This window comes from Parasteatoda tepidariorum, chromosome 8 (assembly GCF_982258835.1).
Source record: "Parasteatoda tepidariorum strain Cologne lab strain chromosome 8, Ptep-v5.0, whole genome shotgun sequence".
Classification (NCBI taxonomy): domain Eukaryota; kingdom Metazoa; phylum Arthropoda; class Arachnida; order Araneae; family Theridiidae; genus Parasteatoda; species Parasteatoda tepidariorum.
In genome coordinates this window covers 69,604,382-69,748,560 of record NC_141762.1, presented here as the reverse complement: position 1 = coordinate 69,748,560, position 144,179 = coordinate 69,604,382, and the positions used below count along the sequence as shown (strand labels likewise).

Below are 144,179 nucleotides of genomic sequence, written 5' to 3'. Positions count from 1 at the left end.
CATTGTTTAGTTGCAGGTAATATATGGCTTTCAAAAAGTCATAGATATACTGCTTTTTTTAAAATTGATTTTTTTACGAAAAAGTCAAACTGCTTCATTTTTTCATACTAGTGGGGTAAAACCTGATGCAAATGTTAACTCCATGAAAAATTTAAAAATATTAGAATTTCAGCAAAAATCATAATTTTTTGTTCAATGAATCATAATTTTTTATTTTAATTTTACATGGCAATTTAAGAAAGTTAAGAACGTAAGTTACATTTGATATAGTCGAAGCCGTTCTTCTGGGAGGGTAAAGAGGGGATAATTATCCCTTGCTCTGGAATGGCTGACGGCTCGACCGAAATTCTTTACAGAAAATATGGTGTTTAGCACGAATATAACGGAAAATTTCTTTATATCCTTACAAAAACTACAATTTTGAATAGAGAATCTTCAAAAATTCTACAAAATATAAAAATAAGGTTTTTTGTTCTTTAAAGATAATTCCCGCAATAAATTTTATCCTAGGTACAGTAAAATATTTGCTCGAAATTGGATATAGTTATAATCTTCTTCACAACACAGCAGTTTTTGTAGGCCCAGTATAGCCATAAATATAGTAGATGGGTGCCAGACAGGGTAGTACCCTATTTTACCCAGCAAACAGATGTTATCGAAACAAAACAGGACAGTGATACTTATTGGTATGAATCCTTATTGTTTTTCAGGTTATGAATATTTAGTAAACGTATCACAAGCTTCACTCTAATGAGAATCAAATTACGGTATTAATACAGCCGCTTTGAGTGCATTATCAGGAAAATTTATTTTGCCGTCAAATCTATTTTTTACAGTAAAATATCATACCGTGATACCAGGTGGTATTATACTGTAAAAAGGTGGTGACTATTACCGTAAAAATTGCGATATATCAGCTACTTTGTTCCGTAACATGCTTCAGTAAAAATGGATTCTACGGTAAAAAGTGACTTTACTTTTTATCGCAATTTGATCCGAAACTTTTTTCAGTGTGGTCTAAAGGTATTCTTTATATCCGAAATAACCAATGGATAAGAATGACTTAAAAACAAGAGAACATTAGTGATTGGAGACTAAAAAATCAAATTCATCTACATTGATGCCATGAATTAATCAAAAATATCTCGTCAATATGGTAGGCCCTTCATCTTGACTAGTAAAGTGTAATTCAAGTTCCCCACTATGAAAAAAATATTAATTTTGCCAAAATTAAGTTTCTTGGGTGCCAGTACCTTTTTTCTACTGCCCTTTTTCCCCATTCTCCCTTTTGTATGCTTGTGCAAATCATAATAATAAGTTAAATTCAAATTCTTCTGGAAAGAAATATGCCATTTTAAAATTTTTATAAAAATTGTTGTATGCTTTACATGAAAAAAGTATCGTAAATTGTTGCATTCCAACATTTCTGAGGTAAATATTGCTACTAGAGCAAACTTTTTGTAACTGGATATTTCAATTGAAGATTTTGCATAGTAGTATTTTTTGCAGTTAAGTAAAGATTACATTATTTTGTCTTTACGGTGTTGCTGAGAATTTTGTAAATTTTAGAGAATTTATCCCTAACAAATTTTTTCAGATTATATGAGGGAAAAACTAAAATATCAAGGCAAAGGAATTAAGCTACTGACTTTAACTAAATAAAAACAATAAAACAAGCATAAATATTATTAGTAGCAGTAGAAATGTGTAAAAACGCTTATCGCATGATATAATTTAATCTGAATAACTTTTAAGAAAAATCCATGCTGTGTTAATAGAAAGAACAGTCATGCTCTGCAATATTTGAACATGATTAAAGCTCTACATTTCTGTTAGAAATTTTTATTTACTTGAAAGAATAGCTCACTCTAATTTTTAAACTATATTCGAAATTCGCTTAAAATTCAAAAAATGTTTTATAATTGATTCCCAACTGAATCTAAATTTTATTTTTTATCTCTAGCCATATCAGTATGCACACATGTTTGAACTAATAATAATAAAAAAAAATAATTTTAAAATCTATGAAAAATTCAGCAAAATTCTCGTACGAATTGTATCCTGAACAAATCTCATTTAAGAATAATTTACTATGAATAAAAATACAAACTTATATTTTATTATGCATCAAGAACTTACACCACGCAGAAAATTTTAATTACATTTACCACGATATATAACAATATCTGATGAAAAACAAATTTTTGAATTCTGAGAAACCCATACACGTATTTCAACTCTTACAAAGCGCTTTATTGTTTTGCAGATAAAAATGCAAGATTTGTTTTGTAACATTCAGTAATGCAATACATTTTGTGCATAACATTATGCAAAATATTCGCAATCATAAATATTTCATGAAACCTAAGTAAATCTTATAATTGAGTTTTGAAAGTTTTAGTTGAAGTAAAATTTAAAAAAAAGGAAAAATACTTTTATTTTTAAAAAGATTATGCATCGAAAAGGTTTATATATTAAATTTTTAGAGATATCTATTCTTTTATGCATAGTCATTCGTCATTAAAACAAAGTTGCAACATCGTTCTCGACAAAATTTATGATGAATATTTTTCAAATATATTCCTTTTTAAGCTGACTTTTAACATTTTGTAATATCCATGAAGAAGATAGAGCTTTTACATTTACATTTTTTGAAACAATTAGGAGTTTAAAGGGACAAAATCTTACAGATAAATTCTTAATTTTAGGTTTTCCAGAATTAATGATAAATGATTATATATTAAATGTGAAATCATTTTTAGAAACTTGTGAATATTTTATATTTCGACATAATCTCAAGAACATTAATCATGTTACATTGTAAAAAAATGTTGGTTTGTAGTTACCACCATTTTTGGAGTTGAGGTAAATTAAATAAAATTTTATATGGAGAACTGAAGTAATCGCTCAGAAAATTTATACAAAAATGGCAAAATTGTGTTGACGCTTTTTAATCAACAAAAGTTAGTTTTCGAAATCGAAAATAAGTCTTTAAGATTTTGCTGTTTTTACTGATTTATTGTGATTTGATTAAGTAATTAGTTTTTCGTCGTTAAAATAAGTTTGTTTATTTTTAATTTGTGTAAGAACTATAGATATCATGCGAAAAATTACATGAAGTTGAAGTCGGCGAAATGAAAATTGTTTGAAAAAATTATTGCGAATATACACTGCTCAAAAGAATTAGGGGAGCTTCGTGCTCCCCCAATTTTTTTAGCACTGTATATATATATATATATATATATATATATATATATATATATATATATATATGCTCAAAAAAATTAAGGGAGCACATGGCTCCCCTAATTTTTTTGAGCAGTGCATTACTAAAATTTTGCTTGTTTTTTAAATGAAATAATTTTTCACTGAAGCCATTAAACTGATTCTAGTTCACACGAAAATATGCGTATTCAGTAAACAAACGAACAAAAATAAATAAAGAAAAAAATTATATAATTCAAAAAGTAAATAAAAATTTGACTACATGCACTGTAAAGATTTTACTTCACCTTAACAAAAAAAAATGGTAAACAGCAAAACTTTTACAGTGTATTTAGATGAAATAAATAATGTTTTCAATATAGTTTTCTATATTAAAAAAAGGAAAATGTTGCGTGCGTGTATGTGTGCGTCTGTTACATAACTCATATCCTAAATTTTTGAAAGCAGGTGAAAGGAACTATTATAGCCTTGTTCCCAAAATCTTTCTAAAATTTCAATTCAATCATTTTTCAAGGATATTTGAATAATAATTTTTTTTTTCATTACTTGAACATTAACCATTGTTCTAATTTAAACTATATACGTTTCTGTTTTTCTAAATATTTTACAGATAACATCAGTAATGTTTGCTAGATTGTAGCTCTACTTATTCCATTGCACTTTCTTTAAAATTTAAATATCTTTATTCGTTACTACCGCCTATGGCTAACAAAAATCGAGACAAGATGTAAGTATGAACTCATATCGTTCGTTTTGTTCACCTTTTCAAGATGCTTCTTTTTTTCATTTTCAATATTTTTCTTTGTTTTTATAGATTCCATTGTTCTACAATTAAGGGTTTAAATAATAAACTCTGAAATAAAGGGTCTCCAAACACTGAGTTCAGAATTGTGTGTCAAGGTGAATTCTATGATTTCTCTGTTTCAAAAGTAACATTAAGGTAGCATTCAAATGTATATTACAAAATATTTATATATCAAAGGCTTCCTATGATGCATGTGTAGCATTCGAACTTTTAAAAAGTATACCAGCATACATAAAAACTAGAGTAAAAACGAATGTATCCAAAAAGCTATACTGTTAGAATTTTCTTTCGAAAATAACTGCAAAATATGCAAATTTGAGGTTTAAAAAAAAGCATTTTTACCTTTAGGGCTTTTTAACCATTTACAACTGGCATAGTTTCAAATCCGTAAAAAAGGAATTCAACTTTTTTGTTATTAGCAGCTTTATCTATGAGGGAGCGAGAGTGTAGTATTTTAATAGTCCAGGGTCAAAAATTGGGGAATGCCGGACACTACAAGCTTTTCATCTGTTGAGAGGAAAGGGGGAAATATTTTGGTGTCAACTCTGGAGATCGAACCACCGTTCTGTCAGTCATGAGATTGACAGATTAGCGCTATAACATGTAACCAGTTGCAGGGAACTAAGTGACTTCAATAGGTGGGCTTAGTTGGGGCGATAAAACTCAGTTTGTTTAACCGTATTAGGTGAAAGCAATTAATAAACGTTTTTTTCACACAGTTTTCAACAGGAATGCCATCCTATTTACGGTTATTTGACTTCTTTGTATGAACAGTGTAAAATAACATTTAATTAAATTTTATTTAACACTATTTTCCAAAAAATTTTTAACTGTGCAAAGTTGTGTTTACAGTGTAAATTTTTAACAGTGTAAAGTTGTGTTTACAGTGAAAACTTTTAACTGTGTAAAGTTGTGTTTACAGTGTAAATTTTTAACAGTGTAAAGTTGTGTTTACAGTGTAAATTTTCAACAGTGTAAAGTTGCTTCTACAGTGTAAATTTTTAACAGTGTAAAGTTGTGTTTACAGTGTAAATTTTTAACAGTGTAAAGTAAAGTTTGAGTAACAGTGTTACTTGATTTACAAAATGTTAGGATCAGGACCCCCTAAGCTTAGCCTAAAACAGTCTTCCCTTATTTCTATAATTTAAAGCAGTAATTTTAAATAATATATTCGATGTAAAATTAGTAGAAAATAAAGGACAAGTTATATTTGAGAAAAGCATTGCTATATCGTAGAGGAATGTTGTATTTAGTTCCAGTTTTAAAAAAAATACAAGATGTATACGAGAAAAATACATTAGACATTTAGTACCTGGAAAAGTTTAGTTGAGCATAAACATTGATGGGAAGGATTTACTGACACAAGTGCCAATAAACTGAACAGAGGCCATAAATACTACTTGTAACATCTAAAGATATATGCTATGGTTTTACAGTTTGAAGAAATGAGTTTAGCTCGTAAACTTCGCCATCACGGCGAAAAATTCAAAATAATCTTTTCGGACCGTTGCTGCAGCAAAAAATTTAAGGTTTAGGTCGAAAACCATGGCATTAAAGCAAAATATAGCCCTATCAATGCAGTATAAAACTTACTAACTTACCATTTACATTAGTTGATCTATAAAGTAGATGTTTCACATAAAATATAAAAAAAAGAGTTTAAGTTAATTAATTTAAACGATTTAATATAGTTTGTATAGTAAAGCACTTTTTTTTGAAAAAAAGAAAGCAGTAATTGTAATTTGAAAATTAATATTATTTATTAAAATTTGTTTTTTTTTTTTTAATTATTTAATAACTTCCGCTTTAGTAACTAATTCTGCAATATTTTTTTTAAGAAATAATCTTTGTCTTAACTAGTAAAGTTAAGACATGTCCTGGAAATATCTATTTTTTTTTTATTTGCTTATTTATTTGATGTTGTATATTGAGCTTCAGCTTTAGTAACTTATTCTGCAATATTTCTTTTTAAAGAATAATTGTTGTCTTAACTAGTAAAGTTAAAACATGTCCTGGAAATATCCGCATTTTTTTTATTTGCTTATTTATTTGATGTTGTATGTTGAACATCAGCTTTAGTAACTTATTCCGCAATATATTCTTTTTAAAAATAATCTTTGTCTTAACTAGTAAAGTTGAAACATGTCCTGGAAATATCTACATTTTTTTTATTTATTTGATGTTGTATGTTGAGCTCAATGGAGCGATAGAAGCTTAACTAGTCGGCATGGAGTTTGAGAAATTGAAACCCATCCTTATTTATACCTAAATAGGAGTCAAGATACAGCCGGATTTCAACCGGAAAAGTCAAAGCGAAACCTAGAATTATCTTTATCATTTTTCTGTTGAATGTAGAGAGTACTAAAATTTTAAATTACAATTGATACATGTATTCAGTTCATGTTAAAAAAATGAAAAAAAGTCAAATCAATTTGTCTTGCAGGAATTATGGCGTAAGTTTACTAATGTTGACTCTATGTAAAATTTTAAAAAAATATAGACAATGGAGAAAAAAAAATTAGAGAAACTGGTTAACTCTGCGGATATTGTTTGAATTGAGAAAATCGATCGTAAATCGTAAACTAATCATGTGTCCCAAACAGGGCAATTGATTTCAGAACGCTTTTAATAAATCACTTTTGTAACATTTGAACTGCACCAGAACGTTTCGAAAATTTCGATTCGTCTATTTTTATAACATAACAAACATAGAACATAACAAATCCCATTTTTCTGCATATGTTTTGCTAATGAAAGGTTTTGAAAATTAGCATTGCAAAAATATTTCAAATTCATGTTCAAAGAAGTTGAACATAAACATATTCATTCCCTTTTATCCATTATATATCTTAAATAAATGCCATAGTATCAATTGAATGATCTGCAATCAATGATTCCCTTGAAGCCTAAAGATACAACCCTGAAAATGCCAATGTTTACACAATGGAACACTTGGTTGTAAACTAACATTTGGACTATAAAATTTTAAAATAAAATTTTGATTTGATCGACGCCTAACAGAGGATTATATTATTTAAAAAAATAGATTTTTGGAAAATTATATTACTACTAGGATAAAAATTTACCAATTTTAAATGTCTAAAAATTTAAAATAAAGAAAATGGAAACGGAACCAAACTAAACGTAAAGTAATATTTAATAGTGTAAATTTTAAATTTAAGAAAAATAATATTATTCAGACTTTAATTGCTCGCTAAATTTGAACTCATTGTTCATGTTTCCTTTTTCTGTCATGTTACCTATCATGTAAATGGTTTATGAAACATGTTATTCTGATACTGTATAAGAAATTTTAGATTACGAAAATAAATGAAAAGCATTAGCGTGTGTAACTGTTAACGATTTACTTACTTTTTTTAAAATTTAAAATAAAGGATACGTTATAAAATAAACGATTACGTCTTGTTTGCAGTTATACATGTTTCCAAATATATTAACTTGTAGTAAATGCACTTTTAAGTAAATAAATTATTTTTACGTTGGACAAATTTTAAATTAAGAAATAATTTGGAATTACAAAATAAAATAAAAAATAGTAGTTGGTAGATTGTTATTGATTTATTTGTTATTGATTTATTTACATTTAATTGATTTTCATTAATTTAAACACTTTTCCTTTTTTTCTAATGCGTACTGTAAAATAAACTGTAAATCGCATTTAAATTTACTCATGATACTTTCCGAAACAATTACTTAAAGTAACTAAATTTATGAAAAAAAAATATTATTCCGATTTTTTGAAGCAAATTTCAAAAAACTAAAAGGAAAAATAATAAAATATCACGCAACTTGTCACATAATGTTCCTTTCTTTTAATAGACTGATTTAAGGTTTGTTCGAAGTAAATTTAGAAAGATAGAAAAAAAAATCCAATATCAATTTAATGGTCGAATAACTTTTGTTTCAAAAAGAATGTAACAGATGGCAGCAGTAAAAACTTCATATTAAAAACTCGTATATATTCCTTTTTACTGTGCTGGGAAAATATGGGCCTTTGATGAGGAAAAGTTGAGGAGAAAATCGTGTTTTCATTCCTCTGTTCAAATGGAAAGTTTCGTTTCTTTTCATCAATCGAGATACGGATAGCGATTTGATAGAGACTAAAAAAAGTTTTTTTCGGACCATTTGATTCAAAGGAATTTAATTCTTTCTTTGCTTTTATTCCTTGGCTTTTTTTTCACGAAAAAATGCTTTTTTTATTCATCGTTTGAAAATGTTTTATTTACGGTGAATTCTTTAAATATTTATTATTTAAATTGTTCCATCATAAAACTGTTTTCTTTGAGTCATTCTTCTTGACTAAATTGTTTTTCACGATAATCGACAACGGAAAAAAGAGAATTTTATAAACGGAAAACATAAAAAATATTAAAATTATGAAGTGTATCAAAAGAAATGTAGCGTTTTTCTGAGTTTAAATGACAAAGTTGTAATTTAATTTCATTCATCATTACATATATGTGTTAAACTTTTTCCAATCAGGGGAAATAGTTTTTTTTCTCTTAACTAATTGGAACGAATCATACACAAGGCTATTGAGGTAACGTAAACTGTGATGCTAAATGTTTTAAAATTTTTGTAAAAATACAGAGTTAATTCTACTGATTTTGTAATTGCTGGTTTTAAAAATAGAGATTACATAAAGCTAAAAGCAATGATATTATTGTTTTAAGTATTAGAAGAGATTTAAAAATGAATCACAAAAGTTAACTTACATAGTAAGAAAAGTTATATTGGGAAACGAATTTTTTGTTGCATTTATACAAATACTTGATCTTGTCTAATTCAGGTGTGGGGATTTCAAATCTAAAATTTGTTTTACTCTGAAGGTGACAGCCTTTTTTTAAATGACTTTTTTAGTTACTTTAGAACAAATTCATTTTTCAAAAAACGTCATTTTTTATTACAAAAAAAGTCATTTTAAAACATTTTTGCTCAAGTTTATAAAGGTTAAATATAACAAGGGTCACATAAATGTTGCACAAACTTCTAAGTGAATTAAGGCATATCATCTGGTTTAATATTGTGAGTATATCAGGTTTAAAGTCATCGTACGTGGTAAAGGGTGCTTCCCTATTATAATCTGTTCAAAAGCACACGAAGAAGTCGTTTATTAAAAGGAAGTGTCTATTACTGCGTATACCACCATTTCGAGGGATGGGTTCCTATGCTATTTTATTCCTGATGATGCGCCCTAACTGTTCTAGAAGTCTTTCGCAAAATTTACTGATACCATGAAAGTATATATAACAATTTTAAAATTAAACATTTCACAAAAAATTCACTAAAAATGAAATTTAAAAAATTTTGTTGCTTTGCGAGAGAAACCAGTTGCAGATAGGAAATCAGCTGTATCAAAAATACGTTCAAAAAATCACATGCAACAGGAAAAAAAGTGTTTCCCGGTGTTATTATAATTAAAAATAAATAAATAATATTTCAAAAATTTATTTAGAACTATGATAGTATCAGTTACTGCTATTTACTGTTCTGAACTATACATATACGTTTCTCATTCACTCTTTTATCATTCATTTACCTTTAACGCTAAATTATACGTTAATATTAAAAATGTACATAAATATTTGTTTCAAACCAAAATGGTATATGTTTAAGTAAAAATAAGAGTAAATATTAGCACCAACCAATGGAGAAATTCTGCTCTCAGTGTACATAGTTGACATCCGTATTGACAAGTAGTATCTGGTTAGTGCTAAGTATTTTCTTTTCTTTTTAATTTCATTGTATCTGAGAAATGTTTCCCTTAATTTGATTGGAAATGAAAATCTAATAGTCCTTATTTTTGAAAATAGAATAAGGTAGATGATTCCATTCTCCAAACGATAAAGTCCCTTGTCTTTAACCCCTTCCTTCTCGCTCCCGTGAAAATAACGGGGTTGAGGCTTCGCCCTGTATTTCTCGTTCCCATGATATTGACGGGCTGGAGTGTTCAGTAGTAACGCGCCAATGAGAATAAGACTAATTAATTTCTTTTGCCCGGAAAACATTTTATTTCTCATTTTACACACCAGATGGCAGTACCAGGATATTTTTAAGGTAATTGTAAATAGCTAGTTTATTTTAAACTAGTTGCCAGCACTAATCAAATACGTAATATAAATACAAAAGCCGAAAAAATTGGCACTTTTATGACAATTTCCTTGAAAATTAACCGATCATTAAGGGGTTAAGAAAAAATAATATTTTTAGGCCTATGAAAGCAAATAAAGTTTATGCCTGTGGTACTTTTCATCAGTATTAGCATTGTAATTTGAACCGATCCAAATTATGTGCAATGAGGGCCTAAGAACGTCTATTATTTCCTTAAGAAGTTGCTGAATACAATATGTAAAAATTACTATGTTCATGCACTAAAAAATGAAAGTACGGTTTTAACTACCGAAATATGGTACTGGAAACTGGAAATATTTTTTACCTTAGTAGGATCCTGAATTTTTTACATTGTAAAAGACTAGCTCTCAAAAAAAAAATTTGACTGTTATAAAAGGTGTAATATTTAGTGGTCTAAGAGAGCAATATGATAGTCGAAGTTATCGAATCATTCAATTTCTTTCTATTCATATTCATTCATTCAATTTTCAGCAATAACTAATTTTTAGTAAGAAGAATTAGATGATGCTGGTGATGATGAAATTCGACAAAATATGCATCCAAACCTATTAAAGAAAAGAGGAAGAATGCTTGGATACATATGTGATTTATATATTGATTGAAGTTCATTTCATATTATTAATCGTTTTTATTTCATGATCATGTGCCGCCATTTGCATATTTGAATAATACATTTTATTTTTATTTAACGAAAACAAATATTTTTTAATCATCACTTTTAAAAGTAATTATTAATTTTACGCATGCAAATTTATGTTTTCTACCCTCACAACAAATAAGATCTACTTGTATACTAAGTATACTTATTGTATACTTATATACTACTTGTATATAAGATCTACTAAGTATACATCTGACAGAAAGAAAAAAAAACTTATTTTTCCAAACATAAAAACTTTCCAATGGTCGTTGCTACTAAGAAGGGGGGATATATTTTCTAATTAGAGAATCTTATTTATTACTTAATTAAAAATATTCAAAGGTTAACATTTTTAATCTAATTATTCGCATTATATACAATTTTTAAAATATATGAATATCAAAATTAATCAAATATATATCGTATACAGTGTAATATCAATAGAAAATAGTTGAAGAGACGAACTACTTTTTAACTAGCTAATAAATTCATTTTATTAAAAATTGAGAATAATATAAAACTAAAACACAACAAAAGCTATGAATGTTATAGTTAAAAAAAACTTATTTAATTTTTTTTTTTACTTTTGCTGCAATTCTGATTCATTAAAAGACCGCAGGAAAATAACGGTTTTTGTCCATAAAAGTCAATTTTGGTAGTGGTAACAAAGGTTTTTCTACAGTTCGGGTCGTTTTCACTGAGTAATGACTCTCGGAGAGAGGCAATTTTTCATGCTATTCATCTTTCAAAATTTAGCAATCCTCAAAATGCAACATATTGGAATCCAATCACTATTTTTGTATAAAAAGGGACATAAACCATTCTTCCAAGTTGGACTTCATCCGTCTGAAATATATTATTTTCATTACAAAACTAGTTGAATTCACGAATTTTAAAAAATCAGGAGTATAATTGAATAGTTGAAGTACAATCAGGAGTTTCTTTCATATATTTCATATAGATTTATTTTAAATTCTCTTTATCAAAAGAAAATCATAATTGGATCACTTTGACTTAAATGATATACTCATATTAGAATGTCAATAAAATGTCCGTATTTTAACCAATTTGTTAACCAATTGGTGTTATCTTTTGGTCAATACTTCAATTGGCATGCCATTTCTAAAGTAATATATTTTGTTAACATTTTTTTTTCGATAACATTGACAGTTACTAATAATAGTTGCGACACAGAGACCTTCATTAACCGTCAAACGCAAAACTGATGCTCAATTAAGGTATCCATCATAATTAATTTTGTTATTGACATTTTTAGGCACGAGATTTATTCATTAAATATATTTATTGGAATCTGGTGAAAAGATTAGTTAAAGACATTAAAAGCTTTAGATTTCATCAAATAGAATCATTTACTTATATTTATAATGATCCCAGAAAATGAATTATGAATTAATTACAAAGTAATAAATTTGGTAATGCATTTTATTCTATAAATGATAATAATTTGTCCAAAAAAATCAAGGTTTGAAAGTATTCACGTCAGTTCTTCGGGAATTTATGAAAGTTGATTTGGAATTAATAGAAAGAGGAGAATTCCAAAGTGGTATTTATTTATATACTTATTTATTATTTATTTAACTATTTATTATTTTACATTTTATGCATAAAGCATTTAAATTTGAATAAAGTTATTTCTATGATTTTTCAAACACAATTTTTCGAGATTTTTTTCTATGTATACTCTAGCTGAGATTAAATACTTCAAAGATAAATATACAACGTGTTATATTTTCATTTTTAACATATAACGCAAAATGCAGAATGCAACATAAATCATAAATATGTAGAAAACAGCATAATAACATGATATAAAATTAACGTTTTAACTACTAATGTAGTTTTAAAATAAATTACAAACCTAAGTGAATTGTTTTGAACAAAACTGTTTTTAAAAAATATACAAATTTATTATCATAAAACTATTAATTTATTACCATCAAATATATATTTATTATCATTATTAGTAGAGAATATATTCGTCATCAATTTTTATATATTTAAAAATATCTTTTAGTATATTGGTATATTGTCAAGTAGATTGAATCCAATGCAACTCAGAAAGTTAAAAAGATTTATTAGGAATCTTCAAGCGTACAGGGAGTACCAGCCTTTCGACTTGAAACTGATCTCTTATTTAGCTAAATGACGGAACAGAAAATGAAGAATTAGAACATTCTAGAAACTTCTAGAAGATACAGAAATAATAAATAAAAGTTTATATCCCATTTACATTTTCGGCAAGCTTTGAGGATCGAACTCGGTATCTCTTTCTCGCCAGGGAAATGAGTTTAACCATTCGGTTTCCCAGACGCACGTCAATGTACGTATATGAATGTTAAATATTTAGGTTTCATTCCTTCAAGAAGTACAAAGGGGAAAATGGTTTATGTCAATGAAAACTGATTATGAGAAACATAAATTTCAAGTTGTGAAAATTTTCAGGAGCAAGCATATGATTGAAAACGCAAATATAAAAATATATGACTGTCACAAACATTTATTTACGCCACCTTAAAAACAAAATTTAAAATTTTTAATGCCGATAAAATATAAAATTTTGACATAGGGTCAGGACCATTTTTTCTTCAAAATTTCAATCCAATCAATACTTTCTGACTAGTCTTCCAAACGTGTCCTTCATTCGTCTACGCTTGGGGTGGAGTCGTTTTTCTCCAACACGGCTCATCTTCACTGCGCAATTACTCGCCGGAAAAAATTATTTTCCATATTACTGATTTAAGAAAACGTATTAATCCTTAACGTGTACAAGATGGCGATCCAATCATCAACAGGAATTCCTCGACCACATTACTATCCTTCTCTGGCCTGCTCAATCCCTAGATCTGTCACCGAACGAGCATATCTGTAACAACTTGGAACCGCAAGTCAAACAGAATCCGAGTTCAGTTGATTTAGTCGACTGTTACAGCAACTGTGGAACGAGATGCTGTAGCACAGCATAAGGGACTTTCTGTTTCACATCCTGCATTCGCGCTGAAGCGGTCCAAGAAGATACTGAAACCTCCATTCATTTGGGTTTTTTCCTGTAATAAATGAACATTTTGCTTTAATGTTTTAATAACTTACTTACGTTAATTTTTTATAACGTTCTTACGTTCATAAAATTTCGTTTCATTCTGACAACTCTTTCCAAGTGTGCTAGTTTTCATGACATTGAGTGCATTTTATAATCGAAACATTGTACGAGTATACTGATCTGATATTCACATACAAAAATTAATTTTTGCAAGTATTTCTGATAAGAAAACCTAAGTTAGATGGCTTCGTTAGAACAATTTAAAAGCTTTATAATTATTTAATAACTTTCCAATAATTATTTAATAGCAGTTTAATAATTTTGAATTAAGTGTTTTTTAGCTCATTCATTTTTGTTTTAGACATAACATTAACGATTGAGTTTTTAAAATGGTTATTAATAATAAAACCTATTTTTGTACTTATTTTATATTAATTGTCTTATCCACTATTCGGAAATATAAGCACTATTTGTACGAAAAAGAATCCCATTAAAAACCCTTAAAAACAATTTTTTCTTTATGTTTTTGTAGTTTTATAGTATGTTTTTATGGATAGTAGCATGCATATAGTTTTTTTTCTTCTGAGACACGATTCACACAAGTTTGTCTACCCCTGCTTCAAATCATTCATTTGAAACATTTTTTTAACCGTAAACATTTTTTTTAATGATATTTAATCTACATTACAAAACTTGTCAATCAGTTATAATATGCATTAAAGCTACATATTATTATGCTTCATTTTAAATACCTACCGGCAGATACTGCGATTTAATGGCATATGTGACGCGTATCATATTTAACGGTAATTCAAAACGTTACTCTTTCTGAGATATGGTGCGGGCAGTTGCCTATGGTAAACACCCGCATTTATTTTGATTGGCGTGTTTTACCACAAGGTTATTTAAGAAACTTACTACCATTTTTCTTTTGATAATGAAGACAAAGAACTCTACAAAATGAATTTATATTTATTCCCATTTAAAAAGAGTGTTTTTTTGTTTTGACTTGTTTTAGCTTGAATACAGACCAGCATCCTATCTAGTAATCATTGGTAACCCCAGTAATCATTTAACAAACACTGTGATTATAACTGGCAAATAGTTTACTTGTCTATCTGATTATTACCATATATTTCTAAAAAAGATGATTCACTTATCTAATTGTAAAGTAACGGCAACATTGCTCATGACAAAACTGTTATTCTTTCACAAAAAAAAGAAAAATGTATAAAATTAAAATTTTGAGTATACGTGACTCAAAAATATTAAGAGGAATCAAAAAAAAAATATTGTTAAATTTTTAGAAAAATTAAACTCCGAACTGTAATACTTTTAGTTGCATATTGCAAATTTAAAAATCGGTTTAAAATGTTATTTTATTTTAATGTGTTTTCCTGTAAACTGATTGAACAGCATTTATTGAAGTGTTTCGCATCCAACGCAATTATAGTAGAATTTTCTTGTGTGCTTTTTTGCCCTTTCATTAAACATATATTTAGTAATACTATCTGATAAGGTGAAAATTTAGCAGTTTTTTCATCTCTGTTTTTCTTCCCCCAACCACACTATAATTATCTTAAATTTGATAACTGTTCTTCCTAAATAAGTTGAAATTTAACGTAATTTCTTTTCTTTCAAATTTCATAGCACCCAATTATTACAAAATTATTTTAAAGACGATAAGATTACTACCACGAAAAAATTTAACGTAGTTTTTTTTTCTTGTACACAGTTATTATACAACTGTCTCAAAAAATTACAATAGTTTTTCCGAAATGCATGAAAATTTGGTAAAGTTTTTTTTCTCATTTTCTTGCACCTAATTTAAGAGTAGCGCAACAATTTTGTAGCAGTAATAAACTTATTTCCATAGTATCTAAAATAAAAAGGCACATTTTTGGTGCAGTTTTAATAAACACAAAATCTCCTCATAAAATATCTCGAACCTGCACAAATCACCATAATACTAGTACAGCATATTACCAAACATAATTAAGCGCTATTGGCGTCAATATTTGTAGAGCAGTTTTTTCGGAGGAGATTCTCTTAAATAAAATAGTACCATTTATCCTTCAATTTGCCTCTATCTGCTTCAATCCCGATATATATTTTCACTTTGAATTGAATGAGACCAGTTTCAAGATAGTTGGAAAATCGTTATAAAAGAGCTTATAATGAAAGTTATAAGGGTTTTATATACATGTAGCTTACTTTTTCTTCAATTATCGCCAAAAATATTTGAGCATCAATGCCATTTAAAATGGTATGAATTTTTAACTTGTCTTGTAAACGAATTAGTGCTATTACTCTATTAATTTGTCTTTTATTACTATAGTTTTTTTTCATACTAATTAGAACCTAATATAAAAACTGATTAAGGATCACTGGTGATTTTTTATGTTCTATTAAACGAATTAGTGCAATTTTTCAATTAATTTGTATTGCTTTTTTTAACTATAACTTATTCTTTAATTCATTTAATGATTATTAACAAAATTACTAAGCATCATTAAAAGCAAAAATGGCTTGGCGATATTTTACTTTTCTCTTAAATGAATTATTATTATTTCTCTATTAATTTCGCCCTATAGCAAAAAGCTTTTTTTTAACTTCAAGTGCTTCTTGTTACCAAATTAAAAAAACATTATCTGTTTCAATAATTATATGACGATTTTTACGGCTCTTTTAAATGAATTAGTACTATTTCGCCATTAATTTTGCCTTTCAGAGCATATTTTTCGTTTAAATTACTGTTAATTTTAAATTATTTGATTATATTAAAACACGATTTAAATGCATTTCTATAAACAAAATTAACACACGGATACTAATATGGAAACGTAGTTTGCCTATACTACCACGTTCATGTTTTTCATTGAGTTTATCTGACATAGTGAATGAAAAATAATTAAATGTCGAAGAACATGCACTAAACTCTTGTGACCCAAATTCTAACGAACAGCACTGATGCCAACTTAAAACAAAACAGAATCGCATGCTATTTCGCTTTTATCAATGGTGATTTCTAAGCCAATATATAGATTTCGTCTTTCCAAACATCTCTACTAAATAATCGCATTGAAATTTTTGAACTATTTTTAGGATGAGGGTCTAAAATAACCCATTTCCCTTACAGTTCAAATTTCAAGAAACTACTGTATAAATAGTTCTGGAGTTAAATCACACACGCGCGCAGACAAACTCCTAATTTTATAATTAAAGATAAAATGTGTGATTTTTGAAAGGCACCTACAAAGACACTTATAACTTTATTACTATTAATCCGCTCGACTCTATTTTTATACTTTAAAGATTAAATAAATTAAGTCTTTAAAATTAAAAAAAAATTAATTAAAAATGTAATCGTGAATTGTACTTCACATGTTTACATAGGCTCTAGACAGCAAAGTAAGAAGCGTAATATGTCATGCCAAAAATAATACTTTTTTTTCTTAAAAAATCATGCAACTTTTAAACTGTCATTCGATTCAACGCACAAAAGAAAATTGGAAACAATGTTTCACTCAATTGGAAACAATGTTTCACTTGTTCAAATAGAAATATCAGATGCGAAAACAGGAACAAGCGCAAATTTATACTTTTTGCATAAAAACCTCCTTTCAACTTCCAAACCATTCGTTTGATCGTCTTGGAATCGGTCTCATTCAATTCCCGGTGAAAAATTCGTTGGAAACAATGCTTCACTTTCCTGTGAGGACAAAAGTCTATTCTCCCCTCAAATCACCCCCATTTTCCTCAAAAAAAGGGGGAAGCGTACAGATGAGAGCAAGGAATCTTTTAGATGTTATTTATAATAACACAACAAAGCTTATCTAAACACAACAAAGTTCTTGTCAAAAGAAATATCGTAGGTATTCATTTTTTTGAAGAAACCCCATTTTATTTTCTATAATAGCTGGACTATTATATTTACTTTTAGAATAAAGCTTTTAAGTCAGTTTTAACAAATCTAGAAAATTTAGTTGTCATCAAACAACTCTATTTGTTATATTAATTCTCTTAAAAATAGCTTTTGGTGTTATTAATATTTTCTCCGATTTTTATCAACTTTCATATCTATCTATATTATATAAAACGGTAATACGTACGTATGTATGTATCAATAAAACCGATGATATTTCTTTTCTCGCGCTGGCAACAGTTTTCATTTTTAATTGATTGGATTCGGCGCGCAAGAGCACGTAGTGAGCAGCAACCAGATAACAATAACCAGAGTGAGCATTATCAGGTTGTTCAATTCAGATTCATGCACTAAAAACAAGACAATATTTAATTTAAACTCAATTAGGAATTAATTAATTAATTGAAGTGAGAATGCTTTAAAAGGCCGCTGTTGAATTGATATTTTTCTACTGGGAGCTACCTATACGTCTAAAAAACGTTTAAGTGTTTGTATTGAATGCATTGAATTTTTTTTATATTTCGCGTTTATTTACGCATTGAATTTTCACGCTTTAAAATGCAGAATATTAGTGAAGCAATATTTGATAATTTATTTTGCTAATATGTTTCTTATTTAGCTAATGTTTTGATTTTTTCACCATGTACAATCTAAATAGCTAATATACTTTTTTAAAAGCCAATAAGAACATTGGTAGAATTCTTCTACATAAGTACAATACTGTGTCTTTGATGATAAAATACTATGTCTTTGATGATAATATATTATGTCTTTGTGCTATAACATTGTGGTCATTGGCGAGCGAGCGCAGCCAGTCATGGTTCACGGCGTGAACCACATAGGATTGTGTAGCAATTCTCGGGGGTTGGCGAGCGTTAGCGAGCAGGGGGCGGAGCCTCCTAGTAATTTAAGAATTTTCAGTAAAAAAAAAATTAAAACTGTCTGTTATGAACGTGACACAACAAAAGCTACGCCTATAATATGCAGTTTTTAATTTTTAAAACAATTTACATTTCTAAAAATCAGCACAAATTGGCGTAAGTGCTAATAACATCAACGATTATTTAAAAGAAATCAGTCAACTAACTTGATTATTTTAAACTGATTTATTTGCTTTTAATCTCAATATTTCATAATATTCTATAATAATCTCAATGCTCTATAATTGCTCAATGAAAAAAAATGAATGATTCAAAATACTATCCCAACAAAATTTCGAACTAAATATGTGAAACCATCGCTGTTATTATATAATAAAACATTTTGTTACTTACATTCAAATATTTTTTTTTTTTTTGAGTTTGATATTGCAATCTTTTTGTCGTCATGGAAAAAAAAATATCACTTAGTTTACGCAATACATACAACAGTGCCAATACGTCAATATGGCTAACATTTCGTGCGAGTAAGCTATGGCGTCACAGTTTCTAATAATTACCCGTTTCCTCTTTAGGAGACACCGCTTGCATCATCACATCAATAATAAAAAAAATAAGTAAAATAAAGGTCAATAAAAATCCATGGAGACACTATGTTTTCTATACCCTGAAGGAAGGTTATAAAAAACCGCTATAACATCCAAGGGAATAATTAAAGAAACAAAAGCTTTCTTGTGATTTATCCATCAGATTCCATTAGGCCACCATCTGCCTTGGGTACAAGCCGGCAATTAGAAGTCAAGTTATAGTACCTAAGGTAAACATTAAATTCGGTGCCATACTTCGAGCATCATGCATAAATACATGATTAAAGGCATATTGAGTATGGATTACGATTTACCGAATGCATATGTATGGGGAGTGGATGTGTATGTTCGAAGAATGGGAGGACACTGTCGGCAATTTCTTTTTTGATCAAGATGGCAATAAGGTCTTGTCTTGCAAGTCTGTGGTGAGGCTATAAGGAAGGTGACAAGCCCTCGTTGTGCTTTTTTTATTATTATTATTCTTGACTTTGTCCTGCCAAAGTGGGGTGTGGTGGTATTACCGAACTGCGATGAGGCTTTTAGAAATGTTGATTTGGGACTTTATGACCGTTGGCTCATACTGTTGTTTTTCATTTTGCTGTTGCGACATATTGACCTTGAATGAATGTTTGTGAATCAATTCTTAAGTTTTGTTGACGGGAGTAATAGTTATGGGACGATCAGAGAGCTAAGTTCTAGATCGCATTCATTCTGGAGTATGACGTAGTTTTGATAATTATTGTGAATATCAGATGCCCGCACGCATAAATCAAGGTCTTTACTTGAATACGGTAGAAGGTGAATGTGATGAGGATTGATTGAGAAGTAAAGAATCATCTGCTCGCTAAATATATACTTGGATTTATTTATAAATGTATAAACATAAAAAAAACAGATAACTCATGTCATGTTTTGGTCAAATTTATTGATTAGATGAGAAATTTCGAGATTTTCTCTCACAAAATAACATTTTGATTTAAACTTATAATTAAGTATTACGAAATGTAGTGAAAGAGAAAATTGTTTTCATAACCGCATGTTTTAATAGAAAACAAAGAGATTCATAATAAAAAAAAGTAACTCATAGTAAAAAAAAAGGATTTTATAAAATATAAACTATACTTCAATTTTTAAAATGATCACTTGTCAAATTATTAATTTTACATATTTCGTTAAGTTTATGAAATTTCAAGTTATTTATAGTAAGTTATTTCAGTAAATAAGTTATTGAAGTGATTCAAGCTATTGATAAGTAAAGACTGAAAGTAAATATTGATGTTGTATTAATAAAGAATTTCTAATTTTTATTTTCTATATCGGTAAGTATAAATTAAACCTATAGTGTTTTTAACAGGAATCACGAAACGTTGTATAATCAAAGAATGTCTTAGCCTCAATACAATTTATGCTAATAAGCTTAAATGAATGATAATAAATAAACGGTTTATAACCATAGCTATATGTTTTAATATTTCTTCTCTAACTAGTTTTCGGCTATTATATCAATGAACATTTTTTAAATTGTTAAAGATAAACAAATTTTGCTTTAATCTTTAAAAAAAACATCATTAGTTTTTAGTATTTAAACACATCTATGTTGAACTCTGCATGAAAAATTTACTGAATAACTTTTAGTTACGTAAAAATAGATTATGGAAAAATATATTATTTTCCACAATTCATTTTTTTCTTAAGTCTATTTTTTCTTATATTTTTACTGGCTTTCAAATTCAAAATTTGGCAAAATTAATTCTAATGTTTAAAATTATCTTAGCATGAAACCTTCGATTTTATTGTTCAAATTCTAAAATACGTTTCAAAACACTTGAAAATAAATTATAAGCATATAAAATTAATAATATTTCCCCAACCTCAATGGTATAAATTGAAAATGAAATTAGCTAACTAGGTACCTAAAATAATTGCATTCATTGAATTAAATTTTAATTTAAATATATGTCTGAGCTATCTTTTTAAGATTTATTTATTGTTGACAGAAGCAAAAAAATCAAGGTTATAAAATTCATTATTTAAATTTTATAAAAAAAAACTTGCTAGAAAACCGCTGTTTCATGAACCAGTTTTCCTTTTCATTAACGATCTTATAATTCTAACAACTAGATATCTCTTTGATAATAAGATAATAAGGAAATATATAGTTTCGTTCTGATACACTGATAGAAATCTCTCAGAAAAAATGGTAAAATAACAATTTATTTCATTGTTATTTCACCGTATTCAAGCAAACAGTCAAATAACCATAAATAAGACCGTATTCAAACTGTTAACTGTGAGATAAAAAGGTAACTAACTGCTTTCATCTAATATGGTTAAACAATAATAGAGTCACCTAATAACTAAACCTACCTAATAAAGTCACTTAGTTACACGCAGATGGGTACACATTATAGCTATAACTGTAAGAACTGATCTGCTAATACCATAACCGAAAGAACGGGGTTTGAGTCCCAACGTTGACCCTGCAATATTTCTTCCATTCCCTTTCATGCACATGAGAAGTTTCCAGTGTCTTGCCCTCCCCAATTTGTGATCTTGGTCGGCTCAAATACGATACTCTCATTCACGCATAACTGACAGCACCAGAAAGCTGCTAAACTATCTCCAATGTTCAGTTAACTCTCTTTTTAATGGTTTTAAAACCATGCTGGTTGTAAATGGTAAAAAAAACCGTTACAGTTTTGCATTCATAATTTTATATTCGTAGTAGTTGTAAATGGTTTAAAAATCGTAAAAGTAAAAATGTTCTGTTAAAGGACAGATTGCTGCCAGTTATTTTGCTATAATTTTAGAGTTAAATTCTGGCAGTGCATGCCAGATAATAATAACATTTAATCAGTGTAATATCTTTCAAGTACTGCTTTCAAGAAAAGGATGTTGTCCGAAAACTTTATCCAAAATTTATCTTGTTCTTTATGATCTTATCTAATACATTGTGCCATAGTAGTTCAGTGGTCAGAGCAACGGATTTCAGTCCGTAAGGACTGAATTTCTATCCTTGAAGCCCTTAAAGCTCACCAAGCAAGTGCAATATATGTGCTCATAAAATCTGTGGAATCAAAGCTCCTGTGGTTGCTCAGCAGTACCATGAGTACAGGGTCTGGCGAAAATTTCCTTCCCCTTCTCATCTACTTCTAAATTGTATAAGTGGCCTCAGGGATGAGTAGAGCTGCCATCGATCTAAAGGATTTTGACTTTTTCCATTGCGGTATATTCTCTGGTCAAACAAAAGGCACTCATTCCTTACCTTAGGCGAGATTGGCTGGTCCAAGTGTCATTAGAAATAACAACTTCTACTTCAAATTTACGAGATTTCAGGGTTTAAGAAACGTGTACTCTCCTTATAGATAAGTCTCTCATCACTGGTAAAAAACTAGATTTACGAAAAAAGTGAAGTAAAACATAAAACATTATTAAAAAATCTATGCATAAAACGGAGGCAGAAGACAAATCATGGTTTAGATTTCCGGATAGTTGTTCATTTTATTCTTCAACTTTCCCCAAGCGGATTTTTTTTTCCTTATTGTATTCCTCGTGTAACTCAAAATATGAGCTGCTCTTTTTAAAAGATCTTCTTCAAAACTTAGTCTGCACCGATATTTTAAGTCAAGTTTAAACTGATTTTTGAAACACATTTCATTTTAAGCATTAAGAAGAAAAACTGCTTATAGTTTAAACGAAAGATTTTGAATTATTTTTAATATTTGAGTCTGTGTAATTTTCAAATTCTCTCAGCAGATAAATTTAAGAAAAAAATATAAGCCAACAGAGTCCTTTTTAATAACCTATGGCGTGTTGAACTTCATACGCTAATCTTCCTCAGAAGATAATGTCCTTCATCGATTTCAATCTAAACGTGCTTGTGTTTCTGCTTTAGGCAACGGAAGTTGCCAGGTTTGCAAAGCTTCTCTTTTCATTATTTTTGCCTAATCCAAACATGCAACCTTTCTTTACTCGTTGAAAAAGATCCATTCTTGATTTCACATTCGCCACCTCATGATCGAGTATTTCAGAACATCTGCCGGCATTATAAAAGAACCATTACTTATATTTTAAACCTCCCTGTCCACAATTTTATTTCTTTTAGTCTTTACATTGTGCAGGAATATGTTCTAAAGATATGCTTTTATAGCCCCGCTTGTTATTTTCATGGCAAAAGTCGATCCAATTATCCATAAAACAATGAGAGTCTATTTTTTAGAATATCAATGGAGTATTTAGTTCCCCCAGAGCCGTAAATATTGGATTAGATCATCAAATGCGGGATCCGGTATTAACTGACTGGCCTTGAAATTACTGCATGCAATTATTATTTTTTTTTTTTATGTTGATGAAAGGATTAAGAGTTTTGCTGCATTTATTTGTACCTTGCTTATAGTTTTATAAAGTATTTAGTAAAATAATTAAACAATTGCGTAGTAAAAACTAGCATATAAATTTTATTAGAAATGTTATGATCTATTTATGACCAATCAAACAAGCAATTATTAGGTACTGATAGATTATTAAAATACAATTAAGATCACTGTCTATAAATAGTTGCGAATAAAAAACTTAAATTAAAATGAAGAAAATAATTTCAAAAGTTTCAAAAAGAAATAACATCAATGCAATATATTTGGTAAAAAGTTCAGAATTATGGAATATCATTGTAGTATAGTTTTGCTCTGCGTCATCCTAAAAGTAAAATAAAGAAATAAATAAAATGTATACAAGTTTTTTTAATTTTCTGTTTTTTTTTACATATTTATATGCTGAACAAGGAATTCCGTCTTGAGCTAAAAAATGATTTAGTCTGAAACTTGACAATTTTAGAATAATAACTGAAAGAGACATTTTAAACATCATATATTTTATGAAAGATTTTATTTCTTTGTTGTCAATTAATTTTGAGGGCGATGGTTTAATTCCCTTAGGTTAGTCAATATTAGATAAGATAAAATTATCAAATGCCATCCCCCGTACAATTGTCTGTTTTTGAAACTACTGCGTTTCTTGACAAACAAGTGTTGTAGTAATCACTTTTAAGGATAAGTCACAATATGTAATAGAATTGTTATTATAACAAGTTTGTTGCCTTAAGAAAATGTTTATATTCAATGATAATTAAAATGTCTGAGTACCGCAGTGGACAGATCGTTAAGATGCCGTTCCCAGCAGATCACCGAAGTCAAGAATCACTGACTGCGGTCAATGTGCAGGTGGGTGACCACTTGGATTTGTCTGCGTAGAGACCGATGGTGTGCTGTTAAACTGTTCTACCGTTAAACTATTCCTCGTTAAACTGTTCTACCGTAAAGTGCTCGACTTCAAGTGCAGATCGCCGGGCTACCAAAGAGGGGGTGCCATCCGTTCTGCAGAGGATCAAAATTGTGATGGCGTCTCTTCGGATCATCCTCAGGGACGTTTCCCAGACCGTTGCCAATAGCCCATTCCCATTATATAGCTCTATTGCGATGTAAATGGACTACAACAAAAACAATAAAATGTCTTAAAGATAAAAAAAAACACTTATTTGCATTTTTATTTTTATTTTGAAGTGAAAAGACGAAGTTTCCATTAAATTAAATTAAATTATCAAATGCAAACTCAGGTTGAAACTTTCTGCATGTGAAATTACCGCTTTTCTTTACAAGCAAATGACGTAGAAATCTGTTCTAACGACAAATGACAATAGATGATTGAATTGTCCTTATACAAGTCTATTTCTATAAAAAAATCTTAAATTTAAAGATAAAATAACAATTAAAATATCTAAAAATGAAACAGTTGCACCCTTTCCCTTTATTTTGAGTGAATTGCATGATAGGCTCTTTCGCCAACGGATAAGATAAAGGCTTCTTCTATGCTTAAAATGATTAGCCAACAGTATGAGAGGCAGAAATTCTTTATCCTTAAGTTCTGGCTTAAATACATGGCTTTAATTTTGAGTATTGGGCAACTAATAAGAGTTTTTTAGCAAGATATTTTGGAACTAAGCAAAGATAGCTTTTTCCAATTCTTTCGCGTTTCCTTACATTTGTAAAAAGTATTTTCCTTTATTAAGGATGCCTCTTTGAATGTATCATCATATAAGCATCTTATATTCATTATTATATAAACAACGTTGGTTTATAAAATCCATATTTTTTCTATTATATACTTTTGGAAATATAATTCGAATTAAGTTTTTAAATACTTTTTAACTGCTAGAGCTTTCCATTTTATTTCCATTGTACTGTGTTCACCTCTATGCATTAGACGCAACAAGCATTAAAACTCTCACTACATAGTAGCAATAATTTGCTAAATCGAAGCAAATTTTAGTAAAAAGTAAGAAAGATATGAAATGAAGTGACCCATCGTATAGCAGCTTAACATGACGTACCCAGTTTTTTACATCAATGGTAACACTGATTGTTTTCTGTTTTTTTTTCCAATAGGTTACTTGAATTACAGACCAATTTTCAAGCAACCTATGTAAGTAACATCTCACAGTATCTTTAACCGGCTTAAATAACCTATGTTCCAAGTACCTTATGTGCGGCGACTGCGTACTCTTTTCATTAGTACACTGTCAACAAGAGTAGCATGGTAGAGATGTGGTTTAAAAAAAGGTAATTTCTATTAATATGTGCAACAGAATTCCGAAAAACATAATTTTTTCTGCGAAGAGGAACTAATTTTAAGCACTGGCAGCCCACACATGAATGCTTTCAAACATAAAATATGCAAGGAGGAAGTAAAATGATATAATGCTCGTTTTCCCGTTTCTGTATTAATGTCTGAAATAAATAGAAATGTCTTTCATTTTAATGAAAATGTCGCATAATATTGATAACTAAAACAAAAGAAAAACGTATTTCCCACAGAACAAATTTGTAGCAATAGTAACAAAAATAAAAAAAGGATAAGGGCTCTAAACTTACATATATGCTGCACATATTTTATAGAATATTCTTAATATTTATCTATTTATAGTAATTGAAACAAGTAATCATAAGGAATTAATAGATAATAGGAATAAAATTAAATTTATTATTTAATTAAACTCATACACATAAGAATATCTTTTACTATTATTTTTGAAAATTTTAAACTATTGAACATATTTAAATGCGTTTAAAGCAGAATCATATATAATTTAACAAGTAAAAATATATTTATTAACCTTTAAATTTTAACAGAAAATAACTTCAACACATAATTCCATTTCAATATTTAATAATGATATTTTGTTTTTATGTAGTTTAAGGTAGAATAAGTGTTATGTCTCAAATTTGAAGATGATTTTTGGAAACATGGTAGTTTTAAAATCATCGAAATATAAACTACTAGCCATTAAAACTGCTACACCAGGAAAGTTATACGGAACTTTTGGTAAAATTGCATGACATTTATTTGTAGACATATTGCATGTAGATGTTTGAAGGATATGCAAACGAATTTATTTTCTGCACGTTCATGCAAAGCAGGTGGTGATCAGAATAAAAACTGAGATTTGTAGAAATTTCATCATACTCAATTTAAATTTGAACGCTATTTTTCATTAAAAAAAGCTGCTGTAATGCCTCGTGATAGGAAGAGAATGGCCTTCAAGAATATGTCTGATATTTTCTGAGGATAGATTATAGCTTAGTGGGCGTGCACCTTATAGTACCTCAATATAACTGCTCAAGTCGATCGAGATCCCTTAACTGCCCTTAATGCCTCCAAAACATTGAATCTAAGAGTTCAAAAAGGACATATGGAACATCGTTTTAGATTTCATCGGTTACCCACTACCAACAGACAAGAATCAAACCTCTTATGCACATTGCCACAGGAGGTCACATATCGAACCATGAGTCGAGATATTGAGTCGTTTGCAAGAAAACATGTTTCTTTCCGAACAATTCTATGCCATTTGCAGCAATATGGACAACCAATGAAGCAATGACATCCTTTACACGTGACTCCACGTCACAGATATTAGTGCACTTTCAATGGTGTGGTTAACGAATAAACTGCACACACAACTGGCGGTAAATCATCTTTGCACATGAATACCGATTTTATATACAATATCATGTGGGCTACAAATGTGCTTGTGAGATATAGTAAAAAAAGTTCGTAATTAGCGTGAATTCGACATTATTGTACAGACACATCAGCTGCAATGATGGTGAATTGATAAATCGACCACCTCTTATTTCCATTCCTGGCACTTTGCAAACAAACCGTTACATTTTAAGCGTATTAAGGTCATTGCTCAGCCCTTTCTTCAACCCCCCCCCCCTCTCTCTCTATTTTTTAGCAGGGAAATCCAGGACTGCATATTGAATGTATTTGTATCGTTTTGAAGAAATCTAACTCCAATTTTCGCCACCAGGAGGGGCTGTAGAGGTTTTCCTTGCGTAATTAACAACAATTTTACTAAATATAGACCCTACTTTTATGACTGCAGCTATTTGCCCTTCAGAAACTGTTGGAGTGACAATGAACTTTAATGACCACAGTGTATTTGTTTAACAAATTTTCTTATACAACTCCATTATACAACTTTTTTTAAAGCCTTTGAAAAGTACAGTAATATGATTCTTTCGTGTTAAATTTGTTACTTAAGATTGAAACCACTGTTTGTAAAGGTATATCATTCTACAAAATAATTTGAATTTCAAAAATAACTAACGTCAAGGTGTTAAATGTTTAATCAATACATATTTCTTCTATTTAAAGCTGAATAGCCTTAAGAAATCATGTTTTTGTTTATGCCTTATGTCGATAAATTGAAACTATGCGAAACAAAAGTTCTTATCAAAATAGGCAAAAAAAAAAGCATTACAATTTACAACATATTATCCCTTTTTATAACTTAAAATTTATAACATATAATTTATAACATATATATGCATAGTTGTTTACTGTTTAGGTTGAATATGATTAAACATTATTCCCAGACTTTTCTAGCAGTGTTTAAATTATGTTTACAATTTAGTATGAATCTCATTAATATAGATATGCGTAGAATTTTCTATGTTTAAATCGACGAGGAATGCTGAATATGCTACTATCATTTGGTCAATAATCCTCAATAGAGAAGACCTTCAAGTTAATCCTTATCTAAAGGACTTTTAAAGGAATAACTGCTTACCTCTAAGGACCGATATAATCATTTCCTTAATCACACATCTTTAAATCTCTTTAAATTCTCCATCCAGCTGAGTTCTAAATGTCACAAAGAAGATTTAAAATAAACTAGAAATTACCAGCACATTAAAGTGTGCAATATTACGAAAATAATTTCAAAAAATATTCAGACCAATGTTATGCTTGGGTGGTTATTTTGATTGTATATTTGTTAAATGCTTTTTTTTTAAAAAAAAGTTCATAAATAGGTGGAAATATATATTTATTCCCAAGGATAAATATTTTTGATAGCTTCATTTTATTCTCATTATAAAATACATAAAAAAGATCAGAGTATATGACGTAAAATGCATAAATTATCCACAAATGAGGACTATTTTTAATATTATAAATCATTAACAATATACAATAAATGATCACTGTTATAATATAATAACAAATGCATTTTACTACTAATAACATCAATGGGTAAGCAACTAATAATGGGTAGGTATTTTGATTGTATATTTGATAAATGTTTTTTTTCTTTTGAAAGAGTTCATAAATGGGTGAAAAAATATTTTTATTCTCATGAATATAAAATGTGGATAAGTTTCATTTTATTTTCATTATAAACTATATAAAATTTCAAATAGTCAGTTCAAAATTTTGGCTATCTCAAAAGCTCAAAGTATACGACAAAAATGCGTAAATTATCTAAATTTATGACTAATTTTAATATTATACATCATGAACAATATACAATAAATAATCTTTGCTATAATATATTAACCAAAATATTTTACTTCTAATTACATAGTAACCAATAATAATTAATTTCTTATAATAAAATTAACAAATTAATAATTACTAATAGAATGAAAATAATAAAAACTGTATTAAAAATAGTAAATTTTTGCTTTGCATTTCAGCAAATGAAATCTTCCGATGGAAGAAACTTTTGCAGACAATCTTAGCCTGCAACAGGCAGTGGAGCTACAGACAAAGAAGAACACCGTCCTAGTGCTAAAAAAAGATGCTTTTAAATTATTCTTGAAATAATAAATTGAAAATAATAATTGAAAATAATTATTTAAAAAGTAATTGATATTAATTATAACAAGCATTTTATATGAGGGAGTTTTTTTTTCCCTTGAAAAAAATAAATTTATTACATTTTTCGTTGTGCTGTGTTATATGAAAAGCATTAAAAAAATTTAAAATCTTCGAACTATTAATTTTATTTTACTTTGAGAATTGATTTTTTAATTTTTGATTTCGAGTTGAAAAATGTTTGCTTTAAAATATTTAAAATTACTTAAAATAAAATGATTAGTATATAAATTTGATTTAATGATTTAATATTGGATTTTAAAAGAACGAGAATTCAAATAGTGTATTTCCATATATTATTTAATATATATATATATATTTAAATTATTGTTGTATTATTTTATGTATATATTATATTAAAAAAATATTATGCAGTAAAAACAGAGAAAACATATAAAATAATATATGTAAAATATGCATAATGCGATCTTTATGTAATTAAAACAATATAAACAGTTTTTGAAATTTCTATATTGTTTTAAAGTTTGGAAAAGATTATGAAATATAATCATAAAGAAATAAAGCGTGCAAATTATTCTTTTCCCTAAAAGTTAAATGCAGGAGACAAAATGGTACAAAGTCATGAGCAGAACTGTAAAACGATCAGAAGAGCTGTTTTTCTCTTGCTCGAATTTCATTTCTAAATATTAAAAACTTTATGTATTTTTTTTTATCAATTTTTATATCATATTATTGGTTATTAATATATTCTATATGTTAAAATATATTATTAGTAGATTATAATATTTTGTATTATTGATTAAGTATATTTATAACTCGCCTTTGTGCCTCTATAACTCCATTTTGAGAAAATTAATCCAATTCATAAAACTATTTAAATGGTCATACTGACCTTTACACTGACTAAAACTGACCTTTTAAAAACTACTTATGATATCACTTTGAAATTTTTTGGATATTTGAGATTATATCAGTTGTATAATGTTTTAGCGTTAACAGAAATACTTTTTAGAGTTATGAAAACTTTTTGCTCAAAAATGATGAAACTTTTTAAAAAAAGTAAAAGTTCTCAGATCATAAAATTTAAAAAAAAACTTCTGCTAAAGTTATGTATTAACAGTTATCAGAGTGTAAATATGTATAGGTAAATATTTTGTGGAAAAAAAAACCGAAGCAATTATCTTGTTTTGATGCTGAGAAAAGGTAAATTGAAAAAAGGTCAGTTTTACCATTATTGGTATATGCCCTACCAAAAAAAAAAAAATTTAAAAAAAACAGTCTACAATTTTTTTTAATGGTCTGTTCCTACTTTATTATTAGAATAATAATAAAAAATTTATAATAATAATAAAAATAATAAATAATTATAAAAAATTAAAAAATCGTTCCGGACCCTCTTAATTTAATGAAATAATGGGTGAAAATATTTTATAAATGGGGATTGATTGAATGATTAATTTATTACCTATAGTAATTATTTAATTTGTTACTAACTATACTACTAGTAACTAACTAAGTAACTAACTATACTTATAATTACTACTAGTAATTATTTAATTTATTACCTATAAATTCATCAATTAAATATAGTATAACTTTGTTTTTATTTTTATTTAAAAAAAAATTTGAACTCAATATTCCGCATCCTCAGTTACTTTTCGTCTCACAATCGTTCAGATCAAATCTTTTCACTCAGCGGTCAGAGGTACGAACAGATGAAACAAAATATAAATTAAATAACCGCACGGAAAAAATAAGGGAAAAAAATGAAAATAAAAATAATAAATAAATAAATGACCGGCTACTGAGCAATCGATATGGGATAGACAAAGACAGACCAACGAGATCCACCCGTCCCGCCTCTTCGGTCAACTTCGCTTGATGTGCAGCGCCTCCTGGTGGACAGGAAAATGCCGGCACCTGTTGAGCAAGGTGTTGCTGAACGATAGACATAGAGTTTGAGAACAAGAAGGGAGGGGTGGAGGTAACTAAAAAAATAATAAATAAAAAATAGAATGAAGAGAAACAGTTTGGGATGTGCCCCTGAGAGTACTTCTCCTAGTCTTCAGATAGAACTTTAATGAAGGATTGAAGAACACGTGTTTTGTTCTTCTCTTGGTCGGTCTTATGTAACTAAATCGAATTTATCGAACACTATATGGTAATTTGATTTAATAAGTGTCGAATATTAAATAGTTATTAACTAATATATTATAAATATAATAAATCATTTATATTCCAGAAATATTTTTTGGAATAAAGTCAATTCCATTTGTGAATAGTTTTTGACTGTGGATTATTATTATCGTTTTACCATGAAATAATTTTTTTTATAACAGACACATATTTTTATAATACTGGGAACTGTAATAAGACATTATTTTTTCATATAAATAATCATTGATGATGTGATTTTTGAATGGACTTACTTCAATATGGTGCCTTATTAATCTCTATCAGTATATTTTCCATCAAAATGATATTTTTCTGAGGACTTCCATATACAATTAGTAAACTTATGTTTGGGAAGAAAAAACTCTTTTGAATAGAATCTAGTCTTACAATTGGTGACTAAGTCAAGGAAATAAAGGAGATAATCATGGAAACATGTGTTTTGATACCAACAGAACTGTCTCTGGTGCTAACTACTTCACCATCATCCAAAAAATCATATACTGGAGCATCTGTTTGGAGCAATCAGCGCATCCCAAGAGGCTCAAGATTTCTTCCTTTCCAGGGTACAGTTAGACTTGACAAGCTAGACATCTATTCAAACCTCGAAGATAATGACGTAAGTAATATTTATGCTTTTAATATCTTTAAAAATGGTGGGATTTTTTTTTTACATTATGTTTGTGTTTAATGCATCAGAATTTGTTTTTATTTTCGAAGTTTAATAAAAGCCTATTTAAATTGAATTTAAATATTATTTATGAAATAAAATTTTTTTAAATATATTTTAGGGTTTTGAAAAAAATTCATGCCATTTAAATTAATATTATTATGTCGTTGTAATTTACTTTGCGAAATTTCATTTTCACTACTGAAGCCATGAAACTGTTCGATTCATTAAATATATTACTTTTGAAAATTTACTTAAAATTATTGCAACCTGCGCAGAGGAATAGTGAGGGTATTTTAAAGAGATTTTTCCAGGGATTCTTTTTTATTTGAATGATTCCTTTTATTTAAATATTGTCGTGAATTTGCCAACTGAAATAGAGATATTGTCGCGAATTTTCAAACTGAGATGTTTGTTTTCAAACAAAAGTATTAATATAAGTTCCATATAATGGGAAAAAGTATCATTTATTAGATATATGAATTTTCCTTTTTGAATATTGTTTATTCAGAATAATACGATATTCTTTAATATGTGAAAATGAATGTTTTGGCATGCAAATAAACTATTTCAAAATAGTTCAAAGCAATTTACCGATTGTGATAAAAAAATAAAAATAACTTAAATAGAATTATGAAGAAAAAAAAAGAAAATTATAGTTGAGCTATTTCAAAGAAATCATTAAAAAAGAATAAATTGCTGTATTCCTGTTACTGCTGATAGACATAATTTTATTATTTGAGTATAAACTGACTCAAAAATTATTTGCATTTTTCTCTTTCAAACAAATTATAAAAGTAACTTATCCAATGATTTATAAGACAATAGTAAATTTAAAATTATGTCAGATTTCCTTATAATTCGCATCATTTTAAGTTTAAAAACTTATTTAATGATATAAAAGAAAATAAAAATATTGCTATTATTTATCTAAAAAAATTGTCGGTGAGTTTTGTTCATTTTGTTCAAAAAAATTTCTTTTCTTTAAATATTTTTCTTCAATCATTTTATTATACCACAAACTTTTAAACACAAAACTTTCGCCGGTTATTTTACGAAGAGTATTACAATATTTACAGACAAATCAAAAACTGTTTCACAAGTACGAAACTTTTAAGCACCCGATATAAGAAACACAATTAATCTATGAAAGTGTAATTTATAGGGAAATTATTAAGAAAAAATAATTGACTTTGCTTATTCTATCCTAATACTTTAATAAACTTTAATTGCTCACTACAAATCAATAAAACACTACAAATTTTTAAAAAAAACATAAAATTAAATAGAGTATAATTTTTATAGCAAAGAAAATGTTAATAGAATTTTCTTTCCATAAATGCGTATTTCGTACAAGATAAGTACAAACCTTATTTCATTGTTTCTAGAAATTTCTTCAAAAAATAATAATATAATTTTAACAATAAAAAAAGAATTTCAGCATGCCTTTCTATGCAGCTGATAATCTTTTATGAATAAAGTATGATACCATCATAGTACTTTTATTTATTTCCAAATGAAAACTATCTTAATTAATTTTAGTACTGTAAATTACAATGATATATAAGTATTCGAAGTATTAGTAGAGTATTTATGATATATAAATAGTGTAAAATGATAGTAAATAACAGTTATTAAAAAATTAATGTTAAATATAATTGGATAATATATTATAAATAATTATCTTTTTTAACGTCACGATAATCTTAGTTAAAAGTTTGTTCTTAAAATTTATCTTAAATAGCATATTTTTTATGAAGTACAACGATAGAGCAGAGATTATCAGTGTCAAAAGAGCTGTTGAATACGATAATATTGTGTACATTTTCGATGACTATAGAATAGTAAATACTACAGAGATCTATAAAGAAGAAATACGATTTTTCCCAATCATTATAGCAACAGTTATGGAATACAATGATTTCAAGAAAACTTTTAATAATGATATTATCGTATGCATGCTAGTTTTACTGAAAGTATTTTTCAATTATAACTAACTGTGTTACACAATATATAGACAATATACATATCATTACACAATATATAGGCAATATAGAATTTTAAGAAAATGCAAAAATATGACAGTATATAATAAAATATCAATATTTTACTACGCATCACCATTTTAAAATTATTAAATTGCATAACACTAGTTACAAGAATAATTAAAAACCCTGAGTTATTTTCTCTTCCTAAATTTTACTGCGTAGGTAATAAAAGACAAATTATTCAATAATAATAATGTATTCATGTGTCAACTAATTACTATTCTGTTTACTCAAGTCTTTTTGCTCATAATAAACAACGTTTTGATAGAATAAACGGATATCAAGCAGTTTTTCAAGCCCACTATCAGATAAGTTTATTATTATCAAGTGAAAATTTAAAAATTTTTATAGAAACAACTAACGCCACGCCTAAAATATTCCATGCTCGTGCCAGGAATAAAACCATAACGTTTAATCAGGAGAACCATTTCAATATTTCACAATTTATATTGACAGATTATATTATTTTGCTTCATTTTGACCTTACCTTTACAAGTGAAAACTATCTAACTTTTACATATAACAAGATCATTTCACATTAAACTAGTTATAACTAGAACTCTTATTTAATTATCTAGCCTTGACAGTGCAGAATGGTATAAATAAAAACAATCAAAATCAGTATCTATGTTGATAACGCCTATTTATTAAAACAAACACTAGCTCTATTTGCCTAAAGTTATATAATCGTTTAATAGTTAAATAGATGTTGAGCCTGTGCTGATAGTTTTGTCATTATTTGAAGTGAATACATTTTTGTAATAAATAATTAATTTAAATGAAGAACTTGGAGTTTATTGATTGAGGATGTTAACGCTTTTGAAGAGTTTAAATTGTAAGAATTCAACTCAAAGAAAATATTTAAATTTATGTTTTTTTTTTTTCATTTACTGACGTTTTATTAGTCATTCTGGTGCGAAATATATAGCCGAACGGAATTATATTGTCGCAAACAGATACTTGTGAAACCTGAACCAAATGATCGACAAAGATAACTAGAAATAAAAAATAAAATAACAGCAATAGATTTTGCTGATCTTGACCTAAAAGGCAACGTTGAATTTAATTTTAATAACAGAACTAAGCGTTAAATTTGTAATCTTGTTAATAACTGAAGCTGCTTAGAGTCGAAAAACAAATTTCAAATATGAAGCATTTAATTTTTCAATGTATTTTTACTAACTGTTAAGACATTCATGACTGTACTCCAGCTTTTTAAAGATTTATTTAAAATGAAATCTCTTGCATTTTCTAATTAGACTATAATTATGAATTTGTAATTAGCATCAGCTATATAAAATTATTTGCTTTTTTCTAATATGTAAGATATAATTCATGGTTTTATATCCAGGCATCAGCTTCCTAATCACACTAGTATTTAGTGTGATTAGGAAGTGCACACACTAATATAATAACTAGTTCATATCAGACTAGTGATATATTTATATAAAACTAGTGTCGCGTTATTGAAGTTAGTTAATAAAATTAAAAATATTTAATAAAATTGTTATTTCAAAATGTTAAAAAAGTTACGAAAGTGTATTTCTATTTTCTTAAAAGTATGAAAAAATTATCTTTTTAATTTTCCGCAACTTTCGTTTACATTGTACTTCAATATTGCGAAGAACACTAACGCAAACAATTTTATGAATATTTGTGGCAATCTCCTAATTTCTGAATATAAACTTTGGTCTTCAGAGTTGATGTTAGAATCTAACCTTGTTTTGATCTTAACAAGTTTTAGAAGCAGGCACCTTTTAAACTAGCATTTTAAACTTAGTACGTAGTTTGCGCAAAATTTGAAAAATACTTTTAATATAATTTTGTTAGAAAATATGGGTGCTGATTTTTATTTTGCGTATTAAGTAATAACAAATACCCTCATTTCTGCATTTCTTTTAAACAGAATGACTTTTTTTAAAAAAAAAAATATTAATTGGCTTTGTGTTTTAAGCTAAGATGCCACATTGGTTAAGGCTCCTAGTTGTCATTGTGTTAGATGACAGCTTAGTGCCTTAACCAACATGCCAACGCAGTTACAGCACTGTCTTAACAGTAGGCTTCAGATCGATGTATACCAGCTTATCTGGGGAATTAGGTTGGCTGGTGCGCAATGCTTATAATATTTCACTATCATGTCATTTATTTTAAATTAAGGAGTCTTAACCTCCAAATTTGCCTTTTTCTCATCTAGCGTACATTAAATATAGTTTGCAATTTTCTAATATTGCCCTCATTTAATATAATTTGCAGTTTTTAATATAGCGTAAATTTAATATAATTTGCATTTTTCTAATTTAGAGTACATTTAATATAGTTTTCATTTTTTAATTTTGGAAGATTTAATATTGTTTGCATTTTTCTAATCAGTCGTTCTTTTCAAATAGTTTTCATTTTTTAATCCAGCGTATATTTCGTATGGTTCGCATTTTTCTAATATAGCGTACATTTGCTATATAGTTTGCATTTTACTAATGCAGCTTACATTTAATATAGTTTACAGTGATTTTAGTAAAGTTTCCATCATAAAGGCTGATACATAGGTTCTGTTAGTTTTTCTTTACATGCAAATTTAATAATTGAAAGGCTCACTTTAACAAACTGCTTTATCCAAAATAAAAGCAGACTTATAGTTTCATTTTTTTTCCTTGTCATTCTTCCAAAACAAGTTTTCAACATTTTTGCGCTTTTCCAAATATATTATTACCATATACATAAAAATGTCATTTGATAACAAAATTTTTTAAGAAATTATTTAAACTATTATTCCTTTTGATGTTGCCGAGCTATAAAAATGAAATATTTTAAAATTCTTTTGAATTCCAAAAGGAAGAGTGACACGACCCCCTCAGATTTTTAACCCAGGTGGTCGTGATCTATGGTAAAAAAAAAAGTGAATTATGGATTTTTCTCCATTATTGATAATCTAAAGATGATATTCGTCATGCAAAGTCGGCATGGTGTCTCGCGTGAGCGCAATATATTTAAAAGGATGAAGTCTCAGACTTAAAATCTTGAAGAAAATATTCGAACATATTTTTCTTCTTTAAAATGTAATTTTGTTCTTTTTTTTAAATATTGCTAGACTTTTTCATTCTTGAGTCAAAACGAATAGTACATACACACAGAAATAAAATTCTGGTGAAATTACAATTCTGTATGGTAATGATATCTCTAATAAAAAAAATAGTAAAAAATAAAAAAAAATTAAAAAAACATAATTTTGGTTAATAAAACCAGAATATATGGTGTTTAAACCATTTAATTGGTATATTTTCCGTTGCTGTGCTAAAGTTTTACCGGAAATTTTAGCTATCAAAATTTTATTTCTCATTCCAATTACAATTACACAAATTCAGTAAAAAATACCAAACTGACAACTATATTTAACGAAAAATTGGTTTTCGTGCCATGCTCTAAGGTATGGTGGTAAAACTACCAGAATTTAACACATTTACACACATCAGATTTTACCACTCATTAAAAAACCATATTTTATTGCTAATTTTATCAAACTCATTACCAAAGTGCCTCGGTAAAGTATACCGATTTTTTGACGTTCCCATAGAACCAGAAATACGGTAAATTTTACCTTATTCTAATAGTTTTGACTATATTTTTCCTCTCAGCATCAAAAGTACAGCATCAAAATATGTGCTATATTAATTATGCGCTACATTAAATAAAGAAACTTTATGCATAAAACAATATTTTATGCTTAAATAACTAATAATACTATTATATCATAAAGAGTTTAAAAACATTCGAACACTTTCTTACCTTTTATAATCTAACACTTCAATCTAAATCAAGCTTCAATCTAAAGTCATGAAGTACTTGCACTGTGCGCATTCTGTACTCGAAACAATTTTATTCAATTTTGTCACTTTTAGAGATAAACATAATTTAAATAATCACTTTATAAATAATAGTATTTTTATTAATCTTAAAAAGAAGGATTATATTAAAAAAATATCCCTCGTAGTATTTAAAAAAAAATCTAAGTACTAGGTGAAATAAAACGTTTCGAAATATAACATGAAAGTAAAAAGTATAAAGTAAGAATGAAAGATAATTTTTGAATTTTGTGTGATGTTGTTTCACGTTATTTTATAGAATCTATTTCTTTAGTTGATTTAAACTGAAATTCAAGAAAAGCAATATTTCTCAGTTTTACACCGAGCCAGAAACAATTGACTTATTACATTTCAACAAAGTTCCAATGCGTATATAGTTTTGAAAATTTTAAAAAAAAAGTACTAATAAAAGAAATTTCACCACTAATGCTTAGCTGTGCATTATTTCCTTCGATTTATGAATCCAAACTGAAAAATGCATGAATATATCTACATACATAAAATTCCTTCTCTTATAAAACAAGATAAAGCTGTTTTCTGTTTATTAAGTCTGAAATAAAATTGATACAGTTTGCACAAACAAAAAACTTTACATCTCTTTATAAAAGCTAGAAATTAAATACTGACGCAAATTTTTCTTAAAAGTTTTCCTTGATTGTGGTTCTTGAACAAAGTAATTGTAATAACTATGCTATTATGACAGACAGAAAATAAGTAAATACATATTTTAAATACATTAAACAATCTACTTAGCTATCGTTTACACCTTTAATGATGACAATATTGTATAAAATCATAATTAAAGCTAATATTTGTCAATAATTAATACTATTTATTTGCTGATAAAATGTAATTAATGTGTTTAAACGGCTTTCTGTTTTACTGCTTAACCTTATTCCACATGAAAGTGGTTTGCCTTTCTGAGTCTGCTAGCTTTAGTGACGCCGACGAAGAATAACTGATAACTTAATAAGTGATAAAAAGGGAAAATATTATGTTTTTTATCTTTTTTTTCTGAAATATTTATTTTCTTTTCGAACACAAACTAATTAATCGTCTTTATTTTATTACAGAATGGAAGGGGTGGTATATATAAATAAAAATTAATAACAAAATACATTTTGGTTTCTAAATTTTGCCTTAAACATTTATATCACGTTCATTATCATCGTTAACATTATTCCACAGTTAGAAATTTCACAGTAAAAATATTAGGGGGACTGGAAAGTAATGTCGTTTCGGTGCAGTCTATATTTGTTATCAAGATTTTATTTTTAATCAACAAAGCATTCAACCTAGTTAGCAAAAGCCTTTCAATGCCAGATCGAAAATCAATCAAAATAGATCGAAAAAAATAAATTGTCATTTAAGACTAACGAATATTTATTGCACCGAAACGACATTACTTTTCGGTCCACTTAATAGTTAAATACCGATTTATTTAATTGTTATCTTTAAATATTAAACCAAAAGAGTCAATTTAACATAAGAAAGATGATGTTTAAACTGTTAAGTGTGAAAAAAAATTTGGATTGTTTTTTTACCTTATATGGATTAATAACCAGAATACTATTCACGTCAACTAATAAAGCCATTTTGCTCCATGCGTTTGGGTACATACTGTCGCATAGAAGGTATTTGGTCCATCTCATAACCGATTGTACAGGGGTTCAAATCCCAGTGTGGATACATCAATATTTCTTCTATTCCATCAATACATAAAGAGTTTCTAGTAACAATTGGTGACCCTAGACTATTAGAATACGAAATTATTATTTACGCATAAATGCACAGCACATACAGAGCTCTAAAATCCATTTAAGTGTTATTTTTACGGTTTAGAAACTATGCCAGGTACAAAATGATTACAAAACTGTATAGTTTTGTATTCACGGTCTTATGACCTCACCATTTCTAAACGATTTCAAAACCATAAATTTAATTAAAGTTCCTAATCATAAAATTTTTGGCAAATCGGATGAACGTATTGCTGCTGGTTACGTTACCGTAATTTCAGAAAGAAAATAATAACAGTGCGTTATTCCTTAACTTTTATTTGTTTTCCTATTAGAATTTTACTAAAAATATTATGATTCAGTAGTAAGGGATTAAATTAAATATTAAAATATAATGCATTGAGATCGTTCCTAGTAATAATAATTTGAAATAAAACGAATACAAAGAAAGAGAGAATAACTCTTATTGAATATCACATTGATAGCGCAGGGCTTATTGCTTAGTTGAAATAACAAATAGTGCCCCGTTTCAAAAGTTGCATTTCAGAGAGAATTATTGCATACATATATTTTTGAGTTGCGGGAATACGTTTAGTTAGCTAAAATGATTACTAGCATTTTATTTATCTTTATTAAAATTGAAAGTATTTTTTCCACCTTCATTATTGAATCTTCAGTTTAAATATAAATATTTTGAATCAACCATTTGTTTTTTCAAATATTTGACACAATAAAAATAGCCTTAAACTAAGAATTTACAGCGGAATTAAACGAACTGTAAAGCAATCGTCAATATGTTAATTTAATCTGCAAAACTTTCAGGATGTTTTTTATACAATTTTATTCTTACTTATAATTTATCAATCAACCTTCTGTGTTTAGTTATTTTTAAAAAGAAGACTGATTAAGAGAAGTATTACTTCTTTTTTATTTATTCTCTAAATTTTTATTTTTTTTTTAGAAAAAGATTTTTTTTAATAATAAAAGTTTCATTTTAAAAATATATACTAATTGAATATCTTTAATTATTCAATTATATCTAAAACGCATATGAAATAATTCGGATTAATTCAGATTAATTACTTGCTAAAATAAAAATATATTTTTAATAATCTATTATTTTTAAATTTAAATACCACATTCAATATTTTTTATCTTACTCATAAATAATGTGGTTTAACATTACAAAAAGAAGTGATTTATGACATCATTTTATATTAGATGATAAGTTATACATTACCGTTACATTTTAAAAGAGACAAAATTCAGGTCAATTCCACATTAAAATAAAATAATTATTCTAATAACTTTATTTTCAAAGATTAATTGAAATTGTATTTAATTAATTCGAGATAAAATTATTAATTAATTTATAATTGCAACGTTGATTACATGAGTAATTACTTTAAGTACCAACATCAAATAAAAACGCGCGTTTAAGTACCACTATAATGCCCTTCTTAATACTTAAACATTCAATAAACAAATATGTGGATAAATAAGTTTTGTAGGGAGCATTACCTGCGCTGAATTACAAATAAAATTTATTGCTAATAAATAACAATTATAATGGGTGTGACAAGTTTTCTATCAACGCAAGCATCACAACCCCATACTATATAACAACTTTTTAAAAACTTGCTAAATACCGTACTGACCTACCTCATGCCTTACGTTAGAACGGCTCCAGCTATTGTTATAACAAAGGACCTCATTTATCACGTCTATATTTTGAAGGTTATTAATTGGTTGTAAATATACACCTGGTATTTTAATCAAAATTAGGTATTATATTAAAAAACGTGCCTGTTATTGTTTTAGGCGTGTGATTTTGCTGATAAAATAGGCAAAATCATTGATGTGATTAAACAAAAATTAATAAAAAGTACATCAGGTAAGAATTTTGCAGAAAAGCAACCTTCGGTTTACAATGCAAGGTTTTTTATTTTAAATTAATCGATACATTGAACTTTAAGTAATTAATTTAGCTTTATAAATTCAATTATGATACACGTGTCAAAACTTCTTGTGATTGAAATAAAAAGCGAAGAGTATAAATATTCCAAATCAATAGATAGTGAACTTAGAATCATATTTCTGCATTGTATTAAAGTGTAATTAAATATTCTGACAAGATGAAGCATGCATAAATTCTCACCATGATAATATCTCTCTTAACTTATCTTAAAATATTATATTAATTGTTAAAATTAAACTATCTATCATAAAAAAATCTATAATTAATTTAACTGTAACAACATATATTTTATAAAAATTTATATAATATATTTTGTAGCGTTTGTGATATTAATTATTTAAAAAAAGTTTTGTGTATAGTTTCGATTTCTCTACAGATGGTGCACTTTTTTACTTCTCTTCCTAAAGACAAAATGGTTTAGAAAAGCACCAAAAAAATTTAGATAAAATATACAGTGATATTAATAATTACAGAGATACGAGAATTCGATTGTATTTTTAACAAGTGTAAATACGTCTTTTGGTTTTTTTTAGAAGCAATGCGAGGAGGCAACAGTAAAACGTTTAGAACGGCAGTTTCACGTATCTGATTCATATATTTTTTACTTCATAGAATTGTTGTGAGAAATCAAGTCTCTTTATTATTTCCTACAGGAAAGAAAAAAGAATTTAAATTTTTTATACTTTATGAGCATAAAAAACATAATTCTGGGTAAGATAACCGATATATACGGTATTTAATTCCTTCATTAGGCAATTTTTCCGTTCATATCTTAACGATTTACCGAAGTTCTGGATATTAAAAATATAAATCTTATTACCAAACATTTAGTACAAAAATATAAAACTGAAAAATAAGTTTAATCGCATAAATAACCATTCTTTAAGAAATTTCTTGAAGCATTTAATTTACGCACTAATTTAAATTCACCAAATTTCATCACATATTATAAAACCATATGTTACTGTTAATTTTACCAAAATCATTACCGCAGCACTTTGGAAAAAAATTACCCTCCTTTTTTTTGTCGCCCGTGAGTCAGAAATACTGCAAATGTTACCATATTTTGGTTGTTTTTTACCATACTTTTTTTTCTCAGCGTAATTAGACAAATTATGAAAAACAAATTTATATAACTACCTTCTTGAGGGTAAAACAAAGCAGAAATTTGACGATAACTTCAGAAAGACATTTTTACTCTCAGAAATAAAGGTTAGCGATTGAACCAAATACCTTAATATTATAAAATATGTTTTCATGCAATTTTTTGCAAATTTAAAAACACGTTAAATTAAACTGTATTCCCGTTTGCGATAAACTAAAACATTATGAAAACAAGTTTAAGATGGATAAATTCGCACCATAATATGTTTCACTTTGACGTCATATTATGGCTGTAGCAAATTTAAATACTGTTTAAGTTCAACACGCACCTAAAATTCTAACAACGCACTTAGGGGCAACTGGGATCATGAATTGTACAGATTAGATAAGATTTAAAGCAATTTATACCAAAGCGCTTATTTTAAAATTGATCAGAGAATCTGCTTTTATAACTTTCTGTACTGTTAATATTTAATTCTTTGGTATTCGAAAAACGAAATATAAATAGAACAGAAACAAAGGAAATCGAAAGCTTACTTTTTGATTTTGAGAATTCATGCCTCTTTTCACAAAGATTTAGTTTCTAGAACGAAAATATAATTATATTGGCTGAATGTTCACAATTAGAATTCACGATTACCATTAAAAACAGGAAGCCAAGAAAAAAATAGAAAAACATTTTCCTATGGTTTATGAAAAGCAAAGTATTAGTACTGAAATAAATATGCAATACTCAAATATCCTTCTTTGTTATTAACTAATTTTATTCAACCAAGATATTATTACTTCATTTTATTATTAGTTTTGCATTATTTTATTATTATTTTAACTCACTGAAAGTTCAAAATTAGAAGAACGCACTATAAATATTTCCCTTTATTATTAGATTTGCATTATTTTATTATTATTTTAGTTCACTGCATCATCAAAATTAGAACAATAGTGTTTAAGACAAAACACGAAACAGATATCTTGCAGTTCATATAAGGCAAACTGTTAGTACTAAATTAAATATATAGGACTTAAATATGCTTGAGTTATTTTTATCTAATTTATACTACCAATATATTAAATATTTTATCCTATTAGTTTTCTATTATTTTTATTATTAGCTTAATTCACTGAAAGTTCAAAATTAGAAGAGCAAACCATTATCATTTGTGCCAAAGACAAAGCTGGAAAAAAATTGTTTATGGCTTATAAAAAGCAAACTGTTAAGACTAAATTATACATATAAGACTTAAATATGCTTCTGTGTTATCCTTATCTAATTTATATAACTAAGATATTAATATTTCATCCTATTATTGGTTTTACAAAACACCATCTGAATATATATCGTTATAAAGTCACGAAAAAACCATCTGCCACAAGTTGTTGAGCTCTATTTCACTAACCTTATGAACTCTAAAATACTTTAAAAGATCAGAAAATCCCAATTCATAACTCCAACCTGTAAATCTGAGAAATCATGTTCCGTAGAACAAAAGAAATCCAATTCTTACATCTGTCGCTAAATTATGAATTCTATTCACAATATAGTAAGCGTGTTACAGTGCCTGAAGGTTCACATAGATTCTGTCTACTTCATGTTCTGGATTCTGAAGCAGGTGTTGTATTATCTTTAGTTCCTACATCATAAAATATCAGAGGGGATTAAGGGACCTTCATACCTAAAGCATCACCTGTAGCAATCAGTTTTTTTTTTCACTGAAACCAAAAGCTGAATTTGATAACGTATTGTAAGACTGGATTAAAAAATTGCATTTTTATTTTTAAAACAAAAGCAATATGATTTTCGGAAAAACACGTATATTTTAGCACTATATAAATAAAATTTAAGAAAAAAGATACTTTTTATAATTAATTGATAATATAGACAGATGAATAATATTATATTTAGTTCATATATCATTAAATATCAGAGAGAATTAAGGGACCATCATACTTAAATTATCACCCATAGAAATTAGTTCTTTTCCACAAAAGCCGAATTTAATTTTATATGGGGAAAGTGGTTTTATAAAATTGAATGAAGATTTTGAAGTATAAACCAGTGATTAAGATGATAATAATTCAATTTAATTAATTTTAGTACTATATAATTGCTATTGTGAAACTATTTTTTTAAATATTTTACGAATCTAAATGTACAACTAATTTGAGTAAAATATTTCATATATATCTATTTATATTTAAGAAGCAAAACTCAAGTTGAAAAAATAAAGAAAACTCATTGTTAATTTCTTGACCCGATTCTTCTGCGTATGATTAAGGTGACTGAATGGTAAAGAATAATTAATTTTAAATAATAACTGCGTAGTTGATTTTTTTAAATATATTTTTACTTGTAATTTTAAAAAAGTCCTCAATGAATAATGAGCAAATTCACCTAAACTGATCGTTGGTTTACTATGTCCAAATTATTTGGATCAGCTAATAATTAAATTATTCAGAAAGAAAAGTTAGTAATGCAAAAACGATTACTATACATTTAAAACTGATACCTATTTTCTTATTGTTGTTGACATTTGATGTTATAAACGTTTTAAAAATACCACATGCATTTTTGTTTGAATTTGTAGCTATTGATGAAAATTAATCAGTTTTTCTTACCTAAGTTTAAAAAATAATTTTTATTTTCAGAACTGACAAATTCATATTTATTTAAACCAAATTTTACATCTTTATTGTGCATAAATAGCAAAAGTTCTTGTCAAAAATTTATCGTGATGGTACAGTTAAACTCGTTTATGTCTAGATACAAAAAAAAAAATCATGCATATGTGAATACACCTATGTGAAAGAGTGGTAGTACTTGCTTGTTTTTACCAAGTATATATTTCTTTCTGTTAGCTACCATTTTATCATTAAAAAATACTTTGCACTGATTTTAGATCCAAATGTATATATTTATAACATTCATATAATACTATCGAAATAGTGAGAAAAAAAGTATGATAGAAACTTCTATAATATGGTAAAATTTACAGTGTTTCTGACTCTATGGGAGTGCCAAAAAATTCTGTAATCTTTGCCGAAGTGCTTTGGTGATTTTTTTCTTTAGTTAACAATAAAATATGGTTTTACAATTTGTAATAAATTTTGCTAAATGTGGTAAAATTTGCTAAATTTATCATGTTAACTTAGAACATGGCATAAAAGTAATTTATTCGGTTAAATTCTTTATCAGTTTTGTAACTATTAAATGCGTGATAATAAGAGCTGTATTTTTGAAAACTTGAATTCCCAGTAAAACGTCGCCATATGAACGGAGAAACTACCAAATGTATGGTTTAAATACCGTGTATTTTGATTTATTAACGTAAATTATCTACCCATTTTTTTTTACCAAAAGTACAGCATGCTAATTTTTCCAGCATTTATTTTCTCTGTGCAGAACTACAATTAAATTTTGTTTCTGTGAAATTAATCCAAACAAGAAAACACTTGCGCTGTTTTTTTTTATTATTAAAAAAGAACAATTCTTTTAAAAGGACACTATCACAAATGGACAAATTTCTCTTTTTCTCTGCTCCCATTAATCAAATGACGCAATTTTACTACTATAATAATTTGAAATGAATTTATTCCTTCTGAATCCTATCCAGAATCTTCCATTCTTACAAATCTAAAATCAACAGACTTATCACGTCCTACAATGCAACTTTTAATGAATAGCCATTAAATCTAGCAATATCCTTTCACTTGAAACTTTACTTTTCGATCTGCATTGAATCGCTTGAGTTCACTCTTTAGGGGAGGGGGGAGGGCTTTCACTTCCGAAAGCAGTAACTTCCAGACCATTACTTAATTATTCCCAATCTCAATTCACGCTCTCATTGTATCACTTTGAATGAAATGGATGCACGTGCACCACCGCATCCACAGGGGTGAATTGCTCGCAATCATTGCCATCTATAGCATGTAATGGCCAAAGTAATGAAACCATTTAAGGATCACAAAAGAATGGTTAACAAAGGAATGCAACGCTCTGCCAACTATGAAATGGGAGGTGTTTTGTCCGCAAACCAACCATGTCCGCAACAATGGTCTGGAGCCACCTTCAAGACACGCGACCGGCTAAAGCCAAGTTGACCGATCGGACAACCTAGAACTCATTGGCTTAAGTAGCCGTGACAATCGTTTGATCTTGAAAACTGTTTGATCTGATATCTTTGACAAAAAGAGAAAAAAAACTTGTTTTAAGATGCGGTGAGATTCTTAAAATAAGTCTTACATCGCATCGGTATAATCTTAAGTTTATTTCAAACGGAAATGTCACTTATATTTGCTGATAAAATATTTATTACCTTCTGTAATAATCTAAGTTAAAAAATACATGAGCATTAAACAGAAACATGCATCAGAACAGCTGTAATTTTATTTTTGAAGTTCAGAAGTAAACGCCTGTTACAATAAAGTGCAACAAGAAATAAATTTGCTCTAACAAAAATAATTTGAAAGATAATCGCTATATTGTTATGAAATCCATCACATACATAATTAAATATGAAATCTCTTTACAATTATGCATATTAAAGTACTAAAAATAGTATTTAAAGTTACAAAAATATTAGCAATTGGAAAAACAAATGCAATATTAAAGTTCTAAGCAGAATATAGCTAAATTTGTAATTACCAAAGCAATTTCAGACGAAATTTTAATACTACTAAAGTTGTATCGCGAATATTGAAACACTAACAAATTCCTGATCAAATTACGGTATAAATTACCGGCACTTTGGGTGCCTTATGTAAAACCCATTTTTACCGTATAATACTATACAGTAGTTTTTAGAATAATATTTATTTAATTGGAGTCTCAGTAATTTTAAGATAATTATTACTGTATAAAGTATAATACATCAAATTTTTTGTTCCGTAACATGTTCCGTTAAAAATGGATTGTACGATAAACAGTACTGTTACTCTTAACCGTAATTTGATCCGGAATTTTTTACAATGAAGTTTCGAAAATAAAATTTTAATTTGATTGGAATCTGCGAGATTACTTAAGTTCTGTAGAGAATATTTCTAGTTCCAATGACAAAAATGATCTGAAAGACAAATTTGATATTCTAAATGTTAAATCGAGACCATATAAAATTATAATACTAAGAACAATTTGAAAGGAAATTAAAATATCTAAGTTTTATAGAGAAATCTGTTGATGTATGTCATATAAATTATTTTGGTGTCTGCCTAATGTGCTGTTGCGTCTGTTGCTTTAATAAATCTTGACCATTGAAATGATTTCAAACAGCAAATCGAGAGAAAAAATCAATTTGCACATAATGAAATAACAATTTGAATGACAATTGCTATATTACTAAAGTTATGTAACGAGCATTTATAGGTGCAATAACGAAAAGAATTTACATTACTCTTACAATTTACATAGTTTTTTTATCGTATTTTTTATGTGACCGTAACTGATGCTATTTCAGCAAATTTCGATCATTACAATAATTCCAAACACTTTATTAAAAAAGTATAAACGAATAGAAAATAAAAAAACAATTTACATATTATAAAATAACAATTTATTTTAAAGATAATCACTAAATGTAATTACGTGAAAGTAATTTAACAAGGTAACTCAACTGTGAAACACATGATCTACCCTTTCAACTAAATACACAAATTAACCGTTATATGGAATGCATTCTAACGGTATTCCAAATCCCTCATGAGAAAAACGGAAAATGTTGAAGACGTGTTGTGACATGAATCACCTTCGCATAGCTTTACGCATGGTTGCACCGTGTGAATCAAGCATCTTGTAAAAATATTGCATAATCAAGCGTGCATTTACATGGAAGAGTTATTTTAACCATAAAAACAAACTCCATTAACCGTTAGCTTGATTTGAACAGATTGTAATATTTTTTCCTTTTGTTTGACTCAAGCTAATTATCGATTAATAACGTGTCAAGTTTGTCGCAAACCGTTACAACCGTCTTTAATATTCGTTAGATTCCAAGGATGAGTATTATAAAATGATTATACATATTCCAAAACTGGTGATAAAAAATTTGTTTAGAGTCTATAAGAATATAATGCATAGTATATAAAATATATCTCATGCGAATAAAGTGCTTGACTAACTTGACGCAGTTTAGAAGTCTTTTTTTTTTTCTACTTTTTGATGCTCTGTGAATGTTTTCGGTTCTTGTACCGTACTTTTACTTTAATGGCTTATCTAGTAGAAAAACAAACATCATAATTATGCTAATAAAGCTAAAATATAGGATACTTAAACCATTCATTGGTTTTAAACATTCATTTAAACCAGCAACGGTTGTTCACTTAAACAAATACTGTTATTTTAAAATCATATTTCGTATCATCCAACCATCTAGTATAAAGGCAAAACTGAGAAGTAAATTTAATTAAATTAATAGTTTTTATACTATGCTCTGAAATATCAGGATAAAATTACGGAATTTTATCAAATTTATTACCAAACAGCATAGTAATGAAAACATATTTTATTGTCATTTTAGCAAAAGTCATTACCAAAGCATTTCGGTAACAATTACAGTACTTTTGAGGGTTTCAATAGTGTCCAAAACAAAGCAGAATTTGCCATATTCTGGTAGTTTTGACCTTACGTTTTTCCTCGATGTTACATTTTAAAGAATGCTTCAGTGTCTAGACTCCATTTTCAATATTATTTTCGAGCAATTTGCAGACTTTTCAAAATTTATAACAATTATTTCTGCTGTAATATGAAAGTTAGTCATGATTTGGGCAGTTAAAATAAATTTTAAGTTTCGATAGTAAATAAGTTTTACCGTATACATTTTTTTCATTTTTCGAACATGACAAGATTCAATAACCGATTCTTAATTTAATGATATTTAAATACCTGTCAGAACTTTAGTGATGCTATTTTGTTCTCATTTTGTTAATCTTCTCCAAAGTAATTAAAATTCTTTGTTAACCAAATATTTAAAAGGTTTTTTTTATTTATTTTCCTTTATTTCCCTTTATCTTCCTTTTCTTTTCTCAATTTCTATGATATGCTATCTTAATTCTGACTATAAATGAGCTACTTTTAAATAAATAAGTAGCATCATTGCTCATTATGGCAACAAAAATACAACTTTCGTTTTGTAAAAGAAATAAAAGCTTGGATTTTGTTATTACACACATCCCTTCATATATATTGTGTAGCGTAGTCTCGCCAGTTAGACCTCCACTTATTCTAAAAGGTAAAGTGATATTTTAACCGTGCCAGAAAAATAAACTAGTGCGAATGGAACCAAGATACTGACAAAGCAAATAAATTTGTGTCACTTAGATCTCCCTGCAAGAAATGCTGCTTATTTATTGATAAAAAAATTAGGTACTGCTTTCTATAAGTGTACATTAATAAAAGAAAGTAAGAAGTACTGCTATATATTGCAATAGTGCATGTGAGTTTTAAGATAAAATATTTTAATACATATTTGGAAAAAAAATCTTTTTTGAATGTTTACATTGAAATTAATTTCAAACTCTACTTTACAATATACTACTTAAAATTTTATTTCAATCGTATTTTTTAAAGAAAACAGTTTTAAAAATGATGTAACATCCATAATATCTAAACTTCGATTATCCGAAGTAGGTCCTGATTTACTCAGATAATCAAGTTTTTAGTTTAATTGAAAAGAAATCCTTCTGAGTAGAATTCTGTATGACATCATCTGTTAACATAAAAACTGTTAATATGATAAGAAAAAAGAAAAATCAATTTTAATCAAACATTTGAACCTGAAGGGTAGTGAAATGCACTTTATTTTATGGTTGACTGCCCCTTAATAACATCGATTAATATTTCTTTTAATAATAGATTTTAACATACGCTTGTGTTCTGAGGGTTCCCTGCTAAAATTATCTAATTTTCCAAATATATTCTACGGTTGAACAATTATGGAAGAAAATGTTAAAGCAAAACAATTCCTTCATAAAGAATAGAAGAAAACGTCACATTATCAACCGATAAGATCACATCTTAACAAATGTGACCTCGACCTATAACGGACCAAAAATTTCTCTTCCTAAGTCTCAGAGAGACATACCTTTCCGCCAGGTACCTTCAAACTAATTAAACTCACCCAAAATATGTCGAAGAATCTGTAAGAAGAGAGATAAGATTCTCGAATAAATAGTTCCAACACGAAAGCGACAACTCAACTCCACTCAGCACGTAATTGACGTCACGGAAAGCCGAGTAAAATGGCGATACAAAGATACAAAATCCTAATGCGATAATAGTTGTCGGACTCATCTTCAAGTCTGGTCAAAGACTGGAGTTACGGAAAAGGGTATTTTATTATTTTTAATGTTTGTGCAACGATGCGGTGAATAGAGGAAGAAAAGAATAAATAGTCGAACAAGAGAGGGGGGTTCCAAAAAGGAAGTGGGGGTTGAGGCGTATATTGTCGTGTGCGTGTCGAACGTTCAATCTGTCATTGAGATTCTTCTCACTTTGGATATTATGGAATAATTTTTCCTTCTCTTTCTCATAAAATCCTTGCGGCTATGACTTTGACTGTTGTATTTATTAGGGAGTGGGTTTATAATGACCGGAATAGATGACTTATCCATTTCCCAGATCTTTATTTTTTTACAATATACATATTGCAATCAAACTAACGAAAAAGGACATTATATATATATATATATATATATATATATATATATATATATATATATATATATATAATATATATATATATATATATATATATATATATATATATATATATATATATATATATATATATATATATATATATATATATATATATATATATATATATATATATATATATATATATATATATATATATATATATATATATATATATATATATATATATATATATATACAGTTCTACATCAGCTTGCAAGGAATGATCCTCAGAGATCTAATTTTTATGGTTTCATAGTCATCTGTGTTTACGATAAAGAAATATTGCTCACTATATATTACATTTATATGAATAGAATTTGGAATAAATATTTTCGGGTATTTTATGCAATAAATGCACATTATTATAATATAATAAAACTTTGATAATTTGTGGACTTTTCAGTTATTTATTTGAGAGGTTATAAATCTAAATATTATAAATAAAACTGTTTTTTGTTTCGTTTTAACGTTTTTCTAATAATGTTAACCATATTATTTGGAGTTAGACTAAAAAATACATTTGAAAAACAAAGGCTGAGCTTCAAAATCTTGCGTAAAAGAAAATTTAGGGATTTTAATTTCTGAAACGGATTTTGAAAGTTATGGTAATTATAATATTGTATTATGATATCTTATTTTCAAAATCAATCTCTCATTATAGCAACATTTTTATTGGTGTTGAATTCTATGGCAGCTTTAACTTCATATTGTTCTCTTTAAAAAAAATTGCATTGCTTTATAAAAACGAATAAAATGGCTATAACAAGGAAAAGCATTTTATAAAAAGATTAAATTTTGCACACACTATTATTTAATTTAGTTTAATCTAAATTTTTAATAATTATTATTAATCTAATCTAAATTATTAATTAAAATATAATTATTCTAAATTATTATTAATTTAACCTAAATTGTTATTTAAATTTAATCTAATTTAATTTAATCTAAATTTCTTGACATTTAAAATCTCCTGCGTGCATCGTAACTTTCAAATAATTAACTTAATGCTAATCAAATCAAAAAATATTTCTTTTTCTTTACTTCAATAAATTTCTTTAAGTTCGTAGCAAATTGTTCATTAAAATTAAGTTAACCGTGTTAAACCGTGAAATTCCCAAGTGAATATTCATAAAATATTTTTACATAAATTAATAAAAAATAACGAATGATCTAAACATTTCTAGAAGCGTAGAAACATGTTCAAAAATAAAAATTAATAACATATTTTTTAAAAAAAGTTAAAATGATATTTATATAAAAGAAAATTAAAACCAATTTTCAACAACGCTGTAAGCAACTTAAATCCTGAACATAATATCTCCCTGGTGAACCGTAACTTCTAAGTAATTACTTTATCGCTAAACAGCACCGAAAAAACTAAAAAAAAACTAATCCACTTTTTCCCTTTCTTCATTAAACTTCTTCAGGTTCATTATCCAACATTGTTGCGACATTCAAGAAAGATAAACTCTACTGATATATAACCCCTTTCCATCATCTGTCTTGGTGACCATACACGCGACGGTCAGCAGCGTGGAACCATTTTTCCGGTTCAGATGACGCAATGGATCCCCCAGAGTCAACTTCTCCTAAAACCTTTATCTTTGCCACCTCACTAAAGCAAAGATAAGAATCGCGTTACTTAAATGAACGAGCACTAAACAAAAGGTTGGTAATGACTAGCATTAAAAATGGTCATTTTCATTCTTTTCGTTTGTTCAGTTTTTTTTTTTTTTTACCTGAAATTGAGGATGAGCTTGTTTCCTTTGTCAAAATCCTGAGGAAGTTGTTCCGTTAAGAAAACGCGTTTCCTTTTATTCGGTTGAGAGGGTTTACGATATTTGTACAATTTTTCCATACCAGTGATTTTGTTATCGGCAGACGATCTAAAGCATATGTATTTATGAAACTTAGTTGAAGAATTTGTCGTTTGCATCTTGAATGGCTCAAATTGAAATGACAAAGGCAATTATTGTCAAATCAGAAAAGGAGAGATGGAAATGAATGTTGATGTGTCCATTAAAGTGAAAATTAATCTTTTAACCCTGAAGATTGAGGTGAATTGTTCTTAAATGTGAGTTTTATTTATAAAAATTATAGTTTTAATTTAAGAGCTAGGATTATTTTGAAAATACTTAAATCATTTTTTTTCAATGGTTGCTTGAAAAATATCACCCATTTCTTATTCTCTTATCTCTTATTATCTCTTATCATCTGAGGTTAATTGTTCTTAATGGTAGACGTTAACCATTATGTCTTGTTGCACAAAATGAGAACCCAAGCTTACTTTGTGGCTATGTAGATTAAAAATTTATTTTTATCTAAGTTATGAAGCTCTAGATAATACCGAAGATTTTGGCAATATTACTTTAATTTACGTATCTTTGTCTTTTGAAATTAACCCAAAATCTAATAGAACTTACGAATTAGGTTTATTCACGTTGCACTTAATTCAAAAAGTAATGTAACATATCAATTGGGCATAATTACACTGTTCTATAAGTTTGAATCTAACTCTAAAAGCAATTGAACGTATGAATTAGATTTATTTACGTTGCTCTGAAATTTTGAATTCTAAATAGCAATAGAACAATTTTCAACAATAGAATTTATGACGTTATTCACGTTATTTATATTTTAAGTCGAATTCAAAATGCAATAAAATTTATAAATTAGAAATTGGATCTCAAAAAACAAATCTTATAACATTAACGAGTCAAATTCAAATCCAATTTTAGTAGTTAATTTTGTTTTCGGTTTCTATGTAACTACAAGATAGATACATATTGATGATGAATCATCCGGCATTCCACTGTTTTTTGGAGAAATCTGAGAGCGAAATGACGATATCGATAATGATTATTTCAATTATTGGTTCAATTCACTGATTAAAAATCTGAAAAAATAAATAAAGTGACTTAAATAAAATAAATTAAAAGACCAAAGATGATTTATTACAATAATACCAAATACCATCACCAGTACAAAAAGGATTTTATCTCTGATTCTGTTTACCGATTTACACAGCAATTATTATGCAGTTTTCATGTTACGGAAAACAATGTAGAGATTATTTCCTCACATCGAAATAGTACGTCATTCTAATCGCAAAAACAATTAAATTACACTTCAAAAAATATCTTATTATTCCCATGGATAAGATTATTCGAAAACTCGAAAACTCTTGTTAAAAAACTAAGTGAAAAGTATTTATCCAGGTTTAAAACTCAAATTTGTGAAACAAATTCACTATTCTCTCATATTAAGTTGTAAATGTAAAGCAAGATCAATATAAATAATGAAACTTTTAATTGGAGACTGGAAGTTTAAAACTCAATAAACCAATGTAATTAATACTTTTATTTCATACATTGTTTAAAATTTTGCTTTAAATTACATATTATTTTTTTTCTCCTTACAAAACCTTTGAAGGTATCAGGTGATAGAACTAAAGCAATCTTAACAATATCATTGCCTCGAGCTTTTGTTTAAAACTAACTTTGTTAAAAGCAATTTAGTTCCTCAAATTCAAACGGTTCGTGCCTCGAGATAACAGCCGTTACCAGTTTCAAAACTTACGGAAAGCACAAATTGTGATTCTTAGTAAGCCGAAAAATCAAGTTCTTAAAAAAAGTCTCACGTTGACGCTGGAAAAAAAAAATGAGGAAATAAATAAATACGAGAAAAGAGGGTGAAGGCTGATAAAATGTAAGAGACGGGAAAAGTTAGATTCGGCCATTGTCTAGGTCGTGCAGTCGTAAAACTCAGTAGGAAATAGCGCGGGTCGTACCCAAATACCTCTATTAGTTACGTCGCTTTCACTTGAAGAATAAAAACAATGCTTTCAATAGATTATGAAGCAATAAAAGCCTATAAGCAGTGTTAAGAACTGTTAACAACCACAAAAATATTCGCTTTTTTAAAAAAAGTCTTTTGATTTGAAAATATTTCAATTAAAGTTTGGCAGAAAAAATCCATTCTTTTCTTATAAGTTTTAATTTTCTATTCTAAGAAAAATTGAATAATGTGCAGCAATAGTATTAAAAAAAAATTCAATGCGAGATTTAAAACAGCTTAAATTCAGCGTTTTTTCTCCCCATTTAAGTATTGCATTTATTGTCATTCTGGCAAATATTGGAGCAAATATTAGCAAACTTTTTGACGTTTTTCTCACCTTATTTTGACAGTGATTGGCAGTTAGAGTTGGTAACGCCTTTTAATTTGACATAGTTTTCTAATTATTTGATCCAACTTGCTACATTTGCTTAATTGTTTTTAATAATTTCAATTTTGCGCGTAATAGAGGCTCATTTAAAAGAAAAAATTCAGATTATACTTAATTTTTTTAATAAACAATATTAACATTTCACATTTTAAAGCACACTTAATTTTATAATTTTTAATCAGCTATTAATAAATAAATTTCTACTTAACTATTTGATTCAATAAAAAAATCTCGCCCGTTGAAAGGAATTCATAATTTTTTAACCGTCACTTTATGTAATGTTTCATAAACTAATACAAATTTTGACACAGTTAGAACTTAAATGTTTCAACATTTTAACAATCCTAGATAAGTATTCTCTCTAATGAATTGATGACACGCTAATATTTTTACTCTATAGCATTTGAAACAATCTAGAGCTTTTCTGAAATATTCAAAAGAGTGAATGTGATCAGAAAACTATTTCTTAAAAATACATAATCTTAAAGTAAAAGCGTTTGTGTAAAATTTTAACTTGCATTAAAAATAATGCAATTTCGTTTTGGCGTTCTTTTAAGTCACGCAAGTGTATTTTTTTTTCGACGTTCTAAGTTGACATATTACTATGCCAAATTAATTTAAGTTGAAATATATAATTGGAGTATATAGTTGTTCCCAAACATCATATTAGAGCATTATTTGTCGCATCATCAGTTTGATTTAAGAACTATTTCAACTTTTTATAAAATTCATTCATGTTGTAGAAATATGTAATTTTTTATCTATTAATATATTTACTAATTCTATTTGCCCATGTAAAATAGAACCTCACACATTTGTATTTCTTTTACAGGTTCGATACAGGTTTGGTTGCTACGATGAAGTACAAAAACTGGACTGCCGCAGAGTCCGGCATTGCAATTGGATTCGCTTCTTGCGTTGTTCACAAACTCTTAGCAATGACGTAAATCTTATAGGAACACTGGTAAAAGGTGAACCAGTATTTGAAACTGTAAGAACTGTACCGTCAAATACCGAGCTTATTGTGTACCTGGAGAGTGGCAGTGAAACAGACGATTCCTTACGATCTCAAATGTCTCTTATGGCTTGTCGCACTCTTACAGCTGCACATTACAGACACGCAATGGGTCTCATTCTTGAAGGTAAGTTGGTATAGTGAAAATTATTCTCTAATATTCAAGTACTTTTTATACTTAAAACTATTCTCCTTTTATTCTCGGTAAAGCATGCTCATGTACACTCATGTTTTGTTTATTTATACCGGATACGGCTATTAACGTCCAGGACTGATTTATTAACACTTGAAAATAAACAGGTGAATAATATACACATTACATTTGCTCCAAAGTAACCTCAACCTCACTTCTGTACTCAGCTGTAAGTTTCAGAAACAATTTTTGAAGCCCACTTACATGTTCTTCATCTCTGGCGTCAAAACTTCATTAAAATCTTCGGCGTACTTGAATTCCATTAAATTTTTTATACTACTGCAGAATAGTCGGTTTGGGGATTTAGCCTTTGCCTGCAACAATGGGTTTAGACGTGGTTCAACCGTTCTAACTGCTGTATATCAGATATCAGGGATTTTTTTTGTGTGTGTGTCTGGGTGGTTTGGAATGCAATCTAGTATAATGTTCCTAGTTTCAGAACTGGAGAAGACAACGCAAAGTTGGGTGGTTTCGATGCGTGGTGAGGAGATCGGGTGTTTATTACCGCCATCTGCCCTCCAATCTGAATTGTAGAAGCGCAGTGTACGCTTATGCTAATATTGTCGTTGGATTATCATGAAGGATAAATCCCTGCTCATTGCCTATAGCTGATTCCATTAATGTAGCTTTACTGAGAAGATTACAAAGAAAGCAATCACAGTTTTTCTTTCTTTCTTTGAACTTAAATCGACAATTCTTCTCTCTATTCGTTCGGTTGTTTTCTTTCTTACTATGAACTCACAGCAATAGCGCTTGAAAACATATTCCGTTTTACAATAGGTTCTAATTACAGTTACCTATTTTTTTTATAATTTCATATCAGTGGCAATTAACTTCAACTGAAAGGAAGATTTCCTTCAGGCCATCAAATTTAGAATCATTTAGGCATCAATTTAAGCTTAATTATCCTTACACCTCGATTCAATTTTATAAGCCATCAATTAAAGTTTTATTTACATAACCATAAATCGGAATGCAACAAGCAAAAAGGATACTCATAATCCATACAGACATCTCCAGGAAGTTCGACACCATTCTCTAACCATAGAACTATCTTCAAACTGGATCGAGTTCTGAAAAAAATGGCATAGTGGCGGTTACGGTACGCTGACGCCTTCAGTGGCAGACGTCAAAAATATCATTTAAAAGAGTTCCACAAATTGATGGGGATAAACTTGACGTGTCTCAATTTTCACATCAAGGGTCTAGGAAGCCTGTTATCGTTCTCTATGATTATTTCTTGGATGCTCTAGTTGGTGAATTGAAGTCTCCTTTTGAACGGAATGTTACACCCGTTTTGGAATACGGCAAAATTGTTTTTTCATTTTTTTATTTTGCCTTTTAATGAAGGATAGAAAAAGTAAAAAAAAGAGAAAAGAGAAGATTCTTGGTAATTCATTCAATACCTTCAGGTCGATCAACTGTTCGGGCCCACCTAACCCTGCGGGAAAGAAACCTTCAAATATGTTTTTTTTCCATATATATCCAACATCATATGTTTCTAAAATAAACAGTTTAGATTTACGAAGTGTGGCCTTCTTTTTCGAAAGGTTACTGATCGCCATGGATGAATTTGGCTTCCGAGGCAAACGTTTAAAATTTGTATGATGCTACTATACTAAAAAAAGTATAGTTGCTATTTTTCAATTCTATGCATTTTAAGTACATTTTGCTTATTACATTTACAGTGCATTTTAACTATTCATGTATTAAGTTCTAATAACGATCAGACTATTCTTTCCTAAAATTGTATTGTATTAATCGTTATATTCTGCGTTATTCCTAAATCTTTATCTACAGGGCAGAAAATGATATGCTCACCACCGCGCAATAACAGATTCTCTCCATAGCGTCCCTTCCCATATTCCACTTAAAGACAAATTTTTTTTGTTTAATTCTGATGTTTTGGGTTTGTTTCGCCAGAATGTTTTAAATTAGATTAGATGCTTTTACAGATATTCACTTTATGATGTCCTCAAATTATGAATCGAACTTTGCGATTCGCGATTGTAGTTCGTGAATATCATTAGTGTTGAAACGGTATCCAACTAGGTTTAATGTTAACTCGATATCCAAACTGTGCTTAGTGGTTTTCATGATTTACAAATCACAACTTCTATTCATTCAATTTTAAAATACAACATTGTGTGACGTAGTCTATGAATCACGTGTCATAATCCTTCAAATCATAAATCTTTATTCATATTGTGATGAATTGCGAAATATATACCGAGCTTTGATATTACTGTATTACGATTTACGCATCATGTTTTGCGATTAGTGATATTCCAGTGAATTACAATTTGGAATTGCACTAGGATTCGCATTCGCGTTTGTTAAACGTTACTTTTCAAGATTTTTATTACTAAGATTCTTGCTCACAACAACGCTCAAAATGCAAAACACGCCTTTTTTTTCTTCTTTTTATTATTCTTTTTCTCACATCGCCATTTGTATTGCGTATGCTCATGAGTGCGAAACTTATTGATATCATTAAAATTTCACAAATGAACTTCAAATTCCGCAGTTATCTACAAAACATTTTTTTTTCGATTGCTAATGCCCGCTTTAGAACACTGCCAATTATTCTTTGAATAATAGTACGTGTAAAATTTAAGTACATCTTTAGATGCTGCAATTCAGCAACTCAGTCTTTAACTCAGAATTATCAGCAGGAAAAAAATACATCTTTATTCAATATTTTAATGCTGAACATATTTGTTAAGGATTCATCTAATTATCTGTTGACCAGCATGGGTTCTAAACGTCCTTAAGCGACGTTGAAGTCAGCACATCAAATTGCAGTAAATATTGCTCAATCATAAGTCTATATAGTAAAATAATTATGAAACAGATGCTTAAAAAATTTCCCATCTATTAGTACTGCATTTATTTTTATTTTTTTTAACATTTCATTCATAAAAAGAGCTATGCGCAATACAGTTTTATTTCAAAAATTGAATGAGAATCGAGTGATTCTTCAACAAAGAATTGACCTCATGAGTACAATTTTTATTAAAAAAAACCGTTTGATAATTACATCAGCGTAAGCATTCAGAAATTTGCTGTCAAGAGGAATGCTCAACTGTCAATCGATAGTGAAAAGCAATCTTTAGTCTGGAGAAAGTCTGAAGACTAATTACGAAATCTGGGAGCAATAGAACATTTATTGGGAGAATTTTTGTATGCTTTTATAAAGAATTTTCTTTTCTTTTCTTTTATCATTCCTAATGTTTGAATAACTGAATACAACGTATGGCATTCAGTAAAAAAACCTCATTTGATGGGGAAAATCTTGATGCATTTTGATTTTGACGAACCATTTTTACATATGGGCGGTTTTGGCAACTATGGATCTTCTCCCTTTTGGTAGAAAAAAAAACAACTCTTATCCTTATGCAAAATTATAGCAACTCCCACTATTTATTTTTATTTCAATTTTGAATTTTACTTAGCAATCTACAGGGTAAAGATGAAGTTTTCCTTCTTTATTTTTTGTTCTTGATGTTTGAATTACTGAATACTATGAATTACTGAATACTATGAATTACTGAATACTATGAATAACTGAATACAATAAATGACATTCAATAAAAACAACTCGATTGATTGTAAAATCTTCGTGCATTTTTTTGGGAGCCATTCTAAATATTACGCATGCATGTTTTTGGCAATTAAGGATCTCCTTCCCTGCTGGGTAACAAAAATAAGCAACTCTTATCCTTACATAAAAATGTAGCAATGCCAACCAGCTTTTTTCTTTCACTTTCAATTTTACTGTAGTAATCTAATTTAGTGATTAAATTACGATGAAAGATGTAACTTTGAAAAAACTTATGTTTTTATTTGTTTCATAAAATTTTGATTCGAATGCTCTACAGGAATCTTTCGTATATCCCTTCAGTAGTTATAACTCATTAAAGATTTTTTTTTTTTCGATTTTATAATTCTCGAAAATTTACTTCAATTTTTGGCTTATACTTTTTCCCTATTTTCCAACTTTTTTGGCAATTAAATAAAAGGAAAATAAAAGATCTCAGTCTCATACGTAAGCACTGCTGACACCCTTCCACCCTTTTTGTTAGTCTAAGTAAGCAAATTCCAAAGTCTTTTTCTCCCTTTAGCATCTGCGTAATTTTGAGTGACTGTCCAGAAATCAGCTTTGTGTTAGTTCATATTAAACAGTTGTACTTTTATCCAAGGCTTGAGAAAAGTTTTAAATTAAATTGAAATCGAGATTCTGAATGTGTACAAAGGAAGTACCTTATTTCACTTTAAAAAAAACGGTATCTGAACTTTCAATTTATTTATTTTTTTAGTTCATAATGTTTTATGAACCGCATAAAAAAAGTTCTGTTCTGAAAAAAAATGGTTCGAAAAACTTTATGCGTTGCAAGCTAGAATAAGAACTGTGGTAGTGATTTTGGTTTTTCCTTTTGTTACTTCTTTATTTATTAATTTTTTTCTTTGGTTAGACACTTTAAATAATTGGCTATGCAAAAATCTGAAAAGTTTATTAAAACATTAAAAAAAATACACTTTTTGTTTCAGAATTCTGAACCAAATCCAATTAGAATTCGTATAAGAATCCTGATCATAATCCCAACCGAATTCATTTCAGAATCTTCTAAGAATCAATTGAATTGTTAGCCTGTATTGGCTACTTAATTATTATATTCAAACTTCGAATAAAATTTTTAACCTAAGTATTATTCGTATACCCTTATTGAAAAAACCCTTATTAACCCGTATAGAAAGTATGACATATTATTCGCCATTTAAAGTCAAATTCAAATTGTTTTAGAATGTTTTGAACATTATCTATTTAAATGTGAGATTTCTGAAAAAAAAATAGGCAATTTACACTTCCAAAAACTATTAAATTTAAACTTATATGAGATGTAAATTTTTTTTGGTAAAGAAAAACAATTCAAATGTTTTTTACGCATGCCAATATTTTAAATTATATTTTTATTCAAATTAAATCAAATTACTTTTAAAATGACCAATTCAAAGAATTTATGAATTTGAGTTCATTAAAAAAAAATTAATACGAGGCTATTTCATGCTCTTTTCCCTTACGAAACACATGAAAGTATAAATATATTTGTCAAAAAAATACTTTATAAATATGCATCTACGTATGTCTGAAATATCTAAGTGCTTAATGTGAGCACATAATAATTTTGTTCATATTCATAAAATAAGAAAGTAAAGATAAAATTTCCAGTTTTCTCTTCAATGTTGAATCAACCTATCTAATAAAAAAAAAGCAGACTGCTTTCATTTTAACTAAATAAATAATAGTTGAGGAAACAACCGAAATTGATGTAAATTATTATAGAACCACCGTCATGCTCCATTTTACCTTATTCGAAAAAGTTTATCGATCCTCATAGACAAGAGTACAAAAGTGAATATTTTACAAGCAGATATTAGACAACTAATAATTACAAACTTGATTTACCTCCTACGCATTTTTTACAATAGATCTACTATTCAGTGTCTTATAAAATATTTTATCACTAATTGTTATATTGTATGTGACATGATGCCGCGCAAATATTTAGCAAAAACCTATGACCTGCATCGCCTAACATTTGGGTGCGAGCTCTTCATTCAAATAAGGCTAATTAGTGAGTACACAGTAGAGATAATATGAGCTATTCAGGTGAAATGATTTAATCTTTTGTCTTTAAGTAGAAAAAATAGTCATATTTTCTTTTTAGGAATCACTAAGGAATATTTCGTTTCTAATGAAATAAAAGAGAGTACATAAATATAAGTACACCCTTAAGAATGGTAATTAAGAAGGATTTGGAGTAAGCTGTCAAATGTTTTGACCTTAAATGTTGCAGACAGGTCTAGACGTAGTTTTATACAACAGTTAAATGTTTTTCATTTATTTTATTTCTTTTAAATATAGTTTTCACAAAGAAAAAAAATCGAAATATGTAATATTTGGAACTCTTAAATTATTTCGTCTCAAATAGTTTCAAATTATTTCTGAATGAAATGTTTTGAGTCAAAAATAAAAGTTGCATACAATTCTAGATGGATTTACATACGGTAATTAAGATTTTTCAAATCGAGAACTTTTAAGAAAAGAGGTTTAAAGTTCTTCATGTTTGGTACTTTTAATTTATGCTGTCACAAATAATTACAATTTATTACTAAGTTAAATGTTAATAGTTAAAAAAAATGAAAGAATGTTGAAGATAAATGACTTTTTAAACAATGCTGTAGAATATTATATTTTTTACTTACTTGCATATTCCTTTATTTTATAAAGTTATGAAAATTGATGTTATAATCCTATATAAGTACTGGGAATCCCACATTGATATAATTAGTGGGAAAAATCTCGCAAAGAAGATTTTTGCACAAAGCCTTATACTAGTTTAAAAGAGTAAACGATAAAAAAAATAATAGTTCTTTTCTGCTGAATCAGATTTTAGAGTGAAAGAAGTAAACAGTTAATAGGTTAGCAGATACTATTGTAAGAGACAAAATGAGATAAGACAGAATGTCTGACAATACATTGTACTGTAGGAGTCTTTAACAGTAGGCCTTGGCTCACTCTGAGCTGTCAGATCAAGTAAGATAATGATTTTCTTAAAAGCCTCGAAACATAATTCATCTGTACCCCAAATATTCTGAAAGAAAAACTGTTATCTACCGAATTCAGTAGAACCTCAATTATTTGTTATCCGACTCCAACACCCTTTCTACGGTATATGGTGACAACTTCTGGTTCGTAGATCACGATGCTTACTTTCTGTTTATTGTGAATATTAATCACATGACGCGATTTGTAAATCGGGAGAACACTAATCGCGGTGAACGAATTGTGGAGCATTAGTATCATGATAGTATTGTGTGGAAGAACAACCATTTATTTTCACAATTCCCATAATTTAATGCAATGTTTGTAAACTTGATCAACGATGGTTCAGGATATAGACCGTTTGCCTTCCAATTAAGTGTGGTGTTCAAATCTCAGTGATGGCTGGTCGATACGAATCGGCATTCGGCTTGCACCGACCACAGTGATGACTTGAAATATCCTCAGTGGTAAATGGATCATGGGTTAGAGTCCCTTTGCCGTCAGACTAACCGTTGAGGTTCTTCAGGTCTCCCTCTCCATGTAACGCAAATGCGGGTTAGTTCCATCAATAAGTTCTCCACGAAGGCAAATTTCTCCCAATACTTGATCCAGGAGTTCCCTTGTCTTCTGGATTGGGTTCAAAATTACAAGGCTACGGAGTTGAATATTAGTAATCGGCTGTTCAACGACGGTTATAAAATAATATGATTGTAAACTTAAAAGAGGTAAGTAATGAAATAGTTTAATTATCTAACGGTTTTTACTTTCCTACATACCACTGGTAAAATTGGAAACAGATAATTGATATTCTAAGTTGTAATGCATGATGTTTTTCAGTTGTTGACGATATTTTCTTTCTCATAAACATGCCAAAAGTATTATTGCAAAAAGTGTAGAACTTACGCAAGTGCTTTCCATTTCATAAAACATTAATTGTACTGGATTGAACCAGCTAGTAAGATCGTTACATCTGAAGATAAATTTACATGCGTAGAGACAAATACGAAATGTTATGTTTATGTCATAGACTAATTAAATAATCCTGCTCTTTGCAAATATCTGTCTTTAGTTTGCTATACGCAGAGCAAATCGAAAAAAAATCTCCGGAAGAACAGAAAGATCTTATGCTTGTTGTAATAGATTCATATGCATTTAGATTAAGTGAAAAATATTTCATTCAATATTAATTAATCCTAACTTATTCCAAGCAATTTAAAATGTCTCTAAGTAGCTTATAATACAAAACCTTATTAAAAGGTTTGTTATAAATCCTAAGAAAATTCAGTTTCATTGAAAAATTATCCGCATATTTTTTTAATTAGCCCATAAACATAGACTAGGCCGATTGATTGCTGAAAAACTAACAGATTAGAAGTTACTGAAGACTTCCAATTTGCCTGGTGCATTACAAACTGCCAACAATGTTTACAGAAAGCTGAATTTTTCAATATCGTTTAATGAGTTGAACGGAATGAAATGGAAATTGAAACGAAAACTGAAACGGATTTAGTAAGCATTTAAAAGAACTCAGCCGTTTTTCAATTTATTTTCATAATGAGATTTTTGTTTGGCCCAAAGAAAAATTTTGTCATTCTGCTTGCCAATGCTAGCAAAGCGCTATTAAAAAAAACTTTCAAGCATATTTGAGGAATATGTAATAATATATTTCCAACACTGAAGTTTGGAAACGAAGGCATCAATTCAGAGACACACTGTTTAATAATTTCCCATTCTTCTGTAAAATTTAAAATGTAGGATAATGAAAGTGTCATGAACAACCATCCTTCAATTAGTCTTATATGTCTTAATACCACCTGTCACCTTATAAAAATCATCATCCATCATCATCGACCTTTCTAAAGTGTCATCTTTTATTCCCTGTCAAGATATACGTCTTATTCTCAGAATCCAAGATGCTGAAATGCAACCCAATTCCAAGAAGGTCTCTCTTTTGAATATTAAAACTCGGCCCATTATTACCATTTGAATAAAGATGAATTATCAAAAGAAAAATTACCAGTCTTAAAAGCAACTTGATGCCAAATGAGAGCTAATTCGGTAGTATTTTGGAAGCGAGCCCAACACCCACAGTCGGGCAAAGCGGCTTGCAAAATAACTAGAGGCTTCTAATTGCGATGGATTTGCATAAATGAATGCTTAATTAGGCGAGGGAGGGTAGTCGGAACATTACTGTACTAACTGCTTAGGTTATTCTATTAAACAGCCTGTTGAGAACAAGTAGCAGATGTATTTTGTCAGCTTATTGCTCGCTAGATGCATTTTAATCAATGAAAATATGCTTAACTTTTCATTAAAATGCGTTTTAAGTGCTTCCTGGAGAACTTTTGGTTTAATTGCTTTATTTAAATTACTTTACTAATGTTGAATGCGCAAAGAATATAGGATTGCGCATTTTAAGTTTCGCGTAATCTTCCAGTTATAAGAAAATTTAGTTTAATTATACTTCGAGAACTCGTTGTAGAGACAAGCAAAATTTCATTTTGTTTCTTTCATCTGATATTTTTTTAAATTTATTTAGATTAATCAAGTTTTTAAAAGCTTTTATGTGTGTTAAAAGGTTTTTCTTCTTGTTTATGTTCGATAAATATTTTTACCACTATAATATTTGAAATATAAAATTAAAATGAATAATTAATAACCTTAGGGTATTATTTAAAATATAAATTATTATAAATTAGGAAGTAGAAAATTTTTTTTTGAAAAATTAAAGACTTTAATTGTTGCTGTATATAATATTAAATTTTTGTCGAATAAAATGAAAGATATGAAAATAACACTGTTTCTTTTTAATTATTTGAGGTGATGCATATCAAATCCATGCCAAATCTTTCAAATACCAGAAATATTATTCTAAGAAAACGGTTTCTTTATTTATTCATATTTGTTCAAAGAAATTGTTCTGTACGTTTTTATCAATGTTCTTAAATTTGTTCTGATACCATCTCCAACGTTTTAACCTTAATTTCTTAAGCCCCAAAAGCTCATTTATAATATTTGTTACGTTTTTTTAAACATTTTAAGGATTATCTCAAAATTCTGTTGAGCTAACTTCACACTGCTTCATACAAACTAACTCATTTCTATATCACTGTTATTTAAAACAAATATTTAGCTTTGTAATTTAATTATAAATTGTTATTTTACTTTCATACTACTGTTTACAAATTTAAATAATTAATTTTAAAAGCAATTATATTTTTAAAAAAATTTTATTCATTATTTTTTTATTAATTTTTCAAGTTACATCTTATAATTTTTTTTTAAAAGGAAACTTCTGATACTTAATCAATGAAAATTAGATATTTTTTTTTAAATTCCTTAAAATAATGACATTTTAGTTTATGATTTTTTTAATAAGTTGCTGGAACTGCTGAACAGATGACTACATTCGACAATTGTTTTACATTCTAAGATACCTGAATAAAAATAACATCAGTGTATCCTTATTGATGCCTAAAGAAAAACAAAAATATGAACATAGTTCACTGTTTTATGCCATTTTGAAAAAGAAATTGTACACTATAATACTGAAATTCCTTCCATCTAAATTGTTATAAACATTTCAAGAAAAATTATCTACTATTGAACGTATATTGAGTATTAACAATTTAACTCTTTGACGATCAAATAAAATATGACATGCCATTTTTTGTCTCATGACAACATCGAATTCTCAATACTCTCGAATTAGCGACTTATATTTAATGCAAATGCCATAAAATAGTCATATCTTTTTAATTAATGTTTAAATCTGAATTAAAACGGGCCCTGGGCATTTTTAATTTACCAAAATTACTCAGTGCGGTTAAACAAGGCTTTCTCCATGACCAATAATGATTTATATTTCAAAGGACTCTACGGAAATACTTATGACTGCTCTGTTTCAATTTAAGAACACTCCATACCATGGCGAAAATTCCTTCATTTACATTAGTAATTTAAAATTTTAGCTATAGAAAACACATAGACGGGCTAAACAAACACTAAAATTTGAAATATCATTTGTTATTATTTTCTTTTTTTAAAAGTTTGAAATTGCAAATAAAGTATGTCAGAATTAAACCTCTTCATAACAGGTAATTATGTCATAACTTGATTACAATCTGACAAATAAAAAAAATAATATCTGAAACATCATTTAATTCTTGGTAAAACAGAACTCATTTTATCTCTAGTTTAAATTTAATGTTACGAATGGAGTTAAAAGAGAATTTACCGTAAATGGTATTTCTTCCCTTGGTATGATGCTCCCTAATTAATTAATTAAAACGCGTTTTGTAAAGTAGCTTTTGACTCAGTGACCTTTCACAATAATAAGACTCCTGAAAAATGCTTCTGCAAACAATAATATACAATGGTACAATTTGGATGAATCATGATTCCAAAATGGTGCGTTTTTTAATTTCTCTTCTTTTGTTTTGCAATCGATAAACTTTAGCACAGTTTATAATCAATCAAAGGTCCATCTCTTCCGCTTCAAGATATTTCACCTCTAAGGCATTGATTCGACAGCTCCTCATTAATAAATGACAGGCCATTGAGACAAAATATTGTAGTGTCTCCAACAGGTAATGGAGATATGTTTTTGCTTTTCCAAATCCGAACCCTCCCCGAAGTAAAGAACGAATAAAAAAAACAAGGTCGTTTGGTTCTTCTTTTACAAAAGATCGTCATTGATGTGTGCCGCGGGTGATGTTCATTTATGCAAATTATTGATTTCAAACATAGAAGAGCGGGAGACTTTGGCGACAACATTCACATATGAAACCTGTCATTGTGAACTGGCGAAAAATATATGACCATATTTTCTGTCTTTTTTTCTTCGTGACAAATTATTTATTGCTTTTTCTTACGAAAGAGGTTGATAAAAGTTGTTAAAAATAAGGAAGGCATGTTTGAAGAAAGGTATACATAAGTCAAAATAACTGATAGCAATCTTTATTTAATAAACACTTTTACGTCCTGTTTATGTACTATTAATATACTTTATCCGATAGTTATGAGATGTTAATTATAAATATAATGAGAGAAATACATAAATCATATCATCTAATTGTGTTTATAAATAATATTTTTGCGTCTTACTATTAAAGAACAATGTCTGGTAATTTTTGACATTCTTTGATAAATATCAACATTTATACACACTATTAGAGATTTAAGATTGCTGGAGCATAATATGGTGCCAATTTGATGGAACTTTAATGTAATGCTAATTTGAATTGCATTACCGTAATTCTTTAAATTAGCTTCATGATTGCTTAGTTTGAGTGATGGTTCAGTTTATCACTTCATTAAAGTTGTAGCAGAAATATGAGCACCTGGTGCCAATATTATGCCAATATATATGCTGATTCCATCTTTCAGAAAATGCATAAAAATTTTAGTTACTTGCTGTAAAATATTACTAAATACCATCATTTCTACACAAGCAAATGTTAATATTTATTGGAAATTTTATATAAAAAACATTCATATGCGCTAAAACTCAAATGCAACTTTATTTTTCTTTTATGTAGGAAAATATCGAAATTCACCATGATCAACATTGAAAAAAAAAAAAACATTTGTATGATGCTATGACTGAAATTCCTATGGCCCTATATTTCCCCTCGATATTATTTCTCCTTTGCACTGGAGAAGGTCGACATTCACCATCGTCGATGTTAAAAAAAATATTTTTATATCATTAAGACTAATAAAAAAAGGGCTAATATTAACTTGTTTAATGTTTGGCCAGAAATAAAAGGTACATGATGAAGGAAATACTCAGTATTCCAATTTAAACTTACTTCGCAAATTTTGAACTAAACAAATGAGGGATAATTTTATTTTAAAATATGTCATTTAATGTATTTAAAAAAAAACTTATCTTCAATATAGATAACTTCATTTAATTGTTTTCATACAGTAAAAATATTTTTAATATATATTTTTTTTTAAATTCTATCGTTCTAAGCTTATCATAGCTCCCACTACAAACATCTGGAAATTAATTTGAGGTTATTCTATTTCAGACACACCATTAGATTTGTCGCGTTCTCTGTTATTAAATTTAAAAAAAATTAACTTATCTTCAATATAGATAATTTCATTTAATTGTTTTCATACAGTAAAAATGTTTTTTTTTTATTTTTTTTTTAAATTCTATCGTTCTAAGCTTATCATAGCTCCCACTACAAACATCTAGAAATTAATTTGAGGTTATTCTATTTCAGACACACCATTAGATTTGTCGCGTTCTCTGTTATTAATTTTAAAAAAATTTACTTATCTTCAATATAGATAATTTCCTTTAATTGTTTTCATACAGTAAAAATGTTTTTTCATATTTTTTTTTTTCAAATTCTATCGTTCTAAGCTTATCATAGCTCCCACTACAAACATCTAGAAATTAATTTGAGGTTATTCGATTTCAGACACACCATTAGATTTGTCGCGTTCTCTGTTATCGTCTCGAGTACCAGTGATGACCCTTGATGTCCCTCAACCAACGAGGACATTAATGACACCTCCCTCCGAACCAGAAGAAAGGAGATCCGTATCAAGTGATGGTTTATCACCCAGTGACGAAGTAAGGATATTTTGAATATGACATATGTGTAGTTTTCAGCGTCAGTTCTGATAATTGTAAATTATTTGATTTTGCTTTTACATCAACTGTTAAAAAATTCAGCATACACCATTTCTTTGTTATTTATTTATTTAATTAATTTTTTTATTATGCATAAACCTACTTGAAACCTGAAAAATCATTGTTCGTCCAATAGAACGTGTCACTTCACAAAGAATTAGAAAAGTACACAAGATGTAGTTCACGAAAAAAAAATACTGGTAAAATTACCATACTGTGTGGTAATCACATTCCTTCTTTAAAAAAAAAAAAAAAAAATTCTGATTAAAAAAAACAAAATATAAGATATTTAAACCATTAATATTGGAATTTTTCCGTTCACATGACTTTCTGAAAATTCTGGTTTTCAAAATTATAGTTGTTATTACCCAGCATCTAGAAAAAAAAAATACAAAACTGAAAAGTAATTTCGACCGAATAAATCGTTTCTATTTCATGCAAGCATCATGATCAAATTACCAAAGTTTACCACATTTGCCTAACATTAGCTCATAATAAAAAAAAACATATTTTTTTTGTTAATATTTACTTAAATCATTACCGAAGCACTTTCATGAAAATTATTGAGCTTTTTGCTGTTCCCCTAGAGCTGTAGGTAAATTTAATCATATTCTGGTAGTTTTGATCACATTTCCTTATCTCAGTGCAGTTTTAATACTTTGTTGCATAAGTTAATGAAATGTTTCATTCTGCATAAGCAGGAAGGAATTTATGATTTCTCCGAAAGCATGAAAATATGAAAATTGTTCGACATTTATTTGTTAAGAGGAATGCTTACTACAAGCTGTTTACAAATATTTGTAATCAAACTTGCACCGAAAAGAGAAGTAATGAACAAAATATTGCAGTAAAATATGAATTTTCTTTCAAAAATGATTTCCGTACAGGGCTGAATTCTGTAGCATTGTAAATGTTTGATATATTACACGCCATTATTATTTAATACATTTTTGCACGTTAGATTTTTTATAGATGATAATATAGCCATATATAGTTTATCATTTAGTATATGGTACATATACTAAAGATTCACAATAAAGTTTAAAACAAATTTATAATAGTGTATTAACGAGAAATAATTAAGGTCTTGCAAATAAAATAAAAAAGCTAAAGAAATGCAATTTGAACAAAAATATTGAAGAAAACAAAAAGTCAAAAAACACAATACAGAAAATAAAAATCTAAAGAAAAAAAAAAACGTCCATTACGTTTTGAATAATTATTTGATGTGTGATAAAATATTATTAATGTCATTCTGTTGTTTCCAATAAACTTTTTTTTAATTTATTTCCTAGTCTTTGAATAGTGAAATAAGGCCAACAATAGTAAAGAAAGGAAGAGAAAGAACATTACTGCCATGTGAAGTTTGCGGGAAAGCCTTTGATCGACCATCCCTTCTTAGGAGACATATGAGAACGCACACCGGTAATTCTTTTTCCTCTCTTTTCTAAGACTATTTTTAAACCTCAAGAAAATTCTTTGTGTATAGTTTTCTTTTTTAAAACCGAATTCCAATAAACGTAAATGGATTTTTTTTTGTTAAAGCTGGCCTTTTAAAAATGACTAAACTGCAAAAGTTTAAACTCAGATCTAATTTGGCTTTGAGCTTTCAGTCTATTGTTATATTTCAATCAGGATTTTTTTCTTTTTTTAAATGTAGAAAGACATTTTTCGTGCTTAATAAAAGAGTTGTTAATATTTCAGTTCAAATTATTATTAGACTTAAAGATTGTGTTTTAGAAGCAAAAAGTGACTTTTCATCGATACTTAATCCTAGATTTTTCTTTTTTAAATTTATTTACACACAATGAAAAGTGAAAATGACAAAATCTAATTGTAAGTATCTTTTATATTAAGTTAAAATTCTAGAAAATAAATGCAAAGTAAAATATCCTTTATAAGGCGAACTAGATCTTTCTAATTTTTTTTTTTTTTTTTTTTTTTTTTTGTTAATGCTTCTGGCACGCAGCAGATCCAAAAATGTTCATGAATCTTGAAATTTGTGTATTTTTAAGACTCATTTGAACTCTGTTCCACTAAATTTTTTAACGCCTCCCAGGCGGTGTGGTAGATAGAGCCTCCGCCTACCATACTTTGGACCATGGTGTTATTCTCAGAGCTATAGGCCGGAAGTTTAATCAGAGTGTACTTTCTTTATGTTCGAAAGTTACTTTTATGTAATGTCCCAGGGAGATTCAAAGACGGTATAATGTCCACGCGCAGTTAGGTAGTTACGGAGCTTACCATAGGCTAATTATTTGCTCTATCTATCTGCTTTTAAATTCAAATTTATAATAGTAAACTGAGAGCATGAGCTAGTATAGTCTCTAGATCATCATATCATCATTAAGGACCGATTTCCAACTGTTACCAACATAGTGCAATGCAACATAGTGCAATGCAACAAATGCAGTTTTTAAATTTTATATTTACATTTCGTTTCTTATTATTTTTAGGTGAAAAACCTCACGTATGTGATGTGTGTGGTAAAGGTTTCAGTACTTCTAGTTCACTTAATACACACAGAAGAATTCATTCCGGTGAAAAACCTCATCAATGCCATGTCTGTGGAAAACGGTTTACAGCAAGTTCTAACCTGTATTACCATAGAATGACACATAGTAAAGTAAGTACCATATGCATTAATAAAAAATCTATTTTCAATTTTTTTAAAAAAAGGAATTTAATCTTTTTTTATATGAAAAACCGAAACCTTCATTATTTACTTGAACTTTCAACGGGAGTTCAAATAATTGTAAACTGTAAAAAATTTCGAATCAAATTGCAGTATAAATTACCGATACTTTGGATGTATCATCCGTAAAATTTATTTTGCCTTAAAATCGTTTTATACCGTAAAATATTGTACGTAATTTTTACAGCAATATTTATTTAAATGGAGTGATGCATTGGTTTTATGGTAACTATTACTGTAAAAATTACAGTGTGTTAGATGTTTTGTTTTTGTTGAAATTTATTATTATTATTATTTTTTAAATATCCACTTTTTTTCATGGTAAAAGTACCTGCTCCCGGAGTGCTGATAAATTTTACCGTCATTTGATCCGGAATTTTTTATTGGTAGCCTTGTAAAATGGTTAGTTTAAAATTGAAAAAAAATATTGATGCTAATTTTAATGAAAGTCTCGCAAAATCGTATATTTGCTTACAAAAGTATGGGAGCATCTGAACTTACATAATCTGAATTGTATTATGTGAAATATAAAACTAATGATAGTAAATACAAAACATTTATATCAAATTACTTAATATTATATTCATTAATTATTATTATTCTTTTTTTTTTACAAAAAATTTATTCTTTCTTTAAATATACACTTAAAAGCATTAGTTTTTAATAGTGCCATAGTTCTAGATTAAGTTTATCTTTTGAGTCAAAAGTTTTTAGCCTATTTTTTTTTTAAATATCCACACAATAATTTTAAAATTTACTTCTAAAGAAATAACGCAAAATAATTCACATGAAGTTCTCACTGTTAATATTAAGTTAATTGCGAATCCCTAAATCTTAGAAAGTACAAGTTCAGAACATCAAAAATATACAACGGCAATTAAATGGTTGCTCAATATCATGTTTACTTGAAAAAATGTTAATTAAATTACTGGATTAAAAATAAGCAATGATACTAATCTCAACTCTGATCAAAATAAATACCGATTTCCACAACAAATTATCTGTAACGATACGGAAATAATTAAAAAGAAATATAGCAATTAAGTTCTTACAAGCTTACCACTGTCACATAGGGCATGGCATTATTTAGGTGAACCAAATGAGATAAATTACCTTTGAATTTGATAACTTAATAAACGTTCCGCTATTTTTAAATAAAACTGGTTTTTGAAAGTCAATTTTACCATATTTAAGAAGAAAATAGCGCAGTTTGAGCTATTTTAACACAGAAAATAAAAATAAAAAAAATACAAAGGTTCCACCCAATAACCTCTGGTAGTAATAAACAAGCTGATAAGTGAACTATTGATAAATGTGAGCTTACTAACCCTTTATCAGTTAGCCCGAGGTTAGACAATGACCCAAGCAGTTTAGAAGATTTTATTCTAATCAATTTTATCGTTTTACATTAGATAAAACGCCATAAGTCACTTGCGTTACTTGTTTAGACATTGACAGATCAAATGTGATTATGCACACTTTGAAATAATGCATTTATAATTGAAGCCTAAAATGATGTGCAATGCATATCAAATATTCCATTACTTCTTTGCAAATTTTGTAGGGTTTATTTCTTTGCGAAACTTACGACTAAAGTTGGTTTTGTTTGAGGTTTTATATGTCTTATATGAATTTTCAGTCTTGAACGATACGTTGTTTCTTTGAACAAAAATAAGCTATTATTAAATAAATCTTTATTTTTAGTCTCTCTCGGCAACTAATGTTTTTTTAAGTTTATCTCACCTTTATCTTCCATATTTCTTCAGCAACTTAACTTTTTATATTTCAAATCACTTTTTTTTCTTCTCCTTCACGTTTGGCATGTCTTGAAAATGAGTGCCTATTTTTGAGCGCTGGAAACATGTCAACTGTTGCTTCCAATCTGTATATTTCCGTAGCATATGAAATTTCATTACCTGATTCTGATAAGACAAAAAAAAAAAGATCAAACAGTACAAAAAATTAAACATTTTGCTATCAAAGATATCACATTAGGGTCAAATAAAGTTTACATCTTTTTATCATACTGGTTGGAATACATTTTAAAGGGATATAATATGTAGAATATCGCTGAAAAAATGATAAATATTAAACATTTTTTTATTTAATACTTAATTCCAAATAATTGTAAATTTCAACCTTAGATAGAAAACATATGCATCGAATATATTATTCACGATTGGAACTATATCACTTTTTAAAAATGATATTTTATGTAAACTAATCTAAATTTAAGTTTAAAAAAAAAAACTGCAAACACCGCAACATACAGAAAAAAATATGAGATTTTCCACAAAAACGTATTCTCTCAATCCCTTGTACTTAAACAGGAAACTTTAACGTTATAGAATTAAATCAATTCTTTCAAAAAATCTAGGAAACTGATCTATATTTTACAGACAAATGATATAAACTATTTGAATCTCTAAGGTATATTTATTACCATCCAGATGTCTTATAACTAAAAATATAAGCCTTAATATATAACCTTAAATATCCTTAAATATATAAGCATTATTTAAGGACCCTGATTTTCAAATTTCGTAGGATGAAAATAAAGCTATTTCAAATAATGAAAGAAAATTTAAACTTAATGATTGACTAACGAATAAAAATAAAAGTAAGAATAAATATTCAAAGAAAACTCATTTCAATTAAAAGCCGCGACCAACTGATAATATAATTTTTTTTTTAAATAGTTCCACAAAATTTGCACAAAATATTTAAAATATTATTTCTAATTTTTATGAATTGAGTTTCCGGTCGTTAAGTGACATTTTTTCCTAACCTAACATAAGAGAATAAACTCTAGCGATGACAACAGAATACATCACTTTAATAGTTCAATCCATACATTTCTTCTTTTTATTGCCTAAGTATGCTTTGGAATATAAAAGAGGAGAATTCATTGTGTCAACGCAATTGAAATATTTATAGGTACAGCGTTTTTGATCATTTAATGTTCAACATAACTTATTTACTGAAATAAAATCATTTGACCACACAGAAGCAAAAAATGTGTATTCGGAATAATATTTGCTGACAAATGCGTCATCTACAATTCAATGAAGAACTGAACACGCGTAATTTATAAGTCCATGAATACAAAGTATGTGTTGTTAAACTTAGGTCTTAATGTTTTTTTTTTCTCTGTCATTAATCAATAGGTTTATTTTGAGCCAGGGGATTTCTTACACTGTAAACAACTTCAGATCAGATTAAGGTATTAAATACCGGCACTGTGGGTACTTCATCCATAAAACCCACTTTACTGTAAAATCCGTTTTAACCATAAAATATTATACCGTATTTTTACAGTAATATTTATTTAATTCGAGTACTTCAGTGATTTTTACGGTAACTGTTATTGTAAAAATTGCGGTACATCAGAATTTTTGACCTGTGACATGTTCCCGTAAAAATGGATTTTACGGTAAATACCGACACCCCGAATTCCGGTACTTTTTACCGTAATTTGATCCCGGATTTTTTGCAATGTTCTTAATATTAATTATTTATGTAATTTATATAAAATCTTTCATAGTATGTTTTCGGAAGAAAAAAAATATGCATTTTTCCGTACATTAAATAAAACAAAATAAAGCATTTGAAATACAAATTTCTGAAAAAACATTTATAAACATAATCTAATAATATTATGAGAATATTTAAAAATTGAAGTACATTTTTTATTTTGAAAACATTTAAAATCTAAATCTACATGAAATTGAGATTTATTTTAGACTTTTTTCGAATCGCTCCTATCTATTAGAAAAGTTGACAAGTTTTCTGCATTAGAGTGATGTTAGAAAAGTTTATTATCTAAAACTAACGCCAATGAACTTTGGAAATTTTTAAAAAGCTGAGAATCTAAGATAAGTAAATATTTGCTTTGACCCCAAGTTGTCTGAAAACGGATTCTAGAAAAGTTGTCTAACAATGTATATTTAATATATTCCGCCATTAATTTCCGTAAACTTTCTATCTATTTTAATCTGTATGCTTTCGAATGATCTTGGAACGAATATTAAATTATTTATACTATATGCGATTCCCACGCAAATATGTATCGTAATTATCGAAAAAAGAAAGCAAGCATCATTAACGAAAAATCATTAATCAAAATTATGCTGTTTTCTTTAACTTAAAGGGAAAAAATAATAAATAACCGAATTATTACTGTTTTAATGTAATATGAACGCAGTTATTCTGTATCATATTTTAGAAAAACCAGTAATTGCTTCATTTTTTGTATATTTAATTTAAAGTATCATTAACTTACATAATGTTCACAGCATACATCAGTAACATAAGGTTTACAGCATACATCAGTAAAAACAGCCTTGATATTTAATCAGTTTTCTACCTTATTTTTAATAAGATATTACAACTAATCAAATCGAATTTTTATCCGATATTTTTATAATTTTATTTTTAAATATATAATAGAAAGCATAGTATGAGCTTAACAAATTTTTTAAGCCTGTTAAAATCACACTATGCATTGACGACTAAGCTGAAATTCTGATTATAGTTCATATCAAAATAATTTTTTCGAAGTTCATTCTGAAAAGATGTCTGCATCGTTTGCAGATACCATTAAATATCGAAAGAAAGAAGATTTTTCTTTCACCGTCTCTGGTTTAGTTTTTCTTACGATAAATCTCACCTATCGCGCAAAAATGAGTTAAATGTTGCAACCTCAAGTTGCGATCTGTACCCTGTGACCCTTCCATGACCTCATTAAGCTGCAATTAGTACCTGATTTCAATAACTTCTGCTCCTCTTTTCCTTTTTTTTCCTACTCGCAACCACCTCCTATTTCCGGCATTTAATGATTTAAGACTTGCAACCACGGCAAACTTCTGAAGAAAAGGGTTTGGTAGCTTTTAAATTTGTTTTTGATGCAACTGAGCTTTGTGCTACCAAATTATCTTCGCTCATTTGCATAGCCCTTGGAACGTTGACTCAAAAACCCATTTACATCACATATAATTCATTTGTATTTAAAAATATTAATTGCATTTAATGCAAGAAATGTCTGAAGCATAGTTCATTTTAAATATGAAGCATATTTTTTTATTTAGTAGAAAGTAATTACGTATTTCTTCTTCAGCTCGTTTACTTCAAATATTTACCTTTTTTCCCCTTTGAATAAGCTTTAGTTTGAATAATATTTCAAATCGACATTGTTTTATTTAAAACAAAAAAAAACGCTTGTGATTGGTTGTTTGACTAAATCGAAGTATTAAATAAATATTATTTGCAAATTAAATTATCATTTTTTAATTTGAATCATTATTTTCAAATATGAATAGTATTTAAAACCACAAATGTATGAAACAGTTTATTTTAAATATGAAGTATAGTTTATTTTAGATATGACGCATATTTTTTTACTTAGTAGAAAGTAATTACGTATTTCTTCCTCAGCACGTTTACTTCAGATATTTACCTTTTTTTTTTCCTTCGAATAAGCTTTAGTTTGAAGAATGTTTCAAATCGATATTGTTTTATTTAAAACAAAAATAAAGTGTGTGATTACTTATTTGACTAAATCGAAATATTAAATAAACATTATTTGCAAATTGAATTATCATTTATTAATTTGAATCATTCTTTGCAAATTGAATTATCATTTTTTAATTTGAATCATTCTTTGCAAATATGAATAGTATTTAAAGCAACAAATGTATGAAGCATAGTTTATTTTAAACACTTGATAGAAAGTAATTATACATTTCTTCATCAGTCAATGGCCATCTTCTTCAGATATTTACGGTTTTTTCTTGAAAAAGCTTTAGTTGGAAGAATATTTCAAATTGATATTGTTTTACTTAAAAACAATAAAAAAGTGTATGATTACTTATTTGACTAAATCGAAATATTAATTAAAGGTTTTAAAGTTAAATCATTCGATTTCAGAGCAACATTTAGAGATAATGCGTTAACAATAATTAAAAACCTTGCTAAAAATAAAATCTGTAAATAAGTAAACCAGGAACTATAAAATCTCATTTAAGGTTATTATATTGACAAGCAATAAAAATGTTCTACTGCTATATAAACTTTTTTTTATGTTATATAAACTTAATGAATGAAACAATCATAATTTTGAAAATTTAAAATTACCAAAATTCAAGTGATGTAACTTTTTCTTTGTTTAACTAGAAGGTGGCAAAGTATTCTCGAATCTTTTAAATCGAAACTTATTTTAAAAAGTTTTTAACAAAATAAGAAAGCAAATCTCTCAACTTACATACTCTACAGAATGACCAGCAATATCATAGCTTCATAATTAAATTAGAAATAGTTAATAAGTTAATATAATAGTTAAGTATAAACCATGAATGAGAAATGTCTTGCACTATATGCAAGGATACTTTACTAATTCTTATCTTAAAATTTATTCAAGAATTTTGGTTCGGTTTCATTCACAAGATTTAATAATTCTGAAACATTGCTTTTACTTTTTTTGAAGTATAAACTCAAAGATGTGCGCTTTGATAGCGTGTAAAGTCTCCATGTTCTGAAATCTTTGCAATTAGGACAACGAGTCACGTAACATATCACTGTATGGGCCCCAATAGTCTTCTTAATGGCACACAAGTTACGCAAACATTTCCGGCTGAAGACATGTTTCGATTCTAAACTGTTGACTGAAACTTCCATTTTCATTCATCCTTCCGCCGGAAATAGGAAATTTAAATAAGTCAGCATGGATTCATATAAGTTTGATTAAAAAATTAAAAATTCAACATCCTAAAATTTTCCTAAAATCTATTATTTTCCAGTTTACAGCACCTAATAACGCATTAAAAAATAAAATTTGGCCAACACATGACTCTGAAGAGAAACAATTTAAAATATGCGAAGTATTTTTAAAAAAAGCATTTAAATTTTTTTAAAAATAGTACTCATTTTTAAGAACTATTCATCTGTTTTTGACTCAGTTTAGTATTGTCACTCTATGAGGAAAAATTGTACTAGCCCAAATTCGATTCACGTCTTCAGCATTCGAATTTTTTTTTTCAGATCCCATATTATGTTTTCGTATATAATGTTCTTAGTGGTAGACAAAGCATTAGTTTGGAATAAGTTTTATTTACAATTTGCACATCATATTTGGTTGCACCTTATTTTTGCCCACTGTTCTTTATTATCTATATTTTTAGCAAGAATAAGTCTTAGGAATTCCAACTTTCCTTTGTCCCTAATGTTCATGATGGATCAAAGGGTATACCCTTAAAATATCCTAAGGGTACGGTTAAAATATCGCAAACGATTTTGGATTAAAGCAAACTATTTCGGATTCAAATAGACGATCGATTTTTCTTCGATAACAAATGTTAGTTTTTAGATCAATTTTATAAATTCAGTCTATGAGAAAGAAACTCATTTGCTTCTTTATCCAATACTATGTTTATTGCTCTACATGGTACACATGTCATGGAATCCCTAATCAAAATCTTTAACTTCCAAGCAGTATCAAAGGCTATAAGCCCCAGCCAAAACCACAAAATAGGTCTCGAGACTTTACAGTATTTTTTCTTCTCTTAAGACTTTATAGAAACTTCTCTATACCAAACTCTACCTTATTCCCCTTCAGAAAGTAGTTTTTCTTCATTCGTTTTACAAAAGTAATGCATTTAGTTTTGTTATTTTTATAAAATAAAATTAAGGAAGGCTACAGAGGTACTTACTTTAAATAATCAACCTCATATTTCCTAGACCATCCAAGTTGCGTTATTTAAAATTTTAATCAACCGAAAGTATCAATTTTACATTAATTCGAAAACAAAAGTTAAAAACTTCAAACATAAAGAAAACGGGGTTGAAATTCTTAATTAAACCACAGAGTTTATGAGGAATGTGAGCTTATCCAACCTGATGCTCAACTCCTCGAGCATGGTAACACATCCAGCTCATCAAAACGTAGTGGGAAATAAATCATTAATTGTTAAACGGATCCTTCAGGCTATTTACTCAAATTATGAATTCATGCATGTTCATGATTTAAACTTTACGACCACAGGAACTTAATCCACCGTCTACTGGTAATAAAACATCAATTTTATAGTACATCAAAAATCATTTATACTCAAAGTCTAGGAAACTTATTAACTACTACATTAAACGGTACCCTCATCATTGAGAAAACAACTCCCAGGAGAAGGGCCATATCGTTTTCTATTTAATCACATTGTAATTCCTGCAGCAGAGGCCCGCACCAATTTGCTTGAATAAAGGTAGGGCCGTTTCAGAAGTGCTGACGTTCTTAAAATACAACCGATCCCTTTTACCATAATGCGCGGGTGCGTAGCAAATAAATTACAGCCAAAACCAACATTAAAGTCGTTTCCGACGATGGGTAGTGTTGAAGTAAAGCGCCGTTCGTAAAAGAAGGCGTGTTTATGTTTCTTTTCTCATATGCAAACAGTTTTGCTTGTAGGGCTATTAAGAATGGAGCGGATAATTTGAAAAACTGTTAGGCACGATGAGGTAATATTCATTTAAATGGTTAAACTTATGGTAAAAACTGAAATGCTTTTTGGAGCTATAAAAAGTTTTAGGGTCTACAGAAAAAGTTAGTGTGCACTTAGAAAAAAGATGAAATAGCTAAAATGAAAAAAAAAAATCATGATTAATTATTTAAAACAAAGCTCATGAGAAAAATAAATTAGTCACTTTCTGTTAAAATATTATTCCTGCATGATGTTTAATAGAAAAGGAAATATTTCGATTGCTGTTTTAAATGCCGAAAATTTTAATTATCGTAGAATAATTTATAATAAAATTTTTATCTAATAATTTTGAAATATTTTTTATATGATTCTTAATAGATAATTAAATTTAATCTTGTTTAATAATGTAATAGATCAATAGTTCAAATAGATATTTATATTTAATAAATATTTGATTTTAATAGATTTTAAAAATTTTATTTTATTTGCTAAATTTTTTACGCATTTGGAAACTTTGAAAAATTAAAATTGCTTATTTAAGTAACATAAGGCAATTAAAATTATAAAAAGTCAATTAGTTCATTTGACAAAATCAATAGAGAATCATTATCAGTTATCAGTTTTTTGTCTGACTCAATTATTTGATAAATGACATTTACTAAATTTAAATAATATACTTCGTTTAAAGCTAATTTCATTAACTTAAGCATTGCTATAGATAAGTAAAACTAAGGAAAAGTTTAACCATATCATATGTTTTAATTATGATTCGTCAAATGAAACCAAAAAAAAAAGCTAAAACTTTATGAAAATAAATATTTTATAAGCATTACGTTTTTGAAAGAGGTAAATTGTCTTCTAGCTCTCAATTTTAAAACGTACCAAAACACGGTCTCAATTACCGCTATTGCAATCAATTGTAAATTATATTAAACTGGAAAGCAATTTCTACCATAAAAAATTAAAACAGAATTTTCCAGTATTTAAACACTGAAAAACAGCAGGAAAAAGTATAAACTACCATTTGAAAGAAAAAAACAATAGCATACAGCTTTGTAAAATAAATCAAGAATGAGAAATTGATGCAGTTATACAATAATGTACAACTTCCGGTTACAATACACTTCTGTAAAAACACTTAACTACCTTCAATGTATGGCATGCAAAACAATGAAATCAAGGACAGCTAAGAGAAAACAGGATAATAAAAAAAACAAATAACATAGGATAACATAAAATATAACTACTGTCTTCATAATAAGCATCAAGATAAGGTCTGCAGCTTGAAAAAAGGAGGGGTCGTGTATATTGAGCAACCTGGACCATCTGCCTTTGGACCAATTTACCGATTGTTAAGTCGGCCAAAACTGGAATCGATTGAAAGTTCCAAATGACCAATTGCAGCGGTGGCAGGTGAATATGTCCACAGAACTACCGGTATTGAGGGATACCCAGCTTCATCAGATCGTCCCTCAGTTATACGTGGTACGTATTTACACGCACCTTTACCTGTATGAGAAGAAAAGTGGTAGTTAAAAGTTGGGAACGTATACTGTAATTTCCGCTTCGGTAAAAAAAGAGATTTCAGCTGCTTTCTTGCCTCAGTCTTCGATTCGCCTGAGGCTTCTTTGGAGATATTGCAGGTGGTTTAATAGAAATAATATTACTAGAAAGCATGGTAAACCGTTGAAAGTCTGAAACCAACGCAAATCTGGAAGCCACGTGTATTGTAATGAATAAAAAAGTTTAACGACCCATACGTTGTCTTCTGTAGCTTCAGTCATATTTTATGCAGCATCACCTGCCGCGAAAATTTCAATAAAGTTGCTTAATTAAGGATGAAGTCTAAAAGCAATATTCTTTTATGTTTTAAAATGACGGAGAGAATAGCAATCCGTGAGCCGTAGGTTATTCGATGCCGTATTATTGAACATCATTCATGTATTTTATAAAAAAATTAATTTTATTATTTTGTGTACGCAGCAGTATTATTTTGTGTCTTATTTTATTTTTGCACTACTTCTGCCTTACTCTATTTACTGGATAATCTCTTAAAATTATTTTTTTAAAACGTAAAACAAATTTCAAGAAATTAGGTTTAGTTTATAGAAAATAAATGTACTTGAATAGTAATTTGGTAACTTAAAATAGGTATTGGTGTTATTTAAATAAATGTCATAAGGCTATTTTAGTAACAAAAAAGTTATTAATTAGTGACTTTTTTTAATAAAAAAAAGTTGTTTTTTAGGTTAAAAATTTACATTTGAGAGTACAGTTTCTTTTTCCAACAAGCATTTCTGTTTTTTTTTTTATTTGAGAAAAAAAAACAATTCGAGTTTTTTTAAAAAAACGCGTATTCGCACTGATCACAGTGCTGACATAAAAAATATCCATAGGGCCAGATAGACCATGAGTAAGAATCCCCTTATCCTCGGGCTAACTCTGTTAGGTTTGGTGGTGTTCCTCTCCATGTAACGCAAATGCGAGTTAGTTCCGCTAAAAAGTCCTTTACGAGGGCTAGATTGTTCCAATACTTGCTCCAGGAGTTCTCTTGTCTTCTGTGTTTAGTTTAAAACGACAAGGCTATGGAGTAGAACATTGTTTGTTGCGAATTTCAAAATGGGTCGGTGTTCAACGCCAGTATTAAAATACTCTAATATTTAAAGTGGAAACAACATTTTATTTCTGTTTGCATACTACAATTACTAACATTGAATTCAGTTTTCCCGTTAAAATAAAAGTTTAATTTCACTTTATGTAATTATCATCGTTAATTATTATCATCATCTCTCATTATGTGAATTTTTTACACAATTAGCCATAAAAAAATTAATTCCAGATTTATTTATTTTTTTCATAGAAAACATTAATGCTAAATATTTTTTTTTGTTTTTATACTTTATCATTGTTTTCTAGAAATCTAAATACTGACGTTTCTTATACTTTAACAGTATGAAACAAAAAGCTTTAACAGTATAAGAAAAACCGCAAAATAAACCACCAAAAGCTTAGAAAAACATTCCAAGTTCTAAACTGTTTTATTTAATCCTAAAGTAATATTTTCACTTCGATATCATATCAGTATACCTGATGAAGTATCAGCATAACGCCCTCAAGCAGCTGACACCTGATCTTTCAGGTAACAGCTCTTGACCTTACAGATTTTTTCAGAGTTGCTAATGCGACGCATTGCGAGAGTAAAATATCATGCCTTCTGATTTATGCTGTTTTTTGATTATCAAAATATTATTGCTTGCGTGGTTTGCTGCCGTGGAATTTGTCATTTTTTCTTTACTTTGTCATAAAACAATACATAACAGTAGCGGGTGGTTTTGGGAGGTGAACTGTATAGATCTCGGATCGGGTGTTGTTCTTAAATAATCATAATGTTTTGTTTTAGATTTGTTGATGCAGGTGTGCGTTTTAGATGATTTAACTTGAAAATAAAATTATAGTGTGATGAATGTTATGAGAATAGTTATTAAGAAATTGCGTCATTTCACGAAGAAAAAAGTTCTAGTAAAACTACCATATCGTATGGTAAGGACATTTCAGGAAGAAAAAAAATATCTCTGATTAATAAAACTAAAATATACGATATTTCGGTAATTTTCATTCGGTAATTTTTCCGGTCATATGGTTAAGGTTTACCAGATATTCTGGATTTCAGAATTACAATTCTTATTACCACACATTTAGAATAAGAATGTAAAACTGAAAAGCACATTTTAGTTAAAGAATGTGAGTATCATAGATAATTTAATTGATAAAAAAATTATAGTGTGATTAATATTATGGTAATAGGTATAAGAAAATTGTGTCCTTTTACGGAGAAAAAAGTTTTAGTAAAATTACCGTACTGTATGGTACTGACATTTCTGAAGTTAAAAAAAAAAAGAAGAGAAATAATAGTTTAAATAAAAGATAATAAAAAGTAGTTAAACTATTGATTTGGAAATTTTTCCACTTCCTATAGTAATGGTTTACCGGAAATTCTGGTGTGAAATATGTGAAATTCTGAGAAAAGAGAAAAGATTTTTCTTAAAATTACAGTACAGTTTGGTTATGACATTTCTGAAGAAAAAAAACCATAACTCTGGTTAATAAAATCAAAATAATTAATAATGTGGTATTTAAACCATTCATAATGTGGTATTTAAACCATTCATTTTGTAATTTTTCTGTTGATGTGATAACAGTTCAACAGAAATAATAGTTTTCAAAATTATTATCCTTATTACCAAGCAGTTAGTAAAAAATACAAAACTGCAAAATAAATTTAGTCGAATAAATGGTTTTTATGCCATACTTTAAGGTATCATGATAAAATTACCAAATTTTACCACATCTAACGAATTTTTCTCAGATAAACCATTTTTATTGCTAATTAACCAAAATCATTAGAAAAGCGCTTCAGTAAAAATTTTTGAAGCTCGAGTTTTTTGGTGTTTTTATAGCTTCATAGAAATACTGTAAATTTTAAATTTTAGCATATTCTTGTAGCTTTTATCATATTTTTTTTCTCTCAATTTTAAAGTATAGTCAAAGAAAATATAATTTAAATGTAATATTTTTTACAATAATCTAAACCTTATTATTTTTCATTATGCGGGAGCTTAAAAATATTTTTATTTTGTTCAATTGAATGATTTCGTTATTATTCTTTTATTATCTAAAAAATAGTTTTAAGCAAATAAGCTATATTGATATAATTTGCAAAACGGTTAACGAGTAACTTCGTTTATTATATTAATTGAATACATCGCAATTTTTAAACATGCGTGAACAAATCTTGATCCCATAACAATAAATTAAACTTATAAATTTATTTTGAAAAATAAAATTAATTAAATATTTTCTTTAAGTTCTTTTAACTCATGCTGTGGTAAAAAAATTAGATAATTTATTTTTCTCCATATTTTATTTTTTATCTCCAACAAATCTCTAACTTTCGTCAGAAATAATATTTAATGTCTGTATATAGGAAAAAAATGTGCAACTTTATTTATAAAATGTGAATTATTAACTAGTGTTACATTTTGTGAAATCACTACAATTTAATTACAGTATATTCCAAGTAAAAGACTAAAACTAGTATAAAATAATTGCGATTTTTCGGTAATAATCAACAGTTCATATATAATTTGAAATGAAAACGAAAATACGTAAGACAGAGAAGTTCTTTGTAAAAATATTTAGGAATTCGTGGTTTTTGTATAGAAATATACTATTAATCTTTTGATTGCCCCTCAAAATTTGTTAAGTTTTAGACGTTATATGTTATATGTTGTATATAATTATATGTTATGACACAATAAATCCCATTCATTTTTTTCATGAAATACGCTTTTTTAAATATGTGTGCAAATTCATCTCTGAAATTTTAATAAAAAATAAGTAATTTACTTTTGAGGCACAGGATAAGAATATTATACTTCAAATTTAAAATGTAGTTGGCAAAAACTGTTAATTATACAAAGGAAGTACGCGAAGAAAAGTTCCTAGCAAAAAAAGAATATGTGAAAAATTTTACATGTTATTAGATCTGATATGCCAGTGACCTTAAGATACATGTTTATTGGCGATAAATCAAATAAAAACTGCTTTTTCAGAGAAAAAAATTTTCTACTTCCGCATTTTGATTTCATTTAGCATCTTTCAACTTCTGATAGGAACAAAAATATCGTCATGTTTCCAGTCTAATTACAGTACTCGAATTCACTGACAACAACCATTCAAAATTATTACCCCACGATAACACTTGCTTTGAGACCACTAAAAATTACACAAAACCATTCAAAAAGATAAACAAATTCCATCGTGCCGGTAATTCAGTAGCTCTTTTTTTCCGATTTCACATGCAGATATCTGTACTTTGATATCACGACTTGCAGATTTCAGCTCCAGTTCAAAAACTAATGTCATCAGAGGACTCAGATTAATCAAAAGTTATGTTTGCGTCATGGATTCTTTTAGATCCGAAGAAGTTGTAATAATAATTAGCTTGTCAAAGTCTACAAAGTAGCTCTTCACGTTTCCCAGGGTACAGGTCTCCAACTACCGACGTGATCTACCCTCTAAAAAAACGTGTGTTATAGATATCTCTTATATTTAATGACTGCGACTACCCTTTATTGCAGTGGAGGAAACACAGGTGCAATATCACGATGTTTCTTAAGGCTAAGGCATTCCGCCGCCTGGATTGCTCATTAATTTCAGCTCCCTGCCATACTGCTCCTTGAAATATCTTTAATGAGATATAGGAGGCTGGAGAAATATCTTCTGGAAGGTACTTGGCGAAGATTTCGTGAGGATTGGGTTCCTCCCTTTTCATTTTTTTTTAATCTTCCTGATTTACTAACGAACCTTTCAATTTTTCAGGCGATATTGATGGTTTTGTTTTTATATCTTCACTTGTTATTGAAATTGAACAGATTAATCTTAGATCTTGAGTCCAAAAATACAAAGATATTTTATTGAAAATTGTTTATGTAAATGATTAGTGTTATTTTGGTGGTTTGAAATTATATTAATTGTGAGATCATCCAGGGGAAAATACAGGATGTGTTTTTGTCTTGAATGAAATTAAAATAATGTGTAAAGATAAAAAACAATGAAGAATGAATAGATGGATAGTTTCAAGAAGACTAAAGAGAAGATAGTTTTAATACAATAATGATGCAGAATTAACATTATAAAACAGAAAGGATCGTGTTTCCTAAATTAATAAGGAATCCATCAATATTTTTAGTTATATTGATGGTTGTGTTTATATATCTTCACTTGTTATTGAAATTGAACAGATTAATCGCAGATCTTGAGTCCGAAAATACAAATATATTTTATTGAAAATTGTTTATGTAAATGATCAGTGTTATTTTGGTGGTTTGAAATTATATTAATTGTGAGATCATTCAAGGGAAAATAAGGGATATGTTTTTGTCTTGAATGAAATTAAAATAATGTGTAATTAAAGAGAAGATAGTTTTAATACAATAATAAAGCAGAATTGTAATTACAAAACCGAAAGGATCGTGTTTCTGAAATTACTAAGGAATCCATCAATATTTTTCGTTATATTGATGGTTGTGTTTTTATATCTTCACTTGTTATTGAAATTGAACAGATTAATCTTAGATCTTGAGTCTAAAATGCGAAGTTTTTTTTATTGAAAATTGTTTATGCAAATGCGATAGATTCAGTGTTTTGAAATTATATTAATTGGGAGATCATTCAGGAAAAAGGTTATGTTTTTGTCTTGAATAAAAATAGAACAATGTGAAAAGAGCATAAGCAATAAAACATGAATAGAAGGATTGCTTCAAAAAGACTAAAGAGAATATAGATTTGGTAAAAAAATGAAGTAGATTTGTTATTATAAAACTGAAAAAATCGTGTTTCCTGACTTACTGAGAAAAATACTCAATATTGCACTAAGTTCAAACGATATTGATGGTTATTTTTCATAGATATCTTCATTTGTTATTGAAATTGAACTGATTAATCTTAGATCTTGAGAGCTAAATTAAAAAGATATTTTATTGAAAATTATTTACATAAATGCGATGGATTAATGTTGTTTCGGTGGTTTGGAATTATATTAATTTTGAAATAATTCAAAGGAAAACATTTTTGTTAAATTAATAAAATTCACACACCAAGGATAGAGAATGAATTATGAAACATAAATAGATGGATCATTTCAAGAAGACTTAAGAGAAGATAGTTCTGATACTATAATGAAGCAGGGTTGTATTATAAAACCGCAGGGATCGTCCATCTGATTATGTGACATTATCTGTGTTATTTTCATGAAGTTTTACTTTGTTTTTAAGTAACAAAAAGATAATATTTATTTATTAAAATATTCTTGTTAAAAATTTATTTTTTTTAATATAAAAATACATTATTTGTTGTCATTCTAATTAATACGATTCATTAGTGCATCCTAAAAGAACTCCGGATCAAACTACTATAAAAAGTATTGGCACTCAGGGGGCTGGTAATTTTCACCGTAAAATCCATTTCTACCGGAACATGTTACGGAGCATAATATCTGATATACCGTAATTTTTGCAGCGAAAATTGCCATAAAATCACCGAATCACTCGAATTAAACCATTAGAATCAATCTAATCTAACCATTAATCTACTCAAATTTAATCTAATCATTAATCTTTATTAATCTATTCTGACCAATAAAATTACCATAAAGTCATGTATTAAAAAAATGTCCCTGAATTTATTTTGCAATGATTTGGGAATTATAATAAAGCATGTGCTATATTGAAACCTTGCCCTGAACTCAAATGTTTTCTTTAAAATAGTAAAATGCGGGTAACGGCCAAGTCCCAAACAGGTTTCAAAAACGAATTAACTCCGAGCATGCATTATTAACTATAACTGGGATTTTTTGTAAATAAGTTACAATGTTATGAGTGATTAGTTAATAGCCCTCACCACAAACTATTATGTATAATTTTTCATGAATTATTCATAAATTAGTAAGACAACATTCATTTCCTTAGAATAGTTACGAACTTCGAAGTTAATTAGTAAAAAACCACGAGCATTTATTTTTATTATGAAATTACTGTTTTTTCATTAGAGATTATTAAAGGTAAGTTAATAATATTAACCGCTTTTCTGTTATGCATATTTTTTCAATTAGGAATGGATAGATAGGACTATATTTTTTTCGGGTTTGTGATAATATAGAAAATGACTCAACTGATATGATCTTTTATGAGTTTTAATTGACCACTCCTTTCTAATTTAGCGTTTCTTAAGAATTAATTAAAATTAGAGTAGGTTTATTTATGTAACATTTTGAGAAATCCAGTAATTAATAAAAATTGTTTTAAAATATTATCGATGGAAAGAAACAGGAATAGTTGTATCATATACTTTCACTTTGCTAGTTTCAGCAAAATATAATTCAATATCAAAGATACTTTTTTTTGAAAAAGTTAGAAGAAATTTGATGTCATTGTACTTCAGTAATTTAATTTTGGTTAATTTAATTTTGGATATTGGTGCTGCCATGACATTTACATGGACTAAAAATTGTGTCAGATGCATCTGCATCTAATTTAAATAAATTAAATGTGTTTTAGATTATTTTAACCCGCTGTGCATTCATTCATCACGACCTCCCAACCCCTAAGCAAATTATAATTTATATGATAAAACTGATCCACATCAAAACGAAAGTGTCCTTATTTCAAGCGCCATACAACATTCAAAACACGCAGACAATTTATTTTAAAGTTGCTGAATAGCGGTTTAACTATACCAGAAACTCCCTTTCATAAAAATAAAAATAAAACAGAAATGTATTTAGTACAACGTTCTAAACAAAATACCATCATTTAGCAAATCTTAATAATCTAAAAAAGAAACTGAAGAAAGCGGCATAAAAAAAATTTAAAAAATTATCTGGGTGTGTGGAACCGTCAAGCCTCGTTGGAACATTACCGAAGTCGGCGAGGATCTTTGCAGAAGACAGGGCAATGTTTAAGGAAGAAAGATCCTCGTAATCCAAATATGAGCGTATTACTGCCTCTTAATTTGAGGTGTGGTGCTTATAAAATAGAACTACCAAGCACGTGATATTTTTGTACAATAACTGTGAAAGATTTTTGCCCAGAGGTATTGGGTGCGGAGGTAACGCGTCTTCACCATCATCTCCAGACGCTTTATGGTAAAAAGTGCGCTTTGTTTCATCCAGATCTAGATAACAATGAATTAACTGTTACGTTCGGTAATTGGATATGCGGTGTTTCACCCACATTGCACCTTTCTAACTATGAGAAATTTAATGTTGCTGTTCTTCTGAAAGGTAATTGAAGTTATAGTTTTATGAGTAACCAACATGAAAAGACTTTCTTGGAATTAATTAGAGCGTTATTTTATAAGAAAGGGGAAATTCAATTAAAAAGACATATTAGGTTGAGTCTATAGGTTGAGTTCCTGTTAGGTTTACAGTGGTGTATATATCTAGGTTGGTGCAAATATCTATTAGGTTACCAAACTATATATTAGGCAGTCTTAAAATTTTATCTTGATGAGTTAGGATGGATTTCAGAAAAGTAGAAACTTTTTTTTTAATGCTTGAGGCAATAATAGAGAGAAAAACAACTACAAATGCAGATGCAAACGGTTTTGATATGATCATCAATATCAAATACTGAAACTGATTCCTCAACATTATCAACAGCAATAAACATATTTATTATGCTTAAATGCGTTTTGTTTAAATTATGACTTTTGTCTGGCATTGATATGGCTATCCCGGCCTTTTCCTTGTCTCTTGGATGGTTCAATATTGTAAAACTATTTAGTTAAAAATTAATAGTTGTAAACTCAGAATTGAGTCGGCTATTTAACGCCTTTTATAAAATAAAATAAAAAATGATCATATCATATTTTGCTGTTATAAACCTTTATATTAGAAACACTAACCAATTTAAAATCCATTAAATAAATTCTTTCAAACTGTTTGAAGGCATTCATGGGAACTAATCACTTATTATCATATTACGTATTGTTAATCAATTCATTACTGAAATATTTTCGCAAATATAATTCATCATTTGCTTATCTTTTTTTTAAATAATCTAAAGTTATGACTTTTAGCAATTAGCCTCTTAAGACGCTTTTTTTTTAAAACACAAAAAAATAGCGTTTTCTTCTTTTTTTAAAGCAAATTTACAAATATTATGTTTTACAAGTAACGGATAAATTATAATGTCTGTATTAATGAATGATACTTTTATTTATCCATTTTCTTTTTCTCTTTTAGGAAAAACCTCATAAATGCAACTTGTGTTCGAAGTCATTTCCTACTCCAGGAGATTTAAAAAGCCACATGTATGTCCACAATGGTTCTTGGCCTTACAAATGCCACATTTGCAATAGAGGATTCAGTAAACAGACTAATTTAAGAAATCATCTCTTTCTGCATACAGGTAAGAACAATAACACATCTTGCAATAACAATCGTTTTCTGGTTTCTGGCCACACAAATATCATAACAACAATAGAGAATTCAGTAGAAAAATAAATTTTAAAAAAAATAAAAGAATAATATAAAACTGAAATAAACATAGATGTTAGAAGTAGAAATAGTATCTTTTTTACAAGCAAGAAATAACAATAACATCTCGTCGAGTAACAATTTCAGCTTAGTTTGATTTGTCTATAGTTCGTGGTTGAGTAACTGACTGCCATATTTTCATTAGAGAAATCAACCAGCGAACTGATTTACTCTTATCTCTTAATCTAATCTAATAATCTCTTCCTGCGTTAAGTACCGAAAAAAAGCAAAATTTCTAATAACAATCGCCGCATATTCTAAGTATGTGCATCTTAGTTTTTGGTTTTGTAAATCTTATGCTCTGTAAAAAATTCCGGATCAAAGTACTTAATCTGTATCATCCGTAAAATACATTTTTACCATATGATCTTACAACGCACTTTTTACCCTAATTTGATCTGTACAATTTTTTGAAGCGTACAATTTCTTACAGTGTACTCAATACATCCTATTGTAATACAAAATAAAAGTTAACAGGATGGTAGAACATTATAAAATATGTATTTCTGTTATTACATAAATATCTAAGCAAATTTTCAGAAAACAAATTGCTGGAAATATACATGAAATAGGAAAAAAATAAAACCCAGTATTCAAAAAATTCTCTGATAGAAACGATAATTTTTATCAATCAATAAATTAATTTGAAATCTTAATAACTGAGTAATACAATCTCATAAAAACATTCGATAATCAGATCTGTTCAGTGATAATACACGAAGAGGAACAACCTCCACGAACTCGTCACGCATGAGATTCGAAATAACGACGTTGTGCACATGGTAGTTGACAAATTTTTTGATGAGTAACTTCTATTCTTAAAAAGATATAGAGAAAAAAAAAACGCGAAACACTTATATTATTTCTTTTATAAGGAAATAAACCGCAAAGCAGATGGTGTCCTCTTCTATTTTAACCTAGATCAAGTGAGCGAATGAAAGATGAACAATTATTTCCATGCTTTTATCTAAAAATTGATGGCAACAGAGATTTCCAGAAATATGAGAGAATGAATGACAGACTACGAAGATTGCTTTTTTTTCTTCATACAATTAAAGGGGACGTACACCCTTGAAAGTTCCGGATAGGATTACGGCAAAAAAGTACCGTACTCTGATTGCAGCATCCGTAAAATCCATTTTCGGTAAAATCTATTTTTGCCATAAAATTTTACACCGTAATTTTTACAATAGAATTTATTTAATTACAGCGAGTTAGTGATTTACAGAAAATATTACTGGAAAATTTACGGTATATCATACATTTTGTTCCGTAAAGTACATGCACTCAAATTGCCTGAACTTTTCAAGGCAATTTTATCCGGATTTTCTTATAATGTAGTAAAAAGCGTTAGATCATTTTGTAAAATAATCATCGTTACATTTTTTATTTGCTTTATTTTTATTGTGTAAATACTAAATAGTGAATACCAAATATTAAAAATAATACTGAGTTTTAATTTAATATTCTACTATATAAAAACAACACTTTGAACATAGTTGAGTAAGAAACTCTTAAAATTTAACATCATTTGGTAATTTGGAAAAAGAAATTATATTAATACTATTTAATAATACTATTTATTTATTAATAATATTAATAGTATTTATTATGATTTATTAATTTATAAATAGTTTTATAGGTAAATAGTTATAAAACTTGCTTAAATAGTTTAAAATAACAAAAATAAAATTTAGTTACGTTAATTTCAAAATGATTACGTTGTTTGTTGTTTTAATTTAAAAAAAATTGTTATTTTAATTTTAAAAAAGTTAAAGTTAAGAAAAGCGAATCTATAAAAAATGTCTTAAAATCAACATTAAAAGGAAACAATATGGTGTCATAAAAATATAATTTCACCTTAGTTATAGTTCAATAAACAACTACATTCATATTTATTTTTCCTCTCATTATTTATAATGTATTTATTAACTCACTATTCATAGTTAATTTATAAACTAATTATTCATAATTTTAAAACAAAATGTTTCTTAACATTCAAATTAGCACGTTTCTCATATACTAGTTGCAGTAATTCACCAATATAGTTTACCATTTTTATCTATATTTTTCAAAATATGGAAACGACCCCCTTGTTTCGTAGAATTATGCCCTTTTTCATGGCGTAATGCACCTTCATTCAACAGGTGTCAGTTAATAGTTGTAGGCGGATTGCGTTGACCATATGTTTTGATGGGGAACGCGGAACAAGTTTAGAGTGCGCCACCCCCTCTTAAAAGCAGACATTTCCGCGGGCTAAAAAATTAATTCCGAATCTTAGGGACGGGCTCTTCCCGTTTGTCCAGGGGATGGTCAACGATGTAATTAGATCCGAGCTGGTCCCGTCTTCACACATGGGATAATGCTATTTTTTTACGGGTGCGGAAAAGGCCTCGGGGACATTTAATATAAAGCTTTTTCTTTGTTATTTTTTCTTTCAAATTGTTATTTATATTTTCTTATACGGAAGAAGTTCGAGGTTATAGTTTATTACATTTTGGATTAATGCGTTTTAATAGGTAACACTTCATTAAAATTAATAAGCTGTGACGCATGGAAAACAATTTTAATGTAAATCATAGCTTTAATCATATTTCTATTACTTGGGAAAGTATCACATATAATAATGCTAATAAACTTTTTCAATTTAATAGTATTTGCTTCTAGTACAATATAGTGATATTTCACTCTCCCAACAAAATATGAATGTTTAAATAAAATTTATCATTCTGAAATGTTATAAACTGAATAATTTGTTTTAGATAATTATTTACACTTCGTCAATTTAATAGTATTTGCTTCTAGTACAATATAGTGATATTTCACTCTTCCAACAAAATATGAATGTTTAAATAAAATTTATCATTCTGAAATGTTATAAACTGAATAATTTGTTTTAGATGATTACTTACACTTCAAAAATAATTGAAATTTTAACAATATCAGCATTTTAAAACGTAAACACGTAAAAAAATTATTGATACGTTCATAAGGTTTGCAGGAGTCGCAATGACTCTAAGGAGGGAAAGATTGGGGTTCGATCCCGAATGGAGACTTGAAGCTTCAGGTGGAAGGATACCAGCTTGCCTGAAAAGTAAAGACGGTCGGTGCACAATGTTGACTATATTAGGACGATGATGCGGTTGGTCGCGAAATCGCGAAGCCTTGAACTTCATTAACCTCTTGTTCTACGATAGACTGTTCTGGGAATACTTCAGTTCATTTTATAAGCTTTTGAACTGAGTCGTTTAAACGGTGACATAAATCCCAGTATAATTTCAGACAAAAGGATTTAAAATCCGAAATTTTTGGTTTTATAATTAGAGTATTTTCAAACTAAAAACGTATATTTGTGACGAATTAAATGAAAATAAATGTGCGATATACACAATAAAAATTAATGTGAAAAATTTTATAATAAAAACTATTTCCTTCACCATAAGAAGTTTCTTTTAACATTATCTAAAGGAAAGTTCTGCGTTTTTCTACTTTCATATCTTCATAGTTATATTGTAAACTAATAATAAACAACATTTAAACTGTTTCAATTTGAATTTTTACTTCATTAGTCCCTTTTGAAAACCTCTCTGCTGACAATTATTACTGCTATAAGACATATTACTATAGAATAACTACTTTTTACTCGCGTTTAAACCTAGTTGTAATCGATCAAGCGAACTCATCATGAATTACAAATGAGATGTCAATCGTTAGCTTTAACCACACCTTCCATAAACAAAAAACAAAATCTTGTTAAAGTGTACTTTGTATGCAAAACTAAGTCTGGTATTATTCAAATCGAAACTGGAAAGAACGATATTTTAACTTTTAACACTTTTTGATTTTTTCTTGGCCTATTTCTTTCAACATTTTTTTAAATTTTTTTTGACACTCGCCTTGATGAATGTCTATGATTAAAAATTAATCATCTCTTGGTGCCGAATTTTTTTAAGCACAAATAATAGAATATATTTGCATTTTTGTTTGCAGTGAACTGCTTTTTTCACAAAGTTGCATACCGCAACAGTTCCAGTGAACTAATACTAATAAGATTTAAGTTGTTCATATTTGTTTTTTACTTCAGTTTGAATGATAGTGAAAGGCTATTTTTTATTTAATAAGGCCAAGGCCTTGCGTGCCTTAAAAAAAGGTTTTAATTTTTCAAATTAGACACGCAACATTAGTATCAAATTAATGAAACAATTTTAAAACATCGATTTCCTTCGACACGTGTTTTAATTAATACTTTTTTTTGTTCTTTTATTTACAAGTATTGTTGAACTCCAGTTTTTGCTTTAGAACGTAGTTATGATAATTGTTTCAAATAGTTTAAAAAAATTTGATATTATATGAAAGATCTCATATTCATTTAAGCAAAAAATGCCATGATTTTATTTTATGGATAAATTGAATTTCTGTAGTCATAAGTATAACATGAAAAGCTTCTGAAACGCTCCAAAATCGCGTCATAGTTTTGTTTTTGACAAAGCGTTGCAGCACGATGCAAAAAATTCCGAATTAAATTGCAGGTAAAAAGTTCCGACACTTTGGGTACATATCCGACACATTTAGTAAACAAATACAAAATTGAAACTTAAATCTAACCGAATAAAGGACTTTTATGTCATGCTTTAAGGTATCATAACAAAATTACTAAATTTTACCACATCTGCCGGACTTTATCATATTATAAGATTATAAATTGCTAATTTAAAAAAAAAAACAATTGTAAAAATAACCGAGATTTTTTGTGCGTCCATAGAGCCAGAAAAACAGTAAATTTTACCATATTCTGATAGTTTTTACCATACTTTTTTCTCAGTGTATTAAACTTGTTGCAAATATCCTCCAGACTGAATGGAATATTTTTGTACTTTACATAATCACTTGAAAGGAATTAATTGAGTAATCAATGTTTATAAACTTCTAACAGATTCATTTTAGCATTTCCCCAATCTAACATTACACTTAAAAATAAAATTCTGCAAGTTTTCATAATCCCAAATATTCCATTCATGATTAAACCCGTGGATAATAACAATGAGTTTAACAGTTCGTAACATTTGACATATCCTCAGAAAGTTCATAAAAAATATATTTTAAATGTCAATCGAAATTTCTACCAAGTCAAGTCCCTTTTTTCTTGAATTTTCTTTTTAATTGTATTTAAAACATGACATAATAATTCAAGAGATAAGTGTATCGTATCTTGGATAGGATCGAGTTCGTTAACTCTAGCGATTTTATTTAACTCATCCATTTCTAATATTGTTACATAGTGACTCAGAATTGTACCATATAAAAGGTCATGGTTCATGTCAGTGTGACCTCCATATAACGGATGGGCCTCACCGGTACGGCCCAAAATGCGGGGGCAACCCTCGCCTTACGCCCTGGCTGCATTCTTCAGGGCGGAGGGGGTATTCCCTTGCTGCTATGGGAGCATTTTTGGGCGGTTTGGAAAACCGCCCTCAGTTTGTTAGGTAATGCAACTCTGTTTGCCTTGTTGTCTTTTTTTGTCATTTTGGTGTCTAGCACCTGCGAACCTCGATTTTCGCTGCAATTGTCGCGATACCTCCCTGATGACGTCACAGGTATACCCACCTATTGTGTCTCTAGAATTTGCTTAATTGACGCGATCAGCACGGATTGCCAAAAGGTTGTTGTGTTTTAATTATCACGTGACAGGGTAGTTCTTACCCTAACTCATTAATCAACACCGATATATTAATGAATTCTTAATGATAATGAGTTTAGAGTGAGTGGTAACAAAGGCGTGAAGTTCCGAAATTCTACAAGGCTAATGCATCTTTGTTTAACCTTAATATTTTCTTAAAGATCAATATTTACTACATTTTCTAATCAAATGCGGTAATCGCTGTTTAAATAAATAAATTATACAAAATTTTATATTATTTGAAACAAAATTATAGGGTAAGAATAAAAATGATTAAGTTATTAAACTTTCCCTAAATGTTTCAGTTCGTAAACTTCAGAAAACTTGCAGCATAGTTATATTTATTACAGATACGTTTTCAAAATTAAAAGAAAAAAGTCTTTAAACCATTTGGCATAGTATCACAACTACCAAGTAAATTGCCTCACAGGTAATAAGAAAATATTATGTTAAGCAAATCGATTTATGTATGCGGTGTCGGATTCCCCATTAGGCCAGACTAGGCCATGGCCTGGGGCCCCCAATGATTAGGGGCCCCCTTAAAATGGATTTTTAGGAGAAAAAAATTTAAAAAATTACGAAAAACAATGATTTAAAAAAAAAATTTAAATATATATGTTATGATTATAAAATGTCATGATTATTTTTTAGTTCTAATTTAACAAAATAAAGTAAAATTTAAATTATTATTATTTATTTTTATTTTAAGTATGCTTTCTTAAATGAAACGATACATAAATACTTTTATATTTGAATGAATAAAAAATATACGAGAAAAATTTTTTTATCTAAGGGCCCCAAAAATTTGAATGGTCTAGGGCCCCGTGTACGCTTAATCCGGCACTGTATGTATGGCAAAATCTTAAAATCAAATTTTTTTTTAAAAAATAATAATTAGTTTAATCGTTGTTTTATATTTAATTAAACCCAGAAAAACTAATCATATCTTTGTAACTAATGCTACGTAATTAAATTTTAACTTGTCAAAAAATTTACTATTTTTGAAAATCTATACAACATATTGACTTATATTTGCTCATATTTTTTTATTAGGACTAAAAATATCTGATTTATTGTGTACATAGTTTGATTACGTGATAACATAAAAATTTATACGCATATCTACAAAATAAATATCAAAACAGCACAATGTATTAACACATTTGTATGGAAAAAGCTGTTTCTTGCAATTAAAATAAAACTTTTTATTTATTTATTTTAACTTTTTCACTGCTTACGAAAATATAAAGGGTTGTCAGTTTTATCACACAAACTTATTTAACATTGCGTATTCAACATGAGCAAAATTTATAAATATCTCTAAAAAAATTTATGTTTCTTTTTCTAAAGTCTAAAATTTAACTCTTACAAAGAATAGAAAGTAACTACCCGAAGTATCATTGATAATTTTAATTAACAAAAAAAAAAACAAAAAAAAACACTTGTTATGTGTCAGAAATTTTAGGTTCCAATTTAACGCTTTATCTTAACTAAAATAAATATTGAAATAAAAGCAAATAATATAAAAACTAATCTATGGAAACACTGGGATAAATCTTATAGATATAGATCCGTGAGGACTCAGGCGATAGAGCGTTCAACGTAAAATCAGGTGAACCGGGTTCGATCAGTAATGGCTGATAGATACGAATTCCGCATCCGGCTTGCACCGACCAAAGTACTGACGTAAAGTCCTCAGTAGTAGACCGATCAGGCTAACCGTGGGAGGATTTCGAGGTTTCCCTTTCCTTGTAACGCAAATGCGGGTTAGTTCCATCAAAAAGATCACCACGAAAGCAAAATTCTCCCAATAATGATCCAGAAGTCCCCTTGTCTTCTGGATTAGGTACAAAATTACTAGGCAGTGTAGTTAAACATTAGTAGTCGTAAACCCAAAAAATGAGTCTGCTGTTCAACGACGGTTATAAAGTAAAATATAATTACATCATCAAAATTTTTTTAGTCTAACTATAGTCAAAGTCAGGGTATTTTTAAAAGTACCTATTGAAACATCTAGCTATCCACAGAAAGCGATTAAGGGGTGTCAGTGGGGCATATACCAATAATGCTTGAACTGACCTTTTTCGATGTACCCTTTTCTCAGCGTCTAAGCAATATATCCCTTCAGTTTTTTTTTTTTTTTTGCACAGAATATTTACCTATATATGTTTACACTGTGACAACTGTTAATACATGTATGTGGTAGATTTTTCTTAAAAAATATATAAACTGTGAACTTTTAATTTTTTTTTCAAAAAGTTTAAGCATTATAAAAAAAATCTTTTACTCAAAAAAAATTCTTATTAATGCTAAAACATTATTTTCAGCTCATTACTGACATAATCTCAAATATCCCAAAAAATTTCAAAACAATATCATGAGTAGTTTCAATGAAAAAACAAATCGAAAAAGGTCAGTTTTAGCATTATTGATATATGTCCTCCCCTTACATTATTATTATCTCCTTATTATTATTGATATATGCGACTCCCCCTAATTTTGCTAAAGATTACAATAGTATAAATGATTCCAATAAAGAAAAACATTACAAATTACAAAACATTAAAACATTACAAATTCTGAAATTTAACGTTTTTAGGTGAAAGTTGGGATTATTTTACCATATAAATACTTATTTCATTCCTAAGTGTCACGATTTGCTCCACTCATCATTAAGTTTGCCAAGGCTAGCATTCAAATGAATTTGAAAATCAAATGAGCCGTAAATTCTTGAAATGTTTTGAAACACTTTGTTTTTTTTCTTCTTCCTTCTACGACATATATTTCTCATCTATCACAGTAGTGTTTAGGCATAACACCCTTTTATGGGTGTCATATTTTTTGTGAATGAAAGTGCTGCATAATAGAGTGGGTGGAATATCCTCTAGTATTTCAAGGTGATAATGTTTTTTTTTAGTTTAAATGATGGCACACGATGAGACAGTAAAAACAATGTGGTTTTGTACAATTAGGTTCACTAGTGGATGACGAAAGCTTCATATGCATGCATTAATTTTTTAAAAAATGTTTTAGCTACTATTGTTAATATATTATAATAATAATGTTGTGGCAGTTTTTAAATGAAAATGATGATTTTTATGATAATTAGTTTGTGCTACAAAGAAATACATTGCAACTTGAAAGACATAATGAAAATAACTTTTTTTTTTAATTATTTACTTTAATAACACAAGTCTTAAGTTAATCATAAAATAATATCTGGAAATATAAAATCAGTAATTATGAAATCTTAAACCAATCATTATTCAGAAATTATTCATACAGAATATTCATATTCATATTTATAGAATTATTCATATTCCTTCATATTATTCATTCAGAAATCATAATATAGAAATCATAATCTTCAGGAACCTTAAAGTTTTAAATCCTCAGTCATATCCTCTCACGCATAAAAAAAATAGAATTAAATCACCAAGTATATCCTCTGGCATTAAATAATTAGTATAAAATCCTTAGGTAAATCCTCAAATATCAAACAATTAAAAACTAACGGATTGTGACATATTGAGCTACCTAATCTGTTGGGATAATTATTCCAGCCATACGTACTAATAAAATAAATCATCGGGTCAAATATTCATAAAATTAGAAATTATCATGCTCTAGAATCATTGCTATAATGAAAAATAGATTATGTAAGCGTTAGATTTGATTATCATCGTTAGATTTGGCTATGATTACTACTTTTAAACTGTGTTCTTCAAATATTTCCCTTGTGAAATAATTTCTTTTCTTAAACTTTTTATTTGTTATCTAAATTCCCCTCCATAATTTGAAGAAATAATAAATTCTTTTTCAAATTTTAACCGAAAAAATAAAGAAAAAAAATTCATCAAATCAATGCTAAAACATTATTTTCTGAATCAATTTTTTAAATCTCTTTTTCATAATTAAATTAGTACCAATTTCTTGTGTTGTTTCTTTTAGAGTACTCAATGATAAATTTATACTGGAGGTAAGCAAATTCCACGGAATCGTAATCTTTCAGAAAATATTAATTCATCAGACAGATTTGTTTCAAAAATATTAATAAGTTCAGATTCTTTCATTACGTAGAAATGCATATTATTTGGTGTTTCTTATCTTTCACAGTCAAACTCGCTACATCACAACTTTCATCTCGAAAAGAATCTAAGTCTAGGTTTGATATATTATGAAGAATGTTACAAAATTTTCGAGAAATCTTATCTTCTATGGTATATTATTACATTTCCTTTTTCCCTAATTTTAAAAGCACGAAAAGTCCCTATAAAAATATACTTTGTAGGACGGAAAAATAAAAAAAAAATATCACATATTCCCATTACAAAAGATTGCACAATGGTCAAATTTCCCACAAACATACCTCACGAATCTGAAAATAACACCCCTAATACCAACTTCACGACTCATAAGTAACATCAGTAAAGCACCTACGCACTAAAAACACGACCCCAAAAAAAGAAATAAAAAATATCAGAAGCCCCTCTTCAAAAGGGGGTTCTCGATTGATTCTGACTAGATAAGTACATAAGAACAGCTTTGCTAAGTGTGGGGTGCTACGATGTACTATTTAGGGGTTGCTTCTGTACCTGGTTGCTGTGAAAACGATAATAAAAAAATTCCGAGACTCATACAGTTCCCAGCACGAAGCTTCGTGTGTAATGAGAATGTAGTAGCTTTAGTAGATGATGAGGGGATGATCTTGGACGGGAAACTACCCGTGCACTGCGTGATTCGTGATTTATCATGCTAGTTCGTGACAGACTATGCCGCTCCCGGTTGATTAAGAACAAGCTACCGCCTTCTTTAATGAAGCTTACCCCCAACAGAGGTTCTTTGGGTTTATTTTTATTTATTTTTTTCTTACCTTTCCTCCAAAGTGAGTTTTGATTTTTCGACTTCTGGTTATTTAACTTTACTCAGGTTTGTTTTCATGTAAATTTTCTCTTGGGGAAGGGAAAAAGAAATTAGGACCACTGCAAGAGGATTAACTCGCTAGTGATGTATTGCATTGAGTGAACTCATTTAATCCTAGAGTTCGTTTTAAGAAGTAGAGACATTTGTTATGTTTACTGTGTGATTTGTTAGGCTTTTAGTTCGATTGAGGTCAATTTTTTTGCTTTTTTTCTTCGTATTTGGGTGTTATTTTTCTACTTCTTTTTGCGGATGTTTTGTCTCCCTGAAGTAATTAATTTGTGGTAATGTTGTTTTCCAATTCGAGATTTCACCTGAAAAAGAAAAACAAAAAAATATAAATCTTGCTATTACTTTATTTTGTTACTTATGTTTTTACAGAAATGCACATACAGAGATATGAAAAACATTTTAAGTTACACTGAGTATGGACAAAACTATTAGAATATGATAGAGTTCACTGTGTTTCTAGTTCTATAGCAACACAAAAAAATTCGGTACTTCTTATAGAAACACTTAGGTAATAATTTTGGCAAAATTAACAATAAAATTATAATCACCAAATTGATGTTAATAAATATCAAGGAGTATTTAGAAATTTTTTTTCACCGTTGAAATAGCCTTAATAGTTAAATGGTCGATTTTTTTCAGTAGAACGTAGCAGGTAAACATGGAACATAAATGGTTCGAATTTAATCTCCTATGTTTTCAAAATACTATAACAATTTCTTAATTCTGAACTGAAAATCAGTTAATATATTAAAGACAGGTCTTACATTGCATAAAAAATGTGCGGTAATTAGCCTATTGTCAGCCTTTCATCCCTTCAGTGGGTCGATAAAGGAGTACCAAGCATGCTTAGGAACTAAACACTGGGGGTTCCGCGTTCGACTGACCACCTGACCGGAATATCTGCTCCTGCACCCCAGAGCCCAAGGTCGAGAAAACTGAGATGGGCACAGTAGGCCTTGGCCCTCTACGGGCTGTCGCGCCTCTGAGTTTAGTTTTATTAGCCTATTGAACTAAAGAAACATCAAGGAGTTTTCAACAAACAAATAGCCTTATTTAAATATATATAATACCCTAGTTTGTTAAATGATAATTCAGATAAGATTAATATGTTAAGTATTGATGATAGATTTGTACTGGAATAAATCAATGGTTAAGTTATTAATTTTGATACTTTCGACTATTATATTTCACGAATTTTGAAAATTATTCATGTACGAAATAAATTAGTTTCCAATTGAAAAATTTTTGGCCTGCTAAATCTTTCAAAAACTTTGTTTTTCTCAGAAACTTATATTCACAATAAAAGAAAAAAAATTTCATACTTTTTTTATTAAAAATAATTATTCCATATTAACCATTTAGCGGAAGTAGGACTGTTGGTATCCCTTTTATATATTTTCTCTGACACTTTAATTACAAACAAAAATGTTTTTTGGCATTTTTTAATTGTGTAATAAAACAGTCTTACAGTTATTTAAAAAAATCTGTAAGACTGTCGGAATAATATTTGTACTGAAACATAAATAAAAAAAAGGTAATTTGAAAACATTTTTTTTCCATTCATATTTAAAACTTTATAAATAAAAATTTTGTAAATGAAGGAAATTTTAATGATGAATAACTGTTTCTTTTAGATCTAAATAACAGAATACAAATGCAAAATTTAAAAAAAAATATTATTTGGAAGTGAGCCGCATTTGAGAGATGTCACTTTCAATGCAGGAATTAATCACGCTGTATTTGATAACGAAAAATTATTGATAAGTTAAATATATTATTTTTTCGATTTTGAAAAAAAAATTATGAAAAATATGTTTTATAAAAATTCTACGTCAAAGTTGTTTTTATAAAAGATTTGAGAAATGACTTTTTATGAAGAATGGTATCATGAAATGAAGAATTTTTCACAATGTTTAAGTCTTAGAGTATTTTTTACTCAGCTAAACACATTAAAAGTGAAAAAGGAATTTAAAACATGAAATAAGTTTTTTTATTTTTTTTATTGTGAAAAATCAAACTGGAAACGTTAAACTTCAATGGCAGATCTTGAATGAAAGGAAGCCATTTAATACAGAATCACTATAAAATCTGTAGCGGAAAAAGTAGTGAGATTCCTTGAATAATTTTTTCAGCGTTCATTCATAGAATCGCAGCTTCCCGTAGCTTTCAGAATTAATTAAACTGGTTCCTCTACTAATACTTTAAACCCAAGTCAAATATTTGTTTTCTTCTAAAATTGTCTTCTTGCGAAATGTTATTTTTTAAAGAGTTTTGTTATGTCATTATGTATTAATTTTGCTCTACATAATAAAGCATAGTGAATTAAAAATAAAATCTTTCAAACCATATTGATTATTAAAACAATTATAAATATTTCACAACAAATTTCGTTTTTTTTTTCAAATTTAAATCATTATTATTATTAAAATTTAACAACAATGAATTTAAAATATACCTATTAAATGAAGGATGTTTTTTCTCTTATCATAACTATATATATATGTATATATATGCATTATTAACGTTTATAAATTGGTAGTATATACATTATTTTCGAAACACAGTAAAAAATTCCGAATCAAGTTAAAATAACAAGTATCAATACTCAAGATGCTGGTAATTCTTTTTATAGTAAATACCATTTTTACCAGAGCATGTTATGAAACAAAAACTAATTTAACAAAATTTGTACAAATATAATTACCGTAAAATCACTAAATCACTGTAATTAAATAAATATTTCTGTAAAAATTATAATATAATATTTTACGGTAAAATGTATGATAACAGATGATGTACCCAAAGTGCTTGTAGTTTCTACACTGCATATTTAAAGTTGTAAAGGTCTTATAATGCATTTATTTTTACCTTTCATTTCTATTAATTCATTAAAACGGCTATAACGTATTATTTTTCTCTACCCTTGTTTGCTTTAATTTTGATGTTTTTATTTCAGTTCAATAATTTATTTTACTTATACGGGTAAGAACAATTTTCTCAAAATTTACCCTAAATTACTTTTTAAAAATTTTAAATTTTAACTGTCAAATGTAAAATACGTTTTAAATTTTTTCTTTCTAATATTGAAGAGAAATTAGTAATTTATTTTCCCAACTCACTTTGACACCTGCCCTATATACTTTCCAAAATAAAGTATTTCAGCAAAATATACACTAATGCAAAGGAAAAGAAAATGTTTCTGGGGAATATGAAAAATGTTTCCTTTTTCAAAAATAAATCCATTTTCTTACGAAACGTGCTTTTTATCTTGTTTCGAAATCATAAAACATATTGACAGTCTTCTTCAGTCTTCAACCAAGATTTCTTTGAATCCATTTCGAAGGAAAAAAAAATTTTTTTCTAGCGCCATAACTCAAAACACCAGACATACATTTAATAGTACTTACAAGCCGGCATGCGACTTGTAGCCATGTCAGAACACACATGATCTAAGAATGTTTTTCAATACCAATCCAAAGATGTATGCGTCGGTGCGTCAAACGTGATATACCCCTCTATAGACGATATCACGCAAGTCAAGAGCAAATCCAACCTAATACTCCGCAAAAGCGTATTTCCTTCTTTTGTGATCGAAGCTTTCTGTTCGTTATAACACATTCCACAGCAACGAACACAAAAGCAAACAGTGATGAAGTGCGCATTTTGTTGAGTTGGTGCGTCGTCTTTTTTTTTCCACCTCACCCCAGAAGAATTCTTTAAAAGGATTTGTACAAAATGGTATGTTGATGATTATAGATAGTACTTTTTTATGCGGTTTTGTTGTCTGCGTCCCCCAATGTTTTATGGCGATTGAGATACATATGATAGACCCAGAGGATAGTGGCGTAAAAATTGGATTTTTTTCCCCTCTTGCACTGTATAGTGACCTTTCAAAGCAGCCTGCATTGTTAACTGGTTGTTAAAATCAGAATTCTTGTGATTATATCTTGTTTTCTTGCTAAAGTCCTATAAAAGGTTCGGAGAGAAAATTCTTTATGTTTGGAGAAAAAAATTTCAAGCGTTCGCGCTTTTTATTTTCATTGTTTTGATAAAAGTTACTTAGGATTGATTAATTAACTCAGTAGCAAAGCTGTTGTATTTTGCTATTTAATAAATGAACTTTAAAAATGGCACCCCTCTTCTATGACTTGTTATCAAGTCTTTTGGAGGACTCTAATTTTTACACTAGCACTGTATCCATAGACACAACAACAGCAACAATTTAAAAATGTGATATTTAAAAATTATTACAATCTCATCAGTAGTAAATATCACGAAATTTGAACATGTAAATATAAAATTAAGCAATACATACTTACATTTGATTAATTGAGTGTTGTAAAATATTTAATATGATTACAAATGCTTTTATGCACATCTGAGTCTTTAAATTTATTTAAATTGATTGGTATCTTAAATTATTGATTGGCTTCCCAAATAGTTATATTTCGCTTATAAGGATAAAATAATTTTGCAATTAAGAAATATTATTTAAATCATTATATTTAATGTTTGTTTTCAAAAAAATTGAACCCATTAAAAAAATGAATATTATGAACCTAAATGACAAACGTATGCATTTAAAATAGACTAATTATCAAATTATTTATGCATTTCTTTAAAGTAAATTATTCGTAAATAATGCAGATAATTAAAAAAAAATTAGCAATTTCAGACATAAATATTTATTTATTAACTTTTGTTAAAATCAAGCCGATTCGTTAATAAATCATTTTACAGTTTATTTTAAATCAAAGGGATAAGTATCCTTCAAATAAATTGCTATAGGCATTATGAAATTAAATAACTTTAGTATTCTTTCCAAACCTATATTTTTCCTTTCTAAACTTAAAATATTTTTCAGTATTTCTTAAGAAAAATTAAAGTAGATTTATTAGTTTTAACTTTCCGAACTGTTGTTAAAAAATAAAATTCATTACGAAGTATAACAATGTTTGTTGCGAAGTTATAGGCGGAAAATATTGATTTTCATAGTGAGATGGATTTTTTCTTCAAGTTATGTTAACGATACGTTATATTTCAAGCTTCTGTTAACCTCAGGAAGTTAAGTACTTTTAAAGGTGATAAATATGGCTGATATCGAAGCAACATTGGCTACTTTAGGTTTATAATCTGATGATGTATGGAGCTGTCAGACTTGTCGGAAAATAGATACATTTATTTAACCTTCAAAATGTGACTTTTAAGGCAGAAATATGTGAAGAAAATACTTTGGTCTTGTTGTATAATAAACATGTATTTTCAAGAGTAACTTTCTTGTTATGGGAGAAAATAAATGAGCTATAAATTTGATTAATTTTCATCACTTAAAATTATTTGAGAAACGAGATTGACATTTTTTTTCTCTACTATTTAATGCAACTGTTTCGGGCAAAACATTTCAATACTTGTTTTTATATGTACAAGGTAATTCTTTCATGACCTCAATAATTTTTATAATTTTAAAATAAAAAGAGCTTTACTATCAGGTTTTTTGCTGTAACATCAACTTTCAGCTTAGATACTGCAACCTGCCAAATAAACTACTGCAGTGAAATTTTTTTGAAAATTTTTGAATTGAAGGAATGAAAATTTTTTAGTTGCAATTAGATCCAATTTTCAAAAATAAAAAATTTAAAAAAAAACGTTTATAAATATGTTTATTAACTCTTAGTTGCTTGGCTCAATTATAAAAAAAATTGAAATCTCAGCATTTTCCCTAGAAAAAGCGTTTTTACGCTGCCTTATTTACCCCAGAAACAGAACATAATACTTACATTAAAACTTCTTTACATACATCTTATTCACGATTGTTAATTGTTAAAGATCGGAATAAATGCATTTATCTAGAAAATTCAAGATTATTTACTTTGTTTTATTTTTACAGCATGAATAATAACTCTAACTTATCCTGATGAGATAAAAAATAATAGTTACTTTAATTATTATTATGTTTAGTTCATATATTTATGCATAAAGATAGAAATCTAAAGCTTGGAAAAAGTTTCATTTGCAATAATTCCTGAGATTGACCACATACTTGCTTTTATATGATAATGAACTTTAATTTATACTACTGGAAATTTTTCATTCCATATTATTTATACGTAATGACAGACCCATAAATCTACAATTATAGACTAACTTATCAAGTTTGGAACAATAATGTATTATCTGTATTAGTTTTTACGGCTGTTTACATTCTTATCCTGATAAACTATAAAACCATGTGTTTGGCGAAGCATGTCCTTTTTGGACCTAGTTTTAATAAACCATACTTTCAATTCTATTCAATAATGAATGAACTAAACCGTTTTTTTTATATTATAATAAGAAGTGAAAAAATAACTTTATTTTAAGAGGGTTTTTTTACTTAGAGTAATAGGAATAAAGTTTTTTTTATATATAAATATCTTTATAATTAAAAACTTTATTTTTGTTGCTTACAAATATCGATCATATCGATTTATTATTTTAATAGATTAACCACGGTCAGTCTATTAAACTAATTATAAACTAATCTTTATCACGCTAGAATAATTTTCTAAATTATTTTAACTGATGTCAGTGACTGATTAGTCTGCGACTGATTAGTACTTTCTCTTATAAGAAAAAAAGTCTTATCTAGGTTACACGCCACGCTATATTCATCTCATATTGTATATTTAATCATGATAGAAATATTAAATATATCATGACGCTATCAAAAAGAAAGGTTAATTTATACTAGTACTAATTAAATACTGATCCTGATGAGGTAACGAAGTTTTCATTTTCACTACTTGTTATATTTAATCCACATTACTTATTGGCAACGTTAGAAAGATTAACCAAGTTAACAATATATGTACAAAAAAAAAAGTTTGAAAATACTTATTCTTATGACTTATATACGTCGTTTAATAATGAAAGAAATACAAACGAATTTTTCTCGCTTAGGAAAAAATATAAAGCACAAGAAAACAAGAGAGTCACGGTGTGCTATGTTTTCGAACCTCGAGGGTACATTTGGCATTGCTTTGAAAAACATTGAAAGTCTTCTTCCTTGTCGAAGATGTTACGAAATTGGGGCGTGGTACCATATTTTACTTGTCACAGCAAAGGATTATTTTTATTTTTTATTATTTTAAACTGAAAGGCGTGAAAGATTTTGATTGTGTTATCGAAATATCAGCTCTTTGTTAAGGTCTTAACACTGAGTACTCTGGTAAAACAAGAAAAAAGATTAACTTGGTCACAAAGTCAACCTACTTGGCTTCTTATATGACATATTATTCGGTTTAAACAATAAATCCGAGGAAAGAAAATATTTATCAGAGACGTTAATCACAATAAATATTTTTAAGTTTTATTTTTTACTGATCTAGAATCTGTCTCAATTTTGCCGTAAGGTTTTACAGAAGCTTTTCAAATCAAATAAAAACTAGAGCAAAAATTTAGTCTTTTGTAAAAGTTTATTTGACCCTTATATTCTTAAAATTTTCCCAAACAATGTATCCTCGTTGTAAAAGATATATATATATATATATATATATATATATATATATATATATATATATATAACATATAATAACATAATATATAAGGATATATATATAAGGATACTTAAAGGAAATATATGACATTCCAATCTTGAATTAAAAGCGTAAATAACTGGAATGATGTTAGGATAATATTATAAAATAATTTAAAGTCTATAGCTTACTTTTGATGTAAATTTCGAAAACATATATTTAACGTATTGTAAGGCTTTATCTGATTCATGAAAATATAAGTTTAGTTTTATATTTATTCATATTGATGAAAGGTTACTTTTTTAATCCATTGGGCTTCATTTTGACGCAAAAAAATCATACCATACGCAATAGTAAGATGTATTTTATAAATAATGCATGCTTTACTTTAATTTTTTTTTTGTCAAAAACAGCCAATATAGACTACTTCAATTCAATATTCATGAAGTTATTATTGAAAAATTACTTTTATTCACTTCGATATTAAATGCTAATTGTAAAAAAAAAATCAAAATATATAATTCACCACGTTGTTAAAAAGACAAAATTTTAGCGCTAAGTTTTAATCACTATGAATGATAATAAGTTTGAGCACTATGTAAAATACACATTGTGTTGAATGAATAATTTGCCAAATACACATGGTGCTAAGCTAAGTGAATCATATGTAAAATACATATGGTGTGAGCTGAAACATTTGTAAAATACACATGGTGTTAATTGAAACATTTCTAAAAACACATGGTGTTAAGTAAATTATTTGAGCAAGCTATCAGGAATATAAATTTAACAAGTCCGAATCATCTGCAGGAGAAGGTGATTCAATTTAATTTAAATAGCCTTGGGTTCATGTTTTTTTAAAAAAACTTTTAAAGGAAATGTGTACCAGTATAAGAAGTAATCATTTTGAAAGGGGATATTTTTGATGAAAGAAATAATTAATATATAACTCTGCTGAATATGGTAAATTGTGTTACAAAATAGGTTTTTACACTAGAATAAAATATAATATTTATGAGGGGTTTAATGACTGTGTAACATAAAATTTTGAAATCTTTGAGTGGTACTGTAAGGATTATAATTCGCCTAACACAGTTAATAGATATATCAAAATTATGTTATACACATGGGATACTTCGTACTTTGTTTCACTCAATCAAACTGATTCGTTAAAATCTAGTTTCGAAAAACATTTTAAATAAGTAATAAACTAAACTACAATAATGAAGAGATAGTTATAAGTTAATAGAGAATATATTTCATGTATAACTAAATATGTGAAAATCATTACTTTCCTGAAAATTCTTTTGTCTAACATTTGTTTTTAAAATGCAGCTTTAGTAGTTTGAAAAGAGGTATGATTCTAGCAAATTTCTAAGAATACGTTTGAAGCCATTGGGGCGATGTGAATCGTTTGTGTAATTTTCTTACAATGAATAACATGAATTATATATTAATAACTTATGTATTATTTAATATAAACCAATATATTACAAAACATAAATTATATTTTAAAGAAATTGTTTGCTGAAACGTTGCATTGAATGTTATATAAGTAATTTTTATTTTCAGGTGATAAACCACATTCCTGCAAGCACTGTCATAAGCGGTTTGCGTTGGCTTGCAATTTAAGAGCACATTTAAAAACGCATGAAGGTAAGAACCAATTCATTTCAATTGTAAACATTTGTTTGCAAATTATGATTGTAATTTAACTTTTCTCACTTTTTAAATTTAATCTATTAAGAAAATGTCATCTTTGAAGTCTGAATATCACTCTTGTTTCACTAAAAAAGTAAAGTTTCAAGTTAAAAAAAAAATAGTACTTGCTTCTGAAATCAGTTTAAAGATACATAAAACCCCAAAACTAATCTAAATCTTTTCAAGGAACATTTTACGAGACCAAAACCTAAATTATTATTCTGAAAGAATGTTTATAACACCGGGATATTTGCTTAACTCTAACCTTCATAGCATTCATAAAATTAAAACTATTTCTTTCCAAATAGGAAATTGATTTGCTCCTCATAAATATCTTCAATTAATTTTGAAGCAAAGAATGTGTGAAAAGCTTTCGGCCTTAGAACAAAACCTGATTGTCTTAACCTGATAAAGAATGTTCACACATAGTATCAAAGCATATTAATAATTCATCAGGATTGTGAATTTAAGACCATTGCGTCAACAAAAAAATACAATTACAATCATTCAATGAATGATGAGTCTACAGTAAAAGTTTAAAGGGCGTATCTCTATCAAAAAAAGTTACTTATGAAATTCGAATTGAATAAATGAAATAAATTGTGAGCCCTGTAGGGCTTGACAGAAGTTCGATTGGTAGTTCCATCAAGAAGTGGATTTATTCCATTGCCTTTGGATTGGAAATGGAAGTGCATTGAAATTCAAGTTCGTCACCATATTAATCCTATTGAATTGATTAAAAATGAAAATCAATTCTCATACATCAATTCCTCTTTATAAGCATCCTTACTTTGTTGTTTTCATTTTTTTCAATTTTATACGACAGGTACGTTTAATCCATATCATGGCAAAAGAATCAATTAGAATTATTAAGATTTTTTATCATTATTTTTTTACGGCTTCTTTTACATTAACATTTCACTTGGCAAATTGGCAACAAGTCATCGATGTGATATAATTAGATGCTGGATTTGAGGAGTGGCTCGTATCAGCAGTGGTCAGCTGCTTCATATTATTGTTTTATTTGTACCAGCTATCATATTAATTTATGAGTACACTTCAAAACTTGAGAACTATTTAATTCAGTAGCTCAAGCATCATCAATAAGAATAATTTAATTTTCTAAGACTAGAATAACTATTATATGTAGAAGGCGTCTATTTAGTATGAATTGAATTAATTATACATAAGAATAAAATTATTCTAATATTGCCTATTAAACGCAATTGGTTGTAACTTTTCGTGTTTCGTTAGATGTATAGATATAAGCCGATTTTTTCTTCACTTTTGCAAAAAGGTTTTAGCGAAAAGTTGTTAAATCTTTTATTTTGCTAACTAATTTGATGTTGATTGACTGTTTAATAATTAATTGATTCAACTTTAGTTGCAAATAAAAACATGCAATAAAAATTATTAACTTCATTTTACTGAAATTTAAGTAATTCCAGTTCTTGTATTAATTTCTAATTTTATGTTCCATTATTAAGAATTCATTTTATTAAAAAAAATAGGCAATAAAATATATCAATTGGTAATCAAAAATATGCACAGCTTGTTTAGCAAGAAATATAAATTTATAATTCTTATTTACATGTTAGAATGTGAGAAAATGTTTTCATTTTATAGAGATTAAAAATAAAAATTTTATATGCTTGTGTTAGTTTACATCATTTTTTTTTCTTTTTTTTTCATTGGAGAAAAAAATATCAAAAAATATGATAATAACAAAACAAAAAAAAAAACCAGAATGACCTATTCAATTTCGAGTCATTAAAAATGTGTATCTTTTTCTTTAAAAAAAAAAAATAATTTTCGCTTAGCTGTAATTAACATGCGCAAAAGCGAAGGAAACAATTAAAACTTATCTGAAAATTCGAAATAAAAAAAGTAGTCCTTGACTAATGAGTATCGCTTCAAAAATGTACAAATTGAAAGTAAAAGTCGACATGTTTCGAGCACTCAAAAACGGGAACCCATTTTCCAAACTTGACCGACGTGAATCTGAAGATACAAAAGTAATTTGAACTATGAAACGTAAAGTTTCCAGTGAAAAACGGAAAAATATAAAAATGTTTTTATGTAACCGTAAGTGATATCTTAAAGCATTTTAAGATCATCTATTTAATCATCTTATATAGTTGACAAATAGGTATCTATTTTTTGTTATTTTGCTGATAAATTACCTCAAAAACAACATAGTTTTATATTTCAAAAAATTTGAAATAAAGTTTATAATAGTTTTAAGAAACCCAAAAAAATTCTTCATGCATAAAGATTCCACCAAGACTAAACATCCTACCATTGGCCTTTTTAAATTGCAGTTCTTTAAAACTTCTCAAAAGATAGTTTTTCGTTTTTCTTATTATTATTTCTAAGAATATTACGTCAAAGCTGGCGAACTTCACCTTGATTTTGCCGCCATTGAAACGCCAACGTCCATTCAAATGTCAAAATAAGATGATCAAACTGCAAATTAAATAATAATCGCCAGTTAAGCAAGAACTTTAGCAGTCCTTAATATGAATTAACTAGTTTCTTTGGCGATGAAGCATAACAAACATCCACTAATGAGTTTTTCCTTACTCTTTGAAGAGAACTAACAGTACCAGCTGTTGGCAGATACCTCTATTACTTGTTACATGCGATGGGAAGAAAAAATCCATATAACACCTCGACCTTTTACCTGTTATTTACATAATAACCGGTTTTTTGTGTTTTTATTTTAACTTGAACCCCCGAGTCGGGAGCTATAATAGGATGTTTAACTTTTGCTATTTACTGCTTTTAAAAGTAGTTTTTTTTCCCTCTTTTACTTTCAACTCATTTTTTTTTCATTTTCATCTCTTTTTTTTTTTTTCGTTTTCATCCATGCGTAGAAGCTAAGAATCTTTTAAAGACTGTTTTTAAAAGTGCCTTTTAGCGAGTCTTCTTAGTAATTATGTCCCTTTAAACACTGGTTGTTGTTTTTTTTTAAGAGATTTATATTTAGTTTACTAGGGTCATGTTAATATAAATTAATTATTAACACAGGTAAAGTACAAAAGATGTAAACATGTTTTAGAATTGTATTTGAAAGTGCATTTCAAAATTTTCTCTCTATAAATTTTAGAGAAACGACGTTTTAAGAGTGATAAAATGATAAATATCTGGTATTAACTAATTCCATTCTAAAATTAAATTTTGATTTGTTGTTGTTTGTTTGGATATTTTTGGCAACGCTGTAAGGTTTCGTGAAATGTAATTACATTAACACTCAACTGGGATTGTCAATAATCAATTTTAAAATAACAATACGTTTACGGAAAGTCTTAAATTCTGGAAATTACAATCTTAATGTCATTGATATTTAAATTTTTATGCTTTTAAAATAAAAATTACATTTTACTAACATTAATAAAATATTAGCATGTGCATTTATTATTATTTTTTATTTTATTCGTTCTCATCCTTCCGTGGAAGATAAGAATCTTTTAAATACTGTTTTTAAGAGTGCAGTTTTAGCAAGTTTTCTCAATAATTATGTCTCTTTAAGCACTAGTTGCTGCGTTACATTTTGCTTACTAGGGTCATGTCATTATCAATAATTAAATCTCGAATTACTGACACATGTGAAGTACAAAAATTGTAACCATAAGGGAGAAAAATATTTGCTCTCATTAAATTTCAAAGAAGCAGCTTTTTTTTTTAAAAAAAAATGATAAGCAATAAATATCTTGTATTAACTTAGAAATAATTTGATTTTAAAAATAAATTAGTGTCTTTCTTTAATATAAATGAAAGTTTCATTTTTTTCTTATTTAAGTAAAAAATAAATGTTTAATGAACATGGATAATTTTTGGCAACGCTTTACTGTTTCTTAAAATTATAATTGCACTAACATTTAACTCATATTTTCAAGAATTAATCTTAAAAAAAAGTAGTAGGTTTACGAAAAATTTTAAGCTAGTATCATTGTTATATAAATTTTCAAACTTTTAAAATAAAAATTACATTTTACTAGCATGAATATTAACTAAGCATGTACATTTTTAATCACTTTCAAATTTCTCATACACTGAAAAAAACTTCTATTAAATAAATATTTTTATCCAACAAAAATTTTTTTAAAATATCTAATACATCAATTTGTTAGCTAGCTATATTAAATTTTTTAGCTAATAGCTATTCTTGATTCATTTATTCTTTCATTTCATTTATTCATTCATTCCATTCAGTCATTTCATTTATTTCATTAATTTATATTCATCCATTTATTCATTTACTATTCTTCTTTATTCTACTCATATTTTAAAATAACTCTAATTCTCACATCCTTCACATCAATTATTTCAGCTAATTCTCGCATCAATTATTTCAGCAATGGTTTTTTGCAACTAATTAAAGAAAAAAAAGTTAATAGATTCTTCTAAACTTGACTTGCATTTAAAACTTAATTTTTAAAGAAGAAAACAAAAGTTAATAAAAGCCATTTTGCAAAAAGATTTTAACGAGTATGCATTTTTAACACTTTACATGAAAACAACGAATTAGTGACATTTAAAAAAAAATTAAATAAAACAAAACGTTTTGTTTTTCTGTATTATTGACGTATTTACGACTGAGAATTCACAAAATCTAATTTACTACACTTTCAATGATCTTTAATGTCACTTTTTAAAGTAATCAGTACAAAAACTACTCCTTATCTTTTCCTCTTCAATATTCAAGAATCTTGATTTAGACATCTCCATTAAAAATATATTAATATGTCAAAACCATATTAAATAGTAAATTATGGACTGCAAAGTAAGATATAATACTGCAAATCTTAAACATTGACCCACTTTTAGTTCTAATACATGACCATCAGAACGTTCTAATTTTTTTCCTTGCTTCTTCTTCCATTTCTGTAAAAGGTCCAGCCCATTAATTTTTTCAATTTTTTTTTTATTCATTTTTTAAAAGCGTTAAAGATTCCATACACGTCTATCATTGATATGTTCGTTTGATAGGACGTAGAAAAAGCAAATCGGATGATGTGAAGAAATATTTTATCGATTTGAAATCGCAAGGAAATAATTAGAGATAATTGCAGATCTCAACGCAGTTTCTAAGGTAATTCAGTAAGAAATCTTCCATGGGATTTTTGTTTTGCGAAATCAAGCATGCGTTGAGTCGAAATAATGAAAATGCGCATGTGCATTCTATTGATTTCGATCACTATAATACCAATTAATGAAAAAAGTTCTCATATGAATAAAACATAAAGCAATTTTTAAAAGTCAGCTGTTTTGACCTCTGTGAATATGCAACCTTGATTCAGATCCTTCGCAAAAACAATTTGATTCTAATTATTTTCATAACGCCAACTACTTTATTGTATATTACATTTTGCACGGTAAATACAGTGGATTAAAAATTATGAAAAATATTGTATTCATAATCAATGCTCAGAAATAGTATTTTAATCTGAAAATAAAACTTTCAATTTGGTCTGCTATAACAGAGATTCAGATTTCACTATTTGTAAAAAAAATCTTAATTATAAATATTCAGAAAGAGTAATCAATTCTTATAACACCGATTACATTTTTGTTCTGTTAATATAAATACTATACTATAAAATACATTATATTTTACAAATATTTATAATTATTGTAACAATGAAAATAAAAATTTGTTCTGTAGTAGAAGAAATTTAGATTTATTATATGCAAAAATATTATATTTATAATAAATATCCAGAAATAGTAATTTATTCGAATAATACAACTTAAAATTTGCTCAATTAATGAAGAGATTGGCATAAAAATATTTTATTAATAGATTATTTTAGAAAAAAAATATTATGCTTATAATAAATATTTAGAAATAGTAATTTGTTCCACAAACTTAATGTGCAATTTTCATTTTAATACAGAGATTCAGATTTTATTGTATAAAAAAATATTATATTTATACTATTTATTCGGAAATAGCAATATATTCTAAAAACGCAACATAGAATATGCTGTGTCAATAGAGAGATAGAGGTTTATTCTAGAAAAGCGTTTGACTTTACTATTTTCTTTATTTTATCTTATTCTATTTTTTGATAAATAAGATTTCTTATGCTTATATACTATTAAAATCTGGCGCAGGAAAAAAGGTAACCAATTTGGAAATAGATAGTAACTAATTTCGGTCGTTAATGAATCCATTGGACTAGGGTTACTAAAATGTACTCCATCCCCTTATTTTCTGCTTGAACTTTTATTTTTACTAAAGTAGTCAAATTTTAAGAATTTTTGGGGAAAATTCATATTAAAATTTAATTTTGATCAGAACAAAATTTACTTTTAAATTTATTTTATAAAATTTAAAACTCCTTGAAGAGATTTTTTCCAGTATTTTCTTTCCCCAAATTTCACTTTTTCAAAAATTTCAAATTGCATTTTTCCCATATTTTGTATTAAAAATAAAAAAAAATCGATGAAAAATAATAGGATTTTATTATCTTACGTAACCACTGCTTATTCTCTATCTTTCCTTTTCGTCAACGAAAATATGTATATCACAAACCCCTTCCCCTATAGGTGCTCACGCATTATTTATACGGCCCCTTTTCGTTAAAATTAACGAAACGAGATTCAGCTACCCAAGTGAAAAATTCGTAACTTTCCTATCTATGATTAACGCAAGAGAAACCGTGGAAAAAAACATAAATGTATGGTTTATTTGTGCTTTATCACATTGCTAAATTTTGAACATGAGCTGGTTTGGAAATTCGAGCTGGTTATGAAATTAAACGTTTAATTCGCAAAAAAAAATTTAAAATAATAGCCCCATACATATATTTTTTTTAAAAATTAGTATTCCAACCTATTTTTTTCTGATCTATGAAAGAAAAATTGCATCTAATCAATCAATCGGCATTCTTTTACATCGATTTCAGGCTCAGTAACAGCAATGAAAAGACTATGAAGGCATTTTTTATTTTCTCAATTAATATTCTTGACGCATTTTTTTTCTCGTTTAAGAAAGGCGTGTACTGTGACGAGTCAATGTCATATCATCAAATAAACATCTTGTAGGCGCTCCTTTAACATGTAACATGATAAAAATCGAACAAAAAAACGGAACATCTCACAGGCTGGCACAGATAGGGCCATAACCAACCTTGATCTATATTTTGTAGAACCCTTGTACGATTTTTTCCTCATTTTTTAAACAAGGTAGGACCGAAATGTTTTACATTATTTTTTTATTCAAATGTAGCTATTATTTTTCACCAGTGATGGATTGTTATATTTTGCGGTGAGATTTTTTTGCATAAGTGCTAAAACTGAATTTTGAAAAGCTTTTCACTCACATAGATTCAATCTCCATTAAAATTGATACGAGTTTAAAGATAATAAAGATAATTTGAATCAACTTTTATAATTAATACATTGATTTTTATTTAGTCATTTCATAATTTAATTTAGTTCTTTTTATCTTCTTTTTTTTCTTAAAAGTCAAAAAAGCGCAGTAAATCACCATTTACTATTGATATATATGGTGCCCAATTAATTTTGATAGTATTTTCCAACTGAATAAAAAAAAAACTAGCTAAATTTAAGCATAAATGGTACCAATTTATTTCGTCCTGGAGAAGCTAAAAAATCACCAATGATATTGTTGACACCAATGATGTATTACGGTAATCGAAGTTAATTTAATTCTTTTAAAAATACTTATAAATATAATTAGTAGATTTGGTACATATTAAAATTGAACCAATAATGTGTAGTTTTAATAGAGATACTGTAGAAGTGGTTTTTTTCGGGCATTCGAAAGGGATAAATACCCGAAAAAAATTGCTTGATCGAGGTAAATTTTGGCAATTATGAATTGACTTCAAACAACATAATGCAAAATATTATTAAATGGAGTTAACCATTATTTTGTATGGATTGAACAATTGCAAACGCGTTTAGCTTAATCTAATAACGCAAAGCCACTGGCAAGCAGAAAAATTTATAACAGATAAATAAAAAATGTGAAACTAGTATTGTTTTAATTACTGTGATGGTACATGCCTGTCAGTTTTGAGTATGAGTCCGTAGTATAGTTCAGTTATGATTTATTGATTACTTACGTCTTTTTTTTTCATCCCGTACAGAATACGGGTATTTAGTTTGATCTATATAATACTTAGTTTAATTATCTACATGAAATTTGTGTAACATGTTTTTTATAATTTCCTTTTTTTTTTCATTAGGTGAACAACAAGAAAAATGCACACAATGTGGCAAAGGTTTTCCATCCGCTGCTAAAAAATTGACTCACGGATATTGCCAACCATGCTACCAAAATAGCAACGGGATAGCATTAACAAAGAAATTCGAAAGCCCTACCAGGGAAGATGATAGAGACTCAACCAGGTCACCAACTGCAGAATCTCCAACAGAAACTGTGAGTTCCATCAAACGGGAGAGATCACCAGATTTAGCTACCACTTCACCCACACCTCCGCCGCCAATGCTACTTGGCATGCTAGATGAAGTCATGCTAAGATATCGCGAAGCTGGTGGTATGATACCACCGTCATTATCAGCTCTTCGGTTTTTGGAAGGGCTACCGGTGATTTCTCAAAGAAACTGAACCAAAGTATCAGGGGGAAAATTATAAAAATTGTGATTACGATGTTTTTTTATGGACTAGTGTCTTGTATGGACTGTAAAACTCAAGCACATATCTACAGCGCACTTATTTTGATGTACACTTGTACTCTTAGAACTCACTTTTTTTTGACTGGAGGGGTGTAGTAAATATTAGATGATTGTTTTATGAAATGTGTAAATACTAGTTTTTATTTTATGTTAGTCTTTGCTTAAAGACAACGTAAAAAAATCATTATCATTCCATTTTTAATTATGTTGTTTCCTAGTATGTAATTTTTGAAGATGGGCGAAAATCAAATTTCAATGTAATATTTATTTCACTATAAATTTTATTACGTTCTTTTTAGCCTATTTTAAGTAAGCAGTACACAGTACTGTTCTCTCTAAGAAAATTGCCGTCGAAATCAATTAATTTTTCCTAAAACAAATATTAATAAAGTATCAAAATGGTAATCTGAATAAAGTAAGATCAATTTAAAATGAAGCCTTGTTATGATCTTATTAATTTAAATATTTTCATGGGATTAAATTAGCTGCATTTTTCATTATTTCTTATAGATCTTAAAGGTAAATTCAATTAAAATTTTGAACTTAACTAGTGATATCAAACTTCCACTAGAAAATAAAATTAAAATTTAACCAAACATTACGATCATAAATCATACTAAAATAACAGCAGTTATGTAAAATCAAAACGAAGAGATTAAGCAAAAATTTTATATCAGAATAGAAAAATATTCAAAATAGCTGTAACAGTCACTGTAAAAATTATACACTCTTAACCTTTTTGTATATAGATATATTTTCGTTAGGAAATATTCTTACAGGTTATTCAAACTTAACCAGTGAAATTATGATATTAAACCAATTATCATATCAGAACGAAAATCAAATTTCGATCAAAATGTTAAATCAAACAAAGAGATTAAATCAAAATAATGAAATTATGTCATACAGTTCAAATGCGTCTTTCTTGTTAAAATAATATATTGCTAATCTCTTGTTAATTGTTAAAATGATATTTTATTATCGGATTCTTGGACGTATTTTCACTGATATATTGTTAAACATGTTTAGCTCTTATAGAGAAAATGAAAAGATTATTCATCTTCACATCAGTATATTTGTTAAAAATTCAATTAATTTTTTTTTAAAATACATGATTGTTATACAAATTCCAGTGCTAAATATCATTTTTGGAATATTTTTATGACATTTGCTAAAGACAAATATGCTCTTTACAAAATGTGCCTTTTCTTTTTGTACGTAAAAAGGAAAAAAAATATTTTGTACGATCTCTTTACTTCATTTGTACAAAGAAAACTGTGCCATCTATTTTTATACAACTTTTACACTTTGCGAATGCGTGTTTTACTTAATGTAAATCTCTGTGAGCAGTTTGGTCATTTTTGTGGAATCAAAACATTGAGCAAACTTTCTTCCGTCCATTGAGCAACAAAAATCAAAATGTAAATCATTCATTTAAAAATTTATGATGCAAATTTATTGCATTTGTTAAATATTTCATTATTTGTTTGTAATTATGTTTGAGAAATGATTTTGAATTGTATAATTTGGTTTACTGTTTTATATGGTGATGTTGAATTTGGTGTTTGTTAAAGAAAAATCAAAATTTCATCTGTTAAATGTAAAATATTTTCTTGGTATATTCTTCACAACAGTAATATATCATTTGTGTCTAGTCAGTGCCACATTTTTAAAACTGTATTACTTATTTTTGCTGTTTTTAGTATCCAAAAATTAAAATAAAGATGCTATTTTATCTAATTATAGATTTATTACTTTACTGTTGTAGTTTATTTGCTATATAATTAATTTTTCCTTCAAGATGAAAACTCAGCTGAGACAGACTTCATTATTTTGACCCAAATACCGAAAAATCAATCCTATCACACAACGAAAATTAATCATGTCACAAAATTCCCTGTCGGAAGGAATCGGGGTTCAGTCCTCGATTCTGCTAAGACCCACTGAATATATGCTCGTGAAATCTGTGGAATTGAAGTTTTGTTGTCGGTTACTGAGGAATGCCATGGTAACAGGTATCAGGAGAAAATTTCTCTCCCCGTATGATCCATGTCTAAATTAAAACATGAATTCAGGAATTGACAAATGAGCGGTTCCCTGACATTTTGGTTCAAGACGTACTTTTACACTTGCGTTGTTCTCTTGTTAAATAGAGGGCGTGACTTAATTCGCAAAACGTCCAATGGTTGCTGAGCTTGGATTGTCCAAGAGTCACTAGAAACAACAACAACAACAAAATTTCCTAAAATAAGTACCACAATCAATCATGACCTTGAACTTTTCAAATAATTGTATCAAAATCTCATGTGCCCAAAATTTCAAAAAATCAATAATATCTTAAAATTTTAAAAATATGTACCAAAATCAAACTTGTTTGAAATACTAATCATCTTGTAAATAGCAGAATCAATCATTTTCCCAAATCCTTAAAATAAGTACCGAAATCGAGTATGCGGTTAATTTACATTTAAATTAAATTTTTATTACACTATTTAATAAAGTTTTCTAAGTAATTACTGAATTTTCAAACTTGTTTGTTCGGCATATTATGGTGCACATTTAAACAAGATTTTTTTCTAATGTTAAATTCGAATTAATTGTATTCTGGAACAGTAGAGAATATTAATATTTAATTTATTTCTTTTAAATTGATTTAATAATCTCTCAAAAAAAACTTCCTTGGTGGGTGAGATAAAAGAAAATTTATCTTATACGAAACAAAAAATGATTGGGGAATCTGTTGTTAATCAGAAAAAATCTACATCAATTTTCACATTTGACTATCTACAAGCACACACTGTAAAAAATTACGGTAAAAAGAGCAGCATCCGTAACATCACTTTTACAGTAAAATTCATTTTGCAATAAAATCCATTTTATCGTAACTTTATTGTGACATTTTATGCCGTTATTTTTACAGTAATATTTATTTAATTAATAATTTTACAGAAAACATAATGCAAAAATTACGGTATATCAGAATTTTTTGTTCAAAAATTTTACGGAAAATAGATTTTTCGACAAAATATTAGTGTAATTTATTCCTTAATCTTCATACAGTGTAGTGACAACAACAAATGGAAATTCAATCACGAGCTATTTAATTATGCTTACAGCCCACTTATACTTTAAGTTTGAGATGAGTTAAAACACCTACTTAATATTAATATGTTCTGATACTTATAAACATGTAATTTTAACAGACCTTGGCAATCTTTAATTAATTGTCTCTTGCTCTGATTGACTATCTTTTAACATAGCTATATTTGGAACCAAACAGATAAATACGCCTTTGACTGGTGGAAATATAACATAATAAAAAATCATCTACAATCGTTTAACTTGGTTGAAGCGTCGCAGATATATCCGTTAAATGTAATTGGAAAATTGAAAGAAGGAAATGCTAAAAAAGTTGAGAGAAAGAAACGCTAAAAGCCCGAATTATTTATAATTCCTGTTTCAATACTGCTATTTTTATATTAAAAATTTAAAAACCCAATTTTGAGACTACGGCAACCATTGTTCAATTCCGTATCCTTGTAAGTCTAAACCCAATCTAGAAGGCAAGGGAACTCATGGATCAACTATTGGGAGAAATCTGTCTTCGTGGTGGACTTTTTAATGGAACTAACCCAAATCTGTGTTACATTTAGACGAAAACCATGAAACATTCCCACGGTTAGCCTGACGGCAAGGAGATTGTAACACATGATCCCTTAACTATTTTACATCAGCACTGTGATCCATGCAGAATTCGCATGAACCAGCCGTCGCTGGAATTCGAACCCGAGTTACCTCATTGGGAGGCAAGCGCTCTACCCTCTGAGCCACCACGACTCCAAAACATCAGCATTCCAGGATTTGATGTTTTATATAGATCACGATGTACACGAAATAATGGTTCTAGATCATGTTTACTATACTAGCTTTCTAGAGGCAGCTATTGCTTACTTCCATAAATCTGAAAAGTTTCATTCAATAAAACAGCCTCTTAGTGTATGTAAAAGAAATATTGAGAATTTATTCTGACTATATAAAAACTTACAGATATAGATTTCAATTAAGTAACTCTATGCTTATAATTGAATTTTGACTAACTATTTTGGCGAAAAATTATTTATTAAAATATGTGATTCTTGTAAGAGACGAAAAAAAATAATAAACTGAATATGAGTAATCAGTTTTTTTTTTATTTATTTTTCATTCAATATGAAATCTTCTCTGTCGGTTTAATCAAGTCAATTTTGTTGTAAACTTCTTCAGTTTTCATCAAATAAATTTTTTTACAATTGGAGAGGATTTAACGTGGTTTAAAAAAAATAGCGATTATGCAAAATTTTTATTTAGCAAGTTATAAAAGTACGTCTTTTTCGCATACTTGGAATGATTTATACGTATAAATAATTAACATGATTAGCAAGTAACGCTTGAGGCACTTTTATAGTCTGAAAAAAAATAATCGTAGTTGCAACCATATTAAGTTTTCTTTTTACGGGAAGTTATCATAAACACAAACAATTACGTAGGTGGTATGTAATCAATTCCTGATAAATAACTAAGAAACCAATTCTCTCCATTTCCTACTTTTATTTACCGATTTCTATCGGAACTGGTTCATCATTTCAACTATTCATTTACGAACCCAATCTTAACTAACGACTGACTTTTCTTTATGCAAATGAGAAATTCAAACTTGAATGAGGAGATGTTATCGATTTTTTTTCCGTGGCATCTCCATAAAAAACGACGAAACAAAATATTTCGACCTTACACTTCTTTATGCATCTATTCCAAGGTTCCATACAGAAATGACCACTCCCAAAATTGAATTTCGAAGACAACTACATCAGAAATAGCTTCAAGTGTGCTATCAAGGCCGGAAGACCTGTTTACATGTGTGTCCAGTTGGGAACAAGGCCAAAAAAAATATTTCCTTATTATATCTCATAGATTCAATCGATCGATAGCAACATATACTACACCAATAAGGTGTGACCAATGGTATCATAACGGTTGAAGAATCAAATATCATTTCTCGAACGGATAATCATCAAAACTACTTCTCTTTAACGCATCATAACCTCGATCACGAAATAAATCCTGTTCTATCGTTAATTATTTTCTGGTACTTTTGGAAATTACTGCTTTTTCATCACGCAATCTCACTGAAATATGCAGTAATGATAATGTAGCTCAATAATAATAACATAAAAAAGAAAATATTTTATTGAGAATTTTTATTTCCTTGCAATATATAATTTGATCTATTGTAGGTCTCCTCTTTTCTGATTTCATAAACGGTTTGATGGTTTTAACAGATTTCTAAGTTCTCATTAGTATAATTCTTTGATTTCTTCTGATCTTTTCAAAGTAGTTGTAATGATTGCAAACCAACGTTGGCTAAATTCAAAATGCGTGGTGAATTTTAGCTGATGTAACGAAAACTATTTATCTTCAAAGGTTTCCAATCTAGATCACGAGATAAATCAGTCTCAATCGATAAATATATTCAAGGTTTTAAAAAAAACTACTTCCTTCTAATAAATCTGTAATAAAGATCAAAACTTTTATAAAAATTTAATCTTATTGGTTAATTTTTTTTCTTTATCCCCAAACAAATCTTGCTTTATTACATAACAGTATTTATCTGAGCTCTTAATTTGTTATCAATTTTCGTCAATCAAGTAATTTTAGCTGATGTCAGAGTTTAACGTAATTTTCTTAAATTATTGTTGTTTGACTTATTTCCACAATTCATGCAGTAGTCTTCCTTAATATAGTAATTATTAAATAATTTTGAACGACATAGAATTTCCATTAACCTAAAATACAACGCTGTAGATGTGACGAAAAATGACTGATATGTAAATTTTGATTATGCGCAGCCCTTTTCTTATTATTGCACCAGTTCTGTTTTCATGTTTGTGCAAGTCAGTTTTTATCTTATTTTGAAACTAATACACCTATAACTTATTTGTGCCACCAAACAGAGAAAATCACAACTCAGACAAGCTTGGAAAGACAGCGCATTATTTAATATAATTTATGAAAAAAAAAATGGGTGCATAATTTTTGAAATGTATACCCTCATTAGACATACTCTAATGTATTTATTATCTTTAGTCCACTCAATCAATATGCTGGATTAGGCTTTGCCTACCATGGTTTGGATCGAGGTTTGATTCCCCGTGGTAAAGGCTTGTTGTCTAATTGGAATGTACTTTTTTCGATCATTTCGAATAATTTTGAATCTACTCTAATGTAATATCTCCGGTGGTTTCATAGTAAGGAATGTCCCCGCATGGTTGTTTGATTGGGAAGCGTGAAGAAGAAACTGGATACTGCCACCATCTGTCTATAGCTCTTCAGTGCATACATGCGCCAGTCTTTAAGCATAAGATCCTGGCCTTCATATCCTGGCTAGTGTCTTCGTTTGTAATTAAAGATTAATTCTGGAATGCCACCAATAGTCTATTAGCTTAACTCTTGTGCACAGATAGCAGCCAAATCAAACAAAACATTATACTTATTTGCTTGTTTAACTGACTGCAGTAAAAGTGGGGTCCTCATAAAGTTTGAAATTTGAGTTGTCTATTATCTATAACATTCGGTTTCTTTCCAGGGAGTCATGGCACTAAAAACTCCACATCCACAAGCTTTAGAACAACAGTAAGATGATGGCTATGTAGTCAGCATTGTGCACAGATTACCGTTACTTCTCAGACGAACTAGTTCTCATTACTTTCAACCTGCGAGGACTGTAAGCCGTCTCCTGGAGTAGAATTCAGTTCTCATAATGAGTGCAGTACCTTAACCATTGTGCAATCACTGCCTCAAGTACTAGTTCCCAGAGAAACTAGTACCCATAACTTTGAAGCTTTGTGGACTGCAAACCGTCTCCTGGAGTAAAATTTAGTTCTCATATTGATTTCAGTACCTTAACCATAGTGCTATCACGGCTTCAATCACCCGTTATTTTTTTCTTATTTTAAAACAGAAAGGAATCAAGTTTAAATTTGAAATACGCATGAATAAACGTTATTTGTTTTTGTTTAGAATGCATAATTCTTAACTCTCTGCAGTGATGTGGTTTTCAACGCTAACCACAAAGTAAACAAAATAATGGAAATATTCATTTTAATAAATTGTTTTATTGGATACAAACTAAAATAATTCTGATCATTCTGGTGTTTAATTATTAAATAAATTACATACATACATATTCCTTTTCGCTCCGAACTGGAGCATAGGGCTTCTATGGAACTTTCAATCTCACTCTATTTGTGGTCAGATATTTTGCCTCTCTCCATGCCTTTCGTATTGTTTTCAGTCAGCTTACAATCCTTCTCCAAGTATTTTGAGATCTCCCGCTTTTTCTATTGTACTGTGGGATCAAATCAAGAATTTGCTTTCTTCATATTTTTCAGGTTTTACGTATAACATGATCAGTTTATTTCCCTTCAATTTTTTTAATATTTCTAGATCAATTGGTTTCTGTTTTGCTTTTCTAAGGATGTCTGTATTACAAATTTTATAGAACCACATGACACTCAAGTTTTTCCTAACCACTTAACGATCAATTTTCAAGAAAACGGTCATAAAAGTGTCTATTTTGCCAAATACGCGTATTTGATTAGTGATAGTATCTAGTTTAGAATAAACTAACTATTTACAATTACCTTAAAAATATCCTGGTACTGCTATATGGTCCGTAAAATGAGAAATAAAATGTCTTCCGGGCAAAAAAAATTAATTAGTTTTATTCTTATTGGCGCATTACTACTGAACACTCCAGCCTGTCAATATCACGGGAGTGAGAAATGCCGAGCGTAAACTCACCCCGTCATTTTCACGGGAGCAAGAAGGAAGGGGTTAAACAGTTGTTAATAAATACTTCAAAATTTTTCACGTTATGTATAAGGATAGATTTAACATTAGTATTAAAAAACCAAATTTTTGTTGAATTTGCTGCGTTTTTATTCTTCCTGAAATTATTAAATAAATTCGTGTCTCTTAGAATTAAAGCTATTAAATTGATAAAAATGTGATGCGATTAAAAGTATAATTTAGAAGAACTTTCAATACTTAGAGAGAAAGTATGATTATCAAAAATTATATATCGCTCAAAATATAATGGTTTCCATTAGTTTATATGAAGTATTTTCTTAATAACTGTATGGTTTCCAAAAATGTTCGTTTCTTTTCTTCGAAGTATTGTGCATTAACGCTATGGGAAACAAGCCACTTTTTTATTACTGAGCAAATATAATGCGGAGCAGAAAAATTCAATATATCTGCAGCTGGTCTTTTTTCGATACATTTCAACTGCCGTAACTTTAGCTTACTTTTCAAAACAAAGTTTCACTAAATTATGGAGTTTTTAAGCTGAGATATTAAAAGAAATTTGCATTCAATTACCCGAATTTTCTGATCTGTTTGAAGTCGCATTTGATTTGCTAGACGCATCTGTTTGAAAGAAGTAATATATGTCCTTTAAGAGAAAAAATAAACCACACACTGTTTTCCGGTGAATGCACTAAGCACTTAAAAAGAGAAAAATAGTTCATTTTGGTCATAAAAAGCTGATATCTAGCTGAACTTTAAAATTATTATTACAAACTCAGAAACCGAGGGCTTAAATGCAAATCTTTGTATATTTCTTAAATTTTGATATCTGATTGTAGAAAATAATTACTCCCTGTTTGAAACTGGATAAAGAAGACGATTTCAGTAGAAGAATAGTATTTGCTCATCAATAATGTATTTTGCATATTTTTTTCGAATTTCTCTAAAGTTTTACACTTTTGAGAATTCTTTCCTTGGATAGAATGTGTTGTTTTTTGCTAAAAATAGCGATAAGAATATTTTCAAACTCTTATGTCAGATAAATATTTTTTGCCATTGATCCCTTAGGAAAATTTGCCATAGAGAAGCCTATGGTAATCTATGGCAACCTATGGCTACCATAGAAATTTGTATGGCAAGATACCATACGCCTATGGTTACCATAGAGTTTTGTATGGCACAACACCATAAGCCTATGGCTATCATAGAGATTTGTATGGCACAACCCCATAAGCCTATGGCTACCATAGAAATTTATATGGCAAGATACCATACGCCTATGGTTACCATAGAGATTTGTATGGCAAAACCCCAAAAGCCTATGGCTACCATAAATATTTGTATGGCAGTATACCATAGACTAATGGTAACCATAAGGATTTGTATGGCACGTCACCATTGGCCTATGGCAATCACAGAAATTTGTATGGCAGTATACCATAGGCCAATGGTAACCTTAAAGATTTGTATAGCAGTATACCATAGAGAAAAGTTGATCTAGATCTCCACCAACGAAACAACAACTTCTATGGAGTCCTCAAAAACATCTTCTAAAAGAAAGAAATATCCATTATTTCACCCCGAAGTTAATTAAATTCAACATGTAAACCCACAAGGCATTCCTGGTGAGTCTTTTCCGGCCTCCGGGTGGCCAATTTTTCCATTTTTGAGTGTTTAAAATCAGATGTTCCATTGATTTAGGCTTAGAGTATCAGACCGCCATATTAACGTGTCATCCACTACAAGTGGAATCTTTCGCAAACTTTGGCTACTTATTTTAATATTTTTTCGATCTCATTCTTGGTCAAAAACAATTTATTGCAAACGCCTATGCGATTATCTATCTGAATTTATTAAGTTTTTTAATTTCGGGCTGTCTGGTACTTTTATCAGTGTTTACATTCTCATTAGTTTTTTATTTTAATTCCACTTAGGTTCTTGCAATGCTTTTTTACATTATCTTACATATGTTAGGGCTTTATAATTATTTTTTGTGTTTAATTTTTGCTTGCCATTAAATTTGTTTTTTATCATGTCTCTGTGTTTTACTACTTTACAACTAATATTTCTTAAGTATCCACATATATTTGTACAATGTTTTGTTACATGTTTATACATAGCTTAGGGTCATCACTTAACTAGATTTGCTGGATTACTGGTTGACAATTGTTTTGCTTCAATATCATCAACTGAACAGTCCCTGGCCATATCATCTGCTGCTATAACCAAAAATGCGTCTAACAATTTAATCTTTCCTTAAGTTTACAACTTTTTCGTCATAGTGATTCCCTATACCCAATTAATTTTTATTTACTATCCCAGACCAAGTGTAAATTTTTCAATAACAATTATTAATTTCACCAATTTTAATCATGTCTTAAACATGTTTTGTATTTACCAGAATTTCTATATTGTGTTCTCTTTTCTAAATGTGCTTAACACAACTCAACATAAATTTTCTGAGTTTTTTTTATCCCTCACTAGTAGGGGATCAACTAATTTATCCTGTTTTCTATTCTTAGCTTTTCATAGTCTAATACCATCTTTTTTATGGATAAAATTTTGTTCACATGCCACCACTGGTTGCACCGTTACATATTCAGCTTTTGTCCCGTTTGATCTATTTTAAACTAATTTCGCTTCGACCACCTGCCCCACTCTTTATCTTTTGAGTTTTAATAGTATTTTATTGTCTTAGTAGTCTGTTTAATTTTTAGTTTAGTATCACATATCAAAATTTAAAGAATTTTCATACTCGCTCCGACCATCGAACCGTTATTTTGCTTCGCGTTCTTTTAGGTTCCTCTAATATCTGAGGCTTATCTAACTAATTATGATACCAATCAATCAAATTAACGTTTTTTATACTCGCTCCGACCTCCGGACCCACTTTCTATTTTCTTGTTTTTACAGCTTTAACAAATATTAGTTGCCTGTACTCAATATATTTTGTTCCTAATCAACATAACCAATATTTTCCCCACTCGCTCCGTCCACCGGACCCATTTTCTAGCGGTTAGTACTAACTGTTTGAAATTTATTTGAATAAGAACCGCATACAAAAAGGATTCTGCAAGTAAAACAGGAGAAGTTTATCAAAGAAATTTAAAAAAAAAGCTTTCTGGATATATACATATTTATTCTACAATTATTAAGTTTTGCATTTTTAATATCCATTGCGAAAGATTCTTGTAAGTAATTATTTTTTGACGTATGGTAAAATATCAACGAGAAATGTTGCCATAGCTGTATGGCAAAGGTATACCATAACCTATGGAAAAATATTTCTTCATAAACTGTGGCACATCTTAGTTTTATGGCAAAAATTTGCCATATAAAAAAATGCCACAGGATATTCCTATGGGGTTTTGCCTATGGCAAAATTTTGCCATACACTTATGGCAAAACTTTGCCATACAAAAAAATGTCATAGGATATTCCTATGGGGTTTTGCCTATGGCAAAATTTTGCCATTCAAAAAAATGCCATAGAATATTCCTATGGGGTTTTGCCTATGGCAAAAATTTGCCATACATGTATGGCAAAATTCTGCCATACGTATATGGCAAAATTTTTGCCATAGGCAAAACCCCATAGGAATATCCTATGGCATTTTTTTATGGCAAACCTGTGGCAAATTTTCCTAAGGGATATTATGCCATGGATATAATTTTGCCATGGCACGAATTTTTAAAAGTCTGAATTTTCAATGTCTGGTGTATATTGCTAATTTTTTCAATATCCAAAGTTTTTAACGTCTTTTAAATGATAAATAATGAAAAAATATGCGTTTTTTTATTTACCACTCACAAATGCTTTCCTTTAATAATGATCTGATAACAGCTTTTCATGCCAGCTATGTATTGGTTACATACTTTTGTTTTTCCCGAGAAACATGATTTTTGGAATGAACTTTTGCAATCTTATAAAATAATAAGCTTCCTCTAAAGATCGTATTTTTATTATGCATTATAACTTAATGAAAATTTTGAAACGCTCATTCTAAGCTCACACGTTTCAAATAATCTCATTAGCGATATTATTCCTCTAATACAGTTTTAATTCTACTTCACATGTTCCCTTCGAGATGTTGATAGATCGTTTGTGGCGAACACATATCATCTTCCAAAGACTTGACACTAGAAGGTCGTTATCTTGATGACGAATAGTTATTTCAATATCATCGTACAAATGCAGAACAAGATTTAAATCTGAAGACTATCGGGACCAATTCAAAAAACTAAAATTTCCGTCATGTTCTCCAAACCGATTCTTGCAATACCAGCTGTATGGAAAAACACATGGAAGAACATTATTGAAGTTAACTCTCGTCATTGGAGCTTTATGAGGCATCAGTTTTCTAAGATAAATTTGATAAACATTGATGTTTAAGTGTAATAGCTTGTTCATATTACACAAGAGATCTTAGAGCATGCTAGTACTGCAGTAGTTCACTAGTGGAAAGCTCGTGAAACTATAGCTCATTTGTATAAAAGTGCTTAGTGGTCTTATTTAAGTGGCCAATTAGTTCATGTATGTTGTACTTACATCTAAATAGTACAAGAAACGATTTTTTATAGTGTGATCTCTATTTCGAAGAATAATGATAAATACTTTCAAACAATTAGACTAGATGTAAATATAATCTTTTATTTCAAATCCAAACCTACTTCCTATTATTTTCACGTGAGACTTATTAATAAAGTAACGAAAAATTTAGTACATAAATTTGTTTTCATTGAAAATTTCTAAATTTAATTAACAGGATTTTCGCATCCACAATTTTTTGTATTCTAAAATCATTGTACAAAGATGACCTCTTAAGTTGTTTGGCGCAAAACAAAACGAATAATAACTAGCTTATTTTACCACATAGATTATATCGAGATTTATCCTTCGTATTCAAAAGCAAAAGAAAGTAAAAGCCTTTATTAATTTAATGTTAAAAGCAATAACAACAAAGAAAATTTGCTAACAAGTGAATTAAATAGGATTTTAAACTTTTATCTTAAATTAAAATCTAGTCTTCATCCCTAACATTTGCATGTGATACCAACTGGTAAAATATTGAGGTTTTAATTTATAAAAAAAGCGTTATCATTAAGAATTCTGAAAAGGTTAGTTTAACGGGATAATAATAGCCATAAATCCTAATAAACTTTTGCAATCTTACATCACTGAGCAATGACGAGCTCTTAAGCTGTCTGGCTTCAAACAAAACAAACCATGAAGGAACTTCCATGCTTCCATATTGACCATATCGTGACTTATCACTCCTAATGTAAGAGTGGAGGAAAGTGAATATCTTTATTAGCTCAGTGTTTCAAAAATTCTCCAAACAGTAGGTTCAACATTTTCACGATCATTTGTCACGATAAAACCATGACCTCAATCATTCGAGTGATGAAAAGGATGACTTTGGCTACTATTACTATTTCCAGGAGAGAACGGTATCACTTAACCCCTACGTTCTTGAACTTCGCCAAGAATTCCCTACGAAGCCGTTACGCAGTAATTTTTCCATGTTTTTTGATGATTATCACGAATTGCTAAAAGAAACACGAATTTGTTTAGTTTAGATTTAGAATTTATTAAATTTTATTGTTTGGTTTTGTTCAGCTTTTTTAATTATAAATTTGCATTTTAATAGTTAAGGGTCAGCGGGAGTCTACTTTAAGCTTTATGCAATAAATTTGCCAAATTAAAGTTACAGAGCAGAAACGAATTAACTATACTTATAATGAAATAAAGAATTCTGTTATGCATGTGGTTTTTTGTGGATTGACATTAACAAAAAATAAGATGGTAGCTATCTATGTGAAATTTTGCACTTAAAAAACTGATTTTAGATTTAATTCAGGTTTTTTACAACATTTTTTCTACATTTTGCAAATATAAATAAGGTTATATTTAAAACCATTGTTCGAATTTAACTGCTAACATACGTGGGCTTGTATTTCTAATACAGAGAACGGCTTATAAACTTTCATCAAGCTGTAGGGCAGAAAATATAAATTAGAGAAAATCAACAAGAAACAAAAATAAATCCAGATTTATGATGTGTTTCGAACCATTAAAATTTTCTCAACCTTTAAACTTTTTTTGAGGAAAAAAACTTCCCGACCGTGCTGGCCCAGAATGTTTTTTATTTTAATTGTTTGAAAATCATAATACCATTACAGTGATATGCCTATATTACAGTCAAAAATAATCGAAATAGTGAATCCGATAGTTCAATGTACGTACTCAATAATTTTTTTCTCTGGTCTTTCAACTCTGCTTAAGAAAACTTTAGCATATTAATAACAATGAATGAGGATGAATGCCTAATGAAAATATTTAAGTTTAAGCGAAAAGGGTCAGTTGTAATTCAAATAAAGCCATCATTGAAAATGCTTGTTTTTTTACATAAATACAACGCTTACGGTCGAGTTAACAAAGACAAAAATCTAGATACTGATAAAAATGTTAATAAAACAAACTTTTATGAAGGAAGAGTTGTAGCAAGTTCGTAAATATCTTGCAGATTGCTACAGAAATGAAATTTATTATTATAATCGGAACCCAAACTGAAATTGAACTATAAATAAGTGGAAACTTGTTCCTCTGAAACAACAAAAGAAATTGCTTATGCATAAAATTGTTTTTGACAACAATGTCTTACTAGATAGTGGGCAAAAGAGATGCTCTTATTAACCAATTAACACTTACCAGTAGCAAACCGGTATAAGCACGATGTTGAGCTAATAACAGCTTATTAAATCTATGAACAAGAATCATGATGTATTCTATTTAAGACAAAATAAATGCTGTTAAGAAGCACTTTTAAAAAACAATGAATGAAGACAGATGAATATCAGTTACTAAGATCAAGTCATGAAAACAATGGTTAGAGAAAGTAGCATGATAATCAAAGGTTTTTCAGTGGTTATAAATCAATATTTCGTTCAAGACTTGGTGTTAAAATGTGTATTTAGCACCACGATTTTCTTCTTAATGCTTCACGACGCGTGTTTTTTATCCCTACCTTTTAATAGATATGTGTTAAAGTGTACCTGACAATTACACACGAACCACAACTACTTTAGGCACCAACAATGAGATAATGAATGGTTGTTAGAGATTTAGAAAGATTGGTGTTTTTTTACAATCAACAGCTGACTATGAGTTTGATGTAATTAATAATATAAAGTCACCGAAAACCACGATATATTGGCAATTTTTTTAAATCAACAGTTGACTTAGGTTTGATGTAATTAATAATATCAATTCACTGAATATATAAACCACCATATAAATTTATTCTGAGTAGTTAAAGGTATCAAAGAATCGTCCTAATTTTGGTTGATGATTATAGTCATTGCATTTTGTACAGTAAGTCTATGTTTCTATGCACGAGATTTTCAGAACTTACAAAATGAAATAATTCCACCCGAGTCCTGTAAATAACAAGTGAAAGGTGCTCCCTGTATGCTGCCGTTAAGTTATAATTTTTCTATCTATAACAGAGAGATTCATTTTTTTTAAATAAAGATTATGATAAACATCTTTTTGATAAAGATCACGAGGAGGAGATTTTAACAATATAGGTTAAATGATTACTTAAAAATAAAAATATGTCAAATCGTTTAAAATTATCCCTTAGGAAAATTTGCCATAGGTTTGCCATAAAAAATGCCATAGGATATTCCTATGGGGTTTTGCCATACGTATATGGCAAAAGTGTATGGCAAAATTTTACCATAGGCAAAACCCCATAGGAATATCCTATGGCATTTTTTATATGGCAAAATTTGCCATACGTATATGGCAAAAGTGTATGGCAAAATTTTGCCATAGGCAAAACCCCATAGGAATATCCTATGGCATTTTTTTATATGGCAAATTTTTGCCATAAAACTAAGATGTGCTACAGCTTATGACGAAATATTTTTCCATAGGCTATGGTACACCTCTGCCATACAGCTATGGCAACATTTCTCGTTGATATTTTATCATACATCAAAAAATAGTTGCTTACAAGAATCTTTCGCAATGGATATTAAAAATGCAGAACTTAATAATTGTAGAATATATATATATATATCCAGAAAGCTTTTTTTTAAAATTTCTTTGATAAACTTCTCCTGTTTCACTTGCAGAATCCTTTCTGAATGCTGTTCTTATTCAAATAAATTTTAAATGGTTAGTACTAACCGTTAGAAAATGGGTACGGCCGTCGGAGTGAGTGGGGAAAGTATTGGTTATGTTGATTAGGAACAAAATATATTGAGTACAGGCAACCAATATTTGTTAAAACTGTAAAAACCAAGAAAATAGAAAGTGAGTCTGGAGGTCGGAGCGAGTATAAAAAATGTTAATTTGATTAATTGGTATCATAATTAGTTAGATAAGCGTCAGATATTAGAGGAACCTAAGAGAAAGCAAATTTAAATAATGGTCCGATGGTCGCAGCGAGTATGAAATTTTTTTAAATTTTGATATGTGATACTAAGCTAAAAATTAAACAGACAACTAAAGCAATAAAATACTATGAAAACTCAAAAGATAAAGAGTGGGGCCGGTGGTCGAAGCGAAATTAGTTTAAAATGGACCAAACGGGACAAAAGCCGAATATGTAACGGTGCTACCAGTGATGGCATGTGAACAAAATTTTAACTATAAAAAAGATGGTATTAGAATATGAAAAGCTAAGAATACAGAACAGGCTAAATTAGTTGATCCCCTACTAGTGAGGGATATAAAACTCAGAAAATTTATGTTGAGTTGTGTTAAGCACAGTTAGAAAAGAGAACGCAAAATAGAAACATTGGTAAATACTAAACATGTTTAAGACATGATTGAAATTGGTAAAATTAATAATTGCTATTGACAAATTGACGCTTGGTCAGGGATAGTAAATAAAAATTAATTGGGTATAGGGAATCGCTATGACGAAAAAGTTGTAAACTTAAGAAAAGATTTAATTGTTAAACGCATTTTTGGTAACAGCAGCAGATGATATGGTCAGGGACTGTCCCGTTGATAATATTGCAGCAAAATAATTTTCAACCAGTAATCCAGCAAATCTAGTTAAGTGATGACCCTAAGCTATGTATAAATATGTAACAGAACATTGTACAAATATATGTGGATAGTTAAGAAATATTAGTTGTAAGATAGTAAAACACAGAGACATGATAAAAACAATTTAATGGCAAGCAAAAATTAAACCCGAAATAAAAATATAAAGCCCTAACGTATGTAAGATAATGTAAAAAAGCATTGCAAGAACCTAAGTGGAATTAAAATCAAAAACTAATAAGAATGTAAACACTAACTTTGATATTGATATATGACAGCAATAAAATGAAATTGTCACCGAACAAGTTAAAAGAATTAAAAAATTTTAATTATTAAAGAAATGATGATCTGACTTGATCATAAGCACTTAACCGCGTTTTTCATCATGAAGATAGTTTACAAATTGCTATGGGGAATAGAACACCATTAATAATGGAAAAGTGATGTGACTTTAAAAATTTATATAAAATCAGAGGGAGGGGATAAAATAAAAAGAAAGATGTCGTTAAATCAGAAACAGTTGGGGGAAAGAAATATAAAAAATTTAGATAAAAATATAAACAGCAAGATATTAATTAAAGTGTACAAAGTCAACAAATAGCAAAATTTAACATAGCGAAAACCTATACCCAATCGCGACATATTTTAAAAAGATACAGATAATAAAAGTACCAGACTGCCGGAAATTAAAAACTTAATAAATTCAGAAAAATAATCGCATAGGCGTTTGCAATAAAATGTTTTTGACCAAGAATGAGATTGAAAAAATATTAAAATAAGTCGCCAAAGTTAGCGAAAGATTCCACTTGAAGTGGATGACACGTTAACATGGCGGTCTGATACTCTAAGCCTAAAAGAACGGAACATCGGATTTCAGACACTCAAAAATAGGAAAATTGGCCACCCGGAAGCCGGAAAAGACTCACCAGGAATGCGTTACGGGATTACATGTTGAATTTAATTAACTTCGGGGTGAAATAATGGATATTTATTTATTTTAGAAGATGTTTTTGAGGACTCCATAGAAGTTATTGTTTCGTTGGTGGAGATCTAGATCAGCTTTTATCTATGGTATACTTTTTCTTTTTTTCTTTTCTCCAAGCTTTGGACATGTACCTAGGTCATTATGGACCCTTTACCATATAGCCCAAAGCTTGGCTACTGGTCCGGCTCCACTCCAGCCTAGGAACGAGCCCATTCAGCAAGAATTTATTAAGAATTTAGATCAGTACTAAGTCACAATATTTTAAAAAATACAAAGATTAAATATGGTGCAAGTTAATAACACATAATAACAAAAATAATAAAAGAAGTATAAAAGGAAAAAAAAAACTTAAAGGCCATAAACTATTTGTTATTGCCTTAACTAAATAAACAATTTTGAAAAAGATCCCCCCCTTCTCTTTTTCTTTGCTTTTTTGTATACAGAAACTGAGGTTGAATACTATATCAAAAAAGTTTAAGAGGTTATAAACACTATCGAGATTACTTAAAAAGTCCGATTTGATTAAAATTTTAATAAGGAGTCATTTTCTGCTAGAAAGTTCATTACGTTAATTAATTTAGATTTTAATGTTTTATTTGTAAGAAAGTTTTTTTGCCAAATATATAAATTATTAATGTTTGGAAGGCGTGTATGCCAAGATATTGTGTAAAGACAAGTTGATAAATAATGCTCTGGTGTACCTGGATGACCACAGGTACAAAGGTTTGTATCCGAGATTTGCAGGTAATGAAAAAAAGAAGGGAAGGGACCGTGACCTGTTAGGAACCAGATGACTTGTTTAATTGGAATTGATTTGAAGAAGTTGACATTATTGATGATGCTAAACAGACGTCGTCCTCTATCGGAATTATTCCATTGGTTTTGCCAATTACTTGATAAAGATTTTTTAAGAGATTGTTTTAGGTGTGAAACAGGGAGAGGAAAGGAGTAATTTTTAATGTTTTCTGTTGCTTTTTTGGCCAATTCATCCGCTCTCTCATTACCTTCTCTATTGTTATGCGCTTTAATCCAAGAGATTTGAATGGCGGTGTCCATTAGTGCATGTTGAATGTCTTTGGTTATGAGGTTGGTTGATCCTGCGTCTTTAATTGATGTTATTGAGGCTTTAGAATCTGACCAGATTATGTATTTTATTTGTCTATTAAAGTTTAAGTTATTTTTGATGTGTTTTACACATTCTAATATTGCCAATTGTTCGGCTTGGAAAATAGAATTGTTAATATCCAAGGTGAAAGTTTTTGAATGAGCTTTGTTAAGAAATGCGAATGCAGTGCCTGTTTTAGTTTTGGAACCGTCAGTGAAGTAGTTAGTTTCTTTTCTAAAATCGTAGTTACCTTGTTCAGTTAAAGAGATTTTGTTTTTAATATAATAAGATGGGTGATAAATTGGCCTTTTTAATTTATTTTCATAGTCCTGATGATTATAACTTATATGATTGAAGAGTGCATTTTTTTTTATTTGAGTTAATGTTGTTGAGCATGACAAGAGCATAATCTGGTCTGGAAGAGGGGGAATATTTGTTAAAACATGAAGAGCTGCGGTGGGGGTAGAGTGGTAAGCTCTGGTAATATTCAAAAGGAATTTGCGTTGAATCGAAATTAATGTTCTAGATATACGAGGAGAGATGTTTTTTGCCCAAATATTGCAACCGTGTGCCAGAGAAGGGACTATTACTGTGTTATAAATGAGTTTTCTTGCTTTTTGATTTATACCCCAAGATTTATTATTGATTTTGTAAAGAGATTTGAGAAGAGAGTTTGCTTTTTCTTTGAGGATATTGACATGAGGACCCCAATTTAATTTCTTATCGATTACAACTCCAAGGTACCTAAAATGATTTGTTTGCTTAATTTTTTCGTTGTTAATTTTGAAGATTGCTCCCCTTTTGGTGTTGTAAAAATGTATATAGGCTGTTTTATCAATTGAAAGAGTTAAAGAATTGTTGGTGAGCCAATTGTGAATACGATTTAGAGTTAGATTCGATACTTGTTCTAATTGCCTTCTAGAGTTGGCATATGAAAGAATTATCAAGTCGTCTGCAAAGGCTTGTATTATGGAATCTTCAAACTGAATTTTCAAAAGGTTATTAATTACTAAATTCCACGCAGTCGGTCCTATGCAAGACCCTTGGGGACAGCCTTTTTTAATTGTTTTTGTTACATATCCCTGATTTGTTGCTAAGATGGCTTGCCTGTTCATATTGATGCTCTCTATTATAAAACAAAGATTGGATGGGATTTGGTACATTGATAATTCTCTATTAATTAGATCGTACTGGATATTGTCAAACGCCCCTTTGATGTCGAGCGAGATTGCGGCGACGTGTTTGTGATTATTTTTTAGATGAGTTAGGTTATCTTTGAAATTTTCTAGTGCAATATTGATTGATTTACCAAATCTAAAACCGTATTGTAAATCAGACAGTGCGTTGAGTTTCTCTAAATGAAAAGTTAGTCTCTTAATGATTAATTTCTCTAAGAATTTGCCCAAGCAAGGGAGTAAAGTTATAGGACGATAAGAGGTCAAGACATTGGGATTTTTGCCTTTTTTAAGAAAAAGTATAACTTGCCCTTTTTTGAAATGGTCAGGGAAGACTTCTAGGGTGAGGCATTTGTTGAAAAAATTTAGGATGAGTGGACCGAAAAATATGAATAAGTTTTTTACTATTATATAATCAATGCCATCTATGCCTGGTGCTTTTTTGTTGTTTAGTGTATTAAGTAGACGTTGAAGTTCGTTATGGTTGAAGGGAGGATCTGGACTTTTATTTTGATAGTTGTATTTATTTTGTTGGATGACATTGTCATCCGGAAAAAGATTTTGAAGAACATTCTTGGCCTCTTCTATTGGACAGTTCGTGTCATAAATCTGAGTTAAGATGGTCGGATAGGAGTTAGTTTTAAAGGAAGATTTATAATGAGCTCCATGGGGGTTTTTAGTACTTTCACAGAGATATTGCCAACTGTCGTACTTTGCTTTGATAATTAGTTTTTTGTATTGTGCTCTTTTTTGCTTGTAAATAGTTTTGTATTTTTTTATTTCTTCATCAATATTTGATCTCTGAAAACGTCTTTTAATTGCTTGTAATTCTTTTTTGTGGATTGAAAGCTGTGCTGTCCACCAAGAAGTGTTTGTAGGACGATTGAAAAGTTTAAGTTTGTAGGAGTTTTTGCAGCTTAAGAAAATTTTACTTATGAGATTATTTGTGAAAATGTTAAGATCCATAGGATTTTGTACGTTGTTTAGCTCAATGTTTAGATCTGGAATGAAGTTCAAGAAATGTTTTTTAAATTTATTATGATTTCCAAACTTAGTTTTAAACCTTGTGAAAGAGGAGAACGTATACTTGTTATTAATTTGTAATAAGATATATTTGTGGTCTGAATTACTTTCTATATCCAGTACATTCCAATTAGAAAAAGTTAAAATATCTAGGTTATTAGTAAGAGTAAGATCTGGAAAAGATGAGCATAAAGTTGTTACGAAAGTCGGTAATGCTGGTTGTGAATTTAAAATTTTCAAGTTGTTGGATATAATAAAATCTAATAATACATCTCCTCTTGCGTTGTTGTTGGAATAACCCCAAAAACTGTGATGCGAATTGAAGTCTCCACAAATTATTGTTGGATAATTGTAGAAGTTTTTATTACTATAGTAAATTAGATCTTTCATTAGATTCAAGTCTGTATCTGTTGGAGAATTATAAAATGAGATTAGAATCAAGGGGGAATTATTTGAAGAGTTTATTGAAATCGAAACTGAATCCTGAAGAGAATCTATCTGTAGAGGGCTTATTGATTTATTGGGTATAAAAATGCCAGATTTTCCGTTTACTGATGAAAATAATTTCCAGGAACTTGGATATCCAATTATGGAGCCTTTTGGTTTGTATGGTTCCTGAAAACAGATTATGTCAATGTCATGATCAACAACAGTTTTTTGCAATAAAAAAATGGCGGCTTTGCTCCTTTGAAGATTTATTTGTAATATATTAAGTTTATAAAGATCGGTAGAGATTGTGAATTGTTTAATTTCATTAACGTATGGATTATCCATTAACTAAATTTAAAAAGGAATTCACAAATAATATAAACATTATAAAAGAAAAAATAAAAAAAAAAACAGTACTGAAACATATTTTGAAAAAAAGTGAAAAAAATATTATTGACTTATGATGAGAGAAAAGAAAAGTATAATAGAATGGGAATAGCATTTTGAGTTATGAAAATATGTGAGAAGTTATAAGGAGATGTAAAATATTAAGGCTCAAGGGAGAAATTGGAAAAGGAAAAAATAGAGTTAGAATAATAAAGAAAAAAGAAAAAAGAAAAAGAAAATGAAAGTAAAGCTAAAAACATAATTTGCTTGAAAGAACAGGAGATAAGATTGTACTTCTGAAAATATGAACTTTTAAAGAAAAGAATGTTAGAAGGAAAGGATTTCATCTCTTCCAGAGGATTAAATATAAATATGAACATAGAAAATGGACTTAAAATATCAAGAAAGGTAAAAGAAAAGAATTTTTAAGGAGATTGCAGTTAATTAAACTTTAAAGTCTAAAAAGAGAGAGTTTTTGTTGTTGACAAACTAATACAGATAATTACTAGATTTGTATTTCCGATGCTGTTGAACTTCGTGGATGTAAGTGGGGCATGCTGAGCTGGAGGCTTTATGGTTACAGTTGAAGTTCTGGTGATGATTTTTGTTGCTGAAGAAGCAGTTTATGCAGAATTCTGTATCTCGCGTGCATTGATGTATAGAGTGACCTTCATGACCGCATTTCTCACAGTATTTGGTATCGTTGCAGTTGCTTTCATGATGTCCAAAATTTTGGCAGTTGCGACATCTGTGGATTGTCGTCGATGGGAGACTAGAATTTTCTTTCCGAAGTTGTTGTAGTTTTTGGAGGTAGGTAGGGCAAGTGGCACTGGAAGCTTTGTGGTTGCAATCTATGTTTAGGTTGTGCTTGTCGTTGCTTTCATGACAATTGATGCAGTAATCGAAATGTTCTTGACATTGTTGGATAGAGTGGCCGACATAGCCACATTTCTCGCACATTTCTTCGTTGGGGCAGTCATCCTGATGATGTTCTAAACGTTGACATTTGCGAC

The 144,179-nt window shown here is 28.5% G+C and overlaps 1 protein-coding gene across 1 annotated transcript; it reads left to right on the top strand.

Annotated features, from left to right (window-relative positions):
• The first annotated feature begins 31,401 nt into the window (after positions 1-31,401).
• LOC147806270 (uncharacterized) lies at positions 31,402-122,894 on the top strand. Its single transcript, XM_087169079.1, has 8 exons — positions 31,402-32,241; positions 56,762-57,071; positions 70,185-70,339; positions 71,695-71,824; positions 72,856-73,025; positions 92,364-92,529; positions 112,353-112,436; positions 120,704-122,894. Exons 1-8 carry the CDS (start codon positions 32,050-32,052, stop codon positions 121,084-121,086), a joined length of 1,590 nt encoding a protein of 529 aa, XP_087025205.1. The 5' UTR covers positions 31,402-32,049; the 3' UTR covers positions 121,087-122,894.
• Positions 122,895-144,179: the final 21,285 nt, after the last annotated feature.

What these genes read in the sequence shown, in the direction of transcription:
- LOC147806270 (XM_087169079.1), top strand. Translation starts at nt 32,050, where the DNA reads ATGGAAACATGTGTTTTGATACCAACAGAACTGTCTCTGGTGCTAACT. An exon ending in GTTTATCACCCAGTGACGAA is followed by an intron (nt 70,340 to 71,694) that starts GTAAGGATATTT and finishes TTTATTTCCTAG; the next exon opens with TCTTTGAATAGTGAAATAAG. An exon ending in ACATTTAAAAACGCATGAAG is followed by an intron (nt 112,437 to 120,703) that starts GTAAGAACCAAT and finishes TTTTTTCATTAG; the next exon opens with GTGAACAACAAGAAAAATGC.